Source organism: Rattus norvegicus, chromosome 13, assembly GCF_021556685.1.
Source record: "Rattus norvegicus strain SHRSP/BbbUtx chromosome 13, alternate assembly SHRSP_T2T, whole genome shotgun sequence".
Classification (NCBI taxonomy): Eukaryota; Metazoa; Chordata; class Mammalia; order Rodentia; family Muridae; genus Rattus; species Rattus norvegicus.
In genome coordinates this window covers 68,141,188-68,242,500 of record NC_141546.1, presented here as the reverse complement: position 1 = coordinate 68,242,500, position 101,313 = coordinate 68,141,188, and the positions used below count along the sequence as shown (strand labels likewise).

Sequence of the window (101,313 nt, the reverse complement as noted above, 5' to 3'; positions counted from 1 at the left end):
CTATGAGAAGGATGAGTAGCTGCTGGGAAAGCACTCTTTTCAGGTTAGAAAATCCATTTCATGGGCTGGAGAGATGGCTCAGAGGTTAAGAACGCCTGCTGCCCTTCCGGAGGTCCTGAGTTCAATTCCATCTGTAATGACATCTGGTGCCCTCTACTGGCCTTCAGGCACACATGCAGGCAAAATGCTGTATACATAATAAATTAAAAAAAAAAAAAGAAGAAAGAAAGAAAGAAAGAAAGAAAGAAAGAAAGAAAGAAAGAAAAGAAAACCCATTTCGCAAGTGCTGGCTTGTATCTAACCTTCAGAAATTCTTCTATAGTCCAGTTTGAACTCGTTTCTAGACATACAGAGGGCCTGAGACCTAACAGATGCAATGACAGATGTATGTGTGCCCACCCTTAAGGAAGTTCCACCTGAATCACCAAGAAATGTCAAAGTGTGATGCTAAGAACCTAAAATAGAGAGGGGAAGGATAATGGAGAGTCAAGAGAAGTCACTGGTGTGCCCCAGGAAGTAAGCTCAGAGTGGGAAACACCCACCAGGCGGGAAGTAAACAGACGATGGATGCAAAAGAAGGCTGGCTTTGAGGAGTTTGTGTGTGTCTTTGTGCACATGTGTTAGAGAACAACTTTAGGGAGTCAGTCCCCACATTTTTATGTGGGCTCCAGGGTCCTAGCTGGGATGGTCAGGTGCACACAGCATTTTTTCCTACCAGATGAGCCACCTCTCCAGCCCTGGTTTTGTTTTGAGTTAGGACCTTGCTACCTACCTGATAAGCTTGAACTGAAAGCAGTTCTCCTCCCTTAGCTGCCCCACCCCATCCCCTCACCCAGTGGTTTTTTTTTTTTTTTTTTTTTTTTTTTTTTTTGGTTCTTCTTTTTCCGGAGCTGGGGACCAAACCCAGGGCCTTGCGCTTCCTAGGCAAGCGCTCTACCACTGAGCTACATCCCCAACCCGCCCTGCTGAGACTCTTACAATAGAAAGGTGTATTTCAAAGACACAGAAGCTACAGTTGCTACTGTGTGTTGGCTACCTGGAGGACAACAAAGACGTCACGGAAGAGCCAATCTTAATAGCTACAGAATATGCAGTTTTTCAAGGCAATAAATAAAATAGAATTATAAGAATGTCTACCATCACAGTAAGTTTGGAGAGTTGGTAGGTTGGTGGGTTGGGACTTTTAAGGACTTTTTTGGTTGGTTAGTTTTGTTCTGATTTTTGGCTCTTTGAGATAGGGTCTTGTTACTTAATTCAGACTGGCCTAGAACTTATGAATCCTGCTATCACTGAGATCACAGCAGGGTGTTTGCTGAGAAGCCTCTGTTAAAAGTAAAACTCTAGATATAGAAGGTCAAGATGCCTTCCCTATAAACACAACTCGGTGGCTTTCTGCTTTTGACATTTACCCTTTTACCTGCTGTAGGTGTGTGCACTTGCACAAATGGAGATGAGAGGAGAGCTCAGGGGACGTCCATTTTCTCCTGCAGCCTGAGCAGACTTAGCTGCCTCATGAGCTTCTTTCTCCCGCTCTGATGGATCTACAGAAAGCTAAGCCCTCTGTAGTCTCTGGGGTTTGAAGTCTGAACTATAGACGTGGTTTTCACAGTGTGATGATGCTGACCACAGATTCTTTCTTCTGTTCTAGTTCCGCATCCAGAGATTTATCAACTACGTGATCAAGCTAGGTGAGTGCCCTTGCTCCTCTCTGCCTCCGTGCTGACTGAAAGCTGACAGCCAGCACTTGCTTACTGAGCCAGGGTTACCTGATTATGGTCTCAGGGAGTGTCATCCATCCAGGGTGGGTCACAGGGGTCACACAGCAAGACTGAGACTGTGACAAGTTTGTTTTTTTCAAGCAATCAGACTTTTTTTGTTGTTACTATTTTGGCTGTTTGTTTGTTCACTGTCCTGGAACTCACTCTGTAGACCAGCTTGGCCTCAAAATCAGAGATCCACTTGCCTCTGCCTCCCCAGTGCTGCAATTAAAGGTATATGTGCCACCATAGTCAGGAGCAATCAGACATTCTACATCCTTATGAGAAACAGAATAGAGCCAGGCTATGGTGGTGCATACCTTTAACCCTAGCACCTGAGAGGGAGAGGCAAGTTTAAGGCTACCCACTCTTTACAGAGTTTAAGGACAGCCAAGACTACACAAAGAAACCCTTTCAAAAAAAGAAAGAAAGAAAAAGGAAAGAGAAAGAAAGAAAAGGAAAGATGTAATAGCAGTTACCAAGAAGAATACAATTGCAGTTGCCAGGATACAATGAGGTCCACAAGCTACATACAGAAGAGTATATGCCTAAGACTAATTGTTCTGTCAAGTTTCTATATGCTTCGCTGACTTCTAGAGAAAGCAGAGATACAGATATGGCCTGAATGTTCCTCTGCCTCCGTTTCTAAAGAACTGAAAGGCACACAGGCCCCCAGGAACTACGGACTCTAACCTGAAAGACCCATGACACATGCCTCTCAAGGCAAGTAGGCCAAGCCAACTCCATGATTCCCCAAAGCTGATCAGGTGTGAAAAATGGCTTCCATCACTCCCAGCATGCCTCTTGTGTTCAGCTGTGAGCAAAGTCCTGCCCCTAACCTTAAGCATCAACTAAATATCATGCTGGAATCAACTTTGGCCCTCAGCCTCCTACAAACGTCTCTCCTCCACCAGCATGTTGCTCTCTATCCTGTGTGTGTGTGTGTGTGTGTGTGTGTGTGTGTGCGTGTGCGCGTGCACAGAGCATTTTCTATTCCTTCTACACCCCTCCCTACCATTATTTGCCTCTGCTCATTAAAATTCTACTGCTGAGCTATGGCTGATCTCACCCTAAGTACTTGGAGGAAGGCGTTCTGAATGCAGATCTTACTAAATTATGAATGACTGACAGTTCTCCCAAGAGTATATGAAATTGAAAAATGAGTTTATTAACACCAGTGTATTTAAACGTTGGAGGTTTGGATGACAAAGGGAAATTAGGGGGAAACACAGCGAGTCTGAGTAGAGAAACCTCTGCAGAGCCTCTTAACTTCCTGCATAGCCAGTGACAGCTGCTGCGGTTCCTTTGCTGCTACAGGAGATGGGCCCTTGGGATAGCTAAGCATGGGTCAGGCCGGGAAGCTCTCAGTGTGTTCTTGGCAGACCTCCCGCCTCCCTTTCAGAGCCTCCTTGCCTCATTGTAGCAACTCTCTGCTCTGCCCAAGCACCTATTGTCTACTTGGTCTCATTCCCAGAGTTTCAGCTGGCTTTCTCAAGGCCTCCAACACAGTATTTCTATTTGCTCTCCCTGTTCAGTAATGTTGTCATGGTGGGGCGCCACCGGTTCTGTTAATTAGCACTATTATTCTTTTGTCCTAACTAATACTTTTCACAAAGATTGTGATTTTGATACAATAATTATGTTTCTAAAGTACATTAAGGTAGAAAATTAACTGCAAAGTGAGGTGTGGTAATACTTTGTCTGTAATCCCAGCACCAGGATAATGGAGGCTGGAGGACCAGACTTTCCAGGTCATTCTTGGCTACATAAGAGAGTTTAAGGCCAGGCAGGGCTCTAGAGCCTGTCAAAATAAATAATAAAATGAAATATAAATAAAATGACTATAATACCAGCCCCGTAAAAGCAGGGACAAGAAGATTTCCACAAGTTCCAATACAACTCATCTACCAGGTTCAGGCCAGCCATGGATATATTCTAAAACCTGATCTCTAACAGGGCTTTAGGGGTTGTAGAGAGATGGCTCGGTGTTTAAGAATGTTTTATGCTCTAGCAAAGAACCAAAGTTCAAATTCTAGCACCCTCTTAGAGCTACCCACTAGAGCTCCAATGGCTCCAACACCCTCTACTGGTCTATGAGTGCACCCTTACATATGCGCGTACATGCACACATAAATAAATTTTAAAAAATAAAATAAATAAAAATTAGCATCAAGAGGGAAATGATGTAATTGAGGGTTTTGTTTTGTTTTGTTATTTTTTTTTTAATGTGAGTACACTGTTGCTATCTCCAGACACACCAGAAGAGGGCATCAGATCCTATTACAGATGTTTTGGCCTGGAACTCAGAGATCCACCTGCCTCTGCCTCCTGAGGGCTAAAGTTAAAGACATATACCACCACCACACAGCTCTATTATTTATTTTAAATTTGTTTTTATTCTTATGTGTAAGAGTGTTTTGCTTGGGCTGGAGAGATGGCTCAATGGTTAAGAGCACTGACTGCTCTTCCAGAGGTCTTGAGTTCAATACCCAGCAACCACATGGTGGCTCACAACCATCTGTAATGGGATCCAATGACCTCTTCTGGTGTGTCTGAAGACAGCTACAGTGTACTCATGTACATTAAATTAATAAATCCCTTTTTTAAAGAGTTTTGCTGCCCATATGTCTATGTACCACATGTGTGTCTTGTACCCAAGCAGGCTAGAAGTGGATAGGTATTGGATCCCTTCAAATTAGAGTTACACATAGTTATGAGCTGCCAAGTGGGTGATGGGAATTGAACCTAGGCCCTCTAGAAGAGTAGCCAATGCTCTTAAAGAGCTCAGTAGAGCCAACTCTTTTTTTTTTTTTAAAGATTTATTTAATGTATATGAGTACACTGTACCTGTCTTCAGACACACCAGAAGAGGGCATCAGATCCCATAGCAGATGGTTGTGAGCCACCCTGTGGTTGCTGGGAACTGAACTCAGGACCTCGGGAAGAGCAGTCAGTGCTCTTAACCGCTGAGCCATCTCTCCAGCACCCAGCCAACTCTTTACCTACACACTTCCCTTAACTCTTGATCCTCATGTTCCGCCTGGGTGCTGGGGTTATTGGTGTGTTCCACTCCGTGTTGTGTTTTTATTGTTTATTTGTTTCATTTTATTTATTTATCGAGTTGTATGTGAAACTTACAAGTGTATCATAGCCCCCATGTAGATGTCAGAGGCCAGTTCGAGGGAATCAGTTCTCTCCTTCCACCATGTGGGTCCTGGGGATTGAACTCGGGTACATTGGAAGCTCTGCCTTTACCTGCTGAGCTATATCATAGGCACCAGCTTTGACTCTTTATGTTGTTTAATGCTGCTTGTTTGTTTATTTGTTTGTTTATTCATTTACAGTAAGGCAGAGACTTGAGCTCAGGGACTCTTATATACTAAATGAACACTCTACCACAGATATTTAATTTTTAGTTGTGTTTTGGAGTCAGGGTGGGGGTGAGGCAAGTGTAGGAATTTGTTCATGAGTGCAGTACCCACAGAGGCCAGAAGAGGGTATCGAATCCCCTAAAGCTGGAATGACAACGGGTTTCAGGCCACTCTGCATTGGCTACGGTGGTGCTGGGAACCAAAATGTGGTCTTCTGGAAGAATAGGGGATGCTTTTAAATGCTGGACCATCTCTTAAAAGCCCTGAAAGGAGCGATTCCCATTCTACTGTGTATGTGTGGGACGGGGTCTCGTGTAGCCAAGACTTACCTTAAACTCTGTTTCCCTTCTCTCTACCTCCCAAGTGCTGGTATTACAGGTGCGTACGCCACGCCCAGCTCAGACTAACGGAACTGCAAGTGTTCTTATCTTTTAGGTGTACAATTGTTCCTTTGAGACGTTTGTGGAGAAATGTCTCACTCCTTATTTTTCCCATCTAGGTTTTGGAGTGTCGCAGACCAAAGCCATCATGACCCTGGTCTCTGGGATTCCAATGGGCCCACCCCGGCTTCCTCTGCAGAAAGCCACCCAGGAGTTTACTGCTAATGCTGAGGCCAAGCTGAAGAGCCTGAATTTCCTTTCTTTCCCTGGTTTAAAGGATGGGAACATGGAAGCCTGTAGCTAGTGCCTGATAAAGTCTGAGACTTTATCTTCAATAGTTCATTCTTTTCTCAGGGATTTTTTAGGTGAATGTGAACTAAGCTTTCTTTTAGCAAGTAGAACCCCACACTAATCAAGAAATATTTAAGTATCACATATGAACCTAAACTTTTTTGTTATAAAGGAGTCACAAACTTTCAAAAGAAATAAGGAATCTATTGTAAATGTATATGCGCTTTATCCTTTAAAATGTCTTTCCAAAGGAATCCATAACTGAAGTCAAGATATATTGAAAGCTTTAGTTATCCAAGAGAGAAGCCTTTAGGAATTGCTGTTCGACTTGTAGGTAACTTTACAAATGAAAACTTTTCAAATAGGAGAAAATAGAATTTATCATCAGATAGCTAAAGATTACCTTCTTTGCCTGAAAACCAGAGTGCTGATGTTAGCCACCCCTGTGTATTGTGAGCGTCTTCTCACAGGTGCTCCCCTCGCACATTCCTCGGACGCTGAAAGGAAAAGAAGCAATCCTTCTACCTTGACTGGGACGGTTGTAGTGATATGAGCAATGACAGCAATGCCTTCTTATTTGACCCCTTTCTATTTAAACACTACTTGATACCTCTTTCATAAGACTACATGATGAACAGTAGTCCCTAACGCCACACACACTCAACAAAAACTGTCAGCGTGTAATTAGTAGGGCAGCAAGAGAGGGGTGAAACTACAGACAGAAAATATAATTCACTGTGTAAGTATAATACGGAAGTTTTTGTAGACTAAAAATAAAATGTTTAACCTAAACTTAAATCTTAGTATCAAATTAATTTTACACGCTAGTGAGAAGTCCTATTTAAAGTACCTGTGTATATTGTTTTGTATACGCGCAGTATACACAGAGATACATAAGCAGATTATTAATCCTTCTAAACATGAAAATTTGATGTACTGAGTCCTTTTATAGTGAACTCCAATGGCCAATAAAGATCTAAAGTCACATTAATTAGAGTGGAACACAAACTATGTCCCATTTTCCTTGCTTTATGGGTCTGTTGGTTTTTCTTTATATTTCATTTCAATGTAATGGACCAAAGTGTCATCCAACACTAATAAAGGGATGCATAAATTTTTATAGTTACATTTTGTACAAACAATTGCCACTACTGTTAATACCTAAAGCCTCACCCCTACCTCTATCCTGGGGTAGGATCTAATTAAAATTAATATATTCCATGTGTAAAACAAAATAAATACAAATAAAGGAATCTCAAGCCCTAAGCCATTCATTTCATAAAATTATTGTAGAGAAATCACTCCTTATACAGATGCAATGGAACCAAGTGAAAATTGTAATAATAATTACAATTATTAATTAATTACATTAATTAACATAATTCATATTACTATATTAAATGCTGTGTTGGTTATATTATTCTGAATAAATTTCATCTGCCTTTTGGGAGCATTTATTTTCTTAATCCTATTTCAAAGTTTTATAATTTGAGTATTATTATCTTAGGGTCTTATTTCTGTGAAGAGACACCATGACCACAGCAACTCTTACAAAGAAAAGCATTTAATTGGGACTGGCTTACAGGTCAGAGAGTTAGCCCATTATTGTCATGGCAGGAAGCATGGTGGCATCCAGGCAGATATGGCACTGGAGAAAGAGCTGAGAGTTCTACGGGCACCAGGAAGAGACAGTGAGTCCCTAGGCTTGGCTTGAGCTTCTGAGACCTGCTTGTGAGTCAGGCTGTGAACTCTCTGCTGTTGCTGCTGTCACACTTCGGCCCGGCCATCAGGGACTCTTAACTCTAAAACCATAACCCGGAGTAAACATTCTTCATGTAGAAGTTGCTCTGGTCATGGAATTCTGTCACAGCAAAGTAATTAAGACAGTGTTAGAGTCTTTCTAGATTCTTAAAATAGGACCCTGCCTGAGAGGGATCCGTTGTCCGAGTCTCCTGGACTTCCTCACTGAACCTGACGCTGAGTCAGACGTCTTCCTTTTAGGAACTTCCCTCTTTGCACACCAGGAGCCTCTTCTTGCCACACACTAAGCCTTGCAGTCTGTGGGCTGAGCAGGTTTTGCTCACACTCTAGAGACTCCCCAGTTTATACATCCAGTGACGGCTAATGTCTAGCCAGGGGGATGTGTCTTCTGGGAGCCAAGCACAGCCCTGAGATCTGTACAGGAGGAGCAGCCTCTGTTTGCAAACCCAGCTTGGCCTTAACCCTGCTGGAGTGGGGGAGGTTAGGGAAGTCAGGCATTCAAGAATTCTTATTTCAACACCAGTGATCTTTGCCCTGTCAAGGACTGGAGTCTCAGCTGGCTGACCTCAGGCTCAGGCTATTACTGCAAAGTGGCTCTGAGTGAGGACCTCAGGCTTGGGCTATTACTGCAAAGTGGCTCTGAGTGATCGGTTTAGCTGCTAGCCACAAAGAGTGGGCCCTACCACTGTAGGGAGACTTAAGTGCCAGAGCCAAGCTGTCCCCTGAGCTTCATTTGTCCACATCTGGTCTTTCCGTTCTGCCTCATGCAGCTGTCTTCACTGCAAGTCTGGCAGCTTGACCAGAGGCTCTAGCTCTTGTGAGTATACCTTGTCATCAGGCCCCTACGGTAATTCAGTCCTAGTTCCTTCTCAAGATGGAATCTTGCTGTGGCCCTCTGAGACCTGGGCTGTGACAAAATGGATTTCTCTGGCAGAGCAGAGTCAAGGAAGTCACCAAAATCCCAATTAGACTTACTACTACTACTGCTGCTGCTGCTGCTGCTGCTAATGATGATGATGATGATGATGATGATGATGATGATGATGATAATAATAATTTATGCTGCCAAAAATAAGACTCTTCAGCAGAGTGCCTTGCCTAACTTTCTGTTTTAAATTTTTAAATTCCATTTATTTGCTTGTTCATTTGTTTAGTGTATGTGGAAATTAGAGAACAGCTTGGAACAGTTGGTTCTCTCCTACCCTATAGGTTCTGGGACTCCAACTCGGGTTGTCTGGCTTTGTGGCAGGCACCTTTGACCACAGGTCATTTCACCTTCCTGTCTTAGACACCGTGACCATGGCAACTTAGCAGGTAAGATTTTAATTTGGGACTCATAGGTCCAGAGGATTAGAATCCATGAACATTGAGGCAGGAAGCAGAACATGGTGGCAGGCATCCAGGCAGGCAGGGAGCAGAACATGGCGGCAGGCAGGCAGGCAGGCAGAAGGCAGGCAGGCAGACAGGCAGCAGGCAGCAGGCAGCAGGCAGCAGGCAGCAGGCAGCAGGCAGCAGGCAGCAGGCAGCAGGCAGCAGGCAGGCAGGCAGAAGGCAGCAGGCAGGCAGACAGGCAGCAGGCAGCAGGCAGGCAGACAGAAGGCAGCAGGCAGGCAGGCAGACAGGCAGCAGGCAGCAGGCAGCAGGCAGCAGGCAGCAGGCAGGCAGGCAGAAGGCAGCAGGCAGGCAGACAGGCAGCAGGCAGCAGGCAGGCAGACAGAAGGCAGCAGGCAGGCAGGCAAGTATGACACAGGAAATGAGAGCTTCTGTTCCATCAACGCAAGACAGAACAAGGAATGATGTGGGCTTTTGAAACTGCAAAACTCACTCCTAGTGACATACCTCTGCCAATACAGCCACTTCTAATACTTCTGCCTTAGGGTTTTTCTATTGCTGTGAAGAGACACCATAACTGTGGCAACTCTTATCAAGAAAAAGATTTAATTGGGACTGGCTTACAGTTTCAGAGGTTTAGTCCATTATCATCATGGTGGGAAGCATGGTGGCAGGCAGGTGCTGGAGGGAGGGACTTTGAAATGAATGACAAGTACCTGTGACTAGGGAGCCTGGAGATCTTCATGGCTTTGATATTCAACCCCTGGTGTATGTCAAAGGAGCCATATGCCCCTTCTGCTTGAGGTAAGGGAGATGACTCCTTGTGGCCAATGGGAACTGGGGTAACAAGTTTCTGAAAAAGGCTGGCTTCTATCTAAGCACCAGAATGCCTATAGTCTAGCCTGGGCTCATTTCTGGATATTTGGACATCCTTAGACCTAACAAGAACCAACAAACACAGTATATGTGTGGAGGTCAGGGGACTGTTGTGAGGCCTCTCTTCTCTCTCTCCACTGTGTGGGTCCTGGGGATCCATGTCTGGTTGTTAGGCTTTGAAGCCTGTGCATTTACCTGCTGAGCCATCTCCATAGCCTCCTCTCCTCCCCCTTCTTCTCCCTCCCTCCCTCCTTCCTTTCCTCCTTCCTCCCTGCTATGTAGCTGTGGCAGGCCTCAGTCTTGCAGTGACCCTCTTGCCCCTGCCTCCCAAGAGCTGGAATTGCAGGTGTGTGTCACAATAGCACACAAATTAATTTTCCCATGAGAATAAATATTTCACAGCCACTCAGTGAGTCTTTTTTTTTTTCTCTTTCCTTTTTTTTTTTTTTCAGAGCTGGGGACCGAACCCAGGGCCTTGTGCTTGCTAGGCAATCGCTCTACCACTGAGCTAAATCCCCAACCCCCAAAGGACTGTTTTCTCTTTTTTTCTTTTTTTCTTTTTTTCTTTTTTTTTTCGTAGCTGGGGACCGAACCCAGGGCCTTGCGCTTGCTAGGCAAGCGCTCTACCACTGAACTAAATCCCCAACCCTTTTCTCTTTCAAAGATGATATTTGGTTTCTTTTTTTTTTTTTTTTTTTTTTTTTTTTTTTTTTTTTTTTTTTTTTGAGACAGGGCTTCTCTAGCTGTCCTGAAACTCACTTTATAAGCCAGGCTGACCTCAAACTCATAGAGATCCACCTACCTCTGCCTCCCGAGTGCTGGAGCTAAAGCCACTATGCAGCCAATACTTGATTTCTTAAATGACAGTTAATGAGATCTTATTAAAGTAAAAAGAAGGACTGGAGAGATGGCTCAGTGGTTAAGAGCACTGACTGCTCTTCCAGAGGTCCTGAGTTCAAATCCCAGCAACCACATGGTGGCTCACAACCATCTGTAATGAGATCTGATGCCCTCTTCTGGTGTGTCTGAAGACAGCTACGGACGGTGTACTTATACATAGTAAACAAATAAATCTTTAAAAAAATATTTAAAGTAAAAAGAAATATGATAGTTAAAACTATCGGGGCTGGGTGTATCTTTTTAGATATCCAAATGCTTAGAAATTAACTTTGTATATTGTATGCTGTAATCTCTGTTTCAAGATAAAAACCTGAAATGAAGCTCACTGGGAAAGTTGGCAGTAGGAAGCAGTCTCTGAGACTGATAGTACTTGGGACTTCTTGTGGGATTAAAGGATTAAAGACATAGGAAAGTGCTGTGAGCAGATCATGGGACCAGGAGTGGGGAGTAGTGCATGCACTTTCCTAGAAAAGCTCGAAATTTGAGAGAAATTTCCCCTTTATTATTATCCAAAAAGCACAGGGGGTCCCCGTGCTTAGGGAACATCCTAGAATGACTGCTGTGTTTTATAAAACGGAGGTGGTGTAATGCAGAGGGAGGGAGCACCTCAGTCAGCCAGGCCAATGTGTCCCCCCTGAATAATCAAGCCATGCAACAGGCCTAATATTAAAGGTTTATTGGTGGGAAGGGAAGGGGACCTGGAGAAGCAGATAGAGGCAAAGAAAGGAGTAGGACAGAAAGAGGTAGGAGAGAGAGGAAGAGGAGAAGAGGTCAGCAGGGAACATAGAGGGGAAAGGGAGAGAGGTAAGGACTGGTCTTCATTTTTTAAGATCTATTTATTATGTATGCTTGCAGGCCAGAAGAGGGCACCAGATCTCATAATAGATGGTTGTGAGCCACCATGTGGGAATTGAGCTCAGGACCTTGGGAGAGCAACCAGCACCCTTAACCTCTGAGCCATCTCTCCAGCCCAGGACTGATCTTTTTAAGTGCCTGGCTCCTGTCTGTACCTGTGGGCAGATACAAGCTGTTTATTGCCCGGAACCTCCCAGCCGGGAAAGCTTAATGGGGGGGGGGGGGGGGGAGGGACAGAGTAGAAAGGACTCTAGTGATAGCTTTAGTCTGAGGGTCCCTGGATGTTCTAGCTCTCTAACTGTACTGAAACGCTGATGATAACTTCTAAAGAGTCCTATAATGTTTCTTGCTCTTTCCGAGAGCAAAAGGCTGCTGTTTTAAGCTATTGACATCTGTAGCCTAACAGCGGGGGATTAAGTAACTTGGCCTTTGTTCTATGTCAGCAGGAACTGCTCTTTCAGTCTGCTAGTCACAGGAAGAAAAAGGGACACTTTTTATAGTGTTTATTACTAAGTTTTTATTACCATTTATTACTAAGTTGTAAAAAGTTTCTTATGAAAGCTATCTAAGGGGAAAAGTAGAAAGATCCTAAGTGGGGGGTATGGGGATAGAGGGTGGGGGTGGGGGATTCTTCTAAGTGGGGAGAGGGAAAAATTCTAGTAAGGGAAAAATTCTATTCCTCCTTCTCATCTCTTTGTCCTCAGTACTCACACATCTTTCAGAACACATGATCACATGTTAAAAGGTTCATCACAAAGTTTACACACAAAAGTCAAACCATAAATTGAAACAGAGAATGTTTACATGCACATCCGTTGGGAGTAATTATCTGGGTAAACCTCCATCACCTGTCACAGCTCCATAGGTTCACAGAAGGTTTAAAACCATAACTAAGTTATTAGTGAAGTTTTGTATAGTTAAACCCAGTCAATATTTTATCTTCTGTCCTAGCACCTATAATACATTGTTAGTTCCCTTTTATGACCTTTGGTTAATTGTTTTACAACCTCTTGGAATGTGCTCTGAGTAGGAGAATGTTTGGTTACCATCTAAGAGCAAGTAACTGGTGACACCTGGGAGACTGGCAGAGATCTTATTGTAGTTTTGACTCTCAGAAAATGACCTAACAGCAGCCCCACTATAAAAGAGCTTAATAATCACTAATATAATTTTATTTATTTATTTATTTTTTGGTTCTTTTTTTCGGAGCTGGGGACCGAACTCAGGGCCTTGCGCTTCCTAGGCAAGCGCTCTACCACTGAGCTAAATCCCCAACCCCAATTTTAGGAATTCTTATAGGATCATCATAGGACTTAAGAGATCATCTATTTGTCTATATAGCATCACTACAAGGCAGTACATCTTCGTAGATCTGCAGAGGAATGGGCTATTACTTTAGTGATTGTTATATATGTTTAGTAATAACAGGAAAAGCATTTGAATAGCAGGAATCTTTCCTAAAATGAATTCCCTTACAGCCTTGCTCAATAAGGGTGAACCTGTCACAGATTATATAGTAATCTGAAGCAGGCCATCTCAGGAAGATTGAGATAGAGAGAGTTCTAGGACAGACTTGGCTACACAAAGAAACCCTGTCTCTAAAACAAACAACAAACAAACAACAAAAAAGACAAAGAAAAGAAAGTTAGCCTAGCCGGTGTGAGGCGTGCTTGCCTTTAATCTCAACACTCAAGAGACAAAGGCAGACAGACCTGTGAGTGTGAACCCAACAGCCTGGTCTACAAACGGAATTTCAGGCCAACCCTGAAAGGAGGTTGAACTCAGGCATTACTCACCCTCAGGCTCATGACCACAGATACAATGTGACCAGCTTCCTCTGTCCAGCTGTTGCACAGAAAATACATGAGCCATGGTTTCTTTAGCGGTTCATCTCTCAGACCGGAACCCTCTCATGACCAAAGAAACAGAATCCTGTTGGGATAGAGTGGTTCTACGGTCATTATGCTTACTAGTTGTGTGATTATGATTTCAGCTAATCCATTTGCTGAATCTTGGTTCAATTCAATGTTGGGGTTGAATAAGTAGGGAGACGACTCAATGAGTGTGATGCGTTATTTGCTCTTCTCCATGCAGGTTCTTGTTCTCTCTCTCTCTCTCTCTCTCTCTCTCTCTCTCTCTCTCTCACACACACACACACACACACACACACACACACACACTGTGTGTGTGTGAAAGGACTGAAGGTCTGTATGAGATAGGTGGATATGTGGCTTTGGTTATAGTCATTAGACTACAAATTGCTCTAGGCTCTGCCCAATAGCTATCAACTATCAGGAGCCATAATGGGACAATTATGAACTCTATGAACTCTATCTCAGCCTGTAGATCAGGCTGGCCTTGAACTCAGAGATCCTCCCTGCCATTGCCTCTCTAGTGCTGGAATTAAAGGCACGTGTCATGCCCACCCAGCTTAGGCTCACTTTCTTTTTCTTTTTTCTTTTTTTTTTTTTTTATTAACTTGAGTATTTCTTATATATTTCGAGTGTTATTCCCTTTCCTGGTTTCCGGGCAAACATCCCCCTCCCCCTCCCCTTCCCTATGAGTGTTCCCCTCCCCCCAACAATCACGTTCACTGGGGGTTCAGTCTTAGCAGGACCAAGGGCTTCCCCTTCCACTGGTGATCTTACTAGGATATTCAATGCTACCTATGAGGTCAGAGTCCAGGGTCAGTCCATGTATAGTCTTTAGGTAGTGGCTTAGTCCCTGGAAGCTCTGGTTGCTTGGCATTGTTGTACATATGGGGTCTCGAGCCCCTTCAAGCTCTTCCATTCCTTTCTCTGATTCCTTCAACAGGGGTCCTATTCTCAGTTCAGTGGTTTGCTGCTGGCATTCGCCTCTGTGTTTGCTGTATTCTGGCTGTGTCTCTCAGGAGTGATCTACATCCGGCTCCTGTCGGCCTGCACTTCTTTGCTTCATCCATCTTGTCTAATTGGATGGCTGTATATGTATGGGCCACATGTGGGGCAGGCTCTGAATGGGTGTTCCTTCTGTGTCTGTTTTAATCTTTGCCTCTCTATTCCCTGCCAAGGGTATTCTTGTTCCCCTTTTAAAGAAGGAGTGAAGCATTCACATTTTGATCATCCGTCTTGAGTTTCATTTGTTCTAGGCATCTAGGGTAATTCAAGCATTTGTGCTAATAGCCACTTATCAATGAGTGCATACCATGTGTGTTTTTCTGTGATTGGGTTACCTCACTCAGGATGATATTTTCCAGTTCCAACCATTTGCCTACGAATTTCATAAAGTCATTGTTTTTGATAGCCGAGTAATATTCCATTGTGTAGATGTACCACATTTTCTGTATCCATTCCTCTGTTGAAGGGCATCTGGGTTCTTTCCAGCTTCTGGCTATTATAAATAACTTGTCTTTTTTATATGTTGGGGCATCTTTTGGGTATATGCCCAAGAGAGGTATAGCTGGATCCTCAGGCAGTTCAATGTCCAATTTTCTGAGGAACCTCCAGACTGATTTCCAGAATGGTTTTACCAGTCTGCAATCCCACCAACAATGGAGGAGTGTTCCTCTTTCTCTGCATCCTTGCCAGCATCTGCTGTCACCTGAGTTTTTGATCTTAGTTAGGCTCACTTTCTTAAACAGTCCAGGATCTCATTCCAGGAAACAGTGCCACCCATCATGGTTGGCTCTTACTGCCTCAATTAATATTGATTAAGTAACTGGGCCAACTTGAACAAGGCATGCCAGTAGCAGAAGATACACCCCAGGACCAAGGATATATAGATTTGAGAGTTATTCGCTAAAGACTCTGGAATTCAAAGAAACGAATAAAAGTCCATAGATCTGAGTTCAGACACCAGGGAAAGAGTTGAAAGAGGTGGTCTTTAAGGGGCAAGGGGCTAGAGACACAGCTCAGCAAGAAAGAAGAGCAGCCCACTGAGGAGGTAAAGGGAGAGACAGATCTCTATGAGGCCAGCCTAGCCTACATAGTGAGCTCCAGGACAGCTAAAGCTACATAGTGGGACCCTGTTTCAAAAGAAAAGGAATGAAGAGGAGGAAGAGGAGGAGGAAGAAAGAAAGAAAGACAGACAGACAGAAAGACAGACAGACAGACAGACAGACAGACAGACAGAAAAAGAAAGCACTTGCTGCTCTTGCAAAGAAGCAGGTTCAGGGCCCAGCATCCACATGGTATCTGGTGGCTCATAAACACCCATACCTCCAGTTCTAAGAGCTCTGACACCCTCTTCTGACCTCCATGGGTATGGGCATACATGTGGTGTATGATGTACATGCATGCATGCAGCCAGAACACTCATATGTAAAAAACAAACATGTCTTTTAAAATCTTCTTAAGAGCTAGAAGAAGCCACATAATGCAAATATAACTATCAACTTAAAAAAAATTGAACAACTGATACATGGAGTGGTACAGAGGGAGAAAAGACAGTTTGCAGTAAGTTTTCACTTTACTTCATAGTTTGTGTCATATTATGTCCGAAGATCTAAAGTACATATATCTGGTACAGCCAGAGGCATCTGGATGAGTTCAGAGCAGAGAGAGAGGGCAGCAGGCTAAACTGGGCCATGGGGTCGAGGGGTGAGAAAGGGAAAAGAGAGAGAAAAGGGGAGTGTAAATGAGCTACAAGAGCTGGGGGTGAGAGTGGGGGGAGGTAACCAAGTGACATGGCAGGGTCTCATAGGGAAGAGAAGCAGTTGGAGGAAAGGAAGGGAAAGCCTGGAGAGGCTTAGGGTAGGGGTTGTGGTGAGAAGAGCTGAGAGATGCCACAGGTACTGAAGGCCTGTGTGCGCTTTGGTATGCTAATAGGCACCACCTTTGTCCCAGGTTTCTTTGGAACTTGACACAAAGGAAACTCCCATCCCAGCAAATCCCAAAAGGCAGTGAGCTCAACTTAGACTACAGGAGGATTTCTGGCAGTTAGATAAAAATCTAGCTCTCCTCAGGTATTCATGAAGCCAGTTCCTCCCACCAAAAGGAGTTATTTCCCTTTTGGGAGAGGGACCTAAGGCTACCGTGGTGCCTATGAGTATATCAAAGCTCATGCTGGCTTCCGGGTTCAATATTGCAAGTTCAGAGTCCATGCTTCAGAAGAGAGGAGTCTTCTTACCTCCTCTGTACCTTAAACCTCCCTCCAGCTCACAGGCTTCCTTCCTCCCGGCTTCTCATTCTCTTATATTCCTGTTATCCTCACTGTGGTGCCCCCCCCCCCCCCCAACGCCCTCACTGCTTTCTCCAGCTTCTATTCCCTGCTGTTTCTCCCTTTCTCACAGAGAGCCCTGACCAGATGCAGTCTGCTGACCATGTTCAGTCTGCTTCTTTCTCTCTCTGCTCTGGACTCTTGCAGAGTTGTTTTGTTTTGTTTTTGTTTTTGTTTTTGTTTTTGTTTTTGTTTTTTTTGCATGTTTGCACTTTTTTCTTTTCTTTTCTTTTTTTTTGGAGCTGGGGACCGAACCCAATGTTTGCACTTTTTGCTTTTCAGACAAAAGGTGAGGTGAGCCTCCTCTCACCAGGCTGGCCCCTGATCAGCTGCCTCTGCTTCCAAGCACTGCAATCAGAGTGTGCCCTCACACAACAACCATTTTCTACTGCATTGTAGTACTGTAGTTTACAAAAAAGAAAAGCCACTTCTGATGGCTATTCTTGGTTGTCGACCTGATTATATCTGGAATAAACTACAGTCCAGAAATGGAGGGCACCATACCTACGACCCGGATCTTGAGACTGGAAGACATACCTTTAATCCAGATCTTGAGGCACACCTTTAATCTGGGCCATACCTTCTGCTCAAACCTACATAAGGACAATGGAAGTCTTCCTCTTCTTCACCAGCTGGTGCTTACCAGCCCATCTGTTGGAACCTACTTCTTCAGGATTCCAGCTTACACAGAAGACCAGCTGAAACACCAGCCTCGAGGGACTGAGCAACGACTAGACTTTTGGACTTCCCACTCATAGCTGCTCATTGTTGGGGTTAGTTGGACTGCAGACTGTAAGCCATTCCAATAAATTTCCTTCATATATAAGTTCTGTGACTCTAGAAACTCTGATTAATATACCACTCAGATGTCAAAATTATAATTATAATTATAAATTATAATTATAAGTGCTGAGCCATGTCTCCAGCCCTCTTTATGAGACTGTTATGTTGAAACACAGTGCTTGGGGTAACCTGAATGTTGGTTTCTGGACCATGGTCAGTGATATTCAGCTCCATAGCAAACTCTTATCCCCTTTAAAGTGAAAGCTGTGCTTTTTGCTTTCACAGTGGAGAAACCAGCACCACCACCAGCACCTACAGGAATCAGAATTTTAGGCAAAAACCTCAGCTCCAGTAGCTGCAACACGCTTTATCACACATTTCAATGCACCAATTAAAACCAGGAGAGGTGGTAAAAGAAAGTGGGGCTGGAGAGATGGCCCAGTGGTTAAGAGCACTGACTGCTCTTCTGGAGGTCCTGAGTTCAATTCCCAGCAACCACATGGTGGCTCACAATGATCTGTAGTGGGATCCGATGCCCTCTTCTGGTGTGTCTGAAGACAGCTACAGTGTACTTATATAATAAATAAATTAATGAACTGACATTAGCTCTAGGTTTAAGTCCAGGAGTTGGGGGGAGGGGCTGAGAGAAAGGCGTATACACTCCCGGTGAAGGCATGGCTGATTGGTTACTGCTCAGGTGGTTGTGCGAGGTCCTCCTTACTTGGAAGGACAAGTTGGTTCTTGGGAGGTGATACTGCTTTGCTGGAGGGCAGCCCTGCTGTCTGAGGTAATTGCCCTCATGGGGGGGGGGGGGGAGTAGTTTGTTCCCAGAAGCTCTGCTTTTGCTGTAATTCAGGATCCACTTCAGCCTTTCAAAATTATTGGCCATTGGGTAGAGGGACATGGAGGACAGGGCATGCTAAATAGCTAAGCCCTACGTACTCTTCTACCTGTGCCTTCAGCCTCGAAGAGGAATGAGATCTATTATGAGAGGTATCAAGAGTTTTTTTACACACGCTGAGAGGTTAACATGGCTATGTGCAGAGCAGATGACCCAAAGTAAGAGACAGATACAAAACCAAGGTGAAAGCCATCCTGTGTGCTTCAACAAGGAGTCAAAACTTTTTAATAATAATAATAATAATAATAATAATAATAATAATAATAATAAATTGTTTCTAAGTGCATGCTATATTTTCCTAGTTGCAATTCCTAAAATTAGGGCTCAAACCTGGGACAAAGGCTAACTGAGGTGCCTGTTTAACTTATCAAAATGGACTTGGGTGCCAGGTTCTCCCAGCATCCCTCAGTTTCTATCTGTTACAGGGTGTGGCTGGCATACCCTCCCCTCTGCCATAAACTTCTCCAGCTCTGGGGCTGAGCTGTGCTTCTTCTACTTGCCCTTTCTGTATAATCCAGCTGCTTGGTTACCTGCCCTTTCCTTCTACTCCCCTCCCCTCCCCCTTCTCCCTGTGTGACCTGACTCAGGGTTTCTTTCACTCTCTACTCTTCCAGGCCGCTTGCCTTTTAATCTACAATGAACCTTCCCCTCCACCAAGCCTAGAAGTCTTGGTCTTCCTTTTTTTTTTCATTCACCTAAGACCCCAATAAAGTTCTTACGCTTTCACGGTCTCCGAAGCTTACACTGATTGACATTAAGGACTAGAGTCCAGCATTTAAGGGAATAATAATATTTAAGAGACAATGTATTTTGCCCAGTGTAGTGGTACACACTTTTAATTCCAGCAGGAGGATCTCTAGAGAGGAAGCCTGGGCAACAGACAGGTCTGTTGAAACAAACAAACAAACAAAAAATACTCTGTCTTAAAAACAAGAACAAAAAACAAAAAAGAAGAGGAAGAAGAGGAAGAGGAGGAAGCAAGACAATTTTTTTGGGAAACAGTTTATCCAATAAAACATTTCCTCCTTTATTTACACATCAAACTAACAGTTACTGAGAACTTACAGTATGCAGAGGGTGTGGGTCAGTGACTGGTGAGTGACTTTAGCCAGCCAACATGTATCACTGTGGTCACAGCTTATTTCCAGTCTCTTGCTTTCACAATCACTCTAATAAAACATCTGCCGAACAACCATTTTGCACTAAGTACTCATGTAGGCCTCTTGATATGCCATCTCATTTATTTTTGAGACAGAATCTCATGTCACCTGGTTTGACCTTGAATTCCGTGAAAGGAGGGAGGGCAAAGGGTTCTTAGAGATTTTTCTAAAGGAGTGGGATGGGGAAACTTACTTGTCTCCTAGCCTACATGCCTGGGCTTGAAATGGAGGAGGAAGGCCCTATAGAGAAGAAAGTTACAATTCAAAGTTCTCTCAGGCCTTGTTATCCATGGGAGAGAAGAGCTTGTTTGCAGCTAGCTGCAAGAATGAGAGAATTCTGTGAGAGCCTCAAGGTTGCAGTACAAGGGGATAAGGGAAGAGAGAGAGAAAAATAGAACTTATGGGGCGGGGGGTAAGAAGAGAAAAGCAGCTAGAAGATCTATAACCTACCAGTACTCAGTCCAGCCTGTCTCTGTCTATCTGTTATCTATCTATCTATCTATCTATCTATCTATCTATCTATCTATCTATCATCTATCTTTTAAACATGGAGGATTGAACACAGGGCTTCATACATGCTAACCAATTGCTCTCCCACTGGGCTGTATTCTTAACCACCCCACCCCTCATTTATTTTGAGATGGAGTCTCACAACTGGTTGCTCTGGTTGGCTTTGAGTTCATTCATTCTGTAACCCAAGCAGGCCTTGAACATGCGGTCCTCCTGCGTCTGTCTCCCAAATAGCTGGGATCATAGGCTTGCTGTACTAGGCTTGGCTTTTCGGACAGTATGTGCTGGAAGTTAAAGTCAGGGCCGTAGGAATGCTAAGTCCAATCCTTACCTGTGAGCTGCAACTCTAGTCTCATTATCTTTAAAATGTATCTACTTTAATATTTCATAGCTTGCATTATTTCATTAAATATTTACATTTAATGCAAGTAAGTGTGTGTGTGTGTGCAGGTGCGTGTGCACATAAGCACAACATGGCATGTGTGGAAGTGAGAGGACAACTTGAGGGACTAGATTCTTTCATTTCACCATGTGGGTCCTAGGATCAAACTCAGGTCCCCAAGTTTGTTAGCAAAGGCCCTTTATTCACTTAGAAACCTCCTCACCTTTCTTGATTTTCTGTTTGTTTTTGTGCACGTGTCTTAAGTGTCTTAGGATTATTGGGGCGTTCAGCAGAGAAGACCACTCTGGCAAGGGTTTAAGCCAATAGGAGGTCTTTATGAGCCAGGTGGTGACTACTCTGGTGTTTGGGATTCCAGTGAGAACCTGAGCCTTTCTCAGGTGAGCTTTTAAAACACAAAAATCATTTCCTGGGTTGATATACTTCAGTAAAAAGAGCAGTTCTTCTGTAGAAGAAGTTAGTACATTTAGTAACTCTCCAGTAAGTGTGGACTTTGATGGATGGAGACTTTTAATGTTGGCAGTCGGTGCTGTCCACATGCTGAGTTTACAGCCTGATTGGTAAGTGACTCTATCATGGAGTCAATTGTGTCGAGAAGGTCTGGCACCCTGTTACAAGGATGGCTTCAAATGTATTGATTGAAGAGATGACCTTGAGTCCTGATCCCCTTGGTTCTACCTCCTGGATGCAGAGATTAAAGGCCTGAAGCACCATGCCCAGCTTCTTACGATTGTCGAATTGGAACTCAGGGCATCAGAGACTCGGAGTAAGCACTCTCCCGAGCCACAGCCCCCAGCCTTTTTATTTTTATTTTTCTTTCAGTTCTCTTATTGGAATTTAGGGTTCATATTGCTCTCCTTTCAACCAAATATCCCAAGAGACAAAAATTAGGGGAGAAAATAGGAAAATAGATTTATTTGAGGGCTGTCCCTGGGGGATTTTTTTGTTTGTCTCAAATCTCTTTCTTGAGGTAAGTTCAAGGGTAAATGGTCAGCGAAAGGTCACAGAGAGATCATGGTAGGAAATCCTCTCAATGGGCCAAGTCTTTTTCTCTGCTGCCTTTGGAAAGTTTGGGAGTTGCATCACGGGTCACTCCGGGTTAAGATCTGCATTTTTATCTTCAGACACAGTCACGTTAGCTGAGAGGAAGAAGCCACCTGCAGAGGTCCTTTAGAATTCAGAACACCACGTGAAGGCAACAGGTCCTTAAAATAGAGGAAGGGTTGGTGAAAGTGAGCAGAAGTGAAATTTCCACTGTTTCGTTTTGGCGTTAGCGTTTGAAACCCTTGTCTCTGCATACTAGGCGAGCATATCAGCAGAGAGCTGCACTTACCCTCTGCCCCGCAAAGTTTTAAACACATTTTTCCTTTTGACGTTTCAATAATTCTGCCTACACAGCTGGGGCGGGGAGGAGGAAAGAATCAGGGCTTGAGGCATGCTAGTTTAGCACAAAATAACAGATAAACAGGTTGAGGATGTTGGGTTTGAAGTGTAGCTTAGTAGTAGGGAAACCTTGGGTTACTCAGTACCTCAAAAACACAACACCCCTCGAAACAAGAATTAAGCACAATTTAGCTTCTCACTTGAAGCTAAAACAAAGAACAGGATTTTGAGATAATTGGGAGTACACCTTTCATTCCAGCCCTAGGGGTAGAGGGTGGGGCAGAGGCAGACAGATCTGTCTCCAGGACAGCCTGGTCTACAAATCCCGGGCAGTTAGAGCTAAACAAAGAAACCCTGTCTAGGGGAGGGGCGAGGGGGGGAGACTAAAGAGCTCCCCTCCTCCCTTAGTGCAGTGGGAGAGAAGCATCTTGAGTTATGGTTTTCTTTTTTTGTGGGGTAACGGGAGACTGGGTTTCACTACAATGGGATTAATGACATTCTACCACCCCTGGCAATAAACCAGGGTCCTCTTGATTCTTTTAGATTTATTTTACTTTATGAATGTCTTGTTACCATGTTTGTGCCTTTTTAAAAAGATTTACTTTAGGGGCTGGAGAGATGGCTCAGGGTTAAGAGCACTGACTGCCCTTCCAGAGGTCCTGAGTTCAAATCCCAGCAACCACATGGACCTCTGGAAGAGCAGTTAGCGCTCTTAACCCTGAGTCATCTCTCCAGCCCAACAAGTGCTTTTAACCGCTAAGGCTTTTGTTTGTTTTTTTAGACAGGGTCTTACTATGTAGCCCTGGCTGTCCTGAAACTCGCCACATAGACCAGGCTGTTTTGAACTTAATGGAGGTCGGCCAGTCTCTGCTTCCTGGGTGCTGTGATTGAAGGCAAGTGTCACCATGCCGCACATGACCTGCAGCATTTTGGAGACGCAGAACTATTTCAGACATTTGAACATACTCATGGCACCCGGAAATACATTTCATTGGCATATTTTAAACTGCCCTTGTGTGAAAAAAAAACTATCAAAATGGAGATGCATGGTGGCATGTCTCTAAATTATGCTCTCAGAGGTTGAGGCAAGAGGACTGAGATAAGTTGTGGGCTAGCCTTCTCTACAAAGACATAACTTCCTGAGATCAAGCCGTTTAGCGACTGACAGGAAATTGTAGGCCTAGGCCAGTGGATCTCGCGCGACCTCAGGTTTGGCGCCCGGAAGTGGCTGTAGCTCCGTCTCCTCCGGGCGTGCTGGCTGGGGAGTTGGCCTACTGCGCAAGCGTGAGTCGCTGACTCCGCCCCCTCGGTCCCGCGGTCGAAGCCATTTCGCCGCTGCTTCCATGCGGGGTGAGGTGTGTTCCTTCGCCGTTTTTGTGGAAGGTTGGCGCTGCAAACTCGTCTAAGAAGGTTGTGCTCTCGGGCACGGAGAAGCGGAGGAGGGTAAGGAAGCACCGTGGCGGATCTAACGCGGGCTTGTTGTCGCGGGCCGACGCCGGCCTCCGCGGCTCTGCGGTGGCTTTGTTGTGAGGCGCGGACGGGGGGAGGGGCAGCGCGGCGGGTACCCGGATCACAGGCCGTGGGCGCGCCGGCCGTGGGGTTCTCGCGCTGCGGTGCAGCGGATAGCCCTAGGCGGTGGTTTTCCTCACACCGGTTGTCCGCTCTCGGAGGCCCCTTCCTCGGTCAGTCATGCAGCGGAAGTCTTTAATCAGAGTTGCCTGTAGCGGTGGCGGTTCGACGCCACACGGCGCGTCGGGTCCTCGCTTCTCTGATCCGGAACCCCCAGACCCGGTAGGGGTGATCTGCTTTGGGATACGAGGCGTCGTTGCAGTTCCTCCTGCACCGCACTGTTTACTGGGGAAGGATTGGTGGAGCGGAGTCAGGAGCAGGTGGTAGGAAAATGTGTGCATGATTTAGTAAGTGATGGCGGAATTACACCGCGCAACGGGATCGCCCTGCTTTAGATAACGGTTGCCAGAGACGGCGCCTCAGAGTCTGGGGGGTACTCGAGTCTGGCTTTGAGGTGCACAATGTATCCTCTCCAGAGATGCGGAGCGAGATCAATTACGTCTGAGACCAGACTGACCTGGAGGAAAAGAGGGCCAGCCACGTGACCTGAGGATGAGGAAAAGCATTTTTTTTCAGGGTGGCAAGAAAAAAAACCCACAAAATTCGGAGCCGGGAGCCGTGGCTTAGGACTTCATTCAGTCCCAGCACTGGGGTTGGTGGTCGAAGGTAGTCGGATCTCTTGTGCCAGGGCTACTACACAGAGAAACCGTGCCTCGAAAAACAAAGCAAAAAGAACTATTTCGATATACCAGTTAGTGGTGGCAGGTGACAGAAGAGCTGGAGAAAAGCAAGTAATATTACACATCTGGAGCCAAAACAGTAGGGCAGATGTGAGATGGAAAGTTTGACAGGGGATAAATTCTTAGTTTTCTAGGTCTGTAAAAGAAATGGTGGGTATTTCTAGGGGGGGCATTCACACTCCTTTCATTCTCGAAGTAAAACAAAACAGTACAGCACACAGTTTGAGGATTATATAGTCCCTAAGCCACTAAGGATCATGTCAGCACACGTTTAAGGATACAAGAGATAGCTGTGAAAGACCTTTGCGGAATGGACTAGATTTCCCAGTTCCTTGGTGCCATTATTGGGGATGGGAATTTATGAATGGGGGTTAGAATACACTTTAGGAGGTTTAAAATTCTTACTGAGATGCCTAGATAGTTTATAGATGGGAATATTAGTATTATCCTTGGATAAGATTTGGAACCTGAAGGACTGTATGTATCTATTTGGACTTAATTAGCAGGGATATTTAAAATTAAATGGGCTTTCTAGAGCTAAAAGGATTCGATAGACCTATGTTTTATGTCACTCGTTTACTTTGTACATTTACTTATGGGGTTTTTGTTTTTGAGACAGGGCTTCTCTGTAGACCAGGTAACCTCCAACTCAGATCTGCCTGCCTCTGCTCTCCAGGTGCTTGGGTTTAAACGCCCGGGCCAGCACACCCAGACTTGCGAAGGACTTTATTGTGTTTAACTTCTGAGTTGTACTATCTCGCTTTGTCATTTGCTTTACCAAATAATAAGTTATTAATAAGTTTATCTTAGGTCAGATTTGGTGAGTAGATTAAAGTTCTGTGTAGATGTCTTCTTGCATCCTGCTGCAGTAATCTCTCCTCTCTCCTGTCTAAATTTGGTCTTATTTTTATATGCATGAGTATTTTGTTGGCATGTATATGCACCATTTGCCAGAAGAGGGCATTGGATCCCTTGGGACTAGAGTTAAGAATGGTTCTAAGTCACCTTTTGGTGCTGGGGGTCAAACCTGGGTCCTCTGTTAAGAGAAATGCTCTAAAACCACTAAGCCACCTTCAGCCCCAAGAGGTTTTTGTTTTGAGATTCCCCCATCTTATCTTTTCTACCCCATTTTTACTTAAAAATTCTCTGAAAAAAAAATATAATGCGACATGGTTTTTGTTGTTGGGAGGGATAACTTTAAGGCATATAAAATATTCATTGTAGAATGTAGTAAACTGCATAAAATATTTCAGTTAAAAATCAGTCCATGGGCTGGAGAGATGGCTCAGTGGTTAAGAGCACCAACTGCTCTTCTAGAGGTCCTGAGTTCAATTCCGAGCAACTATGTTGGTGGCTCATAACTATCTGTAATGGGGTCTGGTGTATCTGAAGACAGCTACAGTGTGCTCATATACGTAAAATAATAAGTCTTTTAAAAAAGTTTTCTTTACAATGAACCATTGTAGGGTATGTATATTCAAATTATACAGGTTGTATCTACATGCCATAGACTTCAACCGTATTAAAATTTCTTTTTTTTTTTTTTGTTCTTTTTTTTTTTTTTTCCCGGAGCTGGGGACCGAACCCAGGGCCTTGCGCTTCCTAGGCAAGGACTCTACCACTGAGCTAAATCCCCAACCCCAAATTTCTTAATAGATAAGTTCAATAGTGGTGAGATAGAATGTATGAGGTTTGGCTCTCATAATGTTTTTAACTTGTTTTCTTAGGTGTGAAGAAGACACCTGAATCATGGGTGATATTAAAAATTTTCTGTATGCCTGGTGTGGCAAAAGGAAGATGACTCCAGCCTATGAAATTAGAGCAGTAGGAAACAAAAACAGACAGAAATTCATGTGTGAGGTACTAAAGAATACAGTTTATTCTATAGTTTGTGAAGTTCCTCTGGGGTTAAAGGAATACTTTAGAAAGGCTAAACTGTTGTAGGTTATGGAAGAATTTATTTTGACTTGGTTGGTTATTGCTTTTAAAGGAGCAATATTTTCACAGTACTCTGCTAGGGCTAGGAGAATTCTAATGCTTCCAAAACTTGGTGCTAGTAAGTCAGAAGATAAATGCTTGTAATTTTATATTTTGGGGGGGGGTAGAGGTAGTTAAGAGTCTCACTTAAGGCATGCACCACCATCCCTTGTTTCTTTAAATCATTTAGAGAGGCAAAGTATTTAAAAGAAAGTTGGAGTTTTCCCTTAGTAGTTATTAAATTGCATGTTTGTGTTGGCACAGAAGCATGTGAAAGGACAGTTAATGGGAGTTAATTTCTCTTGCCCTACCAGTCTAGGGGATTCAACTCTTGAGTTACCAGGTTGGAGGCAAAAGTCTTCACCTAAACACCATGATTCACTAGTGGTGGGAATTGAACCTAAGGCCCGCCATTTGATAGGCAAGTACTGGCCAAAGCTTACATACCCAATTCTAAAATTTAAGTGTGGAAACCGGAGCCACTTAAATTGTTATTGTTGAACCAGCGTATCAATGAACAATTCAATTCCCTGTTTTCAGTAAAATAATCCCATAGGTTGCTTGGGTATACTAAAAGTATGCTTATACAGAGTATGTCTAAAACAGTTGTTTTATCTTTAATTAGCCATTTAATATTTATTTTTTGAATCCTAGAAATTACCCGGCTTTAATTCAACTTTTTTTTTCCCTTGAATCTTAAAGGTTCGAGTAGAAGGGTTTAATTATGCTGGTATGGGCAATTCCACCAATAAGAAAGATGCACAGAGCAATGCTGCCAGAGACTTCGTTAACTATTTGGTTCGAATCAATGAAGTCAAGAGTGAAGAAGTTCCTGCTGTTGGGGTAAGTATTTATTTTATGACCTAGAAATTGAGATATTTTTATGTTCGCTTTCACCTTTATCTCCTTGGGTTCAAGTTAACAGACAGATTTACAGGGTGTGTGTACACAACTACACTGTGTGCAGTGGCACTGTATGAGAGAATACAGTGGTTATACAAAAATGCAGTGAGATTCAGAAACAGGGTTGAGTTTTTTTCCTATCTGAAATGGTGTAGAAGTGACATACTCAGTAGAAACCATACTTTGAATTGTGACTTTGTCATTTCCTCAGGCTACCAATAAACTAAAAACACAGCCAGTCAGACATGCCCCAAAAGAGTATGCACAGCGAGCATTAAGTGTTTTGTGTTACTAAGCTATGGTGCTTAGAAGGGATAAGTACAGGAAGTTAATTTTTGTCTCAAAGATGTATATTTTCATTGGGAAATAATAGCACCATTGTAAGGTGAAATTTTGTTTCTCATGAGTGTTTATAAAAATAGGTCACAGTGTATCTAGTCCTGGTGCTAACCTCAGTTTTTTACTTCCCTCATTTCCTTCCTTCCTGACAGGGTCTCACTATGTAACTCTGACTGTCCTTGGACTCACTATGTAGAATAGGTTAGCTTAGAACTCAGATCCACCTGCTTTGTCCTCCAAGCCTGGGATTAAAGGCAGATTCTATTATACCCTGCTCCCTCCCCCCCACCCCTCCTTTCTTAATCCTAGTGTCAACCTCTCATTTCTTATTCTAGGACATTGTGATCAGGTGGTAAGATGGGGGAGGGGCAAGAGGGTTTGTTTTGGAAGAGATAAGGCTTCAACCTTGTACTGTCTTCCCTAAAACACCCTAGCCTTGAACTTAAAAAGCCACCATGTCGGGCTGGGGATTTAGCTCAGTGGTAGAGCACTTACCTAGGAAGCGCAAGGCCCTGGGTTCGGTCCCCAGCTCCGAAAAAAAGAACCAAAAAAAAAAAAAGCCACCATGTTTAGCTGGCGGTTACTGAAATTGTAAGACTGGTTGTTCATTCCCTTTTCCCCTATAAAGGTACATTATGTATTCTAGGCTTCCTAAAATTCTACTTGAAGCCTAAAGGGTGCTTTTTTGTTTTGTTTTCCTTTTCTCGATAAAGGGTTTCTTTAGCTCTGGCTGTACTGGAATGAGCTCTTTGTAGAGGACTCAAATCATCTACACTTCTGTTTCCTGAGTGTTGGGATTAAAGGCCTGTGCCACCACCATTTATTTTCCTGCTAAGACCAAGGCTGGGTCTGCCTAGCCTTGATCTTAGGTCCTCTTGTTTAGGTCTTAAGTAGAGTAGTTGGGATGATTGATTGGGCCATGAAGTAAGGTGGCAGGCTACTTTTTTTTTTTTTTTTTAAGATTTGTTTTACAACTTTAGTTAGAAGCATTTGAAAACTCAAAACAGGTCTCAGATACCCAAGTGCTTAAATTATAGGTGTGTGGCATGGTATCTAGTTCCCCAAACAGTGCTTTAATGAAGTATAAAAATGAGCTATACTTAAATAGGATTTTGTTCACTCTCTATCATATATTAGCTTTCAAAACTTCAGTTGGGCTGGTCAGTAGTGCCCTATGCCTTTAATCCCAGCACTAGGGAGCAGAGGTAGGCAGATCTGAAGCCAGCCTGGTCTACAGTTTCAGGACAGGCAATAAAAAATTGAAAAAGGAAAAAAAATGTCAAAACTTAATAGCCAAAGGAAGTCATGTGGTGGATTATTTTTGTTTTTTGAGACAGGGTTTGTCTAGGTAGCCCTGGCTGTTTTGGAACTCTGCATCAGGCTGATCTTGAATTTAAAAGATCTGGAATGCTAGAATTATAGGCGTGTGCTGCCACATTTTGCTACTTTTTGGTTTATACCGTGGTTGTTTTAATTATAAGACTATAACAACCACTGAACCTAAAAAATTTCTTGCATGCATTCATTCATTCATCATTCATTCATTCATTCATTCATTATATATGTGTGCCTAGGTCCCAGGACAAACTAAAGGAATCAACATTTCTTCTAGTAGGTGAGGTCCAGGGATCAAACATAGATCATTAGACTTGCTATTGCTGTCGAGTGCCCTTACCAAAGTCACTTCATTGGCCCTTTCAGTAGTGCAGGGGTTCAGTAGTTTGACATTTGAAACAGACAGATTCTTAGTATATAATATACTCTTGTCTAGCCTGGTTTGTTGTGTAGACCAGGCTGGCCTTGAACTCAACAAAGATCCCTCTCTTGTCTCCAAAGTGCTGGGGTTAAAGATGTGTGTTCTAAATTCTAATACTGTTGATGGGGGAAATGCTTTATTTCTCTTTTTTTTTTTTTCCCCCCAGAGCTGAGGATCGAACCCAGGGCCTTGTGCTTGCTAGGCAAGCGCTCTACCACTGAGCTAAATCCCCAACCCCGCTTTATTTCTCAATCATTTAAAATACGGAAAAATAATCTGGGTTTGATTGTGCAAGCCTGTGGCCTTGGCACATGTAAAACTGGAGACAAGAACTTGGCAATGTGGCAAGTTCCAGGCCAAGTAGGCTATTGTATGGTATCTTACTTCAAAAATAATAAATCCAACCAGAAGTATTGGGACGTACGTGTTACTATTGAGGCTTAAGCTCTCAACACACTTGGACAGTGTACAGTAAAAGGGGAAGGAAAAATGTATATTTAACTGCATAAACATTTAGAGATTTTAACACATGGCTCTGTGAAATTATAGATTGCCTTTATTAATGGATAACTCATATATTCCCAAGACTTAGTAGACTCAGGAATCTGGGGCATCCTGATGCCATAGGTCTTGCCTCTAAGAAAATGGGGCTTTCAGAGAAACAAGCATTTATTCACTATAACTTTAAATACTTTATGCTTCTATACAACAAAGCTCTTGCTTATATTTATTTTTTGAGACAAGATCTCACTTTGTAGACCAACCTGCCTCTGCTTCCTGTAGTATTGATCAAAGATGTATGCCACTGCCCAACACTTTTGTTTTTGAGCTAGTTTAACTAGACATTGCTGTCTTTTAACTAATAAATTGGAATGACTTCAAATTTACAGCTATCCTGCTGATCATGCCTTCTAGTCCTGGAAGTAAAGGGATGCTTTACCATACTCAACACAGATTTAATTTTTTTTAATTTTTTTCTCCCTCCCACCTTTTTTTTTTTTTTTTTTTTAAACAGTATGTTTCTTGCAGGAATTCACCTCTTTGTGATTACTAGAGTTGAACATGTGCATTACTGCTCCTGGCTGCTTTCTTACTCCTTTAAGATGATTCTTAAAACTTTTCTTAAGGTTGACTTTAACTCACTGATAGTCCAGGCTGGTTTTGAATTCGTGATTGTTGTCTAGTGTCCCAAGTGATGGGACTACTGTGCTCAGGTAAGAAAGCTTTCTAAGTGCACAGGTGTCCTTGCTGCTCAAAACTGAAAAAGAGTGGGGCAAGAAAAAAATTGTAAAGATAAAACCAGAAATAGTAGAATTAGCAGAAATAAAAATGACTTCATAAAATATATCTAGTTTTGGAAAGATGGCTTAGTCCAGGTTTGGTTCCTAGCATCCATGTGGTGGGTCACAACCTTCTATGATCAGCTCCAGGAGATCTGATATGTCTAGTCTTTTAAGGGTTCTCACACTTAACATGCACACACCCTTTTTATACATAGTTCAAAAGCTAAATTTTTGTGAAGTCAAATTTATATTTAACACCATGGTTATTTAACTTTCAGAATTTTAAAATCTCATTGGATAATGAGTACAGTGGTAGTGTTTGTTTAGTATGTGCCAGACCCTTAAATTTTTATATCCAGCACCAACCAGTTTTTAATAAAAGTTAATGCTGGGTATAGTGGCTTGTGCATATAATATAAAGTAATAAAAACAGCATGAGGGTGGAAAGATCTCTTAGCAGTTAAGATCATTCACTGACTGACTGTTCTTCCAGAGGTGTCCTGAGTTCAATTTCCAGCAACCACATGGTGGCTCATAACCATCTGTAATGAGATCTGGTGCCCTCTTCTTCTGGTATATAGGTGTACATGCAGGCAGAATGCTGTATACATAATAAATCTTGGGGGGGGAGGATATATTGTACATCCTTTAAAAAATGTTCAACCGGTTGTGGTGGCACACACTGGTAAGATTTGCTGAAGGAGGCAGAGGCAGGAGGATCACGAGTTCGAAGCCAGCCTGGGCTACACATTTGGGCTGGACAGATGGCTCAGTGGATCAGAGCACTGACTGCTCTTCTAGAGGTCCTGAGTTCAAATCCCAGCAACCACATGGTGTCTTATAGCCATCTGTAATGAGATCTGATGCCCTCTTCTGGTGTGTCTGAAGATAGCGGCAATGTACTTTTTTCTTTTTTTTTTTTTGGTTCTTTTTTTCGGAGCTGGGGACCGAACCCAGGGCCTTGGGCTTCCTAGGCAAGCGCTCTACCACTGAGCTAAATCCCCAACCCCGGCAATGTACTCTTATACATAAAATAAATAAATAAATCTTTAAAAACAATGTTCGGATACTAAGGAAACAAACCAATAGTGAAAGCCAGGGTGTAGCATGCACTTAGGATCCCAGCAAGTGGGGGTGGGTTCCAGTATCATTCTTTAGTTATGTGAAACTTGGTTTTCACACTAAACCAGAGATGAAAAAAATACTATGTGGAAGGATGTTTAATATATGGGCATCTTTGAGTAATCTTGAGTCTTGTTATTCTGCAAATAAAAATTAAAAAAGCCCAAGTACTGACATTTGACGTTTTCTCTTGTAGATTGTACCACCCCCACCCATACTTAGTGACACATCTGATAGCACAGCAAGTACTGGAGAAGGCTTACCACCACCCATGGGAGGACCACTTCCTCCTCATCTGGCTCTCAAAGCAGGTAAGGGACTTGAATATGTCTGCTTGACTGAGAATAACACAATCATGTTTGATCATCCATCTCACCATTTGTCAATAAACATGTTTATTAGATCATCCCACTTAAGCAGCCACTGTTTGAGTTTATTATAAGAGATTTAAGTTTTATAGGTGTTTACCTGCAATACTTCTGGGCACTAAGTGGGTTAAAGAATTTTGTGAGTTGTCTTTTTTTGTGTTTATGTTCCTGTGTGTCAGATTTAGGGCTTTGCATATATAAGATACCCTGTGGTATCTAATATGTAACCTTTTGTTTTTTCCTACTTGTAATAGGATTTGTAGATTCTAGCCCTGCTGAAATTTTTATTTGGATTAGAGTAAGATTTTGACTTACTAATACTGAAACAATTTACAGCATCTATCCCATTGCTTTGTCTAGTAAAAGTTGAGCAATAACACAAAGCTGTAATAATAACCTGTCACGGGGTTGGGGATTTAGCTCAGTGGTAGAGCGCTTGCCTAGGAAGCGCAAGGCCCTGGGTTCGGTCCCTAGCTCCAAAAAAAAGAACCAAAAAAAAAAAACCTGTCACTATGGAGTTGATGCATATTGGTGTTTGCCTGCAGTACCTGGAGAGGCCACAAGGGGATACCACTCCCTACAATTGGTGCTAACCGGAACCTTCATGGCTACTGCATCTCAGTCCTCAGTGCTCTTAACTGCTGAACCATCTCTTGAGCACCCCACTCTAGTTTTACAAAGAGTCAAAACTTCTAGGGGCTACTAATTAATAGTCCTGGGATTAGCTTTCATTTCAGAATCTTTATTAGGTTTGGGGTTTTTGTTTCTATTTAGGCTGTAATTTGGAGAACGAACTTGAACTTTTAGATCCTTCTGTTTCTCTCTCCCCAAAACTGGGCTTCAGTCATGTTCATCACACGAGTGTTGTTATTCTGTGGTGAGGGTTAAACCCAGTGCTTGCTTGGTTTGTAAACGAGCATTGATTGTATTAACCGACCTTCATTCCCAGCATCTCCAAAGAACATTTTACTTTAAAAAAGATTTATTGGGCCAAACATGGTGGCATAGACCTTTAACTCTAGCACTTGGGAGGCAGAAGCAAATATCTCTTGAGTTCAAAGGTGTTCTGGTCTACATACCAGAGCTACAGCCAGAGCTACATAATATAGAGACAGACTAACCTCCCCTGCGTGTTTCCATATTCTTGTGTTTGAGGCCCCTTTATAGCCAGGGCAAAACCCATTCAGCATACAAACTCAGAATCAGGCTGATACCTTTGCCAGCTAGACATTTCCTAGCTGGATAATTTTGTCCTTAGTTTGTTATTCTGAATATAAAGACAACTAAGCGCCTTAAAAGTACATGTTAGTGCTGAGGAGAAAGAGACAACCAAGCATAAGGAGTTATGTTCTATACCCACCAGCATCCACAGTGTGCAATCAGATGGGTCTGTGAGAAAGATGGCTGGCCGGCTAGGTACCTTAATGTATTTTACTGTTCCTGTGAAGGAAAAAAAGTCCAGTGAAAGGACTTATTTATTCTGCTTCATAGTTCATGACAAGATTCAAGGTGACAGAAACTTGAAGCAGTTGGTCACCTTGCAGAGTGCAATGAATTTGTGCTGTTAACTGTTAGTTTCAGTTTCTGTTTTTACTGTCCAAGTAACGAAGCATTTATAGTGGACAGGTCTATCTTCTTTCTCTCTAACAGACCATACTACCAGGGGATTGGGAGTAAAGTTACCAGTTAACATTAACTATCAGACTAACCTACTTGTCTGTTTTGTGGAGATTATACTATGGCCTCCACATGCATAGACATAGACACACGCAAAGAAATAAGGCTGATCAGCATAGTTCTCATTAGTTTAGACGTCCTTCCAGATTATTGAAAACATGTATCCAAACATGGAGTGTCAAATTGTCATTAGGGATAATCTTTAAAATATGTAGATGTAGCTCCCCCACCCCCAAACTTGATAATTAAAAGAGCAATTTTTTTTTTAAGCAGAAAATAATTCTGGAGTTGAGTCTTCATCTGGCTATGGTTCTCCTGGACCCACCTGGGACCGAGGAGCCAACTTAAAGGATTACTACTCAAGAAAGGAAGAGCAAGAGGTGCAAGCGGTAAGCAGTCTCATGTAGTACATGCTTGAAAGTGGGATTACTTACACATTTTGAGACAATCTTGAATCCCAGTCTGGTCTTCATTCCAGTGGCCCTAGCTTAATAGCCTATTTTACTAGTTGTTAGATCTAGCCTGATGTACATCTTGTAGTCTCAGCATTAGGGTCAGGAGAATGACTAGCTCAAGACCAGGCTGGACTATAGGGTTCTAAGAACATAGTGATGTCCTATCTCAAAAATACAGGCTCAGTGATAAAGTGGTTGTCTAGCCATGTTCAAACCCCTGGATCTCAGCACTACAAAAATGTAGTTTTATATTGAAAAAAGCTGTATGTTATTTAGTATTCCTTATGTACATATAAGTAGCGCAGCCAAATTTAATCATCATTGATTCTACAGACTCTAGAGTCAGAAGAAGTGGATTTAAATGCTGGGCTTCATGGAAACTGGACTTTGGAAAATGCTAAGGCTCGTCTGAACCAGTATTTCCAAAAAGAAAAGATCCAAGGAGAATATAAGTACACCCAAGTGGGTCCCGACCACAACAGGTTTGCTTGTTTCACTATTTTCCTTGTAAAAAATTAAGGTGATTTGACTTTGTTAACTAAGTGTTCCTCAGTTAATTCTGTGCAGCAGCAGTGAATTGTGAAAAGATATATAACTATAGTTTACCATAACTTTTGCTTAAGAATGTAATGCTATTCTATAAGAAGTCCTGCAAAAGGTCTGTTGCTGGACTTTGATGCCAGTTAATATCTACAGTGGTCGTTTGCTAGTTGTTGACTTAATTGGTCAGAGGTGGTGATTTTTTTCTCCCCAGTGTAGTTTTATTGGTGATAGCTTTAAATACTTAAATGGTTCTGCAGTGTTTTGTTGTCTTAGAAGTAGATTGTATGTATTACCTATACATCCAAATTTGACCTCGGTTTAATGTTGACAGCTCTTTTAAGAATCCTGTTACTTGAGTACTATGAAGTTAAAGGATCGCGAAGTTCTTATGTATGGTTTAAATAGAATGCCTTTTTTTCCTGTTAAGCTTATAAAACAATGTAAGGGAAGATAATGTGACCGTATGTTTCTCAGCCTGCTTGATGTTCTTCCTAAGAGCATTCCAGGGTGTAGTACTTATTACTCCCAGGAAGGCTCATACAGATTAGATTCTTCAGGGAGGCACTGCATTATTATTGGAAGAGAAAAGGAAGTGGTTCTGGAAAATAACGATTCGATTTGCTGTCTTTAATTATAAAAAATAAATTATCCAAAATAAATTTAAAACATTTTTCTGAAATTAAAGTGTTCTCCCTTGGGTGCAAGTAGCAACCCTAAAATTATCATTACCCAAAACAAAAAACAAATTGACAACATATTCAAAATGATGCGAGCATGGCTCCTCCTGCTTCCTACTGCTTTGTTCAGTCCTGAATTCTCAAATACTACATACTTAGTGTTATATTTTTAAGATCGTTCTCCATTTTGGTGTCATAATTTTAAAAACAAAACTCCAGGCTGTAAAAAGACACCATTTCCTTTAATGCTTTGTCTACAACTTACTGCACTTGGCAGCTCCTGGTGGTTTTTCTTTTTTTAAGAATAAGTGAAAGGCTGGAGCACAGGAGTGGAATGTTTGCATAGCATGCATGAGGCCTTGAGCTCAAATTTCCAACATCAATGTTACCACTACTACTATTATTTTGAATTGCTGCCCTCCCCCCAGAAAAAAACCACCAACATTTGATGTCAGTATCTTACTGATTTCTGATGTAAAACAAAGAATTCGGGACAAGACAATGTAAGAGGCAGACAGTTGGAGCTGGGACACATTGCTCCTGTATGTCCTTTATTGAAAGGCATAACAGACAGCAACACCAGAGGTCTGTGTTCATATACACATGTGCTGATGCTTAGGCTGAACTAAGCAATCACATGGGAAACTATTGTAAACTGATTTCTGGTGTTGCTGTTCCCCCCTAGGTGGAGGAGAATGAGATTGAGTGCTGACTTTAAGCCTGGCTGAGAAACATACTGTCATCGGTGTCATTAATGAAAGGGTGGATGTTGTTCCCCTGAAAGCCAGTGGCCTTTGACCCCCCTTGAAGCCCTTGTGCCTGAAGGTCAGTTGACAAAGAAGTTTAGGAAGGAACCTAACTTATCTTTTTCCTTAAGTTTCACCTAAACTTTTATTCACAGCACAAAGCCAAGTTTGAGTGTGCCCGAGCAGTAAAGGACCAGCATAAAACCCTAAAACCTATATTTACTCCTAGGGCCTGCTAGCAGTTTTAGCTATCTATAATGTGAAAATGACTTTTGTCCTCTAGGCCCTGATTTAAGTATCTTAAAAAAGTAGGCTAAATTTTTTTGTAACCAAGGACTTCTTCCAGCTTGAGATAATTTGAACTCTGCCACAGGAGCTACTGGTATATAGTGGTTGCATGTGTAAACTACCCTAATAAGTTGCAGTTGTAAATTAGTATATATACATAGATACTTTTGAGGAGTTTGGTGTTTTTCTTAGCTCTCCAAGATAAGCAATCTTCTTTCATTGAAAGCATTCTTATATTGAGACACGAGCCTTGGAGTAAAAATAAGTAAATCTATAATCTAAAACCATAACTTTTTTTTCATGAAAGAAAGCTCATCAGCTGCTTTATAACTAATGTCCTATATATTTGCAGTTTACATACTTTCTGTTCTAGGACTGGACAAAAATAAGTGTTCAAAATGGTTTTTGCTGTAATGTCTTATCTAATGCAGTTGGAAAACCCTCCCTGACTAGGGAGATAATGGAGTAATTTACAGTGGTCAATTCCTAACTTTGATTGTATGTGTTGTTACAGGAGCTTTATTGCAGAAATGACCATTTATATCAAGCAGTTGGGCAGAAGTAAGTGTAATTACTTTTTAAAAATACTCTTATTAAACATTTTTGCAGAAATATTTTTACACTGAAGGCTTGGGCTACTATGGTAGAACATGTAACAGTGTAGAAGTAGTTATAAAATTTTCCATGAAGACAATCTTGGCATTTACATAAGTTGAAAAAAATTAATGTGAAAGAATAGATTGAGTAACACATAGGGTTGGAGGAGTTATTAATACTGTCAAGTGAAGGAGGGGAAGGTGTTAGCAGGCCTAGGGAAAGTTGAGACAAAGAGGTGTACAGTGGATAGTCCTTTGTCCTAATAAGCAGCTGTCACAACCTGTGGTAACTAACTGGTCTAGATCTTGAAATATGCTGAAAAATCTATTGAGGTAGCAAGTTTTAGGTCTCAGTAGTACCTGAAATATTAATGTTAGAATATTACTAATTTTTTCACAGGTTTTATCTCCCAATTTGCATATGTAAAAGATTCTACAGTAATATTTTAGTGGTCAAATCATGAAGGATTCAAGTTTGGAGTTAAAATAGGAAAATGGAATTTAACACAAGTTGGATTGGGTAATAGCATTAAAGGCCTAAAGATAGCTGTTTGGCAGCATGAGAGTGCAGTCAAAGCTAGGCGTGGGTTTAAGTGCAAGTATGCACTGTATGGATCGCTAAGGTATAAGGAGGACAGCCCATAAACTCCAGTCTAGTCTGGGTTACGGACTGAAACCTTGGTTTTTTTTTTTTTTTTTTTTTTTTTTTAAAGATTTATTTATTTATTATATATAAGTACACTGTAGCTGTCTTCAGATACACCAGAAGAGGGCATCGGATCTCTTTACAGATGGTTGTGAGCCACCATGTGGTTGCTGGGAATTGAACTCATGACCTCTGAAATAGCAGTCGGGTGCTCTTAACCGCTGAGCCATCTCTCCAGCCCCTGAAACCTTGTTTTAAAAAACAAGATGCTGGGTGGTGGTGGAACAATCCTGTAATTCAGGAGGTGGAGGCAGAGGAGGGTGCCAGCGTAGTTTACAAAGTGAAATCTAAGACACCCTGCACTACGTAGAGGAAACCCTGTCTGGAGCAACAAAACAAACAGAAAACCCCCCAAAAGGTTTAAGGATAGTCTGAGAAAGCAAATAGGTGAGATGGATTTAGGAGATTAGTAGACTGATTACTTGAAGGCTATGGAGTTTGGTCCCCTGTACCACAAAACAAGCCGAGGTGCTTTGCCTATGATGAACAAGTTCTTGTGCTTTATATCAGTATAATGTGCAAAAATTGTTCTTTTCATGTTGTGTCTCAATGGTAGTGAGTTCAGATTTTGTTGGCCCTGAATGTACATATTTTCTATGAAACAAACCAAAAAACAAAATTTTTAAGTATGAGGACTGGCGGCTTATACTTAGTTGGCAGTTATTTGCATAAATTTCTGGGGCCTGGGGTTGATTCCAAAGTATGTTATAAGCTAGGGAAGGAGGTGCAGGCCTAGCCCTGGGAGATGATGCAGGAGAATCAGAAAAGTGTCCGGGCTGTGAGAGCAGCAATTCAGAATACTGTGAAAATACTCCCTGTCTTAAAACAGCCACCAAAAAAACAAAAACCACCCTTCTTGGAGGCTATGATTTGGCTACACTAGACTCTCTCAAAACAACCAAACAAAAACCATGAGGTCATTAACCCTGAGAAAACAGAATAGAAGTCATCCATGGAAAACGATAGGCTGAGAATGGTGCCTATGTTCTTTATTTTTTGAGGACTAAGATTAAGACCTGTCAGGTATGTTAGGGTAAAAAGGGGGTATCTCTGTATCTGTTTAACTGACAGACTCTTACTTTATGTAATTCATACCATATAACAGTGGCTCAATTCATTTGATTGGGAGAGTTGGAAGAATGGCCTGAAATACTTTGTAAAGTATTTAACAAAAATACTTATCAGTCTATGGAAAACTTTGATGTATATAACCTACAGTCAATAGTTGTTTTGACTTTTTTTTTTTTTTTTTTTTCATTTTGAATTAAGGTCTTGTGTAGCTCTGACCTGGGTGGAACTGACATTCTGTGTTGAGTCTGGATATTTTGTGACAGGCTAATGGACTTGATAATGGCTCTCATTAAACTTGTTTTGGAATCCTCACATAATTTTAAACTGCAGAGCTTATTAGGTAGAAATATTTTGACAGATCTAAGCAATGACTGTATATTCAATTTTGTCTTATACTTGTTTTTAAATATCTGCATACCAGAGAACAACATCAGACAGGCGTGAGCTGCCATGTGGGTGACGGGAATTGAACTTGAAACCTTTTGGAAGAGCAATGAGTGCTCTTAACCACTGAGCCATCTTAGAGTTTAATTCCCAGCAACTACATGGTGGCTCATAACTTTCTGTAATGAGATATGATGCCCTCTTCTGGCATACATGCAGGAAGAACACTGCACAATAAGTAAATCTTTTTTTAAATGACAATTTTGTGCCAGTCTTTATCAAAATGATTAGTTTTAGGTTGTAGAACTGTATTTAGTAAATAAAATGAGAAGATCTATGCTGTAGTATCAATGTTTCTTTTAGTTTCTGATGGTTCATTACACAGCTCATTTGTCTTTGGTAATCTTTTTAGGGATTTTTGCACGTGAACATGGATCAAATAAGAAATTAGCAGCACAGTCATGTGCCCTCTCACTAGTCCGACAACTCTATCATCTTGGAGTGATTGAAGCTTACTCTGGTCTTACAAAGAAGAAAGAAGGAGAGAGAGTAAGTTCTTAGGTATAACCATAGTATTTAGATGAGGGGCATTATAGTGGGGATAAAGATTAGGGCTTTTAAATGCCAGACAAACAATGTTTTACTTCTGAGCTATATTCTAAGCTCAATACTTAGTAATGAAGAAATTAAAATAATTATACTAATCAATACTTTATGAAGAACTTATGTTTATAGGGGCCATTGAGTGAGTCATTGGTGAAATTCTGACTTAGAGAGTTGTTGGTTTCTGGCAATCAATAATAGCCCTAATGTCAGCTATATGTTAGTTTAGGTGAAATTAGTAGTTTTAAATTATATTCATGGGTATATTCATGATTTTCTTTGCTCCTTCTTTGTAGGTGGAGCCTTACAAAGTTTTCCTTTCCCCAGATTTGGAGCTTCAGTTGCAAAATGTGGTTCAAGAGCTAGATCTGGAAATTGTTCCCCCAGTAAGCATGTAGCTTTGCAGTTTACCTTGTTTTTAAAGTCTTTCCTTAGGATCATGTCTTTTTATTTATTTTTGCTTTTTATTTTTAAATAGCCTGTTGATCCTTCTATGCCAGTTATACTCAACATTGGGAAATTGGCTCATTTTGAACCATCTCAGAGGCAAAATGCAGTGGGAGTGGTTCCTTGGTCACCCCCACAGTCCAACTGGAATCCTTGGACAAGTAGCAACATTGATGAGGGGCCCCTTGCTTATGTAAGTACAATATGGTTCTAAGATTAGTTCTATATTTTCCTTTGTATCTTTTTTTAGGTCAGAAGTGAATAGATTTTGTTTGAATGCTTTCTTTTTACAGGCTTCTACAGAACAAATAAGCATGGACCTTAAGAATGAATTAGCATACCAGATGGAACAGGATCATAATTTACAGAGTGTGAGTGTTGAAGATCTCTTACATATATTGTCTAGAGCTTAAATACATTGTTAGGTTGAATGGCAGGTTTTTATAATTGTTAATTATAGCTAACTATGATAGTGGCTATTAAATCAGGACCCATGAATGATTGATAGTACTGTTATACAATATTAAATATATACTTTGAATATTTTATAGCAAATGTAAAGTGATAACATTTTTTGCAAGTAATTATAATACATTTTATTTTTTTGGAGACCTAAAATTTAAGGAGAAATTGAGGTATTAAGACCACAAGCTATATTCTTAAGAACATTGTAGTGGGAATAGATTTTATTAGATAAAAATGTTTTCATTCTTTGAAATATTTCAAGTCCTAAACCAGTTAGAAAGCAGTACTTTTTTATGGAAATGATTTAAATGACTTATCTTTGTTGAACCAGGTGTTACAAGAGAGAGAGTTGCTTCCTGTGAAGAAATTTGAAGCTGAAATTCTGGAAGCCATTAGTCAAAATTCAGTTGTGATTATCCGAGGGGCTACTGGTTGTGGTAAAACCACGCAAGTTCCACAATACATTTTGGATGACTTCATCCAGAATGACAGAGCAGCTGAGTGCAATATTGTTGTGACTCAGGTAAGTCATTGTATGAGTTTGTCTTGGGGTTTATAGAGTTCTGGCAATTGTTTGAGATGTAGCCAAGTAAGCTTTCAAGAGTGTTAAACAGAAACACTGTTTTGCCTGAGTGTAGGTCTTTGTCTTTGGAGCTAGTATACTTAACTACTGAGCCCTAATTAGTTTGGTGTGTGTATGTGGTACCAGCATACATGCCAGCGAAATTCCATACATTTTAAATGAAATTTATCTTATTTTTAGCTATGTGCCTCTCGGTGTGAGCATGCCAAGTATCTGTGAAGGGGCCTCACAGGTGTTGTGTTTTATAAAATGAAACCAGGGATATGTTTTGAAGGTGTAAGGTGTGGGTGAAAGGGGCGAGTTTGCAGGCCTATGTTGAGGCATCCCTTCCTCCTGAGGGACATAACAGTATAGTATAGAATTTATTTAAGGCATGAGGAGGGGAGTTGAGAGGTTAGTAGAGACAGAAAGGCAGAGAGAGAGAGAGAGAGAGAGAGAGAGAGAGAGAGAGAGAGAGAGAGAGAGAGAGAGAGAGAGAAGAGGAGTAGGGGCTGGCCCTGAGCTCTGGGCGGGAAATAGGGGGTGTGAGGAGAGTGGGGAGTAAGGGAAGGAAGCAAGAGAGTCAGAGCAGTGTAGGGATTCTTATTCAAGTAAGAGGATAATGAACCTTATTTTGTGTGCATTTACAAAGGGTATTTCTACATTAGTAGTATACATCATTGCTTTAATTGCTTTATTTTTAAAGTGCATAAATTTGTATTTAGCGGGAAACTTGTATGTAGGGCAGTGTTACTCTGCATTTAAGTATGAATGCAGCTTTAAGGTGTATTGTTAACTTAAAAGTGATAGCATGGAAAGAAAGCTATCTTTTTTTCTTTATTTTAGTCATATGAGTACACTATAGCTGTTTTCAGACACACGAGAAGAGAGCATTAAATACAATTACAGATGGTTGCGAGCCACCATGTGGTTGCTGGGAATTGAACTCAGGACCTCTAGAAAAACCATCTCTCCAACCCAGAAAGCTATCATCTTAGTTAAGCCATTAAAACGGAATGTGGAAATTGGTTAGCAACATATGAGTTCATCCTAGGCTTAGACTATGTGGGTTTGCAGAAAGAACATTAGATAGCCAGACATGTTTTGCGTGTGTTAGCAAAAGTTAAGTCCAAGGATGAGAAAGAACAATTAATTTATAGTAAGATCACTGAATAACACTTTTCTGTATCAACACAGGAAGCAGAGTACATTAAGAAACTTATTAGATATTATGTACAAGGTTGACATCCTTGAGCATGCTTATTTATAGATCACTATTTATAAACACATTAAAAATGTTGGGCCAGAACATCTTAGGGGAAGGAATTGACTGTGAGAACTGTTATGATCGGAGTTTTAAATAGATTGTTAGAGGGGCTGATCAATCTTGTCTATGTAGTTATATTTTTAGCAGCATAATTTAAAGTCTCTTAACATTCTCAAGGTACATGTGGTTAAACCTATCATTTTGTTGACAACTAACTTTTTCAAAGATTTGTGTATGTGAGTCCTTGAAGAAGTAAAGTGAACCAATCATCTTTTGGTTCAAACTCGCTCTAAGTACAGCCATTTGTAAGAAAGAGTTCTTTGTAGGTTTGTGCCATTCCTCTTAATCATTTTTTTTTTTTTTTCCTTTTCTGGAGCTGAGGACCGAACCCAGAGCCTTGCGATTGCTAGGCAAGTGCTCTACCACTGAGCTAAATCCCCAACCCCGCAATTGCTTACTCTTAAAATAAAGTGGTTATGTGTTTATATAGTTATATCTTCATTTATTAAAATTAAAATTTCAAACTTGATGAAAATCGTTTCTATCATTTCACTGTTCCTAAGCTACATGAAACCTGACTATATAATCAGACCCTTTTAGAAAACTGCTGTGTTCAGTTTGGTGATACAGCATTTGCCTAGCATGTTATGTAGGTTTTATCACCCATATCACATAGACACTATTAAACAAATAAAACTAATTTTGTAATTTCATACCATATTTGTGTTCTGTTTTAGCCCAGAAGGATCAGTGCAGTTGCGGTGGCTGAGCGAGTTGCTTATGAGAGAGGAGAAGAACCTGGAAAAAGCTGTGGCTACAGTGTCCGGTTTGAGTCTATACTTCCACGCCCTCATGCCAGTATAATGTTTTGTACTGTAGGTCAGTGGTGTATTTTCATTTGTAGTTTGTCAACTTTTTATAAAGAAAACAAAAAACTGTTGGTTGGTATTCATTTCAATTCAAGAGCTCTGGAAGTAGAGACAGGTTCAAGGCCAGCCTGATGTACAGTGTGGGTTCCTGAACAATCATAGCTATACAGAGAAACTGTCTCAAAAATAAACAAAACCCAAGATATTTCTACTTGCATATTATCCAAGTAAGCCCTTTCCTGTACAATGCAAGGATTGTGTGAAAACAGAGTTAGTGTTTGCTTCATTGGCTGCTTTGAGATGACCACGAGGGCAAGAGCCACCAACCTGCAGCTAAATTTTTGGTTTGTTGCTTCTTTGATTCTGTAACAAAACTCTTATAATTGTTTTTTGTTTTTTTATTTTCCCAAGGTGTGCTACTAAGAAAACTAGAAGCAGGCATTCGAGGAATCAGTCATGTTATTGTAGATGAAATTCATGAAAGAGATATTAATGTAAGTAATCTCTGCATGACTTTTTCCCCTTTAACAGGAGAAATCAAATCCTTGCTTGCTTTTTTTTTTTTTTTTCCCAAGCTGGGGACTGAACCCAGGGCCTTGCGCTTGCTAGGCAAGCACTCTACCACTGAGCTAAATCCCTAACCCCAAATCCTTGCTTTCTTACTCTACTGGTAAATGCTAACTTAGAGAACCATCGTTTAATAGCTGAGTTAGTAATGATTTATGACTTGAGTAGCTGGAGGGATTTTAGTTTTTCTTTGTGATAAATTCTGTGATTTTTAGTATATGTGCTGCCGAAGCGAGCACAAATTCTGTGATTTTTAGCAAAATGGTGGTGGTTATTGATAGCTCATTTCAGATGCTAGTGATAATCATGGAAAACAAAATTATAATTGTTTACCATTCTTACTCTTGATTAGTAAACCAATATACAATTCTGGCATTCAAAGTTTGACAGTGTAAAACTTTATCTTTTTCATTTGCATTTTCAGTTGGGTATTTTTCTATGTATACCAGGTTGGTCTTAAACTCAGATATCCAACTGCCTCTGCCTCTGCCTCTGCCTCCTGAGTGCTGGTATTAAATAAAGGCTTTGCCACCATCACCTGGCTATAACAATGTCCTTAGTTATAGATTAAAATCAAGTGTGGTCTCTTTAAAAGGATGTCAGTTTAGTTTGGTCATTGAAGCTGTCCCTAGGTTGCTGTTACAATAGCCATTCTAACAAACACTTTGTGCGTGCTCTGCATACACAGGTAGCATTTGTATTTATTTGTTTTACAAATAGGATTTACATGGTCTTGAAAATAAGTAGGGGGGGCTGGGGATTTAGCTCAGCGGAAGAGCACTTGCCTAGCGAGCGCAAGGCCCTGGGTTCGGTCCCCAGCTCCGAAAAAAAAAGAAAAAAAAAAAGAAAAAAGAAAATAAGTAGGGAATATGAGCACACTATTGGATGAGTGTGTTTTAAAACTGCTGGGTATCAAATCCCGACCTTGCAATTAAAGCAGATGCCCCACTATTTACCTAAACGATCAATCTTAGCACTGGGATTTTCATTTAATAACTTCATTGTTTTGGGGAGTAGCTTTATTCATACCCTAGGTAGTTGTGTTCAAATTCTTACAAGTATGGTATATATTGATAGGAAAGAACTATTAAGTGTAATTGAGGACAATTGTTTAGTAGACATTTATTTAAACTTTACAAAACTAAGTTGTTTTGGTGCTGCTAGAACTAGTTTTTATCATGTTTCTAATGAAAATTGTGTTGTACAACTATAAACTTAATTGTACTAATGTAGATAAATTATTTATATACCTTAAGCTTTTTTCCCTTAAAGGATGCACATATACAAACAGAAACAAAGGAAGGGCTGGTGATGAAGATTAGTTGATAGAATGCTTACCTTGGATACATAGAACCCCTAAGTTTGATTTCCCAGCAGTACATGATTGTAATCCCAGCCCTTGGACTATATAGGCAGGAGACTCACAAGTTTAAAGTCAAGTGTGATTGTATAGTAACATCCCATCTCAAAATGGAAATTCGTTCTGATCTTTGAAACTGAATTTCATGGTGTCTTATGACTAGCACAAATCTTAACAGGTTTATTTTAATAACCCCTCTCTTTAAATTTGTATTTTTATTTCAATAGACTGACTTCCTCTTAGTAGTACTGCGTGACGTGGTTCTGGCTTATCCTGAAGTTCGTATTGTTCTTATGTCTGCAACTATTGATACCACCATGTTCTGTGAATATTTCTTCAATTGCCCCATCATTGAAGTTTATGGAAGGACTTTCCCAGTTCAAGGTAAAATTTGTGTGGGTGGGATTTTTCAATTGAGAAACAGCGCATTCACTGTTTATTGTGTAAGCAAAAGTTCCTGAATTTAAATCCCTATCTATTGTTCGTGTATTGTGTGACACATGGCTTACAGTCTTGGGGCTGGAGTGCTATGGTGAAATTTTCTCTAGTTTGCTGGCTTATGAGTGAGCTCAGGTTTGGTGAATTTGGAAGTAATTTGGAAGATACCACACGAACATGTACATAAATAGATTAAAAAAGTTAAATGTACCTCTGAAGCAGAAACTAATGTATTTCTTTGTGTATGGGTTTTAAAGTTCTAGTATTTGCTATCTTGCTCTTCAGAAATAGATTAATGGATGGTAGAGGATAGTCACTAAAGTTGTTATAAAGTTGCAGATAGTGCTGTAGTTAACTTTTATCTTGATTGTGAAGAGATACTATGACCAAGGCATGAAATGCTTTTTTTTTTAAGATTTATTTTATGCATGACTACATTATTGCTGTCCTCAGACACACCAGAAGAGGGCATCAGATCCCATTACAGATGGTTGTGAGCCACCATGTGGTTGCTGGGAATTGAACTCAGGACCTCTGGAAGAGCAGTCATTGCTCTTAACCACTGAGCCATTTCTCCAGCCCATGAAAAGCTTTTAATTGAAGGATTGCTTACAGTTTTGGGTTACTTCATGATTATGGAGCATGGAAGCAGGCAGGCATGAAGTAGTAGCTGAGAGCTTACATCCCAATCTGCAGGCAGAAAGTGATGGGTACAGTTTAAGGGGAAAGTTAATGATGGTAAATGATGGTACTTGAGTAAACCCAAAGTTTAAAATATGAATATATACTGAATAGGGAGTTAAATAAGTGATAATTACAGATTTCTAAGTAGTATGTGTAGTTGATTTTTCTTGTAGATGAGACTTGACTCTCCAACGCAGATGATTAAATGTGATAGTAATGGTTCCTGATGAGTATAGTTCAAGTGGCAAGGGAGCTCAGCTTAACACTAAACACGATTGTTCAGGTGGAGGTAATTTAGGTGGAGGTGTATGTGCCTTTGGTTTGTAATCTTTTTTTTTTTGGAGCTGGGGACCGAACCCAGGACCTTGCGCTTGCTAGGCAAGCGTTCTACCACTGAGCTAAATCCCCAAGCCCTGGTTTGTAATCTTGGGCGGTCACTTTGTGGTTGAAGATAGGCAAGATATAAATTAGATGCTTCTCGACCTATTAGAATTTCAGATACATTGATTGGTATTGCATTGAGATCCTGGTGGAGAGTATAACAGTGTATAAAGAGGAGATCCCAGCTGGTTTTGTAAGATTATATTCATGAGTCACCTTTTTCCAGGATCCAAGGGGATACGTACATTAAGTTTCCATTGTTGAAATTTAATTAGAAAATTTCTACTGCTATGAATTCTTACAGTTTGTGAAGACTCAAGTTGATGGTGATTAAAGGAATTAGCAAGTGAATTACAGCTGTATCATTTGTAAATTATTGTGTTCTTGACTAACTTGATTTTCTCTGACAGAATATTTTCTGGAAGATTGCATTCAGATGACCCAATTCATTCCTCCTCCAAAGGACAAGAAAAAGAAGGATAAAGAGGATGATGGTGGTGAAGATGATGACGTAAGTAGATTTCTTTCTACACCCAAAAGTCTGAAGCATTTTAATATGAGAATATCTGATGGAGAACAGACATATGGCTTAGTTGAAGCATAGAATGAATTAATTGGCATTGCAGGGTCCTTTAAAATTGTGATATCTGGGCTGGAGAGATGGCTCAGCGGTTAAGAGCACCCGACTACTCTTCCAGAGGTCCTGGGTTCAATTCCCAGCAACCACATGGTGGCTCACAACCATCTGTAAAGAGATCGATGCCCCCTTATGGTGTGTCTGAAGACAGCTACAGTGTACTTATATATAATAAATGAGTAAATAAAAATAATTGTGATATCTTAGATCACTGTCTATAATTCAAATAATCTCTGGTTCAATGACAAGGCTGTTGAGGTTATATAGTCTCCAGTATAAGAAGTCTTTGTGTTTCTCTGTGTCAGAGTACCTGGAAAATTAAAATAAATTTCAGTTTTATTCATTGTCGGAATTCAGTTCAGGACTCTCGATGTTGGGTATTATTTGAACCCAGGCCTTTTTTTTTTTTTTTTTTTAACTTGTAAAATTTGTTCATTTAAGAGATTATTTGGAGGGGTTGGGGATTTAGCTCAGTGGTAGAGCGCTTGCCTAGGAAGCGCAAGGCCCTGGGTTCGGTCCCCAGCCCCGAAAAAAAAGAACCAAAAAAAAAAAAAGAGATTATTTGGATGTTTGCCAGGGGGAGACATTTAAAGACCATTTTGAAGGAATATGTTTTTTCCTTTGACACTGGGTCCTGGGGAGCAAAGTTAAGTAGTTAGGTTGAGATAGGGTTTCAGTTCCAGTCTTTAAATTGCTGCTACTTTAGCTTCCACGGAGTTGGTGGTACAAAGACTCTCTACCACCAGGTCTACCTTATCTATAACATAACGGCCAGATGGAGAGGTTTTTTTTTTTTTTAATGTGAAATTTTGGACTGGAGAGATGGCTCAGCAGTTAAGAGCTCTGACTGCGGGCTGGAGAGATGGCTCAGAGGTTAAGAGCACCCGACTGCTCTTCCAGAGGTCCTGAGTTCAAATCCCATCAACCACATGGTGGCTCACAACCATCTGTAATGGGAACTGATGCTCTCTTCTGGTGTGACTGAAGACAGATAGATGGTTTATTCACGTGTATTATATAAATCTTTTTTAAAAATGTGAAATTTCTGAGTGTGTTGGGATGAAGTAAGAAGTTCTAGGTCATCCTCTGCTAACAACTGTTTTAAGATAGCCAAAGTTTTCCAAAGGTAAATAAATACTTGAAGATCACCAACAGATATTACATGTTCAAAGCCAGACTGGGTTATAAAAAGGGCGCAATCAGTGTAGGTAGTTAGCATAGTTCATTGTAAAGAAAATTTCCAAAGATATTTAGAAGTTAATGGGTAGAAACCTTTCAGAATCAAATGTAAAGTTTGAAGTTGGATTTTAGCTATACTTCCTCAGGAAAATAGTATATTTTTACCATAGGTTCTATCTTTATTCATGGGTATCAATCTCTTTGCTCTATAGACTTAATTACATATTTGTTCAGGTGCTTTTTTTATTTTTTTAGATTTTTTTATTAGATGTATGTACACTGTAGCTGTCTTCAGACACACTAGAAGTGTGAACCACCATGTTATAGTCCCTGGAATTTGTACTCAGGACCTCTGGAAGAACAGTCAGCGCTCTTAACCATTGAGCCATCTCCAGCCCTGTTCAGTGCTTCTGTGGGCACAGAAACGGGTGTTGGTCCTTGATTCTGATGTTATAGGCAGTTGTGAACCGCCTGGGTGGAAGTAACTGAAATGGGTATTTACATGCTGACCATCTCTAGTTCAGAACTAAGGTTTCTTAGCGACGTATGTGACTATCCTAAGACAGTAATGTTAGATGTGACTTGTGTGGAAAAAGTAAGAAATTTAAGAGCTATAGTAATTATGGCAAATAAATCATTTTCCTTTTTCTTGTAGGCAAATTGCAATCTCATATGTGGTGACGAATATGGACCAGAAACAAAGTTGAGCATGTCTCAGTTGAATGAAAAGGAAACTCCCTTTGAACTTATTGAAGCACTCCTTAAATACATTGAAACCCTTAATGTTCCTGGAGCTGTGTTGGTATTTTTACCTGGCTGGAACTTGATTTATACTATGCAGAAGCATTTAGAAAATAACTCACATTTCGGTATGATTACTCTTGTTCTAGATTGCCTTTTGAGTATTTTTGCTTTTGTCCTGGCTCATGTTTATTAGATGAAAGTGTGTGTAATGGAGAACATTCTCATATTTTAAACCAGCTTAGGTTTTGTCCTTAACCTTTGTGTGTTGTAGGAAGTCACCGGTATCAGATTCTACCTCTCCATTCTCAGATTCCTCGGGAGGAACAGCGCAAAGTGTTTGATCCAGTACCAGATGGAGTAACCAAGGTAAATATGGCATCACAATGAGATCATATATGATATGGGTCTGAACTAGTAATAGTGTTCCAAGAGCTACTAGGAGAAACCTTAAGTATCAAAAATTAAATAGGAAAAAATTCTTCTCTTTCTGTTTGGTTGATTTTCCCCCCCCTCTCGGAGCTGTGGACCGAACCCAGAGAGCTAGGCAAGCGCTCTACCGCTGAGCTAAATCCCCAACCCCGATTATTTTTTTCTTTTTAATTCTGTTGCTGTATTAAGTGGTTTGAATGATTCCCTGGTGATTGTTGGTAAGCAGAAAGTTTTTAGTTAATATAATTTTATACTCTTTTTGCAGGTTATTTTGTCCACAAACATTGCTGAAACAAGCATTACCATAAATGATGTTGTTTATGTCATTGACTCCTGCAAGTAAGTTCCCAACACTTTGTTATTTTCCTTTTAGTAAGGTATGTGTATCAGTGTTTTGCCTGCAAATATATGTCTGTGCCCTAATTGTGTGCATGGTGCTCATGAGCTGCCATGTGGGTGCGGGGAGCTGAACCCAGGTTTTCTGTAAGAAAAGAAAGCAAGTAGTTTTAATCACTAACTTGTCTTTTCAGCCCTGATAGTATTTCTTTTGTGGTAGTTTGCTTCAGGCTTGATCATCCCCTCCCCCCCATTCAAATACTGGGGTTTCACATAGTTTTATACTATCACATCTAGTTTTTAGACTTCATTGTTTTAAATTTTTATTTTTTTATACCCATACAGATACCCCATGTTTATATACACTGATTTTAGATTAAGGACAGTTACCAGGTTTGATAGCCAAACTAACTTCTGACTTCTCATTATCATAGGATCTTTTATTTACTCATCCCATTGGTTGTTTGTTCACTGGACTTCTCATGCTATCTTGTAATAATCATTACTTAGCATGAGACAGTTGACTTGATCACTTGAGAAAATAAATCCCTATAACCTGGTATTGTGAGATCTGCTAGCCAACCTTGATTATGTAGTACAACTGAGCCTTGAGTTAAAATCTGTGAACTGACCCTTGGCATTGTTTAGGTAAAATGAGTGCACAGAAATTTTGTAGAGGGGATGAAAGAAATTCTGGTTATAGCTGTCTGTTGTACACATTTTCTGAATACTAGTATGGCATGTTGATGGAATTTGATTTGCTAATAACTGCTTATTCAACAGTGAACAGCATTCAGTTTCAATCTCAGTCACGTAGTAGTGAGTACCTATAGCTACTTTTAGGTTATTTGTGAATTTTAAGTGACCATGGGATCACTTTGATGTCCTGGACTCCCTCCACCTCTATAACTTAGGCCCCTAGTTGTTGAAATGCAATCCCAGCAGTGTTAAAGGAAAGGTTTTGGGTTGGGCTTGCTTTGTGTTTAAGCTTACAGAGTCCATTCTGTACATAATTTTTTTAAAGACAGTGTCACGGTTGTACAGTCCTGGAACTCAATGTATTAACATGGGTTTTTTTTTTTAGCTTGTGATCCTGCTGCCTCAGCCTACCAAGTAGTTTGATCTATAAGCTTGTACCACTAGACTAGTCTTTTTCTTTTTTTTTATTTTTTTATTTTTTTATTTTTTTTTTTTTCTTTTCTATTTTTCGGAGCTGGGGACCGAACCCAGGGCCTTGCGCTTGCTAGGCAAGCGCTCTACCACTGAGCTAAATCCCCAACCCGTCTTTTTCTTTTTACTTCTTGTTTTTTTTATAGAAGTTGTGGCCAACTTTATTATAATCTTAGAAGAGGAAGCTTGTTTTTTTTTTTTTTAAGATTTTTTTATTTTATGAATATAAGTACACTGTTGCTATCTTTAGACACACCAGAAGAGGGCATCGGATCCCATTACAGATGGTTGTGAGCCACCATGTGGTTGCTGGGATTTGAACTCAGGACCTTTGGAAGAGCAGTCAGTGCTCTTAACTGCTGAGCCATCTCTTTAGCCCGTCTTTTTCTTTTTAAAGATTTATTTATTATATCTAAGTTCACTGTAGCTTTCTTCAGATGCACCAGAAGAGGGCATCAGATTGCATCACAGATGGTTGTGAGCCACCCTGGTTGTGCGATTTGAACTCAGGACCTCTAGAAGAGCAGTCAGTGCTTTTAACCATTGAACCATCTCTCCAGCCCCTAGGCTGGTCTTTTAAATTTAGTAAGTTGTAAATTCACATAAATCTCTGTAAGTAGCTATTAGCATATATTCTGTTCACATCCACACCTGCCCATTTTCTGAGATAAGGTCTGTTACAGAGCTTGGAACTCATTGTCAAGCCAGAAAATTTCTAGGATCCTGCTATCTCTACTTCCAGCATAATTGTCATAATTTTGTTTAGTGTAAGTGGTATATTGGGATATCTTTGAATCGTGCGGCAGCTAAAAGAATGTGAAGTCATTACTGATTTGTCACTTACACTGTCTCTAATAACTACTTTTTCTTATTTAGACAAAAAGTGAAACTCTTTACTGCTCACAACAATATGACCAACTATGCTACTGTATGGGCATCAAAAACAAACCTTGAGCAAAGGAAAGGGCGAGCTGGCCGTGTACGACCTGGGTTCTGTTTCCACCTTTGTAGTCGGGCTCGTTTTGACAGGTAAATTTCTAAATAAATTACATTGGTTTATCGGGATTGGTCATATATAGAGATCAGTGAATAACTTTGGGGAAAGCTGTCATGTGAGTTCTTACCCACTATGTCATCTTATGGTCCAGTGAGGTCACAGGTTGGTTTTTAAGTAAGGATGGAATTCATCTCTTAAACATCTTGCATGCATTTCCCACCCTTTTTCTCATGAACTCCTTATGTAAGAGCCCTCAGTAAGGCTGAATAATGGATTAAGCCTGAATAATGAGATTCTATACAAGTAAATATAAGAATAAAAAATTAGAAGTTGCCATTGTTAGCTTATGGAATAAAAGGATTTGTGGGCATTAATTAGTTCTGTTTTATTGGTTTGGAATTGCTGATGATACTGGATGGTGAACCTTTTGAGAAGCACAGGGTAAAATTTTCTTTGTATTCATGACTTTTGGTTGGGCTTCATAGGTTCTTAGTATGAACCTCTGGCTGGCCTTAAACTCATGGGGCTGCTTTTGTTCCTTGAGTGCCCGAGAGATTAAATAGCTGTTGCACATATCAGCAATAGTTCCTTTGGTTTTATAAAAATTGGATTTCTTAGTCCAACAGCTCTGCCTGTTGACTAGCTCTGTAGACTAAGTTGACCTTGAACTCAGATAGGATTCCCAGGCATGAGCCAGTACCACTGGCTTTTTTTTTTTTTTAATCTTTACCATGGAGACAGGTAGGTCTCCTTTAATTTCAGGCTAGCCAGGACTACACAGAAACCCTGTCTAAAAAAAAGAAAAGGAAGAATGGTATAAGTTGCTTTTTATAGTAAGATCACCCAATTCTTGATGGTTTTGGTTGACACTTAATATTGAGTGGTTTGTTCCTGGTATGGGAAGTAGTATATATTGATAAATTATTTTTGTAAACTTCAAGGTGTAACTGTTGGAATCTCATCTGCCAACAGTTCCAATGAGTCCTGGTTGTGACATTTTGTTAGAAATACTTCTAAATTAGAGATGTCAATTTTTTTTAAGGTTTTCTGTTCATTCTATTGAATTGAGTTCAAGTAATAAGTGAATTAGGTTTAGGTAATATGAGACATGTCAGATTGGTCTGAAGATTAAGTTACCTTGAAATGCTCATAACAGTACTTGTTCATAATAACTTCCCACTAAAAAAATATTAATAATTTGTGCAATTTTTATTGTTCCCAAAATGGTTGGCATTGGGACCTGTTGGGAATGATGGTTTGGTCTATATTATGTCTTCCTTTTTTTTTTTTTTTTAAAGATTTATTCATTTATTATATATACGTATACTGGAGCTGTCTTCAGATACAGCAGAAGAGGGCATTGGATCTCCTTACAGATGGTTATGAGCCACCATGTGGTTGCTGGGAATTGAACTCAGGACCTCTGGAAGAGTAGTTGGGTGCTCTTAACCACTGAGCCATCTCTCCAGCCCTATGTCTTCCTTTTGTTGAACTTGGCACCACTTTTTTTTTATATATATATATATATATTTTAAAGATTTATTTATTTATTTTATGTATGAGTGCACTGTCGTTGTCTTCAGACACACCAGAAGAGGGCATTGTATCCCATTATAGATGGTTGTGAACCACCATGTGGTTGCTGGGAATTGAACTCAGGACCTCTGGAAGAGCAGCCAGTGCTCTTAACCGCTGAGCCATCTCTTCAGCCTAACACTTTTTTTTAGTTCATGCACAATTGCTAATAGGCAGACTCAGTGCAGCCATAATTAGAAGTGATGACACTAACTTTTTCCTTCCTCCTTTACCAACTAAAAGGACATATCTTGGCTGTGAGAGTAAAGTCCAAAAGCCAGTTTTTAGTCAGCTAGACTAGTTTTATAGTGAATAGGAAAAGTTGTAGACTAGGAAAGGGCTACTATATACACAGTTGTCTGTGCAAAGGTTTTTATTATCACCTTTGACTTTTCTACTTCTAAATTTTAGACTGGAGACCCACATGACACCAGAGATGTTTAGAACACCATTGCATGAAATTGCTCTGAGCATAAAACTTCTGCGCCTAGGAGGAATTGGCCAATTCCTTGCAAAGGCAATTGAACCTCCACCTTTGGATGCAGTAATTGAAGCAGAGCATACTCTTAGAGGTAAGTGATACTTTCTTTGTCTTTACCTACTTAACAAATCCTATTTAACAAGTCAGATATAGACTGGGGGTGGGGGATTAACATGTTAGGCTTTATGCAGCATGTATTTCTACAAGGAAATTGTGGGATGAAGGGGCATAAATGGATCTCATTAAATAAACATTTAAGGGAATAGAGAATCCACCAGAACATGAATTACTCCTTACCTATATTTAATATTTAAATATATGTCTTAGTGGTTTGGGTTGTTTTGTTCTAATCTCAAATTTGTTATAAAAGTGATGTAGCCTTGTGAAAAATAAGGGCATTGAGCTCAGATGGCCCTGCATTGAACTTGGAATCTGGAACTCACCTGATTCTGATTCTTATGGGCTGTGTGTGTGTTTAATGCTGATGTTGCTACTATATCAGTGACTGTAGTCCCAATTTGCATCATAGGTCATACCTTTATAGCATCTTCTGTGTTGGCTATTCCAGTGTTTGGTCCAGACTTCATATTTAACTTGACGTAAAATTAAACACTAATACCCTGTTTATTGACATCACTCACAAGTATGTATTTTCCCATAGAACTTGATGCTTTAGATGCCAATGATGAGTTGACTCCTCTTGGACGAATCCTGGCTAAACTCCCCATTGAGCCTCGTTTTGGAAAAATGATGATAATGGGGTGTATTTTCTAGTAAGTTCATTGTTTTTTGTTACTCAGAATAAAATGGACTTAATAAAGGCAAAGGTGGGTTGGTGGTAAAAAAAAAACTTACAGTAAACCTTTATAGTATAAACTTTTATAGTAAATATTAGTTGTTATATCCTAGGTAACAGAGTATTCAGTCCACATTTGAAGGTCTTCTCACAGAAAGGCTTAACTGCTGTTGTGCTGTTGTTTCAGTGTGGGAGACGCTGTCTGTACCATCTCTGCTGCTACCTGCTTTCCAGAGCCCTTTATCAGTGAAGGGAAGCGCTTGGGGTACATACACCGGAATTTTGCTGGAAACAGATTTTCTGATCATGTGGCTCTTTTATCAGTATTCCAAGCCTGGGATGATGCTAGGTAGGAATTTAAAGGCAATTCCTGTGAGAATTTAGTGAGCTTGTCTGAATTTGTAACTTAGCTTGCTAAGCCTTTGAGAATGAATGCCTTTTCTGTTTTGTTTTAGGATGAGTGGAGAAGAAGCAGAAATACGGTTTTGTGAGCAGAAGAGACTAAATATGGCTACACTAAGAATGACTTGGGAAGCCAAAGTACAGCTTAAAGAGATACTGATTAACTCTGGCTTTCCAGAAGGTAAGCCCTCTTCTATTTATAAACTGGTTTTTGTGTCTCATTCTGTTAACTCTAGATCTTGGAGGTTAAAGGCAGAATAAAATCACTGAGAATTTAAGATAGACAGCCTGAATTAATTTGTGACATCCTTTCTCAGTAAAATAGAGAACAAAAAGCTCCTCCCCCCAAAAAAAAAGATAGTTTGTGAGCCATTGTGATAAACTACAGGTACATTGGCTGAAGAATATTTGCTTATAATTCTTAGCTATTTGAACATACTTAACCGGATATGTTAGTACCAGAAACTAAAATTTTTAAAGGTTACAAATTGAATTAGAGTAGTTTTTTTGTTTTGTTTGTGAACTGACAGATTTTAAAAAAAAAATCTAAGGGGAAAAATCTGTATGTTCAGAATATTCTAATGATCTTTTTTTTTTTTTTAAAGATTTATTTATTTATTATATATAAGTACACTGTAGCTGTCCTCAGATACACCAGAAGAGGGCATCAGATCTCCTTACAGATGGTTGTGAGCCACCATGTGGTTGCTGGGAATTGAACTCATGACCTCTGGAAGAGCAGTCGGGTGCTCTTAACCTCTGAGCCATCTCTCCAGCCCTATTCTAATGATCTTAAGATGAAGCTATTATCCTGCTTTATTGCTAATAACAGCTTAAGTTATTTAGGTTTGTTCACATAGATCTAATATTGAGGCTTTAAGCATATTGCTGACAGGTTTTTAATTTGGAAATGGAAATATTGCTAAGGCGTATCTTGGATAAGACAGCCATCCTTTCAGTGACTTCTTGGATTGTCTTTTCATCTGCTCTGCTAGTAATAAGAGCAGCTGATAACCTTTGATTGTAAAGTTCTGAGAAAGTTATCAGAGGACTTTGAGTCATGCTATTATCTAATCTTTACAAACCATTTTTCTATTTTTTTTAACAGATTGTTTATTGACACAAGTGTTTACTAACACTGGACCAGATAATAATTTGGATGTTGTTATCTCTTTGCTGGCTTTTGGTGTGTACCCCAATGTGTGCTATCATAAAGAGAAGAGAAAGATTCTTACCACTGAAGGTCGTAATGCACTTATCCACAAGTCTTCTGTGAACTGTCCTTTTAGCAGCCAAGACATGAAGTACCCATCTCCTTTCTTTGTTTTTGGTGAAAAGGTAAGAGGATTAGGGAAGTCTGAAAGTTCAGAGTTATAATAGGACTAATGACCCATCAGTGTGTGACATTTTACATTTTCTCCATCTACAGATTCGAACCCGAGCCATCTCTGCTAAAGGCATGACCTTAGTGACCCCTCTACAATTACTTCTCTTTGCCTCCAAGAAAGTCCAGTCTGATGGTCAGATCGTGTTTATAGATGACTGGTAGGGCCTTTCAGTTGTAATCTTCAAACTGAATTTTTAGAATAAAGATTTCTTAGAATAACGTGTTTAATAATAATCCTTGGAGATCTTGCTAGTCTAGTATATACAAGAGTTTCACTCTGAGGCCTGGTCATTTTTGAGGTGTGTTTATAAGGTATATGCTGCATGGTACTGTTAATTACATTCACCTGGGTTTGGGGCATGTCTAATTGTAATAAAGTTAAGTTTTTGGCACTGGGAGGACATTTGACTACACTCACCTCTCTGTGTATGTTTCCAGTTTTATGCCTTGCTTTTCCTTCATTTTAGGATCAGACTGCAAATATCACATGAAGCTGCAGCATGCATCACAGCCCTCCGGGCAGCCATGGAAGCTCTGGTTGTTGAAGTATCCAAACAACCAAACATTATCAGCCAGTTGGACCCTGTCAATGAGCATATGCTAAACACCATCCGTCAGATTTCTAGGCCCTCAGCTGCTGGTATCAACCTTATGATTGGGAGTGTAAGGTGAGTTACCTAATTTATGTGTCTGTAGCTTTATAGACCTATAATTATTAAAGCTAGTTGGTAGAGTCCTTCGGGTTAAAATTATTTAACACTAAATGTGGGAGTTTGACTCAGAACAAAAGATTTCCTTTTTTCCTGTTAATTGATGTACCCATTGCCATATAAAAATAAAGTCCTGACAGGTAGACCATATTAAAAGTTGAAAATGATGTAATCTTGATGAAACCTTTTCCTCCACACTGTTGTAGTCTCAGTCTCAGATAAAGTATTAATTCCTTCCTCAAATAGAAAGATCAATTTATTTTAGACTGTCTTATTTATTTATTTTATGTACAGCATTCTGCCTGCTTATGTGACTTGCAGGTCAGAAGAGGGCACCAGATCTCATTACAGATGGTTGTGAGCCACCATGTGGTTGCTGGGATTTGAACTCAGGACCTCTGGAAGAGCAGTCAGTGCTCTTAACCGCTGAGCCATCTCTCCAGTCCCCAGCCATCTCTGTAGCCCCCTAGGCTGTCTTTAAGAAATAAGAAATTTTTCTTTAGTGTTCACCTATCTGCATTCATAAGAAAGGAATGTTAACGGTGTATGCGTATGTTCCTTCCTTATGTTTACCAGTTTTGAGTTATTTAACTTTTAATCATTCATGAAGTTATGAATACACTCATTAAGAAATCATTCTCCTAAGCATGGCTTCAGAATTTTTTTCTTCTGTAATTTTATTTAAAGATTTATTTATATGAGTATTGTAGCTCCCAGACACACTAGAAGAGGGCATCAGATCCCATTACAGATGGTTGTGAGCCACTATGTCGTTGCTGGAAATTGAACTCAGGACCTCTGGAAGATCATCAGTTCGTGCTGTTAACCACTGAGCCATCTCTCCAGCCCTATGGCTTCAGGATTATAATAATATACAAATAAACAAAAAGTCCTTTGAGTCTTTATCATGTTTTTTGCTTTTAATTTTAGTATAACTGAACTGTTGATTCACATTATTTTTGTCTTCTTTAACATGAATATCAAAGACATGAAGGTAGGGGAGTTGTGAGTGTATATATTTTCTGAGGAGTTTCCACCAAGACATTTTTTAAATTTGTACAGGGAAATACTTGATTAAAAATACTATGAATTAAGAGAAACTTCAAGGCCTGTGGAAAAATATTAACAGTGCTGTTTATACCATACAGGTCTCATTATTTGGTTAAAGTTTATTTACTGTGATTCTTAGTTTAGTGTGTGCAGAGTATAGCTAAAGTGATTTGTTTTTCCTAGGTATGGCGATGGTCCGAGGCCTCCCAAGATGGCCCGATACGATAATGGAAGTGGATATAGAAGGGGATATGGAGGAGGAGGATATGGTGGTGGTGGATACGGTGGTGGATATGGTAGTGGAGGCTTTGGAGGCGGCTTTGGAAGTGGTGGTGGGGGAGGCTTTGGAGGAGGCTTTAACAGTGGTGGGGGAGGAGGCTTTGGTAGTGGTGGGGGTGGCTTTGGCAGTGGCGGAGGTGGATTTGGTGGTGGGGGAGGAGGCTTCAGTGGGGGAGGTGGTGGGGGTGGATTTGGTGGTGGCCGAGGAGGCGGCGGCGGTGGTGGCTTTGGGGGTAGTGGAGGTTTTGGAAGTGGTGGGGGAGGCTATGGTGTTGGAGGTGGTGGCTATGGAGGTGGTGGCGGTAGTGGTGGGTATGGAGGAGGCAGTGGAGGATATGGAGGTGGTGGAGGGGGTTACGGAGGTGGGGAAGGTTATAATATGAGCCCCAACTCTTACCGAGGAAATTATGGTGGAGGTGGGGGAGGTTATAGAGGAGGTTCCCAAGGAGGCTACAGAAACAACTTCGGTGGAGACTACAGAGGATCTAGTGGAGACTACCGGGGATCTGGTGGGGGCTATAGAGGATCTGGAGGATTCCAGCGAAGGGGTTATGGAGGTGGTTATTTTGGACAAGGAAGAGGAGGTGGTGGTGGTGGCGGCTATTAAGAATGGACTGTCAGAGCTTATGCATACAGTTAAAAAATGCATGCTGTATGTTTTTCCAAGATGTTTATTTGCACCAAAAAAGTAAACCCATTTCCCACTTAATCTGTAGTTCATGTGTAGTTTCAAATAATTGTAGATTAGTGATTTTGTTTATATTGTGTAATGTAAAATATGACCTGTTATACAAGTATCACACCATACAGTTTGTATTTTTTTCTTGAAAGGGTAAAGCCTTTTAACTTAACTTGACATTTTCTTGGTTTTCATTTAATAGAAAATAAAGTATACTGAAAATTGATTGTGTAATGGTATTTTTTACAGAATAAGAGTTGAGCCCAGGGGCTGGGGATTTAGCTCAGTGGTAGAGCGCTTACCTAGGAAGCGCAAGGCCCTGGGTTCGGTCCCCAGCTCCGAAAAAAAGAACCAAAAAAAGAGTTGAGCCCATATCCCTCCCATCTTTAATGTTAGGGTCTCGGTAAGGAACTAGCAGGTTTGCCTCACCCTCAGAAACTCACTTGCCTTCTCCCAAGTGGTAGGATTAAGGTGTGTTATAACCATTTTTCTAACTCTGAAACATTTGACCTTAGCTGAAATATTTGTTTTGAAAACAAAAGACTAAGGGAAGCATTTTCTATTACAAATTCATTTCTGTGGGTTGGGTGGATGAGAGGGTCGGCAATATATTTTTTATTTAAGCAATGAACAAAGGTAGGTGAGCTCTATAATGTATGACTCCGTATTTGGGGAGAGAAGAACTACTTGACCAATTCTTTACCACTAACTTGTATCCCAAAGGTGTTTTTTGACACTTTTTGAAATCCTAATTTTCTGTAAATTGCTAGAGTTGTTTTGGGAACAAGGAATCCAGGACCTGAGGTATGCTAGAAGCACTAATAATAAGTAGTGTACTCAGGTTTCCACTGTTTGAGGGAGATCACAGATCAATGGAGGCCAAACTTAATGACTGTTACCTACCATCTTGCATGGATTGATTGGGCACACAGTTTTTCATCATCCTGCAAGCATTCTTTAGTTTTGTGCTAGGCATGTTTTCCCTGTGAGCTACATTCCAGTTATATCACAGGTACTTTTAGACTGAGGTCTGGTAAAATCTGTCATTTCCATGTGTATAGAACATAGGATTTGGTAATTTAATTGCATGTTAGATCTAGTCTGATCTTCAGATGTTCCCATCTGTTCTTGTAAAAACTTAGTAATCCTATATCCTGGTTGGCCTTAGGCTGCTTATAAGCAATTGATCCTGTACCCAGTCCATAATATAACTAGTGCTATCTTTTGCTTAGAGGATAATTTCTCTGTATTCATTCTTATAAGCTCTACTAAATCATACTGAATATCTGGGTTCTGAAGATCTTTTAATCTTTAAACAGTGAAAACTAAGACTTAGAAAATCCTGTAATGTACTGTTGGGGGTGGGATTCTCTAACTTTCAGAAATGTGAAGCTGCATTGTGTATGCCCCCTCCACCTCCATATGGGGGGCGACTAAGATCTGTAGTCTGGAGTTTCAGACAACTTTTGAGCATAGCCCTGTTTTTCAGTATTGTACTCAACCCAAGAGACCTCCATAGATCTGAAATTAGAACTTGCATTCTTCAGCTAGTTTGTTTCCCAGATTTGGATGTTAGTTGCCAGCATTGCCAGTCTCAAAAGCAGTGATCTTTCTTCACATGAGATGGATGTCGAAGTACCAGTTTAGATTAAGTACCAGATTGCGTAGTGGACAAGTTCACTTCATGTGCTTTTTCCTTTTTTTTTTTTTTTAATCTAAGATTTATATGGTACACTGTAGCTGTCTTGAGACACACCAGAAGAGGGCATCAGAGCCACCATGTGGTTGCTGGGAATTGAACTTAGGACATCAGGAAGAACATGCATTTCTTAATATGAGCATTAATTATAGTATCCTTACTGTAGTGGGGGCGGAAATTAAAATAGGATTGTCAGAAGAAAAGTTTACTGCAGAAAATTGAAACACCAGTTTATGGAAGCCACGTTAAGGTTTAGGAGTTTCTGAAAGCTGCATCAGAATCTGGACTTTTGTGCCATGGGTCAGATCTGTCCAGACAGCAGGTATCCAAGCACAGTTGTTACAGGACACCAATTGGACTGGTGCTAATAAGAAAATTGTTGATTTCTAAAGCAGTTGCTGAATTTGAAGGCTTTGGTTTAAATTACTGTTTGGAGGATGGAAGTGCAAGGATTGATCTCTGCCTTTTCATTGTGGCTGGGACAAGTGGAAACTTAACTACTGAGTGAAGCATTGCATTTGTCAGACTTGGTGACAGACTTGGTCAGACAGGTTTTAGCTGTGTGAAAGACAGGGAATCTTGGAGCTGAATCTTAGTGGCAAAGTCCTTTCTCCAGAACATTGAAAGTTTATGGAGTTGCTAAAGAAAGGGTGGGGGTTTCAAAGGTAAAAGCCAGTGCATAAGTGGAGAGAAATATGAAGCCATCCCCCTTTTGGTTAACAAAACTTCGGAGTGCCTTTGGGGTTTCTACTGCTGTGGAAACTGGTCAAAAGCATCTTGGGGCAGAATGGATTAAGGAAGTCAGGGCAGGGACTGAAGCAGAAGCCATAAACAAAGCTGCTTAGGAAAGTTGTAGGAAAGGACTGTCTTGCTCAGTCCTTCCATCTAGAACACCTCTGGGAGTGGCATCACCCACCTACAGCAGCCAAACAGCTCAGCTACTCAGCACTCAAGGCAGAGGCAGGAGGACCTCTTGAATTCTACAGAATGAGTTCTAGGATAGCCAGGGCTGTTACTCTGTCTTGAAAACAACCCGATTGAGATGCTCCTGGATGCTTATCAAGTTGACAAACATTGGCCAGCAGAGGGAGTAGTGTGACGACAGATGGTGGGATGGACATGTAAGGCTAGGGGTTCTGTCCCTGCTTGGTATGTGCACAAATATACAAGATTTGTACTGGAAACATCCCGCTGAGTTTAGATTGCCTTGGCTGAGAAAATATAGGTTGCAGGCAAAATAGTTGTCAAAGACGTTAATTAATGGTCCTAGTTCTCAGGAACTGTCGGTACATTATTATGTCGAGGTTCAATCTGCTTGTGTGATTTATTTAAGGCCCCTGAGACAGGGAGATACTCCAGATATCTCTGGATTATTAAGGTGAGCCTAATCTAGCCAAAATGGCTCAGGTTGGCCATTAACTCCCTTGTAGCTCTGGCTGGCCTTAAACTTCCTTATTGTCCTGCTTCCATCTCCCTGGTACTGGGATTATAGGCACACTCCATTCGGATGGTGGATTTCTGTGGTGCTGGTGATGAAACCCAGGGCTTTGTTACCAAATGGAAGGTCAGTACTTTACCTACTGAGCTACATCCCCAGGCCCCCAGCTACACTTTAAAGAGTAAATGTTATGGCTTACGACTCATATCTTAATAAAGCTATGTTGTATCTTATATAACACATTAAAATGAGTAACTAAATGAAAGCATTTAAACATTTTAATCTTTGAATTTAAAACTACAATTTCTATGAGGTACAAGAATCATTTATCACATTCCTGAACTATAAAATCTGAACACCTATCCAGATGCTTTACCCAGTGACTATCCTAATATCCCCCTTTGAGTTTGCTTCTATCCTGTTGTTGTTCATTTCCACATTCAGAGTTTGCATGACTTTGGAGAGCATTTTGTCATCTTTCTTATCTCCTGACGCAGCCCCTTTGTTGAGAGCTGCTTCTGCTACAATAAAGAACTGTTCTGATGGCTGAAGAATGCTCACTCCATAGCCATTGTTGTTGTAGATATGATTGTTCGTCATCTTCAGTTTGGGTGCTGGAAGAACCTGTTAAATTGTTCGAGGAAATCAGCTGTTCAGTGATTTGATACAAAGGCAACCAGCACTAACTAACAACATAAGACGGCACTGAGACTTAACTCTGGAGTCACTAGGGTTCCTTAAAGCTACAATAGTTATCCTCAAACAAATGCATGTTTCTCACATTCATCAACCTTATTATAAATGTAAATGAAAAAGTATAGGTTTTTTTTTTCCCTAAACTGATAAAATTGTAGGTAGGGGATGATGCAGCCTGTTAACATCTATAACATGATCAAACAAGGAAAGTGGTTTTGGGCAATGTGGAAAAATACAATAGGTCAATGAAACAGCATGATTTGATAAAAAGACAGGCTGCCGCTTAACTAGAATGCCCAGTAGCCACTTCTTTGAAGGACAGTGATAATAATGGACTATTCACACAGTACTTACAGAGGAATGTGTCTCAGGTGGAAGGCTAAGGCTAACATGAACGTACTACATGGGACTTGGCAGGGATCTAGTTTAAATCATACTGTGGAATAAGGCTCAAGGATCCACAGGCCTTTTGTTGGATTTTGCTTGCTATTTACTTTGCCATCCTGCCTCTGCTTTCTTGGCTCTGCTCACGCTGACCCTCAGGATGCTGCAGTTCCACTCACCCACCAGGTGGTGTCAGTGTTGTGCTGTTCTATGGTCACGGTGATCAGTGTGTTTATATTTTAGTGACCAGTAATTTCAACATGACTTTGGAAACTGACAAGAACAAATTCTCAGGCTTTACTCCAGACCTACTGAATTAGTAACTAGATTACCAATTGGTTGCAAGAATGGTTAAAAATGGTCCTGATGCGAGCTAACATTAAACAACTGAAAAATACTTAAGAACAGAAAGAAAAAAAAAGATAAATTGGGTATTTCAGAACTGACTTTACAGTGTCCTGTGTACATTTACCCTCTTTATCAACCAGTTATCTGACTTTATTGAAAGTTCTGCGGGGAGAGGGGGGTCATTGGTGGTATGGATGGTCTACTGGAACTCACTGATAGACCAGGCTGGCCCCCAACTACTAAAGGCCCATCTGCCTTTGCCTCTAGAGTAACTGGATCAAAGGCGTGTGCCACCATACCATGCCAAGAATAGCCTTTATTTCCTTTCTTTCTTTCCTATGCCCCTTCTTTCTCTCCTTCTCTCCACTTCTTTCAAAGACAGTCTCATTAACTACTGGCAAGCCTGCTATCTGTTATATTATTGGGCAGGCCTGGAATTCATACCAGCTCTCCCACCTCAGCCTTTTGAGTGTTAGGATTGTAGGCGTGCACACTACATTTCATCTCAAAAGTGTTTTAACATTCTCTTAATCTGCTGCTTTGTGTTGGGATAGCTTACATGGAATCTCATCTATAATCTGTTAGCCTCACTGTAGCTAAAGATGTTGAACTCCTGACCTTCCTGGTTCATGAATCAGGCCTGCCTACAATATTCTATTTGCTTTACTTAGCAAAATGTACTAAACATCTAGTCAGTGAAACTCTATTACATAAGATCGAAGCCCACCTATTTTCTCATTCAGAACTATTTTATGCCAGGCCTAGTGGCCTGTGACTCCAGAAGGCTAATGCAGGAGGACTTTAATTTGAGGCCTGTCTAGGCTATAGACTCCCAGGCCAGCCAGGGCAGCTCGGTCTCAGAAGATAGTGGGGACATTGTCAGTGGGAGTGTGGACTTATGAGCATAAGAGCGTAAGTTTAATGTCCTTCCACCTAGGTCGGGGGAATATGCAGGAATGGGCTTGTTTCTCAGCAGCTACCATTTACTATGTTCTAGCATGTGTAGGAACCAAATAGAAATAGCATTTGAATAAGTTCGTTACTATTTTAATATTTGTATAGTATTGATTTTCAACTGGAGAGAATTACCAAGCCTCCAGGCACATCTATGAAGGATTATTTAGCCTCTGGCTATGCCAGTGAGAGATTAGACTGCTTAAGTTAATTGAGGTGGGAATACCCATCCTAAAAGGGGGCACCATTCCCTGGGGCTTGGCCCTAGATTCACAGAAAGGAGACATCAAGCTGAACAGTAAGCACTCGATCACCCTTGTGACCAGTTGCCTCAGGCTCCTGTTGCTTTGACCCTGCTATGATGAACTATAACCTGGGACTGTGAGCTAAATAAACCCCCTCTCTCTCTCATGTTTCTTTTGTCATAGTATTTTATTACAGCAACAGGAAAAGAAACTAAGACCTGACCTACCTAAAACTCTTAGAACATTTCTCTAACAGGAACTAAGACAAGCCATTCATGGTACACACCTTTAACCCTAGCACTTGGGAAGGAGAAGCAGGTGGATCTTTGTGAATTTGAAGCCAATCTGGTCTACATAGAGTTCCAGGCCAGCCAGAGCTACACAGTGAGATCCTGTCTCAAACAAAGTACTAAGACAATACCTTCATGTTAACACCACCCAAGGTGCTTTTTGAACTGTCGCTGGTTCTGAGATTATTACAGTGATGAATCTCATTCCCTTCCAAAATGGCTATGCTCCCAGGGTATAGTTCAACACCAGCGCCCTGAAAGTCAAAACAGATAACAGTTACAAAACGTTTCTACCTCCTGGGAGCAGGAATTAAAAGTGTATGCCATGCCTGTCATAGCTCCTATTTTTTAAAAAAGGTTATCTTTGATTATTCATGTTTATGTGCATGCAGACATGTTTATGCTAACACAGGTGCTTATAGAATACAGAAGGAAGCGTCAGATCCCTTGGAATTACAGGTGGTTGTAAACTGGCTGCAGTGCATTCTGCACAGGAACTGAACTCAGATCTCTCCAGCCCTGTCTCCCATTTTCTAGCTGAGTCATTCTGGTCTGTGGAAAGCTAAGAAGCAGTCCTTGGGGACTGGGGAAAGCACTTGTTAGCATGAGAACCTGAGTCCAAACCATAAGAACTGACGGCAAAACCAAGCATGAAAGAAAGCATTCGGTCTGTACTTCTCTGGCAATGCGGAAGCAGACACAACAGAAGCTCTCAACTGGTGGTTCTCTAATGCTGCGACTCTTTAACATCATGTGATGTCCCCTAACCATAAACTTATTTTGTTGCTACTTCATACCTGTAACTTGCTACTGTCATGAATTGTAATGTAAACATCTGATAAGCTCTAGACAATTATAGGCCACCTAACCTGGTGAGTGTAACGGCAGTGAACTGCCCAGAGCCCATGGGAGCGAGGGAGAATCAACTACTGAAAATTGATCTGTGGGTGTACTTGCACACACAGCTCACAAATGCTTGCACACGCCAGCACACACGAGTGCACACACGCGTGCACACAGACACAAATGAATGCACTCAATAACAACAACAACAACAGAACAATTTTAGTCTGAGCTTGGTAGCTCACACCTTTAATCCTAGCATTTGGGAGGCAAAGGCAGGCAGATTTTTGTGAATTCGAAACCAGCCTGTTCTACAGAGTTAGCTCCAGGCTAGCAAGGGCTATTACATAGGAAAGCCTTGTTTTGTTTTGTTTTGTTTTGTTTTTTAAATAAATAAATAAATAAATAAATAAATAAATAAATAAGACCATTTTAATTAGACATCCTGTTTCAAAAACAAGGTAGAAAGTAAGAACTCAGACCCAAGGTTGTCCCTGACTTCCTCCATGAGATGTGCATACTCACACTCCCATACCCAAATATGCATTAATTGTTCTCTTTGGGGGATTTTTGTTGTGTTCTTTTTGTTTTTCCAGATGGCCCTGGCTGTTGTGGAACTCACTCTGTAGACCAGGCTGGCTTCCAACTCAGAGACCTGCCTGCCCCGTGTCCCGAGTGCTGGGATTAAAGGTGAACACCGCCACTGCCTGGCTGTTGTCCTTTGTTTCCAAGTCAGGATGACTCCAAGTCGTTAGTCACATAAAGCTACCCTGTTGTAAGGACGTACCTGGGCACCAGTTATCTCGCTGTTTGTGATCGTCAGGGAAGCCCCTGTGAGAACGCACACTCCTGTCCCTTCACACTTTAGCAAGCAGTTTTCTAGAGTCAGGTGACCAGACTCGACCACCACAATGCCATCGACTGTCCCTTGTTGTATCAAAGAAAGCTGCATTAGTTTCACACTGTCAGCTTTGGATACCACAAAGCTGTCATGCGAAGGTTCAGAAGTAATCATAATTTCTTCTCTCTTTCCAACTCCTGATGCATAGAGAAAAACAAATTAGTTCTACAAGTTCCAAGTTCTTTAGTAATTCAGTAATGTTATTTCTGTTTGTTTTCATCAAGACATATCCATATATATATATATATATATATATGTAGATATTCACAATCAATTAATTGACTATTTACTTATAATGCAATCATGATATTCAATATGCATGCTGGTATGTGCTCACCTGTGTGGGTGGAGGCCAGAGGTAAAGACCAGGTATCTTCCTCCACTACTTTTTATGTCATTTTTAGAGAAGGCCTCTTGTTAAATATGGAGTTCACTGTTTCAACCTGACTAACTGGCCAGGAAGTCCCAGGATCTGTCACCACTTGCCTAGCTCTGGGTTACAGATGTGGCCCACTGCCACTCCTAGTCACACGGCACAGGGGAACCTCAGACTCCTCGTGCTTGCACAGTAAACCCTGTACCCTCTGAGCCATCTCCCCACCCACACTTACAAAATAATATTTGGAAATTAAGTTGATGACTTGATATTGGAATCTATGTTTATAATCAACCTAACTATACTTGCAGTATTCAACATATTCATTCCACAGTTATTTCCAGTAGTAATAGTAATAATAATAATAATAATAGTAATTATATAGTTACAAAGTTACAAAGGCTGGCTTTAAAGTTATAGCTCAGCCTCCTAGTGTTGGGACTATAGGCATGAGGCACCATACCCACCCAGCTTCTAAATCTCATTTATTTTCATATAATCAACAGTTGTGTATAAATGTCTAAGACAAAAATGCACTACATCTTAATTTGCTTTCTGATCCATAATCAATTACCACAGCAATGGCTCAGGTTACAGTCAAGGTACTTGCTGCCAAGACTGATGCTCTCAGTTCTATCTCTAGGACTCACGGTGGAACGAGAGAAGGTACTCCCTAGAGTTGTCTTCTGACCTCTGAATTCGTGTACGTACACACACAGCAGAGAACCTTAATCATGACGATTATTTGCCCTAATTATTTGTCCAAAATTTAGCATCAAGAAGGCTACATCTGGGGGTTGGGGATTTAGCTCAGTGGTAGAGCGCTTGCCTAGCAAGCGCAAGGCCCTGGGTTCGGTCCCCAGCTCTGAAAAAAGAAAAAAAAAAAAAAAAGAAGGCTACATCTGTTTTAAAGTACTCATATAATTATTATTACCCAGACTGTTTGATAATTATTGTTACAGTAGAGATTTTCTTGAATTTTCAAAACTCATAGGTAGAATGTAAGTTTACTATTCTTTTTTCCCATTGGACAACAGGAGTACTCTTCTTTAAAGTTAACAGAACACAAGCATTTGCTAGAAAGATACATAGAAGTATAAAAATATGATGAATATTGGCGGTCTATAGCACCGTGGTGGGGTGCTTGCCTAAGCAGAAGGAAGGAAGGCCCTTTGTTCAATCCGAAGCACTACAAAAAACTACAAAAAAGGGGAAAAAAAGAAAAAGAAAATACGATGAACCATTGGGATGTAGCTCCTACCATTCACCAAGCCTATTCGGGAAAAGGTCGCCTGAGCCCAAAAGCTTGAGAGCAGCATACGCAACATGGCCTTTAGTGTAAAAGGCACGGAGGGGTTTTAAGATAGAGAAGTTGTTCTTGTTCTGACTGTCTAATTAAATACACTTCCAGTACATACCCCTAAGTGTGCTTACAGTTTGGCTAGTCTGTGTTGCTGTGAGAAAAACCGCAAAGGACCGCCTGCTCACCCTTTATAGTGATGTCATCAGTCAGCAAAGCCAGATTGGAGGCTTGGTACTCCCCGGGGAAAATGACAACTATATCCCCACTGTAGCAACTGTCCAAAGCCAGGTTCAGGTCGTCGTGCTGCTGCAGAAGCGTGTCCGAAGACAAGTTCTTTACCTGAGAAGAAAAGGGAGAGCCACGCGCCTTCAGCAGTGTGCCACCTGGGCACACTTCCTGGCAATGCCATCCTCTCCAGAAGACTTAGCTGAGGAGTAGGCATTCACCCGGCGACCATTATTCCTCTGTCAAGGGCTGGGTATGGGTTAAGGACAGAAGCCATTTTGAATAGTCCGTATTACCTTAAGCAGTAAAGTTAAATGGACAGCTCAAGGAGGAGGAGTGCCCAGGTCAAGCCTTAGATATGAGGCAAATGACACTGCTGTCACCACCACCTCTTCTGCCCCTCCTCCCGACAGTCTCCTCCTTCCTGTTCTTCAGCTGCGGCTTCCTCCTCTTCTCCTTCCCCTTCTTCCTCTTCTCCTTCCCCTTCTTCCTCTTCTCCTTCCCCTTCCTCCTCTTCTCCTTCCCCTTCTTCCTCTTCTCCTTCCCCTTCCTCCTCTTCTCCTTCCCCTTCCTCCTCTTCTCCTTCCCCTTCCTCCTCTTTCTCCTTAAATCGCTGTTCCCTAAGTAGTACAGGTGAGCCTGGAAACCCTGTCTCATGTTGAGATCATGTGTGCCACCGTGCCCAGTTACACTTTGTTTTTTAACATTTATTTTAGTTGATTGTGTGTGGTGTGGTGTGGTGTGGGGCAGTGCAGTGTGGGTACATGTGTGTGAAGGTCAATTTGTGGCCATCGTTTCTTTCTATCTACCATGTGTGTTCTGGGGAGCAAACTCAGGGTTTCGGTCCCCTCACCTACCGAACCATTGTTAGCCTTGACTTTCTTGCTTTAGTTGAGAATCATGGGAATTCACACAATTTCATGTACTGAAAATCCTAAAGTTACAAACAGTACCAAGGATTTGCATTAGGAACAGACAGGGGACTTCATTATTTACCATGAAAAGCAATGGTATTTACTCATCCATTTGTGTGTTTATTGAGATAGTAGCTCACTGTGAAGTCCTGACTGACCTGGAACTTGCTCAGTAGACCAGCCTGGCCTTGAACTCACAGAGAAGCTCCTGCTGGGATTAAAGGTATGCACCTGTGTGGGTACACAGTCCAAGAGTGGAGTCATGTGAGGAGAATTCTGATTGCTTATGAGAAAACTCCAAGAGAACAAGGCAAGAGTCTTGTGACCTGTTTCTTAAAAGTCATGGCATTGTTTTAGGAATGTGCTGTGTGCCCTCCTCAGGTATAGAGGATAGGAGTGAGGTGACTTCAGATCATTCACTACAACTGCCTATTGTCATTTGTTTATAAGACTCTATGGAAAACCATGTTTCTGCCACACACAACTTGTCTGCCTGGTCCTTGGGGTCATGTGGTCCAAGGGGTCACTTTACTCATGTGACCTTTCTCAACTCTCAGAGTATCAATTGTCTGGGGTGACTGCTTAAGACTTTAGCCCCTCACATGGCTCCATTCTCCTAGGTGGAACTGCTAACTAGAGCAGTAAACATACCCTCATGCCTAAGTAACCACTAAGACAGGGAGTGAGCAGGGTCTCTTACTGCCCTGGAACTTGTCAAATAAACTAGGCTAGGTGGCCAGTAAACCTCAGGTGTCTCCATCTCGCCAGCACTGAGGTGGCAAATGCCACCAAGTTCACTTTTATTTCGTTTGTTTTGTTTGCTCTTCTTGGAACTCACTTGAGACCAGGGTGGTCTCAAACTTTTCAAACTCACAAAGATCTACCTGCCTCTGCCTCTGAAGTGAGGGGTCAATGTGCTCTGCCGCCACCCAGTAGTAATGATGTTGGTTTGGTTTTTTAATTAATTATTTTACTTATTTACATTCCACATGTTGCTCCCTCCCCACAGCGTTCTTCATCACATCTCCTTTGCCTCTGAGAGGATGCTCCCTGACCCCATCTCTCTTCCCTGGGGCATCAAGTTTCTACAGGATTAGGGGTAACCTTTCCCACTGAGGCCAGACAAGGCAGTCCTCTGTTACATATGTGCGGGGGCCTTGGACCAGCCCATGTATGCTCTTCGGTTGGTGACCCAGATGTCTCTCATTTGAAGAATGCACACAGAAAATGGGGCTCATTTACACAATGGAATACTATCCAGCTATTCAAAAATAAGGACATCATGAATTTTGCAGACCAATGAATGGAACTAGAAAATATCATCCTGAGTGAGCTATCCAGACCCAGAGGGACATGCGTGGTTTGTACTCACTGATAAGTGGATATTAGCTCTAAAGTACAGAATATACATGACCCACAGACCCTAAGAAGTTTACCAAGAAGGAAGACCCAAGTGAGGATGTTTTGATCCCACTTAGAAGGGAGAACAAAATTATCACGGGAGGCAGAGGTCGGGAGGAACTTGGGTGGGAGAGGGGAGAGAGAGGGGAAAAGGGGGACAGGATCAGGTATGGGGTGGGGGGAGAAGCCCAGAGGGCCAGGAGAATTAATAGAAATATGCAGCTTCTGGGGGTAGGGGGTAGGGAGAACCTCTAGAAAGTCCCAGAGACCTGGGATATAAGAGGCTCCCATGACTCAGTGTGGGTGACCTTAGTCAAAATGCCCAACAGTGGGGAGATAGAACCTGAAGAGTAGATAGACAGGGCCCCCAGTTGACACAGCATCACCAACCCACCTTCAAAATTTTTGACTCAGAATTGTTCCTGTCTAAGGGAAATGCAGGGACAAAAATGGAGCAGAGAGACTGAAGGAAAAGGCCATTCAGAGACCAGCCAAACTTGGGATCCATTCCCAAACCCCAAAACTATTACTAATGCTATATTGTGCTTATAGACAAGAGCCTATGATGGCTGTCCTCTGAGAGGCCCTACCAGCAGCTGACTGAGACAGAAGCAGATACTCACAGCCAAGCATTGGACTGAGGTCAGGGACCCCTATGAAGGAGGGAAAGGACTGAAGGCACTGAAGGGGATGGCAAACCCATAGGGAGACCAACAGTGTCAACTAACCCAGACTCCTGGGAGCTCCCAGAGACTAAGCCACCAACAAAAGAGCATACATGGGTAGTGATGGTTTTAAAATCAAAACCATCTGTCTCTAAGATAAGAAAGCCGTATGAGAAACACAGGAAACACATACCCACTACGGTGGCTTCATCTGTACCCCAGTCAGAAAGAAGCTTTTTATTTTTTAACATGGGTTCTGTGGATAGAAATTCAGGTTCTCATGCTTGCCAGGAAGATATTTTACTGACTAAGCCGTTTCTTCAACCCCTCTACATGACTCTTCAGAAATGCAAGAAGTTATCTTCAAATCCACATGGAATTACAAGACATTGCCGAAACAAAAACAAAAACAAACAAATAAAAAACCCCCCACATACATTAAAAAACAAACAAACAAACAAACAAAACCAACAACTGAAAACACATTTCTGATTTCAAAACTGACTACGAAGCCATAGTGACCAAACAGTGTGGTGTTGGGATAAGTAAGACAGCATCAGTGGGATACAAACAACAGGCTAGAGAAAAACATCCGTTAACAATAAACAGGATTCAGGCTGGAGAGGTGGCTAAGCAGTTAAGAGCACCCAACTACTCTTCCAGAGGTCCTGAGTTCAATTCCCAGCAACCACATGGTGGCTCACAACCATCTGTAAAGAGATCCGATGCCCTCTTCTGGTGTATCTGAAGACAGCTACAGTGTACTTATATATAATAAATGAATAAATCTTTAAAAAAAATAAACAGGATTCAAGGCAGAAAGAAAGGTCTCTTCAACAAATGTTAGGACCCACACTAAATGCAAAATGAACTCAACGTGGATTAGTGGCTTTCAATAAGAGCTATGGTCAGGGAAATGGCTCAGCCAGTAAAATGCTTCCACACATGAGAACCGAGTGCAGTTCTCCAGTCACCATGTTTAAAAAAAAAAAAAAAAAGGCCAAGTGCAGTGGTGTGCATCTGTAACATGTGGCATTATGTTGACCCTATTATTATGAGACATTATTATGAAACTATTTCTTTCTTTCTCAGAGACTGGTCACTTAAGACTGGAATCCCACTGTGCCCTCAGTTTATCTGTTTAACCTGTCTTTAAAAAGAACATTGAAACAACCAAACTTACTTGTCTTGGATTTCAACTTTCACAACCTACACTGATGCTAAGTAGTAATCTTAAATTATGTTCTCTTCTATGCCCCCGACTGAGAATAATGCATGTGTGTTTGTATAAGTATTACGGCCATTACTTGCTGAAAACAGTAAATATAGATTGAAAGCAATCTTATCAAATAAATATCCACCACAAATGTGGAAGGAAGGAATGCAGATATTGCTTTGGTTATCTGGACCGGCGGGGGTCAGGTGCACTCAGTGGCTTATACCTGTAAATCCTGTTAAAGACTTCTGTGGCAGCTCCCACTTCTTCCCCCATGTGGTGCTTCCTATGCTGTTTGATAAAAGAGAGAGCAATGCCCTTTGCTAGTGAAACACGTGAGGACAGACAGAAATGTAAGAGAGTAGGCAGGTAGGCATAGATTTAGACTCATAACAACAGACACAGAAAAAATGGAAGACATAGGGAGACAGAAGTAGAGAACTCAAATCTAGTTTCACTCGAGGTTAATTTACACCATGGGGAAGTGCTTTCTAACTTAGTTTCCCAAATGCAATACTGACATATTATTGGTGACGTTGAGTTTAGCACTAATGTGTTACTCCAAAGCAGTAACCCCCGCACTGCAGAGACAAGAAGGTCCTGGAGCTCCCTGGCCAGCCAGCCTTGCCAGTCAGAGAACTTGGAGTTCAGTGAGACAAACTATTTCAAAACCGAGTGAAGGACTGTGGGTGCAGCTCAGATGGTGCCGTGGGTTCTTAACGTGCACTGAGCTCTGTCTTTGGTCCCCACTACCAATAAACAGTCTTTGTGATCCCAGCACTTCAGAGAGACAAAAGGATCAGAAGTTCAAGGTCATCTACAACTTGATGAGTTTGAACTATGAAAGACTGTCTGAAGAAGAAAAACAATGACGATTACTGAGGAAGACAACATCTGCTATTGGCTTCTGGCCTCCACATGCAGATGCACAAGCACCTCCACATACACATGCTTAGACACAAGCACACACGTGTGTGCACACAAAAGAGAAAACCCATCACTCTCCTAGAATAAAGCAAGAAGGTAAATCTCATGGCCTTGAAGCTGAGAACAGATTTTAGATACACACCAAAAACCAAGTAACTAAAGAAAAATAGGTAAGTTGTGCTTGATTCAAATTAAAACTTGCCAGGCAGTGGTGGTGTATGCCTTTAATACCAGCAATTGGGAGGCAGAGGTAGGATGATCTCTGAGTTCAAGGCCAGCCTGGTCTACAAAGTGAGTTCTAGGACATCCTGGGCTACACAGAAAAACCCTGTCTCAAAAAAATTATAATAAAAATTAAAATCTTAAGTACAGTTGTGAACAACGTCACAATGGTGAAGGACAGCCTATGGAATGAGAGAAAATATTTGTAAGGCATATAGAATATATTAAGAACTCTTGTAATCAACAAGAAACATGCACCCCCCCTTTTTAAAAAAAGATTTATATATTATATATGAGTACATTGTAGCTGCCTTCAGACACATCAGAAGAGGGCATCAGATCCCATTACAGATGGTTGTGAGCCACCATATAATTGCTGGGAATTGAACTCAGGACCTCTGGAAGAGCAGTCAGTGCTCTTAACCGCTGACCCACCTCTCCAGCCCAACATGCACCCCTTTTAAAAGTCATTTCTCCAAAGAAGATAAACAAATGACCAACAAATATGCATGCAGATGCGCCCCAAATCACTGTTCACTTTGGAGGTAAAAATGAACACCCCAGTGAGACACTCCTTCACCCCTCCTGGGGTGACGGTGACAGAAGATGCTGATCGTCAGCATGAGTGACAAGCATGGTGACACTTGCTTGTAAGACTCAGCAATTGGGCAGTGGAAGCAAGAAGATCAGTTCAAGACCAGTCTCAGCCACAGAGCAAGTGCAAGTCTATCCAGAACTGCATGAGACTGACTCTCAAAAACAAAACAGAACTACATCAAAAACCTGATATGGTAACGACTGAAAACACGAAACCTGCTGACACTGCAGGTGACAGTTAAAAATGGCTTGGGCCCTGTAACAATTCTCCATAAATTTAATCACAGAATTACCCATAGCCCCATGATTCATTCTTAGGTCTATTTTCAAAACAAGTAGTGGAAACCATTTGTACTCAATATCCTTACTACTATGGCAGTGACCAAAATTCAGAAACCTGGGCTACAGTCTGGGTACAGCTCAGCTCAGTGTAGAGGGTTGGTCTAGCATATGCAAGCCTCTAGACTTGATCTCAGTGTTATAAATAATGCCACTGGTTGATGACTATAAACAAACAGTGGTGTTTACAGGCAACACAGTACTATGTAGCTAAAAAATGAGCATAGTACTGATACATGATCCACATGAAGGCTTTAAAACCATGTGTTAAGGCTTTCAACCTTAATTAGGGTTTTATTGTTGTGAACAGACACCATGACCATGGCAAGTCTTATAAAGACATTTAATTGGGACTGGCTTACAGGTTCAGAGGTTCAGTCCATTATAATCAAGGCAGGAACATGGCAGCATCCAGGCAGGCGTGGTCCAGGGGAGCTGAGAGTTCTCCATCTTCATCTGAAGGCTGATAACAGAATACTGGCTTCCAGGCAGCTAGGATGAGGGTCTTAAAGCACATCTACTCCAATGGGGCCGCACCTTCTAAAAGTGCCACTCCCTGGGCCAAGCATATGCAAACCATCACACCATGCTAAGTGAAAGACATCTAGAAGCAGACAAACTGTCTGTGGAATAACCAGAACCTACCCCTAAGAGATGGCAGAGGCAGTGGACACTGGGTTTCCTGACTGCAGTGTCCGTCTGCTGTCCTTTTTATAGCTTACGGTGACCAGTGTAGTTCTAGTGGCAGAAAGCCAAGAGAGTAGGTGGCATGTGGAGCTGCCCCCGTGATCAAACCACAATGTCTTGTCAAGCTCAAAGTCTCAGTCAAGTGAAGTGGAAACTTCTGGTTTCTTTGGAAAGTCAGCTAGATCAAATGATGTTCTGCTAAAGCAAACACATGAAGGAACGTTTCCCTGAAGCAGACATGGGTGAGAGAGCGCATGATGTTAAGAAGGAATATAAACATAACCCAACAGACGGTGGACGACACTGGATGATACTGGTGCCCCTGGCCATTACTGGTCATTGTTCATCACGACCTTATGGGAAGAAACACAACAAAAAGCTCCCGGTGGTGCTCTGGCAGCTTCTTGCCACTTCTGCAGACTTAGGCTGGTGGGCAGAGTGACGTGGAAGTTTCTGGACATATCAGCTGATATACTCTCATGCGGAGTTTTGTTAAGACGGATTCACGTGTTGTTTTGCCTGGCCCGTGGCAGGACATGTGATGTTTGAAGGGAGTATAAATAAGACTCAATGGACAGTGTTGGCTGGCTTGCATAAGCTGGCTTTGCAAGGCTTCATAGGTCTTGAGTCTTTGTCTTTGCTGATCTTCATTCCTTGAGAGAGGCACGGCAGAGACCTTCTCCTGACGTCTCTGCTGGTCTTAGTCGCTCCTGCTCACCCATACCCACTCAGCGGAGGCCTGGCAGTTTCTGCTGGGTGGTGCCACCACTGCTCATTTGTGTTTGGTATTCTAACACTGCTGAACTGGACTGCTGGTATCCTGACAAAGCAGATTGCATTTTCTCCAAAGAACTATTTCTACACAGATCATTCCCCTTTATCCTAATAACCTTTCTTTTCCACTATCTCTAGTAGGTGGAGGGCTGGAAGGGAGGTTAAACCACTTAAGAACTCTTATTAAAAGTTGGTTTGGGGGCTGGAGAGATGGAACAGCAGGTAAGAGAACTGACTGCTATTCCAGAGGTCCTGAGTTCAATTCCCAGCAACCACATGGTGCCTCACTGTACTGGCTGGTTTTGTGTGTCAACTGGACACAAGCTGAAGTTATCCGAGAAAGGAGCCTCCCTTGAGGAAATGCCTCCATGAGATCCAGCTGTAAGGCATTTTCTCAACTAGTGTTCAAGGTAGGAGGATCCATTGTGGGTGATGCTGTCCCTGGGCTGGTAGTCCTGGGTTCTATAAGAAAGCAAGCTGAGCAAGCCAGGGGAAGCAAGCCAGTAAGAAACATCCCTCCATGGCCTCTGCATCAGCTCCTGCTTCCTGACCTGCTTGAGTTCCAGTCCTGACTTCCTTTGGTGATGAACAGCAATGTAGAAGTGTTAGCTGAATAAACCCTTTCCTCCCCAACCCTCTTCTTGGTCATGATGTTTGTTGGAATAGGAATCCTGATTAAGACACTCACAACCATCAATAATGGGATATGATGCCCTCTTCTTGTGTGTCTGAGCTACAGTGTGCTCACATAAAAAATAAATCTTTTTTTTTTAAAAGTTGGTTTTGAAGAATCTAAGTATGTAGTCCGGTGCCAGCTGGGTGGTTGTCTCTTCATTGCTGTCTTCCTTTTATCTTGCCCACATAGGTCAGGGACAATTACTTACAATATGAAAACATGGTTGCTTTGGATTAAAATCAAGTTTCTGATAATAAAGGAGAGAAAATAAAACCAGGACAGATTTTTCTATGTTAAGACAGGGCCTCACCCCATGATTCATCCTGGTCTGGAACTCTGTATGTAGACCAGAGAGGCCTTAAGCTTAAACTTGCCTTTGCCTCCTGAGTGTTGAGGTCACAGGCATGTGCCATTGTGTCTAGATCAGAAGAGATTTAAAGACAAAAATGACAAGTACAAATGAAAAATATAAAGGGAGAAAAAAGCAAGATCTATAATTTTTACAAAGATTTCATAGATCCTGGTTTAACAATTAATATAAAAAGAGAAATTTAGGGGTTGGGGATTTGGCTCAGTGGTAGAGCACTTGCCTAGGAAGCACAAGGTCCTGGGTTCGATCCCCAGCCCCGAAAAAAAAAAAAGAAAAAAAAAAGAGAGAAATTTAGGTCTTTCTGTTCTCAGAATCGCTATGGCTCCTGGTTCAAAGAAACTCTGAAGCAGGGCAGCAATTCCCTCACATGGGATAAGTGATAGTGGACGTCATATTTATGATTCATCCATTTGCCAGTCCCCAGGCTAGAAGAATGGCTGCCTCTCATCAGCTTCCTAAGGAACAGGTTTGCATACAGCTCTCACCACAGATGATCCAAAGGTGTGCACATGCTCAGTGAGGGCCCCATGAGCCTGATGGCAAAGCCACAACACGGACATCCTAACCCTGGTGGGGACTGCATTTCATCAGCATTGATAAGATTGGAGAAAACTTCTACCCATGACACCACAGGTCACTTTACTGTCCACAGTTTTGTACGTGAGAAGGCCACATACACGTTGTTCAAAGTGTGAAAAAGGAATCCCTTATCTGGGGTCCCCTAGAACATACAGCGCTCTTTACCTGATTGCTTTGCATGGTCAATAACATTCATTTATTTGCAGACTGGCAAGGTTGTTGAGAGCCAGACTGACCCAAGGCTTTCTCAGAAGCCTGCTGGGATCTGAAGAAAGGACAAAAGGAGCCTAATTATATGTGCTTGTCCAGTAGGAGACTGAGCGAGGTCAGTTTGGGGCTGGGGCTAGGGCCTCAAAGGTACTGCAGTTCCTGCTTTTCCTCCTGAGGAGACTGGAGTTATCAGTCCTAAGGCCACTGGGCTCAGGATGTAATAATGCTCCTGAGATACCTGTGTCCCTTTGTGCCATGTTGCTACATTAACCTGCTTCTGGCTTTGTCCTAAGGCCACTGGGCTCAGGATGTAATAATGCTCCTGAGATACCTGTGTCCCTTTGTGCCATGTTGCTACATTAACCTGCTTCTGGCTTTGTCCTGTTGTGACCGTTCCTGCTGCTTTTGTCCCATTCTCCCTTGGGAAGAGAATATGAGATACCGTACTTCCTCAGAAGCCTACTTGGAATAAGGCGCAGCTTGTGCAAGACCTCCTGATCCTAAACTTATCTGTCTCCTTATCTTCTGATCCTCTGGTCGTCTCTCTCAAGACCTGTCCCTGAAGAATGACCATCTGGTCCAGATTAAGTTCTGAGCTAGTAACCTATGTACTAGGGCCATGGGAAGAACTGGTGGTTACACGTGGCCCATGTGAAAGACGTCAATGACAGTAATAGCTTTGCCGCAGCTTTCCAACATTTTCGTGACCAGCATTGGCAGGCAAAACCTAGAAATTTCTTCCCTGAGGAAAAGGCCGCACATTGCTAAGTCCTGACAGAGGGTGGCAGCCAACAGCTGTGGGTGAAAGGGATGAGTCAGAGGAACACGTCTGTGATAACATAGTATACTCAATTGCCAGAAAATGAAAAAAACAAAACAAAACACTGTTACAAATAATAGGAAGAGGTGCTGACAAGGTGACTGGGGTGGCTTGTTGGCAAGCCATGGCAACCTCAGGTCCACATCCAGGACCCATATGGTGGAAAGAGGGAGCTGACTCTCTCTCACAAGAGGTCCTGACCTCCACAAGCACACTGTGACACACATGTCCCCTCCTCCACAGAGTGAATAATAAAATGTGACAAAGCAGAGAGAACACGAGAAACAAGTTCTATCAAAACAGAATTCAGCTCACCTCGGTCTCTCACACACTCCTCTGAGGTGCTGCGTCCCAGCCGGGGTGAACTTCTCTGACTTTCTCAAATGTGCCTTATTTTCCTGTCATGCACTAACTTATCGATGTGACAACACTGTTGATGGCATCTACACTGTGCCAAGACTAGGCCTGGTGACTGGGTGAGTGGCAAGCACATTTATAGCGAGACATAACTCAAAAGGCACCACACACAGCAGACACAAGCCTCCATACCTTAATTACAGCATTCTGGAGGCTGAAGCAAGGGGATCTTGAGTTCTAAGCTAGCCTGGGCTGCAAGACTCTGCCTTAAAAATAACAAAACCAAACAGACAGGCACAGAAAGTACCATTACACTTACAAAAGGGAACGTGTGGGTTCTGTAATTGAATTTAGCAATGTAATGCACTCTCCAAGGTGGAGAAGTTTCACCCCTCGGCACAACCTCTTCCACAGGGTCACAGGATGAGGCCCGTGATACCCTGGAATTCATGATCCTCATCTCTAGTTCCCCTGGGTACTGGACTGCAGGTAGCACTGCCACATTCAATCCCAGGGGGGACTTTTTCTGTGGAAATGTTCCTGAAACCAAATTCTGAACAATGGAGAATTACTTATTACAGAGAAGAAACACGTCTGCAGGTCACTGGGCAGTCGCAACTATTCATACAACCCCTGAAAAATGACAATTATCAACTAGTACATGTGGGAACAGGAGCAAGGCGGTGCATGTGGTCCTGGACTTAGCCGCAGACAGGGGTTGGCACACTTAAGAGTAACAGGTAGGAGGAGGAGGTTTGGGCTTAGAACACTGTTATAACTCATGAAGTTATAACAGAGACTGATAAATAGGGATAAGATACTGCAGGAAAAAGGCAAACCCTGAGCATTGGGGGGTCAGCAGGAGGACAAAGGCACCTAGAGACAATGAAAACCAGGCTAGATGAGACTGGGCGAAGCAGAATAGTGCACAGAGAAATGTTATTAAGCATCCAGTTGGGTGAGCTCTTTTCTTTTTTTTTTTTTTTTGGTTCTTTTTTTCGGAGCTGGGGACCGAACCCAGGGCCTTGCGCTTCCTAGGTAAGCGCTCTACCACTGAGCTAAATCCCCAGCCCCTGGGTGAGCTCTTTTCATTTGGTCTCTGAACAACTTATATTTGTTCAGAGGCTGAATAAACATACGAACCCCGGGTTCACTCATTTGATATAGAACCCAGGATTCGGTTGGGTTAGTTTTCCCAGCCAGCACTGTTAAAATCCTTTGACCTGTGAGCCATCCAATGCGTACCCTGTACACAATCCTGTCAGTGTTCACTAGTCTGTGAGGGAGCTGTCTCTTTCCTTGGCTGTATCTCCATTTTGAAATCTATGAAATGTATGGAGAGCCAACCCTGCACATCTGTCTCCTGACTGCAGCCTCTTCGTCTCCTGCTCACTGGCAGTGAAGCCATAGTGCTGTGAGGAGCTGTCAGCGCTTATCTAGTATCTGTCTGCCAACACCGAGCGGGGATAAGTTATCACCAGGTCAGACGAGAACGCCCCAGGGGGAGCTCTCCCTCTGTGTGGGGCGGAGCACACCAAGTGGACACCCAAGGGAGGGTGAGGGAGTCTTACCATGTCAGTAGTCATCACCTTGGCTACAATGTGGGTTATAGTCTTCCCAAAGTCTCTCTTCCCTTTTCTACGTCTCAGAATCCTCGGAAAGAAAGGTCCATGAACTCTATAGCAAAAAATATTCCTGAGTAAATTAACAGGGAAACATTCAACCTATCTTCGCTTTGTAAGCTACCATGGTTTAGTAACCACAAGCTTGTTAGGAGCAGTGAGCAGCTTGAGAGTAGTAATCTAACAAGAGCGTTCTTATTTAGTTATTGAGGGTTGGTTTTTTTTATACAGGGTGTCACTACGTAGGTCTGGCTGCCTGAAACTACTTGTAGACTAGCCTTGCCCAAAGCTCACAGAGATCCTCCTGCCTCTGCCTCCTAAGTGCTGAAATTAAAGGTGTTGATTACCATACGTGGCCAACAAGATCTTTTAGATAACTGATGTTTAAACCCTTACATTCTAAAGTCTTTTCATTTTTAAGGGATTGTTCTTTAAAATGGAGACGTCTGCATGTAACCACTCTAAGCTTTGCTTCGGTCCCTCTGACTTTCCATCACCATAGGAAAGACCCTAGGTTTTATTTCATATTCTATCTTGTAGACTTACACAAGCAGAGGTGGGCTGTATCTGGGGATCTGGAGAAATAAAGTGTTTTAGGACATATTTAATTTTTTAAAGGCTTTTTTGTCTTCATGTTTAGATGTATGCCTGTGGAAGAGGGTGTGGGCCTCTGAGTCCAGTGCCACAGAGACCAGAAGTGGGGGTCATTCCCCTTCCGCCCTTCCTGAGCTGTTGTTATAGGAGGCTCTGAGCCATCTGACATGGGTGCTGGAGTGAAACCCCAGCCCTCTGCCAATATAGCAAGTGCTCTCAACGGCTCAGCTGTCTCTTCAGCCCCCGTACAAGGATGTGACTTACAGAACCGCAGCCTGCTGCCCTCGGGCACAATGACTCTATGTTGTGGCCTTCAGCACTTCTACTGTATCTGACCTCTCTCTCTCTCTCTCTCTCTCTCTCTCTCTCTCTCTCTCTCTCTCTCTCTCGGCTTTTCTTCCCACGTCCTCCTTCCCATCAGGGGAGCTTCAGTGTAAGCACTGACTTTCATCATTCCTGTCAGCTGAGCGTGACAACACACATTTGCCAGTCACCTCCTCAGATTCGGTCTCTGGGGTTCACTGACTCACTTTACTGCCCAATGATAAGAGAAATCGCAAGTATTACAATAATTTCCAATGTACCTAACTCATTAACAAGGTGCCATTATCACTATTCGGATTACTAGGTGGTGGTTGTTTCTGAGACAGCCTCTCATGTAGCCCGGGCCCTTCTAGGTCCATCTCCATGGGCAGGGACTGTGGAGGTGCACTGACTCGCCCAGCTTCCTTAACTATTTTAATCAAGCTAATCTATGGGCCAGAAGCAACCGAGAGAGACAGAGAGAGAGACAGAGACACAGAGACAAACAGAAAGAGAGACAGAGACAGAGAAACAGAGTGAGAGAGACAGAGACAGAGAGAGACAGAGACAGAGAGAGACAGAGACAGAGAGAGACAGAGACAGAGAGACAGAAAGAGAGAGAGACAGAGACACAGAGACAGACAGAAAGAGAGACAGAGACAGAGAAACAGAGTGAGAGAGACAGAGACAGAGAGAGAGACAGAAACAGAGACAGAGAGCAAGCACCCTGCCCTGCTCCTCTGCCGCTCTTTCATAGACGCATCCCTTACCTCAGCCGTAAGTCTTCCCACATCTTCAACAACCCGCAGAGCATCACTATCTCATAGTATTTCTTCCAGCACTCGACGGCCTCAGCCGCAGACGGGTCTTCTTTAATGTTGCTCTGGTACTCGATGAGCTCAACTCGCTTGTTTTTGTATTTCTCAAGCGTTTTCTTGAAGCGCTGTGCAATGGGGCCAGGGATTGTCCCGTCCTGTATGTCGCACCACCTGGAGATAACAATGGACTTTACTTACCTGCCCCCTCCCAGGCGGCTCAGCCTCTCTCCATTCTACTCACAGATTAATTCTCTCTTCAATAAGGGCAGTATAATTCTCACAATTTTCTTCATCATCCCAGTCTCTCCAAAGAAAATCATAAAAAAACCTACAATAAACCAAATTAGAATGACCATGACTAACAACACTTAGACTGTGCTCAGAAGCTTCTAAAAGATTTCATGTCAAAACTTCATGAACTTAAAGATTTATTCATTTATTTATTCTATAGAAGTACACAGTAGCTGTCTTCAGACACACCAGAAGAGGGCTTCAGATCCATTACAGATGGTTGTGAGCCACCATGTGGTTGCTGGGATTTGAACTCAGGACCTCTGGAAGAGCAGTTCGTGCTCTTAATCACTGAGCCATTTCTCCATCCCAATTCTTAATTTAAAAAGTGAGATTTACTTATTGTGTGCACTCTCTCGTATTCACCACAGTGTGCGCCTGTAACTCAGAACAGCTTGTGGGCGTCTGGACCCTCCTTTCACAATAAGAGTCCTAGGTTATGAATTCAGGTTTGATGGGACTCACCGCCAGACTGAGCACCAAGTACCTTTCTCCACTGAGCCGTCTTCATGACTCCCACCTTCATCTCCTCACACCTTAATTTTTGCAGGGGTGGGAGTTGAACTTAGGGCCTCACACACACCGGTAAGCACTCTGACATTATATTCCCAGCCCAAATCTTCATTTTCTTAAAGAAAATATTTTTAAATAGCCTATGAACGAACCAATAATAAATAAGAGATCAAACTTTAAATATTAAATGGCCTGGATTATATTTCATGTTACTAAAGGTAAGAAAATAGCTGGTTGATGGTGGCACACGCCTTTAGTCCCACACAGGAGGCATAGGCAGGAGAATCTCTGAGTTTGAGGCCATCCTGGTCTACAGAGCAAATTCCAGGCCAGCCAGGGAATTTACAGAAAAATTTACAGAAAAAAAACCTCTTTCTCCAAACAAAGGAGAGAGGGAGGGAGGGAGGGAGGGAGGGAGGGAGGGAGGGAGAGAGAGAGAGAGAGAGAAAGAGAGAGAGAGAGAGAATAGCCAGGTGGTGATGGTGCACACCTTTAGCCCCAGCACTCAGGAGGCAGACACAGGTAGATCTCTGAGCTTGAGGAGTTTAGTCTACAAAGTGAGTTCCAGGACAGCCAGGGGCTATACAGAGAAACCCTGTCTCTAAAAACCAACCAACAACCAAAACAAAACAAAACAAAAAAAAAAAAAAAGAAAAGAAAGAGGAAGACAATTATGTTTTTGAAGTAAGATTATAAAATTCAGGTTTTAAAAATTCATAATGTAGGTTGGAGAGATGGCTCAGTGGTTAAAAGCACCAATTGCTCTTCCAGAGGTCCTGAGTTCAAGTCTCAGCAACCACATGGTGGCTCACAACCATCTGTAATGTGAGATCAAATGCCCTCTTCTGGTGAGTCTGAAGACAGCTACAGTGTACTCACATGCATAAAATAAATCTTTAAAAAATTCATAATTTGAGCTCTGACTTTGTTCAACACAGAAGCAATTAATTTGCAAGACTTGACACAATTTGTATGGGAAAATAACATTAGAAAGGTATAAGCACCCCTTGGATACCGTTCTGTTCACAGACAGCTCTGCTCAAATGTCAGCTTATAACAGCCAAGCACACCATGTACAATGACAGCTAGTGTTTGTAATGCCCTCATATGTTAGAAAACCAAAATCAAACATATTTCAGATGCTCTCTTAGTTACTTATCAACTTGACACCGCCTAGAGTCACTTGAGGAAGGACTATCAGTAGAGGGACTGATGGCCCAGATCAGACTGGCCTGTGGCCATGTCTGTGGGGAATCGGCTCAATTGTTAACTGCTGTAAGGGCCCAGCTCATCGTGGGCTACGGTGAAAGAAAGAAAAGCTAGTTAAGCCGAGCCAGCAGCAGCGCCCCTGCATGGTGTGTGCCTCTAGATTTCTTTCCAGTCCTCACTTTCATGACAGGATGTGTCCATCAAATAAACCCTTTCCTGCCCTAAGCACCTTCTGCTTACAGTGCTTTACCACCACAATAGAAAGGACACCAAGACGGGCCCAACAGGCACAAGTGGGTAAACTGTGTCTGGAATGTGTTCCTTTTTGAGACAGGCTGTCACTAGAGGAGGCTGGCCTTCAGCCTCCTACACAGCCGATGAGCCTCAAAACTCCAGATCCTCCTGCCTCTGCCTCTCCAGTGTTTGCACCACATATGATTATCGCTGTACTTAGCTTCTAGAATTCATTTTTTTATTTTAGATTTACTTATTTGAGTCAGGGTCTCACTATGAAGCCCTGGGTGGCCTGGAACTCATGGCATAGACCAAACTTACAGAAATCCTGTTAGGATTAAAGGAATTCACCACCACATCTGGCTTTATAAAGTACAAGATAAAAACAGGGCAAATTTATGCAATTTGTAACCAACAGAGTTACACATGTATTGTGTTAATTAAGAATGGGTAAATTTAATCCATCAGTCTCAAGTAAATCAATAAATATAAAGTGTTTATACAACCAAAATGTACACATGAAATGAGCTGCCAGATAGTCATTTTACATTTCAGAAGTGAGAGAGCCTTGTTACCTTACAACTTCCAAGGCCAGAGCAATGTCTCGGACATCTGCATCTTGCCCTTCCACAGGATACACTTCCAAGAGAGGTGCACTGTACTCCAGTTCCCCCAGAACCTCATCCACCAAGTCCCTCGGGATGTTTGCAATGTTAGAAGAAAAGGGCTCAGCCACAGAAACTGTCACTTTGAAACAAGATGACAAGTTCTGGCGTGGTTTACATGTCACCTAGGAAAAAATGTCATACAGTACGTAACTACAAATTCACAAAAGCCACCAGGATTTCTCATGTATGAACTAGTCACAATGTTGATTCTTCTAAATTCTTATGACTTTCCTTGCAGCCAATATATTGAATAGACATTAATCTGGATAGACATTAAATACCAACAGTTTTTCAAGCACCTCCTGTTTATTATATTTTATTTTGGGATTTTTCTGGCAGGGTTTTTTCTGTGTAGCCCTGGCTGTTCTGGAACTCACTCTGTAGACCAGGTTGGCTGTGGACTCAGAATTCCATCTGCCTCTGCATCTGGAGTGCTGGGACTAAAAGCACACATCTCAAGTGCCCAGCTTCAAACATCATCTCCTTAAAGGCTTTAAAGTTCATAAAGAGAGTGTGTTGTGTTGGACAGTTTTATGTCTATTTGACAGAAGCTGGATTCATCTGAGAGGAGGGAGCCTCAATTGAGAAAAGGCTTCCATAAGATTAGGCTGTAGGGGGGGCTGGAGGGATGGCTCAGAGGTTAAGAGCACCGACTGCTCTTCCAGAGGTCATGAGTTCAATTCCCAGCAACCACATGGTGGCTCACAACCATCTGTAAAGAGATCTGATGCCCTCTTCTGGAGTATCTGAAGACAGCTACAGTGTACTTGTATATAATAAATGAATAAATCTTAAAAAAAAAAAAAGATTAGGCTGTAGGCAAGCCCATGGGGCATTTTCTCAATTAGGATCGGTGTGGGAGGGCCTAGGTCATAGTGGGTAGGTCCATCCCTGGGCTGATGGTCACGGGTTCTGTAAGAAAGCAGTCTGAGCAAACCGTGGGGAGCAAGCCAGTAAGCAGCACCCCTCCATGGCCTCTGCATCAGCTCCTGCCTCCTGCCCTGCTTGAGTTCCTGCCCTGACTTCCTTCAATGATGGACTACAATGCAAACCAAAGGAACCCTCTCCTCCCGAGTTGCCTTTGGTCAAGGTGTTTCCTCAGAGCCACAGAACCCTAACTAAGACTTGTGTCCTTCTGCATTTCTGTTGTTGTTTTTCTGGTTTTTTGAGACAGGATCTCACTATGTGGCCCTGGCTGGCCTTGAATGCACAGATATTCCCCCACCTCTGCCTCCTGGATGCTGGGTCTAAAGGTGTGCACCACCAGGCCCAGGTTCTTTCCACACTAGTTACTATTTTCTAGTTCCGAGTTACCAGGCTTTTGCATTCCGTTGTACAATATTAATTTTTGTGAGTTTTATGAGTAATTTTTTTTAAAAAGTATGTTTAAAGAAATATTGTTTACATTAAATCATTTGTAAAAGAAAGACCATTCCAAAAGAACATTAAAAAGTTCTGGGGCTGAATAGATTTAGCTTCCTAACTTTGTGGAACTGGTTCTCTCCTTCTGACTTAACTTGGGTTCCCAAGACTGAACAAAGTGTCAGGCTTGTGACATAACTGCTGTTCCCTGCTGAGCCCCCTTGCCCCTCAATCTTATAAATTTCATAAATGTCACCATTAGTACCGTATTAGCTACTTCTTGTTGCTGTGATAAAATCCCACGACCGAGACAGCTTACAGGAGGAGGATTTTATCTGAACTTACAGATTGTTCAAGAGGCATGGCAGTGGAATGAGGAAGCTAAGACAGCACATTTCTAACCATGCACCGGAAGCTGGGGGATCTGGAACTCGGATGAGGATGTAAGCCCTCAAAGCCCATCTCCAGGTCTGTACTCCTTCCAGCAAGGCTCCACCTTCTGGACATTCCATAACCTCTCCAAACAGTGCCATCAGCTGAGGTCCGAGAGTTCAAACGCATGAGCCCATAGGGAGCATTCTCCTTCAAAGCACCGCCACCTTGAAAACAAGCCTTTTACTTTGAATTACAGTCGTGGGTATGTGCTTGTGAGTGCAGGTGCCCTGGGGGTGTTGGAGCCCTCCTAAAGCTGGAGTGGAGGCCATTGCAAGCTGCCTGACATGGGTGCTGGGATTCAAACCTGAGTCCTCTGGAAGAAACAAGTACTGTGTTTCCAAATTCTGTTCTTCAGTGTCTGACTGTGTGGGTAAAATAATGACCCCCACAGATGCTTGGGCCCTAATCTTTGGAACCTGTGACTATGTTGCCATTCTAGACAAACAGCCTTACAGATAAGGTTACACTGGAGGACACACATGAGAGGTTGTTCTGGATGACCCAGCCACCGTCCACACCTGTCCCATGAGTCCCTTAGGAGGGGGCAACCCTTCTGGCCTGAAGAGCTCATGGTGATGCAGTGTCAGCTTGAGGATGGAGGGAAGTGCCACAAGCCAGAGAATGAAGGAAGCTTCTAAAGTCTGGAAAAGGCACAGAAACAGATCCCCATCCCTGCTTCTAGAAAAGTCTGCAGTTCTGCCTGCACCTCACTGTCATCTCCGTTAGTCACACAGCACATTTCTGATCTATAGAGTTAGGAGATCTATAACCTAACACTCTTACTGCACCAACCTTGTGGTCATCTGCTGTGGCAGAAACACAAAAACAGTAAGAGGATTGGGGTGTAACTCAGTAGGAGAGAGGTTGCCCAAAGTGCATGAAGCTCTGTCTGTCTGTCTGTCTGTCTGTCTGTCTGTCTGTCTGTCTGTCTCTCTCTCTCTCTCTCTCTCTCTCTCTCTCTCTCTCTCACACACACACACACACACACACACACACACACACACACATTTCCAGGGAGAGTGACAGACTGGGGTCCATAGGAACACATTCTTGTGACTCTAGAACAGAATGCACCACACGGCAGTTATTTGAGACTTGGCTTCAGTAAGACTTAGGCAGCAGAGCAAGGCAGTGAGCAGGTCTGAGCTTGTCTTTCCACACAGCAGATATATTTTAATTGCTTTCAAGTAGTGTGTGACCAAAACAAGGTTTTTCTTGTGACAAACCAAAACAACATACTTGAAACATCTCTCTAGGTCATCAACATGGCTCAGTGACCAAGGGGCTTGGCAATACGCTAAACTCTGACTTTGAGCCCCAGAACCCATATAGTGGAAGGAGAGAAGCAACTCCTGAAAAGTTGTCCTTGGACCTCCACACACATGCTGCAGTAGACATGTATGTGTGAGTATGCACACACATACAATTTTGTCAATATAAACAAAACAAAATTGAAAAAAAGTCTCTTGGAAGACAGAAGTACCAGTCATGAGTATAATATTGATATTAACTGCTCTGTAAGGATAATGATCTTTAAGGCACTCAAACTTATAACACCAATGTGCCACACTCTCCAGCTTGTGTACTAAGGCATCTGAAGCTTAGGTATGGCTTGTAGGTCAGGCACAGTGAAAAGGTCACATTTGACAACAGTTTTGTCATCTGTTTTATTTCTTCATCTGAAGGACTGTATATAAAATTCAGATAAATAAGATGTAGTAGACCATTTGTAAAAGCCCAACTTATTAGTTTTTCAGGAAGTACATTTTTGTGGGTTTTTTGTTTGTTTGTTTGTTTGGGACGTGTTATCTCTGTGTCATCTGGTTATTCTGGAATTCTCTATGTAGACCAGGCTGCCTTCTAAATGCTTGTCTCTGTCTCACTAGTGCTGGGCTTTCATGCCTGGCAAGAAATACATTCTTGTTATTTTTACAGTATTTGGGCAATAATTACTGTTTAGTGCCAGAGGCAGATCCTATCTCACTGTTAACCATCTCCAGCAAACCTATACCAGTGGTCCTCTTTGTCTCCCTCCACGCTCGCTAGTGTGAGATCTGTACGAGCACCAGATGAACAGAATCACAGCTCTGTCCAACAGGGGCTGCTAATTCATCCAACGAAGTGAGCAGAACTTACCTCCACCAGGATACCAACAAAGGGGATGGAAGCCTCTTCATATTTCTCAAAGAAGAGCTCCGGGTTACTCTTCCAGACTCCCAGCCATCTGTCCGTCACTTTCAGCTTCTCTGACAGGTATTTGCTCATAGCTTCGTCTGCATCTTCTGCCTAATGAGAGACACGACACGGCTGTGCAGATGGCCATGCGAGGCAGCGAGCCTGAGAGGCAGCTCTGAGGGTGAACAGCTGCACAGCAAGCCTGAGATCTGAGTTCAATTCCCAGAACCCCGACAAAGGTGGACAGAGACAAACGAGTGACACCTACCAGCTTTCCCAACCTCCACAGCGTGCTGGGACACCTCTCCCTCCCTACCTCTCTCTTTCCCTCCCTCTCTTGCTTATACACACAACACACAAATAATTTTTTTAATTGGATAAGTCTTTTAAATATATTATAGAAGTTTATAACAAATATTCTTACCTGAAAATATGACCGATATTGTTTTAAACAGTGAAAAATCTGAAAATTTTCATATATTTTAAACTAAAACTGTATTTAATAGTAAGTCAAAAACATGAAAAAATAAAACGAAGAGATTTATCCACTCCCACTATGTCTTCAAGTAGCTATAATTAATCCACTGGGCGGAGGAGTATAACCTTGGAAAGCACAAGAACAGTTTTAAAACCCATAGGAATGTTTGACAAACTTAAATGGCATCGATTCCGTAAAACATTCGGACCCAGGCCTTCCATCCCAACACAGAGGAAGACAATGCAGAAGGACTGGGGTCAGAGGTCAGGATCCAATACAAAGTGAATTCAAGGCCAGCCTGGCTCAAAACCAACCAAACCAAAAATTCAGCACATAGAAATTTTAAATTGCATTCCATTTTATAAAACAAGAAGTGTATTAAACACTCAATAAATATCTGCCCATTGTATTTTTAAATTTAAAGCCAGCTGCTTAAAGGGTAAGTAATCTAAACTATTATGAAATTTATTAGACCATAATCAGTGATAGAATAATTGTTAGCAGACCTGGCCTCCAACCCTCTGATTAAAAATAGATCACTCACGCAGTCCAAGTTTTATGGAGATGATATTTTTAAAATTAAAACTTTCTCCTATCTCTAAGATAAGCAAACCTTACGAGAAACACAAGAAATACGCAGCCATTATAGCGGGGACATCTGTCCCTCCATCTTTCCAGTGACAGAGGCAGGAGGGTCACCATTAGTTGAAGGCTAGACTGGACTATTTAATGAGCTTCAGGCAGCCAGGACTTCATAGTGAGAGACTCAAAAAACAAAAGCAGGGGGTGGGAAGGAAAGAAGGAGGTGGAGGAGGAGGAGGAGAGGGAAGGGGGAAGAAGAGGAGGAAGAAGAGGGAGAGGAGGGTGAAGAGGATAGGAGGAGGAGGAGGAAGAGGAAGAGGAGGAGGAGGAGGAAGAGGAAGAGGAGGAGGAAGAGGAGGAAGAGGAGGAAGAGGAGGAAGAGGAGGAGGAGAAAACAGCGGCAACGATTTAAAACCAGCCCCAATCTGGCAAGAGTGAGCATTGTTGACCTCACCCTGTTTCCTTTCAGTAATTTTTCTGTGTCTATTCACCCATCTGCCTGTCATGTCCACCCCCAGGCTTGCTTGCTTTTTAACCCAGTTATAAGCATGAATGTGCAACTGTGTAGTTTTCCACTGTGTCGTCATGGACGTTCTTTGTGGGTTATTTTTGTTTGAGATAGGATGTTACTGAGTAGCCCAGACTAGCTTCAAACTCAGGGTGATCCTCCTGCCTCAGCTTCCTAAGTGAGATGATTACAGGGATGTGCCACCATGCCTGCTGCATTGTAGTTCTCTATGGCTCAGTCCTTTCTTCCTTTCTCCGGGAGTGCAGGAACTGTGTTATTAAAAGCAGGGCATGTGGGGTTGAGGATTTAGCTCAGTGGTAGAGCACTTGCCTAGCAAGCACAAGGCCCTGGGTTAGGTCCTCAGCTCTGGAAAAACAAAACAAAACAAACAAACAAAAACCCCTCCTGCTATTGACAAAAGCAGGGCATGTGTGCACTATTGGGAATCAAACACCGCACTTTAAGCCCTCTGCCACTTCAGCGAAAACTCCAGCTCTTTCTTTACCGTTGAAACAAGAATCTCACTATTGAGATTGACCTAGGTTGACGTTAAACTCACAATTCTCGGGCTCCAGCCTCCTCCCAAGTACTAGAATGGGCAGGTGGATCTTTGGAGTTCCAGTCTGGTCTACATAGCAAGTTCTAGGACACCCTGTCTTAAGAAAAGGGGTTGGGGTGGCTGGAGAGATGGCTCCATCCAGTGCATCCAGATGGCACTGACTGCTCTTCCAGAGGTCCTGAGTTCAAGTCCCAGCAACCACATGGTGGCTCACAGCCATCTGTAATAAGATCTGATGCCCTCTTCTGGTGTGTCTGAAGACAGCTACAGTGTACTTATACACAATAAATAAATCTTTAAAAGGGGGGGGGGTGTGGAGAGATGGCTCAGTGGTTAAGAGCACTGACTGCTCTTCCAGAGGTCCTGAGTTCAATTCCCAGCAACGACATGATGGCTCACAATCATCTGTAATGGGATCCAATACCCTCTTCTGGTGTGTCTGAGGACAACTATGATGTACTCATATATAAAATAAATCCTTTAAAAAAAAGACGAAACAAGGCATGAGTCACCATGCTCAGCCAATTTTTATAAACATCACAGCAATGAATATACATGTATACAAATTCTTCTGCTATATTTAAAAAAATAGTATTAAAGTGTAGGATATTCGTTGTTTGGTGCTAGCAGGTGCTTTCCATACAGAACCTCTGTCTGCACCGTGACTTGCTGACTGGGAACCATTCTGGGGACACCTTACATCTGTTTTTATTTTATGTGCATCCGTGTATTCGCACCACCTTTGCACCTGATGCCTGGAAGGCTCAGGAGAGGATCTGGGATACCTTGAAACAGGAGTGAAGGATGGATGTGTGTCACCTTGTGGGTTCTGGGGTAGGAAAACTGAGCCCTCTACAAGAGCACCAAATGTTCTTAACCAACAAACTGTCTCCAGCTCCCATTTTTAGATTTCTAGTGTAATCGTAGCTTTATGTTTGAGCCAAAATTGCTACTGCTACCTAATACCATATGAACTCTAAGATGTATTAAAAACGGGGGTGTGTTAACAATGAGACGTGTGGACACTAGGGTGTGTGAACACTGGGGTGTGTGGACACGGAGCTGTGTGTATTGATGTCTGTGAGTGGACAGTAAGATGTATGCCCAGACTGTGATGAACCCTCCATGGCCTTATCTTTTAGGAGATGTCATTTTTAACTGACAATTTTGTATGACAGGCTAGTCAACTCCTCTAGGGCAGGAACTGAGGGATATGGGCAACGACTAAAGTGGCCATTCTGTACTCCTTGAATCCGAGAGACTGTTTTGAAGAGACAGATTTGCTTTCCCCGCCGCTGCGGGAAGGACCCAAACCTCCCGGAGCTGTCCCCTCTGCGGCTTCGCACCTTCGAGCCCTGTAGCACCTGGTCGCAGTACAGAGCCACCTTCTCGCTGCGCCACATGCCCCTCATGGGGGATGCGCAGATCGGCGGCAGGGGCTGCGCCTCCTCCTGGTTCTCAGGCACCGCGGGCACGGGCTCCTTGTCACCTGTCTCGGCTTGAGAGACCGGCGGGAGCTGGAGCCTTCGCCGTGCAGCCTTGCCCTTCACTGGGCGCGGGGAGGCCACCACCGAGCGCACGGGGGACATGAGGCCCTTGGCGGACGCGGAGTCCCGTAGGGAGACTAGGATCGCCTGCTCCACTGGCGAGCTGTCACTCCCGATCGCGGCCTCGGGCTCGGAGGTCGTGGGATCCGACTCCATGTCCGCGCTGCAGCCGTTGGCCGCCTTTCCCTCGCGGGACCGCGCAGCCGGTGCGCGCTCTGCGGGCGGGCACGTGCGCAGGCGGGAAATGGGAGCAGGTGCGGGTGGAGGGCGGGAGCACGCTGAGCGGGGCTGGGCTGTGGGCGGGGTTTTGTCTCCGACTCCGCCCCTTGCTCTTTGGAATCACCTAGTGCTGGAACCCAGGAGCATTTGTAACTGGGACCATTTGGTAACTACCAAAGAAAACTCTGCTGAGAGATGTAGCCACCTGGGGTCACCTTTCCACGTGGATCTCAGTTTAGACTTTCCTTCATATCTTAAACGAATTGCTCATTTTTTTTGTCAAGATATGGTTACGCCAATGGGACAACTTAGTCTGTGGAGCTGCTAAGAATTCTCCATGATGGGTGTTTAACAGTACTGCAACCCTGAACAACACGGATTTCAGCAATGTGAGCAAGCTGCATTTTCCTTTTTTTTTTTTTCCGGAGCTGAGGACCGAACCCAGGGCCTTGCCCTTGCTAGGCCCTGAGCTAAATCTCCAACCCCAAGCTGCATTTTCCTAAAGACGCTCAAGACCTCTGAGAAGCATCAGGACTCCAGTTTGTGGTATCTGAGCCTGAGCGTGCATCAAGCCAGTTGGAATATCGTCTGTTTACTCTAGCTGAACTCCGTGCGGGGGCCCACAGCTTCGGAGCTGAGGTGCCTTGGGAAAACACCTGCCTTCCTTCTCACACACTTGGAAGGACACCGTGTTAAGCTGTGAGTTTATTTCGAAGAAAACATTCCCATTCGTATCGTGTTACTGTGGTGCAGAGAATAATTATGACTTGAACTATTCTGTATTTACACTTCACTCTATTTGTCCGGAGTCTGTGACCTTCTTTAAAGTGATGCCATTATAACCGCCCAAGTCCACCCACCCAAATAAAATCTATTACTGCGCTGTTTTTTCTCCCCTTTTAATTAATGATCTCGTGTGTGTGTGTGTGTGTGTGTGTGTGTGTGTGTGTGTAGGGTCGTGTGTGTGTGTGTGTGTGTGTGTGTGTGTGTGTGTGTGTGTGTAGGGTCTTACTGTGCGGTAGACTGAGCCTCAAGCTTGCAGAGCCCTCCCTAGGCCCTATGATCATAGACACTCACTGCTTACTCTTCTGTTTTTGTGTTGTTTTAAATTGTTCCTTCTTTCTTTAAAAAAAATAATTATTTTATTGTTATTATTTTAGCCCTTAAGTTTAGAGTAATAAGCATTATGTGAGCTAGTTTAAAGTGTTTAAAATCCAAACACAGCACCAGTCTTTGTTTCATAGGAACTCCTAAGTGCCAGGCAGGCATTGTGTAGATGCCAAAGGCAAACAGATAAAAGACAGAAGGCCTCCTGACCCTGGTGAAGTGTATGGATGGGCCAGTTAACAACACCATGTGTAAGGACTATGATTATTGCACACATTTTTTTTATTGTCCTAAGTTGTTTATTGGATATGAATTTTACAAATATTACGTGTATTAGCAGTAACGGTGAAGCTGAAGAGCATTGCCCCTTCTCCAGGCTGCACGGCGAGATCCACCAATAGTGTGGTGGAACTTGTGGCCCTTTCCAAGGCCACGGCTCTTGTGGCCAGCAGATGTCAGCCCACGCATCTCCCTGTGCTTGTGGATTGGTTTGGTGATCCACTGGGTGTCAGGATTTCTTCTGATAGCTTTATGGAATGGATCAATGAGGATAACCTCAAAAAATTTGTATGTGGAATCTTCACCAACCCAGCAGGAATTGAGGACTCTCAAAGCTTCACAATGCGCCCGGCACTCTCTCCTCAGCAACAGACTGAAGGCTTCGGGCAAATTTCAGCCGGTTAACACCATGGTGGACAGGCTTGCCATGTAAGTTGCACCCTTAGGAACTGGGCGCTTGGGGTTGGGGATTTAGCTCAGTGGTAGAGCGCTTGCCTAGCAAGCGCAAGGCCCTGGGTTCGGTCCCCAGCTCCGGAAAAAAAAAAAAAAAAAAAAGAAAAAGGAACTGGGCGCTTGCGACCACCGCAGCGGACACGAATCCTGTAAATGACATAACCTTGCTTAGCCTTGTATCCCAGTCTTCGCGCTTTATCTTGCACACATATTTTAAAACCATGCTGTGCTGGAACTGGAGAGATGGCTCAGCAGTTATGAAGACTCACTGTTCTTCCAGAGGTCCAGGGTTTGATTCCCAGAACTCATATGGTGTCACCTGTTCAGAGAGTCTGAAGCTCTTCTGCCCTCTGTGGGTACTGCACACATGTGCTGCATATACATACACACATGCAGGCAAGACACTCGTGCACATAAAGTAAAATAAATATATATATAAACAAAAATTCCAAAGTGTGGAAGAAAAATAATCTCCTTTTCCCCAGAATAATCAATTTTTAATCTGAGTCTTTTTAAAATTAACTTCTAGGGGTTGGGGATTTGGCTCAGTGGTAGAGCGCTTGACTAGCAAGCACAAGGCCCTGGGTTCGATCCTCAGCTCCGGGAAAAAAAATTTTTTTTTCTAGAGCTGGGGTGGATTGATCCCAGCTCTTGAGAGACAGAGGTAAGAGAATCTCTGAGTTCAGTAGAGGCCACTAAGTGGGACCCTATCTAAAATTGTTTTTTAATTTAATTTAAAGGATTATGATGGCAACTTCAGACTGCCAGGTTATTTATTTCCCCAGAAGTATTAATTTATATTTCCATTACCAGGTAAAAGTCCCAGTGGAACTGAGTTTTGAAAGAGACGTAAGTTGTAGGTAACTAAGTCAGGGGTAAAATAGAGGGGAGAACGGTGTAAAGAATGCAGAGGCACTGCAAGGCAGGGCAGGCAGATCTATATGAGTTCCAGGACAGCCTGGGCAACATAGTGAGTTCCAGGACAGCGGAATTACAAAACGCAACCCCAAGTCATTAGTTGCTCTTACAAGGATTAATGTTTGTTTGTTTTTTTAAAGATTTATTTATTTATTATTTATAAGTACACTGTAGCTGTCTTCAGACACACTAGAAGAGGGCATCAGATCTCATTACAAATGGTTGTGAACCTCTGGAAGAGCAGTCAGTGCTCTTAACTGCTGAGCCATCTCTCCAGCCCCTTACAAAGGATTAAAAACAGTTTTGGCTTACAAAGGAACGTTGTGGGGGATGGGTGTAAGAGTCGGAGGATATGGAGGTGTGCTATAAATCTGTCTTCAGGACGTCACAATGTACTGAGAAAAGATCCAACCACTTCATCAAAAAGAGAAATATTAGGTTATTGATGTATCTATCCCTCCATGCCCCACGCTATCTCGCCAGCAAGAACATGCGGGGACACACGAATCTTTCTGCAGCTAAACGTTTATTGAATCTTAAGGAGAGGGGCCGGGGCGCCGGCATGGCGTGGCTTATATACACCCTAGCGCGGCACATCCACACCTGATTGGTCGCTTACCCATGATCTCATTAGGCACTCCCTGGAGTGGGCAAAGACCTGGCACGAAGGCACTCTTGCACATGTGCACACAGTTAACTTCCTGAAAGGAAGTCGGCTGGCGTGGCGGAGGCCAGCGCCATCTTGTAATGGCGAAAGCTATCCCGGCTTTCCACATGGGGCGCAGTGGAAGCTAGTGCCATCTTGTGGTGGCGAATGTTATTGTGGCTCTCTACATCTCCCCCTTATTGTTTTACTAATATGGGGCTGGTCTAGGTCCCTGTAGTTACGTCCATCTGTTGTGGCTCCTGTCTTAGGTCGTTCCTCTATGTCACAGCCTTATCCGTCGTAGGGTAACCCTATCGCCACCGGGCCCCATGTCTTAGATTGGTCTGTGCATGAGGAAAGTTGCCCGTCTCTGGATACCACAGTGCTGTGTGACAGTAACTGTTAAATGACCTAGGGCGAACTCTATAAAAGAGGTCAGCCAGAAAATGAGTTAGTGGGGAAATCATGATCACCCTATCGCGTGTAATGAGGAAACCTCAGCGATGTAGAAGGGCTGATCAAAGAATCATTGAGTCTCTCTCATCTCAGTGTAATGGATCCACAGATCCATGGGGTGTAAGAGCAGAGAACTCAGATACCAACTAATTTTTGAGGATAGATAACCAAATTTCAGGGGAGGCCCCTTGTTCAATGACCACAAGTGCTTGCATGATAACGACCTTGTCACGTTTCTGTTGAGATCTGAGTTTGCAAACCAACCATAGCACGAACACTAATCCACAGCATAGGGCTGCACCAAACAGAGCCACTCCCGATAAGTAGTGGGTACCTCATCTGGTTCTAGCAACTACTCCAGAAACTTCACCCACTGTGCTTGTCTAACAATAGAATGGGGGGAGGGTAACTCTAGACACTGTAGACACAATGGCTGTAGCAGTAAATGGCTGCTACAATAGCAGCAAAAATAACAAGGTCTTTCCCAGGACAGTTCAGGATCAGCCATTCTTTTCTGGAACAACCAGCAGGCAATGGAACCATGTCTGAGATCTGTACAACCAGGGCAGAGTTCCCCAGTCCACAGCAGCTTCACGCAGGTGGCATTCCTGTGAAGCTACAGACTGCAAAATGACAATACCAGTTAAGGCAGCAAGAGTCACCAGGGGAATGAGGGGGGCAGCAACGGCTGGAGTCCAGTCTTCTCCAGAAAGCAGCAGTGCACAGAGGGTCAGAGAGCAGGCCACAGTGGGACGGGAACACGCAGTGGTAACGCTGACTGCAGCAACGCCAAAATCTCTGTGATGACAAAAGATGAGGGGGAATCTTCCATCTTCCTCTCAGGGCAGAGGAATGACTCCAGGGACCCGAACCAGGAGAGCTGAATCTTCATGCAACCAGGATCAGCAAGTCTCACCAGCCACTCAGGCAGCTGGCACACTCTTGTAGCATCCTGTAGAAAAAACACAAACATTCCCTCTTCCCCATAAAAATACCTGGACAGGATCATGTCAATATGTGGATCTTTCTATTTCACCTAGTCAGAAGTATGCCTAGTTGTAGAGTGTCATAAACATTCAGAGTGTTCCTTGGCATACAAATTTTAAAATTGAAATAAAAGGAGCATTATTTAGCATACAGGGATAACTCTCCCTTTTTATTTATTAAGATATAAACTGTCTAGTATCATTGTCCTCCCTCGTTAAGGGGTCCAGGCAATCTAGTTTGAGTTCTTAAATGTCCTATAAAGGAACAGTACTTAGTGTTCTTAACCACTAAGCCATCTCTCTAGCACCTCACAAACTTTATTTACCTAAACATAAGCATTAATTAGAAATGTCAAAACCTGTTATTGTGTCTCTCTACACCTCCATATTTCCCATTTGCTATGAAACATTCAGCCTCCACATCCTGGGGTGCCACTGCTCCCTAGAGCCACTGCAATCCCTCCACCCCTGATGGGCTTGTTCTGTTACTCAGGCTCAAGTCTAAATCCAAGCGCCATGCCCTAGCCTGCCACGCCAGCCTCTAAGCCCCGCTCTCACATGCTTCTGGTGAGCACTATGGGCCTTGACTTTTTATTAGTCACATCCAGCTGAAGGGCTGGGTCAATAATTTTGGCCTTTAATATACCACCCCAACCCTCAAGGAAGAAGCACATACTGAATACTCTGGGGGTAGTAACTGCTCCACTACTAAGTCAAGCTTAATCTTTTATTTTTAGCTTGTATAATACGTTATCATTCAAGTCTTCTGGGGCTGGCATAACCTAGTCCATCAAGGACCAACTTCCCTACATTCCCAGTTGACACGCCTTTGTCTTAAGGAGGGATAAGTAATTATGTCACTCAGTCTCGCTGCTTCCACAGCACTTAGACCGACCCCATCCACTCCCACGTTCCAGAGCCTCATGACCAGGGCTCTTCCTCTGTTTGTTCAAAAGTAAATTCAAGAGTTCAGGTCCTGACTATTCCTGAGTGTTACGGTTTCCTGTACTCTGTCATCGTTAAGTCCCAACTGCATGCCTCACCATGGGTCTTTCTTCTTTCAACTGAAGGTTGAGCTTCAGGATGATAGTTCAATAGTTGGTCACTTCTCCCTGGCTTTCTTTCCCCTCACTGTCCAAGTGCTTTATGTGATACTTGGTGTCTAACTCGTGAGAGTTGTAAGAATCGCAGAGTTGGAGGGGTACAATGGAGGGCTTCCAGCAATGCGTCTTCCTCTGTTGCAATGCGTATTTAGTTTGTCCTCTGTACTGGATTGTTCCCTTTCTGACACTGCTCATCGGTACGTTAAGGAAGACCTTGCTCAGCACAGGGCTGTCACGCTATGGGCTTTCTGTCAGTGCGCAGCTACTAAATTCTGTAGCTCAGTGAGCCTATTTTATGCTATTGTTTGGGGGTGTTAAAGCATCTGCAGGGAGGGAGCCTCCTTGTGGAATCTACAGGTTGTCTCATGACAAACAAATTTCTAAGGTTTTATGTAACAATTGCACTCCATTATCTACCAGAAAAAAGACTTCCGGTCAAGACTTCTTTCTGGCTTACCATGAAGTCAAACCTAGGCTTGTAATCTTTCAAATCTGAGGTGGCTGAGCACACAGCTCGTCTGGATCTTTTTCTCCTTTAAAAGGAGAACATGGAGCAACGACACCGAGTGACAGCTGGCTCAAGGCAAACCGGAAAATAGGTAAGCATTTCTCAGGTCAGAGGCCAGAGATCCACTCAGAATGAGTTTCCTCAACACTTCCTCTTTATCTGAGGAGGAACTAGGGTTCAGGAACAGAGTGGAATCACTTGACATACACAGCGAGGGACAGGAGTGGCTCCAGGGCAACAGAACTGGATCTGGAATTAGGAAGAGGCACCTGAGAGGATGCAAGGACCTGGAAGGTTTGCTCTCCTGTCATCCTAGTGATGACCCTTGGGCTCCCAGATAGGGTGTTGCTATGTAGTGCAGCTGGCCTGGAACATGCGCTATGCACATTAGACCTGCCTCTTGTCTTCCAAGTGCTGGGATCAAAGGTGAGCACTACCGTGCCTGGCCCTAGTTGTGACTTTTAACATGGCTTTAGGTGAGATGGTGGGGCCAGGATGAATGGGTACCGAGGGATCCCATCCCCAGAGGGATTGCTCTATGGGGAAGGGAGGCAGTTAGGGTGCTTTACAGATAAAGGTTGAGTACCCACTCCATGGGCAAGCCACTGATGACAAGTTATCAAGGCACGCAAGTGTCTTTTGTTGACAGAGGCACTAAACATATTATTTTAAAAAAATTACCAAGCAAATGGGAATATATATCACCTATAAGCCTATGCATGACAGACAGAGCT

At 42.3% G+C, this 101,313-nt stretch overlaps 3 protein-coding genes, 1 long non-coding RNA gene and 1 pseudogene across 8 annotated transcripts in view; 3 read left to right on the top strand and 2 right to left on the bottom strand.

Moving 5' to 3' along the window:
• Npl (N-acetylneuraminate pyruvate lyase) overlaps positions 1-7,252 on the top strand; it is a 42,179-nt gene extending 34,927 nt beyond the window's left edge. For both annotated transcript variants that reach the window (XM_087580832.1, NM_001013984.1), the window contains 2 exon segments: positions 1,649-1,688; positions 5,628-7,252. In XM_087580832.1, coding sequence (XP_087436958.1) covers positions 1,649-1,688; positions 5,628-5,812 — 225 coding nt within the window. In that variant the 3' untranslated portion in view covers positions 5,813-7,252.
• Positions 7,253-8,084: 832 nt separating this feature from the next.
• LOC148001688 (uncharacterized) lies at positions 8,085-17,545 on the top strand. The gene is made up of 3 exons (XR_015636020.1): positions 8,085-8,377; positions 8,770-8,874; positions 17,002-17,545. It is a non-coding gene; the product is annotated as an uncharacterized LOC148001688 (long non-coding RNA).
• Positions 17,546-23,179: 5,634 nt separating this feature from the next.
• Positions 23,180-59,776, top strand: Dhx9 (DExH-box helicase 9). 3 transcript variants are annotated; one of them, XM_087580830.1, is made up of 28 exons: positions 23,180-23,299; positions 25,893-26,025; positions 26,845-26,985; positions 31,742-31,856; positions 33,864-33,979; positions 34,379-34,527; positions 36,814-36,860; positions 39,469-39,605; positions 39,956-40,045; positions 40,138-40,299; positions 40,400-40,477; positions 40,903-41,094; positions 43,138-43,279; positions 43,681-43,763; positions 45,424-45,580; positions 47,110-47,210; positions 49,171-49,384; positions 49,531-49,625; positions 49,954-50,027; positions 52,071-52,223; positions 54,178-54,338; positions 54,909-55,020; positions 55,231-55,392; positions 55,499-55,626; positions 56,554-56,783; positions 56,875-56,990; positions 57,300-57,500; positions 58,776-59,776. In XM_087580830.1, the coding sequence occupies exons 2-28, from the start codon at positions 25,915-25,917 to the stop codon at positions 59,476-59,478; spliced, it is 4,170 nt and encodes a 1,389-aa protein (XP_087436956.1). In that variant the 5' UTR covers positions 23,180-23,299; positions 25,893-25,914; the 3' UTR covers positions 59,479-59,776.
• Positions 59,777-62,947: 3,171 nt separating this feature from the next.
• Shcbp1l (SHC binding and spindle associated 1 like) lies at positions 62,948-94,147 on the bottom strand. 2 transcript variants are annotated; one of them, NM_001105961.2, is given in 10 exon segments: positions 62,948-63,311; positions 65,736-65,858; positions 67,235-67,485; positions 69,213-69,366; positions 81,578-81,683; positions 83,296-83,514; positions 83,585-83,671; positions 86,166-86,380; positions 90,192-90,341; positions 93,704-94,079. In NM_001105961.2, coding segments are annotated over 10 exon segments (1,914 nt in total). In that variant the 5' UTR covers positions 94,061-94,079; the 3' UTR covers positions 62,948-63,059.
• Positions 94,148-95,563: 1,416 nt separating this feature from the next.
• LOC148001687 (large ribosomal subunit protein eL15 pseudogene) lies at positions 95,564-100,266 on the bottom strand (annotated as a pseudogene).
• Between the last annotated feature and the right edge of the window lie 1,047 nt (positions 100,267-101,313).

Excerpts from the sequence above, each read along its gene's own strand:
- Dhx9 (XM_087580830.1), top strand. The coding sequence starts at position 25,915 with ATGGGTGATATTAAAAATTTTCTGTATGCCTGGTGTGGCAAAAGGAAG. Across the intron at positions 49,385-49,530 it reads AGAAAATAACTCACATTTCG|GAAGTCACCGGTATCAGATT; the intron begins GTATGATTACTC and ends TGTGTGTTGTAG. Across the intron at positions 55,627-56,553 it reads TAACTCTGGCTTTCCAGAAG|ATTGTTTATTGACACAAGTG; the intron begins GTAAGCCCTCTT and ends TTTTTTTAACAG.
- Shcbp1l (XM_087580182.1), bottom strand. The coding sequence starts at position 94,060 with ATGGAGTCGGATCCCACGACCTCCGAGCCCGAGGCCGCGATCGGGAGT. Across the intron at positions 86,381-90,191 it reads TTGTTGGTATCCTGGTGGAG|GTGACATGTAAACCACGCCA; the intron begins GTAAGTTCTGCT and ends ATTTTTTCCTAG. Across the intron at positions 65,859-67,234 it reads GCGAGATAACTGGTGCCCAG|GGCGCTGGTGTTGAACTATA; the intron begins GTACGTCCTTAC and ends TTTGACTTTCAG.